This window comes from Mizuhopecten yessoensis, unplaced genomic scaffold, assembly GCF_002113885.1.
Source record: "Mizuhopecten yessoensis strain PY_sf001 unplaced genomic scaffold, ASM211388v2 scaffold2213, whole genome shotgun sequence".
Classification (NCBI taxonomy): Eukaryota; Metazoa; Mollusca; class Bivalvia; order Pectinida; family Pectinidae; genus Mizuhopecten; species Mizuhopecten yessoensis.
Window position 1 is genome coordinate 1,467,628 of NW_018404434.1, and position 144,179 is coordinate 1,611,806.

The window sequence follows — 144,179 nt, forward strand, 5'->3', positions numbered from 1 at the left end:
TTCAAGTGATGATAAACTCTGATTATCGTTTGTTCTATTCAACATGTAGATAAGTGAGCAATAACAACGGAAAGCACATATTCTTTCACTTTCAGACTTCATCCTCAGCAGCTGTCATATCGCTGTCATCAGCTGCGATAGTAAACTTCCGGTGTAAACGACTTTCGTTCTTATTTACGAGAGTTCAATATCACATTAAATAAGAGTATTTAAATATAAAAGATGGTCGGACTGGATAGTTTTCATTTTTTTTTTGACGTTCTTAATTGTTGTTAATAATTGTCGATAACAGTTTTTAAATCCAAGCGTGGTGTCGTTAGGTTACCGTAAATCCTACTGAAATTTAGCCAACATGCGCAGCTTCCTGCGCAGTGGCGCTAAATTTGAGAAGGATGGACCCACCTTAAGTGATACTGACTTTGTTAATGCTAACATCTATTTACAGGTGTATCTAATATTGATTGGGATACATGTTTGAATGAAAATGTTGATATAGAGACTGAATAATTTTATTTGCAGTGAAATTCATAATTGTTTTGAAAAATATGTACCACATAAAATTGTCACTATTCGTCCAAATGATAAAGTCTGGATGAACAATGATATTAGATTACACATTAGGAAACGAAATCGTCAACATACCAACGCCAAACATACTAATACTACTGCAGCCTGGCAACATTTTAGAGATATGCGAAACACAGCTATTGACCTTGTAAGAGAAGCTAAGCAAAAATATCTACTTAAACTCCAAAATTCCCTTACTGACAAATCTATTCCTCCAGGTAAGTGGTGGCGGGTTGCAAAATCTATTATGAACATTAACAGTAAATCAAACAATGATGCTCCTCTTGTAATAAATGGTGAACTTAAATCACATCCTGTGGATAAAGCAGAATCTTTTAACTCATATTTCACCTCTGTCTCTACTTTTAACAAAGCTGACCTTGACATTCCTCCTAATTGTCCTCTCTTACAAGAAAAACTATCTTCCATTATGATCAGCTCCAACTTATTAATGTACAAAAAACCTGCTGGTCCAGATGCACTTCCCCCTTATTTTATTAAAGGCTCTTGTAAAACCATTACTGTTAATTTTTAACAAATCCATATCCACTGGTTGCATACCTAATATTTGGAAGTGTGCTAATGTTACCCCAATATATAAGGGCAAGGGAGGAAGAGGTGACCCCAGTAACTATAGACCAATCTCTGTCACATCATTATTTAGTAAACTTCTTGAAAAAATAGTTTTTAAACATCTCTTTAATTTCCTATCTGAGAATAATGTTATATCAAAATCAGTCTGGCTTCCTTCCCAATGACTCCATAGTTAACCAATTAATATATTTATATGATGAAGCTTCAAAACAACTTGATCAAGGAAAAGAGGCAAGTTTTTTGTGACATCAGCAAAGCTTTTGACAGGGTTTGGCACAGTGGATTGATCTACAAATTGGAGAAATATGGAATGTGTGACGTTTTGAACTGGATTCATTGCTATCTTACTGATAGACAACAAAGGGTATTAATAGATGGCTACAAGTCAAATTTACAAACATTAAAAGCTGGTGTACCCCAAGGCTCGGTTCTCGGGCCTTATTTATTTTTAATATTTATTAATGACCTAGAAGATGAACTCCACTCCAATGTCAAACTCTTTGCTGATGACACTTCTCTTTGCGTTTTGATAGATGGTGATGGTAAACATGCTGCAGATATTCTTAATGAGGATTTAAGGAGAATGTCTCTCTGGGCTGATAAATGGGGAATATCATTTAATCCAAGTAAAACTGAATCATTATACTAATGTCTAATAAAAATAATTCTGAGACATCTCAGCCAGATTTGGTATTTTCAAATAGTGTCGTTATAAATGTCAAAAATCATAAACATCTTGGTTCGCTTTTTAATAGTCGTGGATCATGGTCTGATCAAGTTAATTATATATATGGAAAAAGCTGTACAAAACAACAAATAATGCGAATGCTCAAACACAAGCTAGAAAGAAAATCTCTTGAAATAATTTATAAATCTTTTATAAGACCAACACTTGAATATGCTTGTGCTGTGTGGAATAATTGCACCCAGGGTGAAAGTGACTTATTGGAAGTCCAATTAGAATGTCTCAGAATTTTGTCAGGTTTGAGAAGAGGTACAAGTCATAACTTAATATATAAGGAAGTTGGTGTAGATAAACTAAAAATAAGACGTGATAATTACCAATGTATATTATTTTTCAAGATACTGCAGCTTGACTGTCCTGACCATCTTTATGATTGTATTTTACCATATTTTAATAACGATATTAATCCTCGCCTTAGACATCATAGAAACTTTATTGTCCTCTTGTGCAAAATCAACTTGTATAAAAATAGCTTTTTTCCTAGAATGATGTCTCTATGGAATAGGCCAGACTGTATTTTTCCAAAACTCACTTCATTGAGCCAGTTAAAACTGGAATTACTTAAGGAAAGCAAACACGTTTTGCAACCATCTAACTGTACGGATATTTTTAAATACGGTGGATCCAGGAAGTTGAATATAACATTATGTCAACTACGGAATAAAGTCAGCCAATTAAAATCAGATCTATATAATGATCATCTTACAGATAACCATAAGTGTGACTGTGGTTATATTATTGAAGATGCAAATGACTTCTTCCTCAATTGCCCCAAATATATAGATGAAAGACAAGTTTTATTCAATGTGTTATCTAATCAAAACGAAATTGACAACATCATCTTAAATACTGTTACTTTCACTAAGGGTGATATGAACCTTAGCAGTGAATCAAATAAATTTATCTCTCATGTGTTCTGGAGTTAATTGACAAATCTGGAAGATTTTAACTTAAACTATACTAAAAATTGTATTACAAATTCCATGTGTTTGTATTTGCTATTTTATAACAATAACTCTGGTGTAATTTGGAAGGATGGCACTGTTTATAGTGACAGTGTCTTTGAAGTGCCTCCAACCAAACACTAGGCTATTAATCATTGAAGTTAATAGACTATATTAATTGAAATGTTAAAATCTATGATATAGATATTAATTTATGTGAACATGTATTAAATGGTTCTAGTATTCTCCTATTAGTTCAAACATATACTATACCTTCTCTATAATACTCTCTCTCTATATATATATATGTGTATATGAAGTGTGTGTATTTTCTCTGGAAAGGGCTTTTATAGACAATGCCTGTGCCTAATCCAATTGTGTTTTTTAGAATACGATAAAATTGATTTGAAATGAAATTCCCAATGTTTACTGCTTGAAAGGCAATGTTACAATTGAATCCGCTTTTATTAATGAATTTGTCACTGCCTCCCGCTAGGAGTCGAACCCAGAACCCCTTGTTTAATAGTCTTACGCTCGTTCGAATGAGGTGCATAAATTATCTGTAGCCGCATTTGTAGGATGCGGCTAGTACATTAATCATGATGACACGATTGTTTGTGTGTTATAGTAATGAATACACCCAAATAACGAAGTATACAATTTTCGCTACAACAGATTAATTGCTTACATTGGCTTATTATTAGTTTGTGAGTTAAAATTAAACTAGTCTACACTTGCGAATCTAAATTACTTTAATTATTTACGGATTTTAAAACAATGCATCAAGCAAAACAAACACGACATTGTAACGACATGATTAGGACAGATCGCTTATTGCTGTGTGCTGTTTACACTTGCAAAATTCGCGATAGGTTAATTTTGAGAGTATATGAGATGCTCCCTACCTATTCTATTAAACTTTTGATCACAGTAAAACTTAAAAATATCATCAAATACGTACCTCCTTTATTGACCGAGCATTTCATAACCCAATTAATTAATAATTATCAATACCACAGGGGCGAACAATCGGAAACACTTCAGATTGCCTGGTAGCCACTTGTAGAATCAAATCAATATTTTTCCGTGACGGTTGTCCACTCGATAACGGGATCCAGATCCCATACATGACACAGTCAACAGATTTCTACAAAACACCATGCTTCAACCAGTAACTATCTATTTTCAGTCAAGAATATTTTATTGCCAATTTTACATGTCGATTTCTTTATTGTCGATCCCGTTAATCATCATTTTTCTGTCAAAATCAGCGAATCTCGTCCATCAGAAATTGTTACCGACAGTGCAATTCAACTTTAATCAACTGTTCGTGTCGATGTTGAAAGTTAGGAACTGGAATGTGCATTTCAGATCTAGAAATGTTATTTCGAGATATCAGTATCGGCATACAAAATTAAAAAGCTACTACAGAATGTTATCGTTTAAATCACGCAAACGCCATAAACTGTCGCTATTTAACACTGTTTTGGTGATATTGTCACTAATTTCGGAATGTGTGCTCCAATTTGTTAAAAAATATTGTTATAAACATACATATTAGCATTCAGACTGGAAATGACGTGTTGATCGAATTATCAATAACTATGAACATGTCCGCTGATACGGATAGCTCAAATTGTATAAAACATGATTCCTCCAGATTCGTAAAACAATAATTTTAGTGTCAATATTTTGTGTAAAAGTGGAAATTCATGAATAACATTTTATTTCTGCTTACCAAGAACTGGTTCTGAAACCACATTTGCTGACAAAGCAAGTAAGCCATCACATTAGATCTCAGTTACGTAATCACCTTCGATTCAAATTTAAAGGTTTGCTTGGGTGAGAAAATAGGCAAGAATATTTGGAATATTTCACTCTTGTGACGTAGGCAAAGACTTCCTATCCCGAGGGAAGCCTTTTAAAATCGGCATTACTTTTGAACCTCAATAATCGTGTACCGAAACTTGAGATTTATCTGTCTATTTTACAATGGAGTGTTTGATTATTTCCACCCTACACCTTTTAGCGTTAAAACTTCTCTTTAGTTGTAATTTTAGTATACCCACATTGCGTCGCGTCATCATTAATAATACCTGGAATGGGTGACAAATTTGATAACACTTTCTTTTGTAAATTTGATAAAAGTTGGAGTGACGTACACGGTTTTGAAATTTAATATTTTTTCAGCTTTCATAATAGCTATAATTTTCCCGGATCGACAGACGTTTTTAATTAATAACCTACATTTTATTTACGGACGATCACCTCAACTTTCAGAATGTTTAGTTCTTCGATACGTACCTGTGTCCCTGTTTATTAAAGCTCACTGATAATAGTATACCATTGTTAAAAAAATCTGGCTACAACCTTCCCTAAATGAGTGACCAAGTACTCGCTCGTGTATACAGAATGTGGCCCCCAAACGTCAAAATAATCCACTTTTTCCGATTACAAGTGGTAACACGAATATCGGTGTCACCATCGATCGAATTGTTTTTGTATTGACCTAACGTACCATCCAAACAGTTCTGTGAACCAAGGCACTGTACTTTATTTATTAAGATTAAATGGTATCAAATAATTTGTTTTAAGATTAGTGTGCCTTGTACACTAAGAAGCTCCTTCTATATGTTTATTTAGTACGATGATATCTTACTGTTTCCAATTTCGAAGGAAAAAAACTACGTTCATTATTGAACAGGTGATGGGTTAGATCAGCCGCCTACACATCCGCCGACCCGCAATCGAAAATAATCAGTAGCGTGCTGTAACCCATGGGAATTCTATGTGAGGGAGCCCATTTAATGGAAAATAGATCCGTTGTACGTTGTGCTATAATCTCCTTGGCTATACTCACTAATAAGAACATAAAGAGGTGTAGGTGAACAGGTAACCACAGACTACTATAGCAGCCGAACATCGCTCTATATTCTCATCAAAGCCAGTTCAGCGATAACACTCACCAACAAGCATTTTAGCTGCAGCAGGGAACACAATATGACTGAAGTGAGAATTGTGTAACCATGTGATGTTTATTAAGCACAAGTATGTCCATAGCTGTACCAGTTAGAAATCCAGCGTCTAAAACTAAATACAAATATAACTATATTGCTGTGTAGATGTAACTATATTTGTGTTATGATTGGTGACGCACGTGGCACACAGCTTTATAAGATGGACTTATTGTGGTAAAGTTGACTTATTGTGGTAAAGTTTACTTGTAATTAAGTGTTTCCTACCGTTTCCTAGCGAATGACAAAGCAGCATTGTAATGTCCATCTAGGAGTTATATGACAATGGCCTTTCTATTGCCCGTCTCGTAATGGGTCATTCGTACATTACCCATTCTTATCTACTGAAAAGCAAAGACCGTCGTCAATGCATCGTATGTAACGAACCATTTACAGTAAAACTCTTGTTATTAGACTGCAGTGACCTTCAGCGAGCAAGGGAAACTTCATATAATAATTTAACAAATCTCTTTTCGAAACATTTTATATCTCTACAATTCTAACCTATTTAAAAAATATAACTAACCATAGCCACTTTTATTTTTCGAGTTGACGTTTGTCTTTTACCATTTCGTTCGTTTGATGTAATTTCCTATAACATATTTTATCTATTTTTACTGGCTCTAATTGCCTCCTTTGTGTTAATTGGCGTTTCAGAATCCAATAATAATAATATATAGCTTACGTATAGCTACCCGCACAGTAGAAGACTTTTGCTAATATCGTCGATTTATTCCATGACAGAAAATGTATTTTTTTGATTATTTTCCGAAGTTAATACACTATATAATCAAACTGTTTGCGTAGGAACTGAAGGTCGGATAATCGAACTTTTTTTTTTAAATGTTTGAAAGAAAAATAATAATAATTTCGAACGACTGGGGGCAAGTTATGGTATCTTACATAACAGTGTCATGTATGTAATTGTATCGTCGCCAGTTAGCCGCTAGCTCTGTCAATATGTGTAATTATCTGTGACAACGATAGGTCTGGAATCCAATAATCAATACTGGCGTGTAATACCAATCCCTCACTCTGTCCAAATGTTCAGCTTCCCCATTCTACTCTTCTACAAACAGAGAAGAACGTGCGAATGCGGCTTAAACATCAGTTAACCATATAAAATTAATAATGTATGATCGTTTATTCAGATTTTAATCTTTAATATCGAGCCCAAACTATTTTGCAGATACATTTTCAGACGTTTTTATTTTTGGGAAATAATTGTGTTATCATTGCAACGAAATAAAACATGACGTCATAGATTTAAAGATGGCGACGTCGCAGTTGTGACGAAAAAAGAGTTTTATTTCACGAATAGCATGCTATTCACACTCTCTTGTGTATTTAAGCATTAATGTTTTCTGCGTTTAAAAAAAACCCATCGAATTTGTAGACGAATCTTGATTGAAGACTTGATTATGGTAAGAGAAAAATGGGCCTCGCGAAAAAAAAAATCGGTTCTGGTGTATTCCCTGGCAATTTATCAATGTCGTCAAGAGGTTTATGTTTATATTAAATGAATAATTGTATTGCCTACTTAATGTGTCTGGTTGATACAGACTATATGTACAACATACAATGCAAGGTGCAATACACATGCGCATCACAACAATGTATTGTTTTCCCCTTGTAACCATTTCGGTTGTTATTTACTAATCATATCGGCGAATCGAACTAAGGATACGGTAGGGACATTTTACATTATATCAATACAAGACCATTATTCCACCCTCGAGTGCAACTGCTGTTCGGTTCAATTTTTGGATAGCAAACTGAACATTGTAACAAGATGTTTTAGTATTCGTTTCATTTTTACAAGAAGTGCACATTTCAAAAGAATTATATACCGTTGCAGATCACATCCATTTAATGCGCGGACGTGCAGACTAACTCATGATCAACATACAGACGTGAAAGTATGTTTCGCACAAAAATCCATCCCATCTGCAATGCGTATTAATAGCTTTACAAATCGAATACGAACTGAAACCAGTTAAGAACTGATTCTTGCAAAAACATTACAACTGTAAATCCTATTCCGTGCAGTTTAAATATCGTATACTCGTGTTAACCAGTTTAAGTATTTTATACTGAGGTTAACCAGTTTAAGTATCTTATACTGGGTTTACTTGAAAGGTTTCACGAGGATACTTCACATCTAACTTAAAAGAGCAACAAACAGAAAAATAATCATTAGAAATACGAAAGTAGCACATAATTTAATTAAAGCAGTATAAAGTCACCGGAGAAAAGCAAAACAAAGTAAACATTTAACCATGTGGCTATTTTGTTCACTTTCAACTCATCGCTGTTACTAAAGTTCAAAAGGTTGAAATTCAATGTCTAAAATGTTTCGCAGTGCATGTAGAAAATTACAAAAGAGAAGAAATGCATTAAAATAAACTTTATAACATTACAAATTGCTGCATCAGATTTTCTTTCTTTAGGCAAGTCGCGCAGGAAACAAAAAGGCGAACATTTTAACCTATATTGCCAAAAACAAAACATCATCAACATCCGATAATATGTAATGTATAAAGAGCCTGACTTAACTGATAACCTACGTTATATATTAATGTGGTTTGGTTTTATATTGTTTAACGTCCTATATACAGCTAAGGTCATTCAAGAACGTGCCTCCACAGAAATAAATCCACATTTACCAGGCGAAACAGAGGCGAGCAATATGGTATCAAAAATGCATATCCTCTTCTTCCGCGCGTAACAAAACTCGACAAAACACGATAACAAGAGGTGCATTGGACCTGTATCGCTCACCTGGTTTGATATTTAAGTCATTACAACTAAATGCATTAGTACATCTTTATATGTAATTTCCTCAAAACCACACAAGATCTATGTTCTAACCCAACTGGGACCACAATATCTGACTTTCAACTAATCAGAGGCCTCAATTGAGTTGCCATGCTAACATATTTTGAAATAAGTAATGTCATTTTACCGGATGTAATTAAACAATACTTTAATTTTCATTCAACTATAAGAGTTCATAAACCTAGAAACCAATTTTTAACAATTTAGGAAAAATACACCATAGTATATGATAATCTAGCTGTACCATTTATATTTCCTCATTCAATTAAGAAATGTTTGTTCTTCCTCATTAATGTGTTTGACCAAATTTTGTACAATCCACTCCGGTAATTCAGGGAAATTAGCGTCTTAAAGCAAAATATTAGATAATATTCCTCTTTGGAGCCCGGTCTTCCTAGCCCCAGGGGTCGAACCAGTCTCATTTATTTAGGAAATGATTGCCCTCTCCCAATGAAGTTTCAGAGCAAATTTGGTTGAAATCTTTTCTGGCGTTTAGGAGGAGATGTGTTTTAAAGCAAATTTAGCTAAGTTCCCCTTCAGGGCCCCGCCCCACTCGACTCAGGGATCGAACCAACCTCATTTATTTAAGTAAGGATTGCCCTCCCCTAGTGATGGTTCAGACTGAATTTGGTTGAAATCCTCACTGGTGTTAAGCAGGAGATGCGGTTTAAACTTCCCCTTCGGGGCCCCGCCCCCCTGGTCTCAGGGGTCGAACCAACCTCATTTATTTAAGAAATGATTGCCCTTCCCTAGTGATGCTTCAAAATAAATTTGGTTGAAAGCCTCTTTGGCGTTTAGGAGGAGATAGGTTTTTAAAAAAAGTTGACGATGAACGACGGACGCTGCGCTACGGCATAAAATAGCAAACTTACGTTAGAAGTTTTTTTTACATAACAAAGCTGTTAAAATAAGTTAAACATAATTTCATTATGGAGAAGGGTTATATAAAGCATACCGAACATCTTAAGGTTTATGCAGAAGAATGTGTTTCAAGGTTTGTGTGAGATCCACTGACGTCACAAATTTGTGGTAGTGATAAATGTATTTGTACGCCTATACCTCTGTGTGTTTCCACTAATACCATAGGGTAGATTGCGCGTTCTCTGCTACCATTAAAATGTCAAACTGATCTTTCTTCCTTTGTTTTCCCCAATATCAGCGTCAAGTTACCGAGAGTTGCATTTTCTCCAATTATTCTTCATATTTGCTCCAGCAGTTTGGAATCTCGAATTGCACGTTTTGCACGAAGCCTATACAATACAATTAGACTCGACACTGCCGCATGACGCAGTGATGTTACAAATTGTATAAAGGGGAAATGTGAAATGTCAAACGTATTTGTTAAAAACCATATATTTCATTCAACAATATAAGTATGTATTCCCCCATTAATATTTAACGATGCCGCGGTGCTATACACTTATTTCCCTCAAGACCGGATTTGCCAAAGGGTGAAAATGCCAGATTCCCGCATATGACTGTATATCGTAATCGCTGCCTTTGTCGTAAATAACTATAAAAAACATGATTTCATGACAAATGCGAATATCTGGTGTGATATACAGGAAAAAGTATGTTAGGTACAGTATATTTCCATTGAGGATCCACCTGCCCTCTTCACTCGCATTCTCGCAATCGTTACATTGTGTTGGAAGCATAACATATTTCCTATATCTCCATTGTATTGTGTGTTTCAATGATATGTTCGTAACTGATGTCATCTGGGTTTTTTATGTCATTTAGAAAATTAAAATTCAAGAAAGGGTTGCACTATTATGTACCTACGCAATAAACATATATAACGAAGTACATGTACACGTAGTAAGGTAAAACAAAAATGTAACTAACAGTTCCAAACAAGAAACATCTATTCTAACCAACAACTCCTTACAAGCGGCCACTCCGCTCATAACAACATCTTAATTCCTTTTAACTAACATTTCTTACAATATGTAAATTCCTTTTAACAAACAGTTCATATTCATGTGACAGTTCCTTTTAGATAACGGTTCCTAACAAAAGGTCAATTCCGCTTAACCAACATCTCATTACGAGATGTCCATTCCGTTTATCTATCAGCTCATTACAAAATGTCAATTCACCCTTCCATGCCCCGCCCAACGTAGCAACCAAAGTCACGTGACTACATACTCAGACAACAAATATAAACAAGCCATAGTAAAAGTTTCCCCATGGCGATGACGGCAGCGACTGTTGCAGGATTAGGGGACATTCCCGATGATTTTTGTATGGGATACATTCAAGATGCAAACATTTCTGAAAAATGTGTATCCAAGGGAACTATTTATTTTGGAGAGGGCTATGTCCACAACCTAAATTTAACAAACAAAAAGATGTCCAAGCGGAGGTGGCAATCGGAGGGAGATGCTACCGAAGCAGCATGAGAAAGGGGGAGAAGCTACACATTGTTAACATTACATGTACAGTTGGCTTAACAAAGAAGTGTGTTAAGGACGCATACTGTTCGTGTACATCTGGGTAATTATCCAGTTTGGGTCTGTCGAGTTCCATTTTTATTTTTATTTTTTAATTCGACGGTTGTTCAAAATAGCATGCAGTGATGTACGTTGGTTTCCTTGTTCAGACGGTTTTTTAAATAGCGGTATCCGCGGCTCAACACTTGCCAATTAAATTGAGCAATTTCAACTAGTGAATTTGCTAAAATTTCATCTGAAAGAACAGCGCAATAGATGCCATTCCCTTAGGGTGTACAGTACATACATACATTTGTTTTGATTTCCCCCATGGACATTTTAAAAAGTTGGTAAGTATGACAAGCTGGTGTTAAACTGTTTATGTGTGTTCTTACCTATAGCAATATGAGCATATATGAACCCCCTATATATATGCGTGTACCCTAAACTACATACTGTAGTGTAGACCTAACGTACAATCATGGCAGTCAATTAGTCATTCAAAATTATATAACAAAAGGTGGACATTGATAACGTTAACAGTCATCTCCGACATCTGTTGCTGTACAGTGCGATTAAATCCAAATAAAAACAAGGGAGTAGGCCCTATTCAAAACATTTGTTCCTAAATGTACTGTGTACAGTGAAGAAATAAAAAGTCTAAAATATTAGTCATATTAATTATATTTAATTCTTCTTTTAATGCACTCATCCAAGTTCTGCAAATGAAGTGAATAGCAGCTTACATAAAGGCATAACATAGACATTTATCCCTCCCTTTTGTCCTCTTTTTAAGGACAAAGCATCAATTCTGTATTGATAACAAATCATCAGTTCATTATTACCACATGCCCCACTCCCAAAATTATATAGTATTACCCTTCCCACATTCTTCCATATCTAAGAGTGACAAGATCTGATGTGCAGCAGGCCAAGTTAACGAGTTTATTCCATCTGCGCCAGGGACTTGCGAACTTACAACGTTTCACGGTATGCCAGAGGTTCGCATCCTGTTCTGCAAATCACGGCTTGAGTGGAGATAGCAAATCTAAAAGCCAGATCTTTAAGACCAAAATTGTTTCGCAGTCTCATCAATGTTAACAACAGCTTATCCTCACACTCAATGTTAACTATGTCTTTCCTGTTATTATGGTGTTGTGGGGCCTGAATAGTGAGAAAGTCGAGTAGGGCCGGGAATGTTGAGAATTTGAATCCTGTGTAATATTCAAATAATCCTTGAATCTGTGAGTCATGCTTTAAAATCTCCTGAACAATCAGCGGTTTGCGTTTGTCATCACTTACAGGATTTACCAATGTAGCTTCTTGTTGTTCATACCACACTCTGTATTCATTGATTAAGGCTTCAGACTGATGAACTTGTTGTTGTAGCCTGTTGATTTCAGCTGCTGCTGATAGCAGTTCCAAAGATGTTCCTGAAAAAAAGTTCAATAGATAAATCAAATTCAACTGATTGTATTTTATTTTCAGTCTCAGAAGAATGACAGTGCTTTTAACAATGACAATGTCATGTCTTGCGGAGAAATGATTTATCCCCAACCAGCAAAAGTTAGGTTGCCACCTTGGTACCAAGGTTTGGTGGAAATGTCAAAGAGGCAACACGGTCCCAAAGTACCAACACCCTATGGAACAGACTCCACGAGAAAAGACTTACAGCATCTCAGATGTTCAAAGTTGTGAACAGACAGAAAAGTCCTACTGATGCTATGCTAAGAGATTGTTTACAATAAAGACATTCTCTTCTGTAGCAACAGATTATGGTATGAGTAGGGAAAAAATTGCCAGAGAAAAATATGTCAGTCAAAAGTCTGTCCAAAACATACATGTCCATGATTGTGGGTTAGTGATAATCAATGAATTTTCCCATCTAGCCGCCACACCAGATGGTAAAGTATGTGACAAAGGGGGGAGACTGGTATTGTGGAAATAAAATGTCCCCTTGTAGCAAGGCAGATGAGTATTACTGAAGCTTGCAATGTGATCCAGAATTTTGTACTGAGTTATGAAAACAATGTTGTAAAAATGAACAGAAAACACAACTACTATGTTCAAATACAAGGAAACTGCTAGTCACAGGTGCTCCATGGTGTGACCTTGTTGTGTTCACAACAAAATAACTGTTTGTTGAGTGAATGTATCCTGATATTCCATTTATGACCAAAATATTACTTCAGCTGTCATATTTCTACAAATACCATGCTTTACCATACCTCAAAAGATAAGGTATACCATAAGCTTTATCTAAATCACACCAACTGAGCAAACCCAATAATAATTTACACAGATACTTTGATATTGCCACAATTTCACATTAGAACTTGAAGCCTTTAAAATATAATGGTTTGCAATTCCTACTCTCTAAAAAAATGTATTAATTAATAATAGTTATACATGTATACAGTGAAACCTGTCTAACCTGACATTCACTGGGGCATAACGTACTGGTAAGATTACAAAAGAATAGTCTGTCAATAGTCTAAATACACAGGTCATAAACTATTATTTTCATAACACATGGGATTACAGCATTATGTGTAAAGTATCTGCATAATCAGGGGCCGGACAAGACAGGCTTCACTGTATTTTGTTCCAGTTAAAACTGGTATTACATATTTAGTGAAAACCAATACAATTGAAATCGCAACAATACCATTGAAATTGTACGCAACAATACCATAAGTGTTCTAGGACTATATACATATGAAGATTACATGCCAAATGAGTTTGATGTATAGTGCATAGTTCAGTTTCTGGTTTTATAGATAAAATGATATTTTGGTATCTTTCTATTTTCAAAATTTATCTCAGCTTTATACTTAAGCATATCTCTACCTTGGACATTAGTTTGTACAAGATCATGTTCTTGCTGTGGTGCTGCTACATGGCCAGTACTGTCTGGAGTGTTAACTGGGACTGAAGTGGGCTGGGGATCCTCCATATCATTGCTCAGTTCAGTGCGTTGTCTGAAAATAAAGAAATGGAGAAATTATTTTATTATTGGTTTTCAAGACTTAACAATTTAGGTGTAACCATAATTATTTACAATATGATCTCAATGTATTCCTCTTTTGATATCACAACATTAAGACATGGAGAATAGGTTGAAAAAAACACCAAAGAATCTTAGGTTAGAAACTAGAAAGGGATACATCTTTCAATAAAATCAATCACTTACAGTATAACTACATGCCCTGGATTAATTTATATAAAAAAATGTCACTTTAGAATGTCTATTTGAATTTGTATGTATGCACACTTGATATTTTGGGAATGACAATTTGTTTATCAAAATGTTTGTTAAATATTTTCATGGATTTTTTTTATGTCACTTGCAACCATTTTATCAGAAACATAACATAATATTTTAGATAACAACCCTGCCGTCTGTGTATTTTTCTTTATCAAGAGTACTGTACTGACTGAGCATACATGTATATGTAACACCAACCTTCTGTGATTTTTCTAAAAACAACATCGAGATCACATGATTGATAGCTCCCTGTACATGTCGTGTACTCTCGTTATAGTCTAACAGTAAACAGGTATCTTCTACTTTCATTTTGGTGACATAGGGGCATGAAATAAAGCTGTAATGTAAACAACTAATGGGTCAACAAAATTGCGTATGAATAAAACCAGCAGAACACAAGACATCAAAATAAGAAATGATGATTCCGCTGCACATGCCCCTGTGTTGGACCGGCAGCTCTATGTTTACACAGTGTCATAACAAGTTTTGCTCGAGACATATTAAAAACATATGAATGAAATTGAGGAGTTTGTGATAATTGCCTGTTTGGTCAACCATATACTCTGCTTTTCTACATTATATTTTATAATATCGGGATATAAACATACCTTTGAACAAACGAACTTGTGTCTATCTATATTTGTTGCGTTAAACTGCGAATGGGGTCGTCCACAAGCCTTCACCCATCTTAGGCATTTTTCTAGGTTGGTTTTAGGGTTTTGGAAAGGGAATAAATGTCACACCGTTCTCCAATCTTTCTGCATATAGGCTGTCGCTGTTGCAGGTTCCCCAGGATTACCTCTTCATCATTATTTCACTGCCGTTCGTATTTACCCTCGTGTCAGTGTCCGACAAAGTTGTAGGAGGTAATTGCCGACAATCAAACTCTCGCTCTGATTGGCTGAGTTTGTATAGCAACCGCGTTGCTAACAACGATGTGGAAGGGTGAATTCCGTTTATCTATCAGCTCATTTCAAAATTTCAATTCCGTTTAATTAACAGCTCATTACAAGATGTCAGTTCCTTATAACTAACAGCTCATTAAAAATGTCAATTCCGTTTATCTAACAGCTCATTAACAATAATAAGAATTCGAGGTTGTTATATACTGCTTTATCACAACCTAGGTCGTAGGTCGTCTCAAAGCGGTTCACAAATTATTATCCGTGGTTATAGGGCCTTTGCAACCAGCCAATACCTTTCTCAACTCCCTGGGGAGCATACAGGCGGAGCTGCCTTTTCGGCGCTAACAGCTATCATTTAACAATTCAAGCACTGCCCAACCACGTACTCATTTAGAGCTGAGTAGACTGGAACAAGCGGAGTACAGCATCTTGATGAAATAACAGTGACATGCCGTTACTCGAACCCGCATCCCTTCGGTCACGAGCCCGGCGTCCTACCACTAGACTACCGTGCCTCCATTACAAGATGTCGGTTGCTTTTATCTAACAGCTCATTACAAGATGTCAGTTTATTTTAACTAACAGCCCATCACAAGATATTCGTTACGTTTATCTAACAGCTCATTACAGGATGTCCGTTAATTTTAACTAACAGCTCATTACAATATGTCAGTTAATTTTAACTAACAGTTCATTTCAAGATGTCAGTTTACTTTAACTTACAGCTCATTACAAGATGCAAATCCCGTTTATCTAACAGTTCATTACAATATGTCAGTTAACTTTAACTAACAGTTCATTTCACGATGTAAATTCCGTTGATATAACAGCTCATCACATGATGTCGATTCCGTTTATCTAACAATTCATTACAATATTTAAATTACTTTGAACTAACGGCTAGTAAGTATATGTTGATCCATTTTAACTAACAGCTGGTAAATATATGTTAATCCATTTTAACTAACAGCTTCTTACAAGCAGTCGATTCTTTTTTACTAAAAGCTCCTGCCATTAGGTAAATATGTTGCAAAAACCACCTTGCTTTTTCGCAAATTACCCTAAAGACCGGCATTGAGATGTTCAGAGTAGATTAATTCAATAATCAGGTTCAATTTTCTGATGTATGTAGAATAATTAATACAAACTTTATTATTTTTGACGCTCTATAACTTTCAACAAATAGTCATTTTTCTCCTTGATTATCTGCTAGGGTTCCACATAATGCTGATGGTTTCACTACAACAGCGCTGTTAAACTTGTAGTAATCAGTGCGTTCAAACATCTATCCGATTTGTCGAGAATATGTCGGCCAAATCAACGAACAGGTGTTGAATGTGGATGTTAAACGAGCACGAACAATTCAATTGTGATAATCACATAAATCTGAAAAATGAGCAGTGTATTAAATACGAGTTCTTGTATCTCGTTTTGTATGCGGACCGCACTATTACTTTGTACACGCTATCACAGATATACTTAGTCGGACTACAAACATGGACATCTGTTTTAGGTTGTAGGATTGAACATAATGTAAAAGCTCAATTACTCTTCCTAATGACTTAATGATCCCATTTACTTCATTCAAACCCATTGACCGTGCTTTAAAGCATCATTCGTGCGTGTAACTTATAAAGGTCAACAATACCGGACACAAGGTGTTGCCAGGTCGATGTGGGAAATTAGTTCCATTATTTTTGTGTGTGTGTTCATCAGAGTACTTTTTGTTTATTGTGGCTGGTGCTATACGGCCGGTAACTCAAGCATTTTCTGTCAAGTTAAGAAAGTTCATTAAACAAAAGGCCCTGATATATTTATACAGAGAGTTGATTTTTGTTTTTAACATGAACAGAAATATTATTCAAGTTACAAAAAACAATAAAACCACTTTATTCAATATCTAGCATGCAGATTTAAGACTAAAAAGTATTTGAAACTAGCACCCCTGATTCTAAACAAGGAAAATGAAGAAATTTTATTTTAGCACACAGAATCCATTTGGCCCCACCCTACAGCCCTTGGGGGTAGGGATAGCTCAAAAATTACAAAGTATCAAACTCTCAACTTAGGGTTATAATTCCAATCAAGTAATCAACATGTAATATTCAAAGTATCATTTTCCATTATAAACCATAACAAATTTTGCCCCCCCCCCCCTTCCCCATGGGGAATTGCGAGACCCCAGGGTCATTCAATTCACAAATTTGGTAAAGCATCTTAAGACCCTTCCATCTATGAAGAGTATTTGATTCTACCATATCTGGGTCTTGAGAAGAAGATTTTTGAAATTGCAGTCAATTCAACCCTTTTTGGCCCCACCCATCAGCCCCGGGTGGTCAGTCAGGGCTGATGTGTGCATACCATCAAATTGCTATCCAATACAGATAATGCTAACCCAAATTGAATTACTTCCAATAGCAATTAAACAAATGTTGGTCCAAAATGTGATTTCCCTTTATAAACTATAGTAAAGTTTACCCCCTTCCCAGGTTCAAGAAATTCACAATTTTAGTAAAGCACCTTAAGACCCTTCCATCTATGAAGAGTATTTGATTCTACCATATCTGGGTCTTGAGAAGAAGATTTTTGAAATTTCAGTCAATTCAACCCTTTTTGGCCCCACCCATCAGCCCCTGGGGGTCAGTCAGGGCTCATAGGTGCATACTATCAAACTGCTACCTAATACTGATAATGCTAACCCAAATTGAATTACTTCCAATGGAAATTAAACAAATGTTGGTCCAAAATGTGATTTCCCTATATAAACTATAGTAAAGTTTACCCCCTCCCCAGGGGGAAACATGAGACCCCAGGGTCAAGAAATTCACAATTTTAGTAAAGCACCTTAAGACCCTTCCATCTATGAAGAGTATTTGATTCTACCATATCTGGGTCTTGAGAAGAAGATTTTTGAAATTTCAGTCAATTCAAACCTTTTTGGCCCCACCCATCAGCCCCAGGGGGTCAGTCAGGGCTGATATGTGCATACAATCAAACTGCTACCCAATACTGATAATGCTAACCTAAATTGAATTACTTCCAATGGCAATTAAACAAATGTTGGTCCAAAATGTGATTTCCCTATATAAACTATAGTAAAGTTTACCCCCTTTCCAGGGGGAAACGTGAGACCCCAGGTTCAAGAAATTCACAATTTTAGTAAAGCACCTTAAGACACTTCTATCTATGAAGAGTATTTGATTCTACCATATCTGGATCTTGAGAGAAAGATTTTTGAAATTTTAGTCAATTTTACCCTTTTTTGCCCCGCCCCTCAGGCCCCTGAGGGCTGGGGACCATATAATTCACAATTTTAGTTGACCTTTGGCCATTGAAGGTGTCTGCAAAATTTCATTGAAATTGGTTTAGGGGTTTTGGAGAAGAAGTCGAAAATGTAAATTGTTTACGGCCGCACGACGGACGACGGACGACGAACGACGGGCGACGGACTACGCCGGACAAAAGGCGATCGCAATAGGTCACTTGAGACTTTGTCTCAGGTGACCTAAAAAGCAAAAGACCGATCTACATTGTACATACCTAATGTCCGAAATTGACATTTGAACACTCAGTTACCCTTCCCTTCTGTCCATTCCTACGTGTTTGGTGGCGTGTCAGTTATAGGGGTATAATATAACTTACAGATCGATATAAACATGATGTATCCGTACCTTGCGTAACTAAAAGGATGATGACGTGGCCGTGTAAGTGTCATATTGTAATCGAACCGACTATAATGTTTAAAGGTAAGTAGTCCCTTCCTGTGTATTATTTCAAATAGTTTTGTATGCATTATATCAACTGAACAGAAATGCAAAAGTGAATAAATATGGCGAAGTGATGTACTGTAAACGGTAAATGAACTATTGTTAAGCATACATATCTGATTAAGCACAAACTGCAAATTTGCAACGGAATAGCACCTTTCATTTTTGTTATATATCTACATATTTTTCGGAACCGTTTTGACAACCACTGAAAAGTCCAAAATGTACGAAATGACCATATTGTACAGTAACTATCTACTTTGCTTTGCTTCCTTCTACGTATTTTTAGTGGTTATTACATTTAAACTAGATCGATGCGAATGGATGATATGACGTAAATATTTGATACTTGTGAACGATGCATGAAATGCTATTTCACTAGTTGGTTGAATCCTCTATTAATCTTTAAACATCACATGACAGTTTCCTGTCGTTGTTATGTTTCAAGGACAGCCATTTTCTAAGTTATTTCCTATGAAAGTAATCATTACGTGTTTCAGTCCCATTTTCAGACGGGTTAGTGCCAGACCTCTCTCTGTGCGAAGTATCGGAGTGTTCATTATGTTGGACATAAGCTTAACTGTGTCAAGGATTCGTCCAATTCATGGCGATCATTCATGCATTGTCGAAAGAATATTGACTTTTACAGGAAAATATTTTTTCTGATACAGCCGCCAAAGTGAGATTCTAAACCTATAGCTGTGGTGAATTAATTAAAACAGTTCCACGACGATACCTTAAATAGTAAAAATACAAACAGCTATTAAATTAGATTGGTCTTGTTACATTTGTATCTATTGTTTATAACGTTATTTAATCCTAATTACACCTGCAGGCGATTCTTGTTTGCTCCTCGACTCTGGTTCTCGACGTCATGCGTTCGAGTACGTTTATCTGGAATGACGGAGGTAAACAGCGTCTCCCGTGCTGTCCCAGCATCCGTTATGTAGTGTAAGCACAATTATTGTAGTTAATACAGACAAAACAAGACCGACATCCCATAATTGAACAATCAAAATACACAGACATATGGCCAATGTTTGGTTTGGCCAATCGAGTAACTTTGTTTTGGTTCAGCGTGACTACATCGCCATTTCCCGTAAATTTCGAGAGCAAAACATTTATTTGTGGCAGCACTTGATAAAACTAAAGTCATGGGGATAAATCCTATTAATTATATGTGTTTGCTTTTTCGCGATTGTGATAACAAACATGACCGATATTATTTTGTCGTGTTATTAATAGGAGCAAGCTGTGATGTATGACGCGGTACACAACCATAGCCGGATTGGCCTTGACTTGTTCGTCTTAGTCATTATGTTCTGCTTCCATAAGCATAGTTTCGATTGGATTTATAAAGTTCGGTTTTTGTCGCAGAGGGTTGAATATAACTAATATCTCTGACACAGTGCGAAATTCTCTGATGAGTAAGTGCCAATCAAAGCAGAACAAATTGATGATAGAGGTTTAACATACATCCTGAACACAAACAGGGTACGAGGACTTTTTTACTGTGGCCATTTTAGGGATGTTACAGTAATGCTGCAAAAAATTGCAACATTATGACCAAAAGCGCAATAGGATTTGTTTGTTTGTTTGTTTGATTTTGTTTAACGTCCTATTAACAGCTAAGGTCATTTAAGGACGGCCTCCCCTGTGTGCAAGATGCATGCGTGTAGTGTATGTGTGTGTATTTTGGGAGGCTGCGATATGTTCGTGTTTGTCTCCTTGTGATAGCGCGGAACTGATGCCGACTTTATAGTGCTACCTCACTGAAACATACTAAGACACCCAGCAGGTATGTCTCGGCCAGGGGACAGAACCCAAAGCCTTCCTTACAGGGGCGAACGCTGAATAAATGGCCAAAAGTGAGGCATTGTCAAGGGAGACATTAGGAAGAAGAAAGTTATTTAGAAAGGAGAGAAGAGATAAGGTCCCAAATTTAGTCGCCTCTTACGATCATGCAATTGGGGGCAGCAGGTACAATTCTTATGCCCTACATGCAGGGTCAGCGCAATAGTAAAGCTTTATGTTTTATAATAACGTTTCGAACATGTGATGATGTTTTTGTTGACTCTTTAAGCCTAAATTATTAAGGTTATAACACGTTTATCGTCGATAGCAAACCAGAACCGCGGTTGCTACCCAGACAACTGATCAGTCGGTTTCCATTGAGAACCATTTGTTATCGGTTGACATTCAGATTCAGTTTTACTTCGGTTTCATCTCAAAACCTGTTATTTTATCAGTTTCCACTCAGAGCCATTTTTTTCATTAGATTGCATTGGACATTTATCTCCACCCTGAAACACTTTAGCATCACTTATCACTCAAACCATTTTGTTTATCATCAATTAACACATGAGTTCCGTTTAAAAAATGATAACAGATGTACATGGTTTTACTTAAACATCAGGATGTTTGTCGTGTGCTTATCTGAGGGTAATGTGTTGGTGGCCAGGTGTAATCTCGTACACAGTAGCAACATCAAGGGAAATAACCAAGTCAAACGCTATGATGAAACCTAAACAAGCATTTTGTATATGTTTATATAATCAGTGCTATTTTGGGGATAGTTGTCACTTTATAAGATACAAAACAGAAATGGATTACCTAACAAAATTCGTTTTTATGTTGATGACACGCTGCGGCACCTCAAGGTGAACGAGACAGCTTTCGTTGGTAGTCGTGTCCCCCACGGAAGATAGATCGAGTTTCACACCAGCATTAAGACAGTCCGTTCACTGACGTACCCTTGAACTCTGATCAATCGCAATAATTCCTCCAATTGTTCCAGGCGATACCACGGGAACGCAGAGGTGGGGTTTGTCTGGAAACCAATCAGTGTTAAGGTTACAAATCACTTCTCTTTCCCAACATCTACATATATATGTAAGTCCCTGCCTAGATCGACTATGAATGTGTCTAAGAGTTTCAAATCGTCTTTAAATGGCTTCTGACTGAACACTGCCGGTCAACAAGGTTCAAGTTGGAAACCGATTCTAAACGGCTTCTATGTCGGAATACGTTTTAAAAATATAATGAATGGAAACTAGTTAAAAATGGCTTCTGAGGGAAAGCCGATTATTAAATGGTTCTCAATGTAACCGATTATATATAGGTGGTAAGTAGAAACTAACAAGAAATCTGGTTTTGAATGGAAACCGTATAGAAGATATGACTTCGTCTTGCGTGAAGAGTGCTCTTAGTGAACGAATAGATGAGTTAGCTCGCGCAATAACATAGCATATATACCCAAGTGTCCACAAAACCTAAATAAGAACTCCCATTAGATAAAACTAGGTCAGGATACAAAAGAAGATAAGAAAAATGAAGTGATGTACATGCAAGCATTTGAAATCATACTGTAACATACAAAATATATTCTTCGTTATGTAAATATTTTATTTGTTTGTTATCTTTCTTTTTTATTGATTTATTTCTTGAAAAACGCTACACGTTATTCCATGGCAGGTTTCACAGGTTTCCCGGGCACGTGAACCAGACAATACTGACATTAACCGACGCTGACGAAATAGAATTGCACAGTAGACAACAACTATGGTATAAAGTTGTTGTGAATATTTATGGAATCACTATAGATCGTGTATTGTTTTTTTCCATCAAAATCTTCGTTATCATTGAAAACCATGGCATGAATAATTGTCGACACTTTTATTATTTAGGTGGGTCAACGTTGTTTGTGTTTACTGCACTAGAAAGCAAACACTTTTTCAATACCAATCATGATCATTGCTTAACTTGATGGCGTTGTAAAGCAGTTTGAATATTAATAGATTGTACGCGAAAGAACGAACGCCCAAAAACTAACGTTACTTTTGCGTGATTTAAAAATGTATTTGACAAAATTATTTGTATGTACGTGCTTACTCCAAAGCTGACCAACGCTGTTGCAATGACATTAAACCCCAAGTAAGCAAGCAAGCAAACAATAAACGAACAAGCTGAACCTGTCTATATCACAAGCAGTAATGAATAAGCCTGTGTAACTACTGGTGTCCTGATTTTGTAACAAAGTAATGGATCACGTTTAGCGCAGTCATTACACAATTCAGTTAGTGGGCGAAACTCCACTCTAGCTTGTAACATTGTATCTGAGGTGATAATGGGGATGGAGAGTGTATTACAGCGGGGTCACTGCCAAGGTTCCTTGTTAAATTTATCACTGTTCCTATACAAAGACGGGGTGCATGAAATACACAAAGGACAAATGTAGTGTCGACCTCAAAATGATGTTTTGGCGTGACAAAATGACGGTCAAACAGGAAATCGAAATAGGTCACACAGAACTTTTTCAAATGTGACCCAAAATCAAAAATATCACGAAAGCGTTGAGTGATTGTTTAGGTATAATTTCACGTCAGGGAATATTATGTTGGAACCACCCACGGTATCCCGTAAGAGATACAAGTTTTCCTTTATATGCTGACGGAGTGTCCCAGCGGTGGACAATTCACGTGATGTGTATGAGGCACTTTCCCTTCACCATCAAGAAATCATTCATAACAACAAAAAGCAAAGAAAGCATTAAGGTCCTATCCATTGAGAACGTCCGGTCCGGTTTTGTTTACTGTATTCCAATTAAAGGGTACAGTTTGGTTTGGTTTTATTTTATCTAACGTCCTATAAACAGCAAATGTCATTCAAAAACGTGCCTAATGATGTGTAGTACATGCGTGCTTGCGTTGTGTGCATGCAGGAGACATGGTATGTTGGTGTGCTTTCCTCCTGGTGATATAGCGGATCTGATGCCGACTTTATAGTGCTATCTCACTGAAATGCCATGCCGAAGGCAACCTGCACAGCATTCCGCCCGGTCACATTATACAGACAACGGGTAAACCAGTTGTTGCCATTCCCCTAAATGCTGAATGTTAAGCGGGGAATAATAACTACCAGTTTTAAGGACTTTGTTATGTCCCGGCCTGGAGACAGAACCCATTGCCTTCCTCACCTGGGCGAACGCTCAACATTCTGGCCAAAAGTGAGGTGTTGCCAAACAAGGCACTAGGAAATAAATGGTAGTAAGAAGTTAATAGAATGATAAAGATCCCAAATAGAGGGTAAAGCAGAACGTATTTCGCCCCATATGATCATGTAATGGGACACAACATGTCCTGTCTAGTATCCACGAACCTACGTTTGTGATCCCCTCTTCGTACCAGGAGACGGTTTGTGGGGTTAGACACTGTCAATCACAGGTTATTAAACCTTCATATTGGTGTTTCATTAGTTTAATTAAATGTCATTGCAATATAATACAACTAAAAAAGTTGTACTTCATACACAGTAACTACTTTTATTGGTATTGCATATTTAGATGTTTAATGATTAAGTCAGCAAAATATTGAAATGATTTTTGGACAGATATCGAATTCTCTAAAACACCCTACCCTACAAATACTACGCCATGCAAAAACGTTATTCTCTAAAACATTAAATGCTGTCAAGTAATCCTTTAAAACATTGCATGCTTTCGATCTGTTCTATAGAACATTACACGAGGTGAAGTCGTCCGAATCCCGTCCAGTTTGGTTTCTCATGACTGTACCAGAACTTTGGTTTATTATTTATATACTAGTGGTGTTATTCTACATCTCATCTTTGATCCCATGATGCATTTTCACTTTCCGTTCGTTGATAGTGTAAGTGGATGTAGGAAATGTTTCCGCTCAGGCCATTTGCAAGGCCGGTCTAAAGACTTCGCCCTAAATTATAGGTCTGCAATGTGAATATGTATATATATATATATAACATTTCGTTCTTGCTGGCTTGCACTGCGATATCGGCAGAATGAATAAGAAGACAAATGTCATAAAATTGTTGACGAGGATGTTAGGAAATCGATCTATATCAAAGATCTGCACGCGTTTCCTAGTGCTCGAATATAGTAATTTGCACTGGATCTAGTTGCACGAGGAGACTAAGGGCGATCAGTGCATTCACTTCAACACGAGTTCCCTTTCTGAAAAGTAAGCGACACATTACTTTTCGCGACCTTTGCAGCTACTCAATAATACATAGATACCCAGGCATACACAAACAAAGCAAATTGCAGTGGAACGATTCTAAAAGTAGCAGAACAACAATTGATAACAACCCTAAACGTTAGTCAACAGATACATTCAGAAACCGTTTAGATTTAAAAACACAAATGTACATAAGTGTTTATCTATCTGCATGTAACTGGTTAATAATGTTTTTTGATGCAACACAACTACATTGACAAAGAACTTTATGATTAAAAAAAGCCTGAAGTATTTAGATTGTAACTAAAAGAGAAATTACGTTTAAAAGAGTTTGATTTAAATTTGTTGTTGCACCAGTTTAATGTTTGTATTAACTTTTATAGTTAATGTTGTAGCTCTTTCTTTAACACAACATGGTGACCGTAGTAACGATTGCAGCACTGCCGTTTTACCAAGGAAAACCATTAATCACATGTCCAGATCATATCTCTCTCTCTGGCTCTAACATTAGGTTTTCATGATGTCCGTTCTATCGTATCCTCTAGCACACGGGACCAGATCATGGATTTGGGGTTAAACATATTTTATGTTAGTTGCTATTTTTAAAGACTGTCAAACCATATCATGCAAACTGTAAATGACTGCAACGAAGAAAATAAATTCTGAACCAATTCTGAACCATTATCAGATTAAGCACAGTTTGATGGCGTTTTAATTCGATTTTCGTTAGAAAAATTACTCCCATTTCATAATCCTGTTGCCGTGGCATGCTACCTGCACGCACACAGATTCCAGACCACCACTTAAGGGGGGCCAATTGCAAGGTAACGGAATCCTGGAACTGATCCACTTTTACCCTATATGATCATTATGAGTGACAAAAATAGAGTATATTTTAGTGTTATATTCTAGAAAGTGAATAAACAAGTATTAAAAGGGTGGTATTATAATAATTACAGCACCTAGACATAGATAATCGGTAACCAAACTCGATTTATTCTCATTCCATTGATGCCACCTTTGAGACACAATTAAATGTTAATCACTTTACTAAGTTAAGCTCTGAGGCCTCACACTTTACCAGGCTCAGCGCTAGGACGAGAATAATCAGTAATTATTTTACTTAACTAATCGTAAAAAAAGTTTACCGAAGTAAGATCTGAGACACAACTTACTGGTAATCAGTTTGTCAAGGTAACCACTGGGACATATACATTTGGTAGTCTTACCGAGGTAAGCGCCGAAACATAATTATATGACTATCAGTTTACAACAATGCTTGTGTCCTTCACTACGTCAGTCGCGAACCATGTATATGTTAGAGACAAATTATAATATGCTTGTATTTCTCTTTTTCCGCTCATTCGATCATACGACCTATACAAGAAATCCTACCGTTCCTGGTACACGAGACGTTCAACCTTGATACCTTGCCGAAACCGAACTGCTACAATAAGAAACCTTTAGTAACACCAGGGTAATCCATTAGCAATGCTATTTAATCCATTTACACATGATACTTCATCATTTAATAGAATGTGTGCATGGTCCGTCTTAGCAATCCCAAACAAACAGTCATGTCGGACAGGTAGTATCGTCATATGAACCCTGCAAGCAAAAAGAATAATTTGAAGTTTGGTTGGTGCTTCTTTGTGTTTGGTTTTTGTTTGTTTCTCGTTTTACGTACACATATAATTGTATGATCTTTTTCATCCCCTCTTAAATATTAGCTCTACTTGTATGTGAAGTGTTTTTCTTGTTTATAACAGCGCGATCTTTTCGTCCAAATAGTGTCTTCTTTGTGTTAACCAACAACTTCTCCTCATCTCCATTTTTGCTCAGAGTGAAAGTGAATATTGCTAGTCTGATGATGATTCAGAATCGCAATAATTTATTTAGTCATTTCATTATATAAGTATGAAACGTATATTGCCGCAACTGTAAGTCTGCTTGCCAACTGTTTGTGATTGTCCCGGAACATAATAGTGCAGTTTCATTGAAAATATGTAGGTCGTTGCTAGTTCACATGCGATCAGTTGACCCTTATTTTGACAACTCTAATGTCAACAACTGTGTCTTTGTATGAAATATTTATAATATCAAAGTTATCTATCCTTTAACGTGAGTATTTTCTGTTTAGTTAGACAAGTGATGTGCGTACAAAAGTTTTGTCTGTTGTCTTAAACATCCTTAAACGAAAAATTCATCAAAACAAGTGATAAATAATTTATTATATATCAGTCTGTCGGCTACATTAAAAGAAATAGGGTGACAACAAGATTTCTATAAAAACAATGTCTGCCGAGGCGTTTTATATACGAAACACACTTACCACTATTAATTAAGGGAAACATAGCGCATAGACTAAGCTTACTTTCAAATTCCTTCATGTATTTCGTTGGCAATATGTATATATATAACTTGCGATTTTGTATATCTGTTTTTGTTTCCTTTTATAGCCTTCAATCTAATTCCGAAGAAAGGTAGTCAACGATAGACGGGAGTTTTTCTGGGAAAAACTATTTTCATGGAGCAATGTATCTTTATCGGAGGTGGCCACTCCTACGGACACAGACCTATAGCGTGTCTGCCCATTCATCATCCTGTCTGTGGTTAGGTAGTTTATTAGATTATATGGGTCAGTGGGGGATTTATTACGATATAGTGTCAGTTAGGACGATACCCTTCCCGATCTAATATTAGATTCAACTAGTTGAATGATATCATATGTTGCGAATAAACTGGCGATTGGCATTTGGAATTTTTCGATTAATTGGGTAAATATCATTAAACATTCTTGATTGACATTGGTGAAAATCAAAGATAAAACGGATATTAATCGGCATTTCTCATCGGTTACCTTTTAAGTCCACCATCATCGGTTGCCCTGCGTCCGCCGTCCGTCCGTGGTCAGTCGACCGTCGACCGTTCTTTAATAATTCTTGTTATCGCTTTTTTCTCATGAAGTGCCAGGGGGATCTTTCTCAAATGTTTTATGTAGGTTTCCCTTGGTTCCTAGTTGTGCATATTTATTTTTGAGACTGATCAGATAAACAAAATTGCCGATAGATTTTGACAGTGAAGGATTGTTATAGCTATTTCTCAGGAAGTACTGAAGAAATATTTCCCTAATTAAATAGGTATGTTCCCCTTGGTCAGTAGTTGAGAATGGTTTCCCTTGGTCCCTAGTTGTCCATATTAACTTTTGAGACTGATCAGATAAACAAAATGGCCGACAGGCAGCCATCTTTGATTTTGACAGTGAAGGTTCGTTATCGCTATTTCTGAGAAAGCACTGGAGGGATCTTTCTCAAATTGTATATGAAGGTTCCCCTTTGTCCCTTGTTGTGCATATTTACTTTTGAGACTGATCAAATAAAAAATGGCCGACAGGCAGCCATCTTGTATTTTTACAGTGAAAATTTGTCATCGCTATTTCTTAGGTAACACTGGAGGGATCTTTCTCAAATTTGATATGCAGGTTCCCCATAGTCCATCGTTGTGCATGTTATATTTTGAGACTGATCATAAAAAGAAAATAGCCGAAGGAAGAACTAAACAGATTTTTCTCCTATTCAGTGATCGGTTCTATGTCTTTCACATTAAGTACTGTACTAGTAAATATGTGAAATGACAAACTCACTTTGAAGGTTGTCTTTTCTACACGGCAGTATTAAGTTTACATCAAAAGTTACCTCCAGGTGCATTTACTGTTAACATGCCTCGATCAAACAGATAAGAGAAAACCAGAGAAAAGATCGAACTCACAAAGAACTTATGAAGATGGTACAATGGTGGGCGCCAAGATCCCTCTGGGATCTTTTGTTCTTTTTTGAGTTTTATAATGGCCATTTAACATAATTAGAGAATTCCAATTAATGTTAACAAAAAGAATGTAAGACCGATATTAAAGATTTTAGAATGCCTTTGGTTTTAGAAAATTTCAATAAACTCTCAGTTTGTGCTCATTCTCAGCTATTAATTAGCTTGGAACATTAGTTGTGGTTAACACATACTTGACAAAAGTGTGAAAGTTAGCCTCTTAAGAAGTCAACAACATTTAAAAGCTCTTTATTTCTCATCGGTTGTTGGCGGGGGGCATTGGTGTCAACACTATGTGTTTAACAAAATAGTTCAATATTATAGTTCAATATTTTTGTAATTGGGTATATCTTTCAACAGTTTTAATAATCCATTGACCCTGTATGAATTGTCATATAAACCAGCAACCTCAACTATGATGTTAGAAGCAGTGACTTCTCTAGAAAGTGTCACTTACAAAGCACTAGGGGACAACTTAGTTCTCTTGCGACTTTTTAAAAAGATAGATGAGTGATTTTGAGGGCTTTTGATCTTGGCTGTGATATTTCGCCCACATATATACTAAACAACAAGTTAATCAACTTCTAAATTCAGAAAGTCATCCATTGGTTGAGTGGGCATTACAATCAAAATGGAAAGATAGTCATTCAGCCTTTAAAGTTCAGATATATTATTAGACAAATATGCTCAAATATTCAACAATTAATGATGAAGTTTATCATTGAATTGAATATATTGTCATATAAAAAAGTATTTTTACTGATTTTCTTGTAGACAACATATTAAAAGTGCTACATACAGCATCAAATTAATGAAAATGGACTGTGTGAATCCTATATAATTTACTGTGTAAAATCTGTGTGCAGTTTTAATTTAGAAAACAAGTGACATTGTGGGGACCAAAACCATTGGAGTTACTTTCATGACGACAAATTTCAAAATACAAATTAACACAGGTTTCTTAAATGATTGAATACATTTTCTTCTTCTTTAGACATTGTGCTTCACCTGATGTTAAATTGTGGCGGTAAAGTGGTTGATAAAGTTTTATCCTGTAAGCAAACATAAATAATCCTGGTCCTTTCCTAGTGTAAGTTTCTAATGATACGGATTATTAGGTCGCAAGTGACCTATTGCTATCGCCTTTTGTCCAGTGTCGTGCATCCGTCAACACTTAACATTTTCAACTTCTTCCCGAAATCTACTGATCCAATTTTAATGTCCCCAGGGCTAAAATTTCAAAATTCTTCTCGAGATATGTTTAGTTATTGTGAATTTCAAAACCACAGGGTCTCACATTCTCCTTGGAGTAAAGTTTACTGTATAAGAAAATTTCATATGTGATCATCATTTGTTTAATTTTTAATTGAAATTAACTAAAACTTAGTTAATTATGTGTATGGTATGCATATAATGACCCTGCCCGACCCCCAGGGGGTTGATGGGAGGGGCCAAAATGGTTAAAATTGGCATGAAATTTCAAAAAATCTTATTCTCAATTAGGACCAAATATGGTAAAAAAAAATACTTTTCATTGATGGAAGTGCCTATTGTGCTTTACTAAAATTGTGAGTTTCATAACCCCAGGGTCTCGCATTTCCCCCTTGGGATGGGAAAAGTTTACTATAGTTTAGGGAAATTACATATTTCAGTATAATTTGCTTACTTTCTGTCAGAAATTATTCAAAGTTAGTTAGAATTAATTATTACATCATTGGGGAGGGTAATCATTTCTTAATTATCAATAAAGCAGATTTGACGCATGGGGACAGAGGGGTGGGGCCCCAAAAGGGGAACTTGCCTAAAATTTTGATTTAATGCTACTTCTCTTAACGCCTGACTGGATTACAACCAAATTTGGTCTGAAACATCATTTGGCGAGGGCATTCCTTTTTGAAATACAAGAGGCTGGTTTGACCACCTTGGGACAGAGGGGCGGGGTCCCGAATCGGAAACTTAGCTAAACCTTTACTTTATTTAAAACGATACTCTTCGTTAATGCCAGAGTAGATTTCTATGAATTTCAATCTGAAACATTAATGGAGGACGGCAATAATTTTTAGGTCATCTGACGAGAAGGGTCAGTATGATCTATAGCCATCGTGCTTCGTCTGACGTTGTGTGCAGTGTGTAAACTTTTACTTTTAAAATGTTACTCCTCCTTAACGCCAAAGCCGATTTCAACCACAGGGCCTGTTTCCAGTAATGTTAATTCTCCATAGGAGCCCGCCCCCGTATAATTTCTTATCTAGCTCAACTCCTGTTTTTTTTCTTTTCCTAAGAATAATTTTACACCTTTCCGACACCCAGATTTCATAATTTCAGTGAAAATGTATTTTTATAAAGTTGTCAATTTCAGCATCAAAGACATAAGTTCGTAAATAAAAGAAGGTTATCTCGAAATTGTAATTCGCAACATAGTATAAATTTCTTTTGATAAATATTTCCAAAACATCGTGTTTATTCATAAAACAACAAAAATGAATTTTCGGATGAAAATGCACTTGCAGAGACACAATTCTGAAGAAAAATGCCATAAAATTGCAATTTTCTTCCGTTATATAGTTTTGGATGCAAATTTCCATCAGAAAATCGATTAGAGCTTTACTTGTTTCATATGTGTACCAAAATTGTGTATTATATAGCTTATTATATACAAACTTTTATATTGAATATCAGAGCGGATATTTTCATGACAGTTTTATGATGTGTAACGACTAAATAAACAGTATCGATATAAAGATTTACACTGAGGACACCCTGATACATGAATACTGTTCTATCTCAAGTTGTCCTCTTCTGAATTTTCTGATCGTGTGGCCTTGTACATTTATCCGTATCTTCTTGTCTTTGTCTATACGTTTACGGAATCATTGACTCGACGCTAGCTATTCTTGTCTCACTTTCCTTGTTTTATTGTCCCATCTCCAAAGCGTTGTGGCTCTGTCAGGGTTGGGACCCTGACTTGTCTCACTTTCTTTGTGCCTGCCGACCACGCCACATCGAATAGATAGATTATCCATATGAAATACTTTATTTTGTTCTAAGTAATCAATCAATTCTGCGCTTCTTGGAGGTATTGAATGTGATTTATTATATTGTCTTGTTATTTTGTGTAATTAGTTGTTCGTTATTTATCACACATTTTCGCATAATTGTACCAAACTACTAAGTATTAGCTGTTTACAGCAATCATCGGTGGCTTGCTATTTTGTTACTTTATCGACGCTTCATAAACCAATCGTTATTGTTTCAAGATGGAGGGTAAATGTGTTGGAGAAGGGTGTCAAGTATACTTCAAGAAACGTAGTGGCAATAAGAACAGAAGTGCACGCAATGTAAATAGTCCACAATATAAATGGCTCCTAGATACGCTGGTGCAACAAGGATTGATGTCAGCAAAGGAACAAGCACTTATTTGCCAGAAGTGCTACATGAAGTATCTTCGGAACAAAAATCAGCCTGAACCTGAACCCGAGCAGAACCAGGAAATAGAGGAAGAAGACGACTCCCCGTCCCATATCCTGCCGTTGCTGACCCTTCATGATCTTTTGAATGGATCATCTTCACACAAAAAATGCTGTCTCTGTCTTGTTACCTTTGCAAGAAATGGAACAAAATCATCAGTCTTACCAAAACGTGCAAGACATCACCTGATCTATTCACACAAACTGTGGTGTCCCACCTCATCCCGCGTCTGCTCCATTCACCTTATTGGTAACGACTTAGATCCGTCTACAGAGGTTGTCCTTGATGGTAGAGGTTCCTTGGAATCTCAGTTACCATCAAAATCGTCCGAAATCATTAATGACCTCCTAGAGGTGTCGCACGTCCTTTCACAGAACCAGTCTGCGTTTACAATAAGCTTTTCTTCTCTTGATGACTCGGCATGCATGGCCTGGACAGGTTGGTCCAAAGATCAGTTCCTCGAAATCCACTCGCACTGTTCCCCATATCTTTCATCTGGTATATATACCAAGACTACACACGATGCTCTATTACTGTTCTGGGTAAAACTGAAAACCGACATTTCCTGGAGTCAGTGTTCTTCTCTTTTTGGAATTTCCAAGTCAAGTGTGTCCAAAACTTTCCACTCCATAGTACAGGCATTAGACACATCGATAGTCCCACAATTTCTAGGTCCGGATCACTTGACAAGAGAACAGTTGCTCGGGCACAATACTGTCTTTTCAGAAGCATTTTTTGGAGATAAAGCCACTGCCATATTAGATGGCACCTATATTCATATCCAGAAAAGCTCCGACCACAAGCACCAGAGAATGTCCTACTGTTGCCAGAAGAAGAGAAACTTTCTCAAATTCATGAGCATCGCCTTACCAGGTGGCTACATTCTGGACACAGTAGGACCATTCACTGGCAGCGAAAATGATGCTACAATTACAAAAAAAGTCATGGACAAGCTAGTTACTTGGCTACAACCAGACGACAACGTTGTCGTTGACCGAGGTTTTAGAGATGTCCTACCAGTTCTCGAAGCCTCTGGCCTCAATGCTAGCATGCCGTCATACCTGAAACCCGGTCAAAGTCAACATTCTGACGTCCAAGCAAATCTTGACAGAACTATCACCAAATCGAGGTGGATTGTGGAATCCTATCATGGTCGTCTGAAACACTGGACGTTCTTCCGAACGCAATTGGTGTCTAACAGCTTTATCAATGTCATCGAGGCTTTGCTTCGAACCGTCACAGCCTGTCTGAATGGTATTAGAGGACCGATCTACCAGAGATCTCCAGAGAGAGATGCCAAAGATAGGCTAATGGCTGAACGTATGAAGGACCGTTTGACAACACCGAATGGTTTAGCTCAGAGAGTCAAGACAGATCCGGATCTATCTAGACGGGCAAGGTCCGAGTTTGTCAAGATGGATGCATCTTCCGTACTGTTTCCCCGTCTCGATCTTGATTACTTGAGAACCATTACGTGTGGAACGTATCAGATATCTCTGGCTCCTGGTTACATCGCCGAACATTTAAGTGATGACGGAGACTATGAGGTGTGGCTTTACCAGCACTCCCCAGACCTTCTCCGATGTCAAATACATTCTCGACACAAAAGCCAAACGAAATATAACGTTTGGATACGGTTCACCGTTTCACCCGATGTTGAGGCCCCAATAAAGGACTACTACTGCCAGTGCCCAGTTGGAGAGAGAACGATGGGAATGTGTGCGCACATCTCCAGTATCTTGTACTACCTTGGGTATTACAGGACGCTGGAAAACCCTCGACCATTACAACCACAGGTAAAGAAATTCCGACAAAACTTGAAATAGTTTTCCATGCGGCAACGGAGTGCATATGTCGAAAGTATGTTTGGGGCTCGATATGAAAGATCCCCGTTACCATGTGACTAACCAAACTTATAAATATAGGTATTATACAATCGCCCGTAGCTATGAACACTCCCGTAAATGCGAAAACCAACCAAAATCATAAGGAACACGTTTTGTTTGTTGTTCTGTCTATTTGTCAGCCAATGTCTTCAACCACGGGGACTTGTGAAGTAGCCATCTTGGATTTTTTTTATGAAAAAGTGTTTCTCTCACTTTTTTTCATATCTGTGTACATATTCTCAACATACCGAGCAAATACTCTCGTTTTTTTGTTAATTATCTAAAGAAAGTCGAAAATCGGCAATTCAACCATAGGCTAATTCAACCCAACATTTGAAAATGTTCCACCACTTACATTTTGATGATTTTTCCTCTCATCAATAGCATATTACGTACTGTTTAATAGGATAAAAATTGGTTTGCATCCAACGCCCATAAAAGGGTGTATTCTCTAAAAAACACAGTTTTTGTGTCTAAAATGTTATCATCGAAAATGGCATTTTTGAGATTGTTTCTTCCATAAAACAGCCAAATGGCGCGATGGAAACATGATTTTTTGTCACAATCATGCCATGAATGTATTCTTTACGGTGACCATCATTTGATTAGATTTTCATTAATATTTTACATAACATGCACATTTTATCAACACTTAGACAGCTTCTGAAAGGTACAACTTTGAGGAGCCATAAAAAACAAACCAAGTGACCTAAATCTTTATACTTTATAGATTTGTGACCACAACGGCATGGGCAATGCACCACCAACAGGAAATTTGAATCAGAGAAGGAAACCGGCCCTTTGGTGTGAAACATGATTGGGGGGAAGGGCAATTTTAATTCATATAAATGAGGCTGGTTCGATCCCTGGGGACAGAGGGTGGGGCCCCAAAAGGGGACCTTAGATGAAATTTTGCTTTAAAAAACTTCTCCTCCTTAATGCCCGAGTGGATTACAACCAAATTTGGTCTGAAACATCATTGGAAGCTTAAGAGGGCAATCATAATTTATTTAAATGAGGCTGATTTGACCCCTGGGGACAGAGGGGTTGGATCTCTAAATGAAATTCGCCGGATTTATCCAAATTTAGTCTGAAACATCACTGAAGGGAGGGGGGGGGGGCAATCAGTTCTTAACATAAGTAAGGTTTGTTCAAATCCTACGGACAAAGGGGAGGGATTCAAAAAGGGGAAATTAGCTAAAAGTTTAATCTTGTTGGATTTACTAACAGTGGTGTGAATATCAAGATAATTATCATTCTCCCTGCTGCCGTTGTAGTCTAGTGACTGAGATGACCATTTAGGTATGCAGGTCTCTTGTTAAAAATGGATTTTGATTTATGTTACCAATGCAATGTCTTTTGCTATAAACTTGATTGATTTAGGGGATGCTTGCTTTTATGCATCTACTGGAGATTAGATCAGGAATATTGGTTTTTACCTAGTATACCTAGTATAACCCTTTACAGTTTGAGATTGATCAGAAAACAAAACTGCCAATAGATGGCCATCTTAGATTAAGATTATTATAGTTTGTTATCACAATGTTTTTGCAAAGTTCCAATGACTGATTGTTTTCATTTGTTGGACAATTGGCAGATATTTATTTAATTTCTTTCTTAGACCATACTTGTTGGCTAACCTGATCCGAAGGACCAATGTGAGCTTATGCCATACCGTGGCGTCCGTTGTACGTCTGTCCTTCCGTCAACAATTTCTTCAAACGACTTCTTCTTCATAACCACAGATGGGAATTCAACTAAATTTGACTGGAAGCTTCCCTACGTGGTGGAGATTCAAAATTGTACAAATGTTTGGGCTGAGGGGCGGGGCAAAAAGGGGGCAATTTGGCTCTATTGCTATAAACGACTTCTTTTCTATAAATAAGAAATCAATATCAGTCATATTTGACTGATAGTATCCGTAGATGGTAGGGATTCAGAATTGTTCAAATGATGTGGCTGATCCTCTGGGGGGGGGGGGCTGGTCATGAGGGGCGGGACCGAAAGTGGGCAATTTGGCTATTAACCCACTTCTTCTCTGTAGCTAAGGAAAAGATATCGCTCATATTCGAGTGGTAGTATCCATAGGTGGTGGGGATTATACATTTTACAAATGATGGGGCTGATCCCCCAAAGGACAGAGGGACAGGGCCTAGTAGGGGAAATATAGCAAACTCTTTAAAATCCTTATACTGTAGGAACGACAGGGTTTGGTCCATTTTTGGCCTGATGCATCCTAATGAAAAAGATGGTGGATATCCTACGGATAAGGTTATTACACAGGAGGATCCAACCAGTGATGATGAGGACATTGATAAGAATCGGGGATCTAAGAGAAAGCACATTTTACATGATGATAATGATGATGATGATGACTATGAGCCGATTGATGATGATGCAGATACAGCAATGCATGATGGAAAATTACTCTAAAGTTCTTCATCGAAGGGACTATACAAAAATGTGAAAGTAAATTTGAGGGATGATGAATTTTGTGCAAAGTTACGAAGTGATGAGCTTATCTTAAAGTTTGGAGAGCGATTGTATGAAAAAAATTGACTCATATGCCTCAAAACCACCTATCCATTGCTAAACGAATGAGACAGTTGTCCAGACTGCTTATTCAAATGAAAGAAAGTAATCCAGCCATTACATCTGTGAAACAATGTGTTTCTCCTGAACATTGGGAATCGCTCCTTCAAGCTGTAAAATGTGTCGCTAGGCTGAATGAGGAGACAGGCTTATATGACACTCCCTCAATGCCTTTGAAATTGGGACATAGCATTCAGATGTGTGCCAAAATATTGAAAAGTGCAGGATTAATCAAACAGAATAAGAGCAAGCAACAGGAAACAGAAAGCTTCCTTAGTCTGTACACCGATGACTGGAATGCCAGGGTATTTGCAAAAGCTCTTGAAACTCTTCATGTGAAGAAATTCAACAAAGCAAATATATTGCCCACTGTTGAAGTCTTGTCAACATTCCATCATCGTTACCTTGGAGAAGAGGCAGAAAGACATCTACAAGATAAAAATTCAAACTTAAATTATCTGACTGAAGTGCGTCTGGCACAGATGATCTCTTTCAACCGTAAACGGAGTGGGGAAGCAGAGAGGATGATGATGGTGATTACAAAGCCATTAATACCTCCAGTGAAGTTGATACAGAAATCTACAATTCCTTGAGCAAGTTTGAAGTTGCTCTCTTGGAGAGCCACAGCAGAATAGAGATTAGGCCAACGAATCGGAAAATCATGGTCGATAGATAAATAGCGAGGGATATCGAACAGATTAGTTTTCCAAAACAAATATGGCGGCGGGAACTGACGTTTCTACGACGCCAAGGAAAACGTACCAATTGGGTAATAATTGCGTAGGCAACATCGCCAAACAGTCTTTCTTCCATAATAAAGCTTCTAATATCTTTTTCTGTTCGGGTTTCAGACGATCAATCTCAAATAACTTTCGCATCATTCTTATCAATGTCCGCCATATTTGTTACAACTCCGAGCGCCTTTTTTTTTTAAAGAGGGCCTCTGATTGGTCAAAATTTAATGAGTATTTTTAAATATAAAGGTCACCTGAACGCGACACTGACCGCGGCACACTCAGATGTTCAGGCGTAGTACGAAGTTAACGAAGCCATGTAACATATGATTTTAATCAGATTGAGTCCATAATTTACTTCTAAACTGATTTATTTGCTATATACAGTGGCAAATAACTGCAGGGGAGGTGGGTGGTACATTGTAAAAAAATGTAAATGATTTGGTATAAGGAATAAACCTTAAGACCCTTCCATCTATGAAGAGTATTTGATTCTACCATATCTGGGACTTGAGAAGAAGATTTTTGAAATTTCAGTCAATTCAACATTTTTTTGCCCCACCCATCAGCCCCTGGGGGTCAGTCAGGGCTCATATGTGCATACTATCAAACTGCTACCTAATACTGATAATGATAACCCAAATGAAGAGTATTTGATTCTACCATATCTGGGTCTTGAGAAGAAGATTTTTGAAATTTAAGTCAATTTGACCCTTTTGGCCCCGCCCCTCAGGCCCCTGGGGGCTTGGGACTAAACCGTTTAAATTGTTTACGGACGCACGACGGACGACGACGGACAAAAGGCGATCGCAATAGGTCACTTGAGACTTTGTCTCAGGTGACCTAAAAAGTTAAGTGTCTAAATCAAGAGTCCATACAGTTGATATGCTCAGTATGGCCTTTGTTGTCAAGATAAAGACACACGAATGGTACCCCAAGGTAGAGAAGGGATTGAAGAGGGCTAGAGACAGGAAAAGGGAGAAAGAGAGGAATATAGGAACAAAAATGTTCTATGTGGTTGTCTTTGCTACCGTGACCCATGTGCAGTGATCTTTGAGCTATTTCAAGAAAATGTTCAATTGCGAGAGAAAATTAGTTTGTGGGGCATGTAGTGCGGAATAACATTGTGTGACATTTTGTAGCCCTCCATCATAAAATGGTGAGTTGTTCAAATGGCCCTGCATTCGTTGTCTGTTGTCCATCCTTAAACAATTCTTGTTATCACTATTTCTTGAGAAGCACTGGAATGATCTTTCCCAAACATCATACCTGGGTTCCCATTCGGACCCTAGTGAAAGTTGTGCCCTATTAAGTTTGTGACTGATAAAAAAATGACTGACATATGTAGGTTCCCCTTGGTTTCTTGTTGTGCTCTTCTGATTTTGGGACTGATCAGAAAAACAAAATGGATGACAGGTTGCCATCTTGGATTTTGACAATGAAATTTTGTTATCGCTATTTCTTGAGAAATACTGGATGGATCTATATTAAAGTTTATATGTAGGTTCTCGTTGATCCACATAATGTGCCCTTTTGATCTTGGGACTGATCAACATTGACCAATGTAAACAAAATTGCTTACATGCGACCATGTTTGATTTCATATAATTAAGAGCAAATAAGAGTCGAGAAGAGTAAGATCCAACTTTTAAAGAACAAATGAAGATCAAACAATGGTTGGTGCCAAGATCCCTATTGGATCTCTTGTTTTACATATAAGAATCGCCTTTAGGTTAACCGTTTATAACAATAACAATAAAAGGCAACACAGTTCTTGTTGTTGTCCGATGCTTGGGATTTCTGCAATATAGGCGGGAAAAAACACCTAAAAAAACCCAGATGTACTAAATTTTAATTTTGTTGTTTGGTCTAAACAGGACGAGAATAAAACCTCAGTTGCCTTTCATTTTAAGGCTAATTGGATGTACCTTTTACAACAATCTTTCTGCGTTCATCTGATACCAAACTCTATATTACAACTTCACAATTAAAGACTGGTATGATCTCACTCAACATGCGATATGATGACACATTTTGAAATCACAATCATCTGAAAATTAAAACATTTATCTGGGAGTGATGACTTTAAACCAGCACTTAAGATGCTCTAAATGACTAATGCTACTCTTCAAAGGCAAATCGATTTTTTATACTAATCAATATTTTACCCGACATTATCCTTTATATCTTTTATTATGACTTTGTCTCATTACAAAACACCAGAGAACCCCACTTCGGTCGAACTTATCGCAAAGGCGACTTGACATAATATTTGTAAATCTATCTTATGCTGATTTCATGAGTTGACGAGAGATATCGGTAGATTAATTGTTTTGATTCATTGAAAAAATCTTTAAATATATATATTTTTCTGACATTTTCTCACCTTTGTTATATATTCCACTATAATGCATGCACTTTTGTTGTTTATTTCTTAAATAGTACAAAATTCAATCGAATTCGAAACGTTGTGTTACTTTTTTGGCAATGTTAAAGAAAAAAAGTAAACGAACAAATTATAAACTCATAATTCTGATATGTCAGTGGAAAGATCCACAAAAAATAGGTTTGTTTTAAAAAAATGATTTATTCAGGGAAATGGTTCAGAAGTAAAGTCGCTTGTTTTGGCTGTGTTTTGGTACTTAAAGGGACCATTTGTTAGTTGATGATCTTTGATAAACATTTGTTGTGTATGTTAATTCTGTAAATGCAAACATACAGTAAAAAACATGAAACAAAAACTCCTAGGAATGAAGCTGTCGGAAATTTAGATGAATTCTGTAAGATTTTAGAAAGGATAAAGAAGTACTAGAAAATTGCAATTTGCTGTAAAACTAGTTGTTGATCCTTTGGTATTATCCATAGGTTTATTTTTAAAAAATGATTTATTCAGGGAAATGGTTCAGAAGTAAAGTCGCTTGTTTTGGCTGTGTTTTGGTACTTAAAGGGACCATTTGTTAGTTGATGATCTTTGATAAACATTTGTTGTGTATGTTAATTCTGTAAATGCAAACATACAGTAAAAACCATGAAACAAAAAGTCCTAGGAATGAAGCTGTCGGAAATTTAGATGAATTCTGTAAGATTTTAGAAAGGATAAAGAAGTACTAGAAAATTGCAATTTGCTGTAAAACTAGTTGTTGATCCTTTGGTATTATCTTTCTCCATGGGGAATGGTTTGGATTAGTATAAAGTACAGGCAGTACGGGTGGTATTGTTTTTATATGGACTGGACACGACACGAACTCTGGAGGTAATGTATATATTGTAAACAAGTAGTGCGTGTTTGTTAATAAAATAATGATAACAATTTTGATATATTGTTTTCAAGGGAGGGTCAAAATCCTGCGGGAAATAACATAAGTGTTGCATCCCGCTCACAAGAGGATTTAGACGAGGCTACCGTTTTGTACCATATATTTGTTTATTGTACGTTTATGATCCCGATGGCATGACCCAGGTCTACCAATAAGGGACAATACATATAAAATCACAAGCACTTCTAATCTTTTCTGATATATACATACAATGTAGATTTATATAGAATCTAAACTGACTTCACGAAGGTACATATTATATTTTAATCAAGGTTTTTGTTTTAATCGAGGATAAAACATTGGGGGGGGGGGGGTATATCTATCTTAAATGTAAGCAACCATTGTTTGTAACGCTATTAACACTTGCTGTATTGAATCATTGTAAAAAATACAACTTTAGATTTGTATTATACACATTAGCTTATGCAAAACATACATGTATTATTTAAACGAAAATTACGAACTTTATATGCCGAACTATATGAATTTGCTAGTGACGTTTTATTAGAGTACCCCCGTCTTGTGCACTTAAGAAGTAGTTTTAATCATATGTAAAATTACAGAGACCGTTAAATGTATGTTTACTTAGGATGGAAAAGAGGTGACCAATGACTGACCCGCAGTTTAATCGTGAAAAATGTTTGAATACAACCGACTTTATGTATTTTTTAATACATCATATTGTCAGAGCTTATTGATTTAGAGAGTAAATTTAGTCGTGACTGGTGTATTTTGATATATATGTATAGTCTTGACTGTGTGACTTATGTGAAGTTCTGGCTGATGGATTTAGAGAGTATGATCTGCTCTGAACTGTGCTTTTTCAGAGTTGGAAACAGTCTGAGCTGAGGATATTGGATTATGATTCCTCCACCTTCATATGGACTGAGGGCATATGCTATAATTTGAATTGATGTTTTGTGTGAGTGTTGTATATATCGTGCTTATGTCGATTGCCTCGGTAAAAAGGACAGTAAGAACACCGATCCTTTTAACACTCCTTCATCAAATAAAATGACATAAAATTACTAAACGTGAGCATGTGGGAAAATGACTTTTTACATAGCATACAAAATCTTGTCCGATATATCTAGCCATTGGCGAGATGGACAGACGACAGTGTTGTCGAGAGGAAGGTGGGTGAGTTATTGGCTGATTTTATTTTCATAAGTAAAGTTTATTTCTGTAAATCTTACAATAACACGACAATGTATTACCAGATAGCCAGACATTGTCATATAAATTTGTTTTCTAGTATGAGTCCTTCAAAATGGGAACCAGGAAGTTAATGAAATATGCCTATAATATTACGCTATGATCTTGAAGATTAAATTATCATTCCTTTCGCGTAAAGTCTGTTTACGTACCAGCAGAACGAAACAAATACAATTACCCTTCCTTTTCCCCTAAACTATTATCACGGATACGATTCAAGTGCATTATGTGATAATAATGATGATTATGTCCCATCCAATGCAGATAAAATATGCCTTTTTATACCACAAGATCGCAAAATCGCATATATATTAAGGAACGGAAATTAAATAAAACCGCGGAAATGATTCATGTTTGGCCTTTTAAAACAGCAATGACGTGTAAAGTAGTCTGAACGTTCTAAGTGAAAAACGAAACAAGTCTAGTTCAAAGTGATACTTACCCCGTCATTCCTACCCCATGTGCAACGATCAGTCTTCAAGAAGGTGTATTTGTTACCTCAAGTATGAGAAACTTTCTCTCTGAGATATTTATTTGTTATCTTACATATAAGGACAGTCTCTCAAAGTCATGAACAATGAAATTTATAAAAACAACAAGAAGTCATGGGGAATGAACAGTTTTGTTATAAAATTGACTAGGTGCCAATAAACACCTGCTTGTCATACAAGAATGAGCTTGTTATAAGCATAACTAATTGATATGAAGCCAGTTAGCACGTTAAGTTCGATTACATTAAATATCTGCATATAAATATCGGTCCCAAAGACATTCCGCAATTGTACCTGCTGCACCCATTGCATGATCGTAAGAGGCGACTAAATTTGGGATCTTATCTTTTCTTTTCTTCCTAATGTCTCCCTTGACAATGCCTCACTTTTGGCCTTTAGTTGAGCATTCGCTCCTGTGAGGAAGGCTTTGGGCTCTTTCCCCTGACCGAGACATACCCGAGTCTGTAAAAATGGTAGTTTCTACTCCTGCTTAATGCTCAGCAAATTAGGAGCTGGACGACTGGTTCGCCCGTTGTCAGTATAATGTGACCGGGTGGGGAGTCCTGCTGGATGTCTTCGGCAGTATGTTTCATTGAGGTAGCACTATAAAGTCGGCATCAGTCCCGCGCTATCACAAGGAAACAAACACGAACATATCGCAGCCTCCCAAAACACACGCATACCCTACACGCATCTTGCACACAGGGGAGGGCGTCCTCAAATGACCATAGCTGTTGATAGGACGTTAAACAATACTAAACCAAACATCCCTGGTTTTAGTTGGCGTATATTGAATGGTCCGTTAAATATCCCGGGCGCTAGTTCGTGTACATTGAATGGACACTCAAATATTCAGGAATCCAGTTGCGTATCCCAGAAGCTATTTGGTTGCTCCTCTGGATCTTGAACATATATGTATATATAAAGGGCAGTGTAACGAAGTGGGTAATATTCACCAATGTTGGTGAAGTTTGTTACATGTCATGCACTGTTACTACATATGTGAGGCAGCTTGTTATTGTTTATATTTTAATCCGCTGATTACTATTATTATATGTAAACTGTTCTAATATGATTGTTATGTAATTTAACAAGTCTTATATATATCAGTTATCGTTTAAGGACATGCAGGATTGTTTATGGCCACATGGATGTATAATATTTCGTATGGGAATGCTTTAAGTTCCTTCTGCATGCTTTACAGTGATTTCTTCTGTGTGCGGCCGTGTTCATGGACTAGCCCTACCAGTGTTGAAGACGAAACTTCAAAGAGCTTTTATATATAGTATTAACAGCCGAAGGTGTAAAGACTGCATTTCCCTGCATTATTGTCACCCAGTAAGCATAATGTATGTCCTTACGATTTATATCAGCTATAATAGATGTTTTCTGTCGCCTAACTTGAACAGTTACTATCGTCAATTATGGCGGTGAAGGTCGTTCGGTGTTTGAGTAGTATAGCAGATTTGAGTCAGATCCGGCTCATCCGGATTCTAAGTAGATTCCAGATCGCATTTTATGTTCAAATATCATTATTGTAATTGTTAATAACTTGTATGCTAGCTTATGTGTATTTTTCTTCGGAACTATTTGAAAATGGTTGTTGAGTTCGGAAAAACATGTATGTAACGGTTGCCTCGGGTTGCCAAATTACAGCCGTTGGGTATAAATAGCGCGTTTCTTGCGCATTGGCTTTTGTAGCTATTCGACCGGCTTCGGGTTCTACATGTTTGGTACAAATTCAACCTTTTATAGTGTTTAACGTTATTATTAACGGTTTTTCAGACAAATCGACTACTTTGGTCTTCTCCAGTACATGTTAGTGAATATTGAGATATCATTCACTTGGGATATTTCCTGGTGTTATCACCAGTGCCTTTTAGGCAAGACGTGACTAATCTAATAGTAAACATTGTATTGACATCATTTTCCGTTGTCAACGTTTGATAGCCAGTGTTAAGCAAATATTCCTTTAATAGTCCAATATTACTTATTCGGTGGTTTATATTTACGTAATAGTGTATCTTCCTGACTAGGATTGTTGCTGTCCTTTGTTATCACGGACATAATAGCTCAAATAATCTGTATAGGCAATTTTACTTGGAACCAATTCACTGTAGCAGTTTGCTAAGTTTAATTATTTATTGTAAAAGCAGACCCCTATACTCTCATTTAATTGAGCGCTAGATAATTTGGTGTTAATTTTCAATACTATATAGTTAATCTGTTAACTTGTTACAATTGCATTACTCTTATCATTGAGGGTGGACTGAGACTTATATAATTTCGTAATTTATTAGTTAATTTGGGAAAGATTGTAATATATTAGCGTGGAATTGCGTGCAAGAGAAAGCTTGCGATTGCTATATTTGAATGATTTGTATTGTAAATAATTATTCTGTTTCTTACAAATAATACCATTTATACTTGTAAATCTGGCCTTTGTCATTTATTTCTACTAATCAATTTGACTGAGTTTACTCTGACTATTACTGACACTGAGAAGATCCTTCCTGCGCTTGCCCGTAGTGACATTTTGTATGTGGCAGATTTCAAGTAGTCTGTGGCTACTATTTCGCTATACTTTCGAAGCGGACCTCGATAACCATCTGCAGAAATCGTTACATTGGTGGCAGCGGTGGGATCCATATGTCTGTTAACTGGAGACATCCGGTCATATCTGTGGCAAGATTTATCAGGAACTCAGCTGTTATAAGCTGTTGTAACTTACAAGGGATATTGAAGATATTTATTTGATCATAGCTGCCAGATTGAGAGGGACAATCGCGTAAGACGGTCGGATTTATAATACATTTAATTAGTATTGCTGTCAATGTATTAAGCACATTAAAGTGAAGTAGACGCTTCAATATACGATCCATGATGGAAACGGGAGAAAGGCCTGGCGTACAGGATATTGAGATTAATACTACACTTGGTGAAAATTAAATACCGGAACCCGGTGCCGGGAGAGAGCTACTCCCAGACTTCAGAATATGTGGATGGGACACCAAGTGTTGAGGTCCAACTACGCCTACCCACTATGGACAGTGGATTGGGAACTCATCCGATTAATCAACTAGGTAATGCTCACAACGGAGGGTTTGAGCGAAAAAATGAGGGTTTGCGTCGTGAGATCAAGATGCTCTATACAGCGCTAGATGACCTGAAAACTGATATTGTTAAACAGCGACTGGAGTTTAGTAGTAACCAGTCCCTAGAGTTACAACGACCTGCTGTTGGTACGCAGGCGTTGACAGAAGATTGCCTGAGGGCCCGTGCGGACGCTGAATGGCCTTTCCGGACGCGGGAACGGAGAGACTCAGAACAGCGGGATAGACCAGGTGGTTCTATTCATGATGACGCTAGAGCCGGGTATGTAGGGCAAGGTACCATGCCTAATACCGAGTGGACAAATAAGACTGGAACATTAGCACGCCATGGTTTTCGGTAGACATGGCCAGACTTCGTTTCTGCCGGCGGTAATAGAGAAAATGTCGTTTCTGCAATGGTGCGCGAGGATGTTGCCAGTGTGCCACATATGAGATCTTCTGATGGTTTTAGATGTCATGGTTCAAGTAGAGGTCATGGAGGAGGAAAACAGAAAAGCTGCAACATATGACGGAGCAACTAATTTGAGGGACTAATTGCCAGACTAAATAAATGGGACGAGAGGGGAAAAGCCTTGGAACTTGTCGTATCATTAAGAGGCGCAGCACAGAGTGTGCCGAGTGATACGAGTGAGAAAGACTCACAAGATTATTCTTAAATAGTATCAGTACTAAGACTTCACAACAAAGACGGACGAACCGGACAGACAGACGGAGGGACACATACAAAGGAATTGTCTACAGAATCAGCGAGACGACAGATCTAGAGGTTTTAACTAGCAATGAAAGACCAGAGTGGAAAATGTATCACATAAGAATACGGACAGCAATTATTACTGGACACAATGAAATGTGTTGAAACTAGTGGATGGGGGTGCTGTACAGAACTTGGCTAGATGATGATAATCCACGGTCTCAACTAGTTTTCCCAGAGTCATTACACAATGAAGTATTACAAATGTTACAAAATGTTCCTGAGTCAGGACACTTATGTGTCGCTAGGACGTTGTCACGGGTGCGAAAACGTTTCTACTGGACAGAATATACAGTTGCTGTTGAGAACTGGTGTAGAAATTATCGCAAATGTCAGCAGCGAAAAGGGACCCCTCGAACACATCGCGGGCAGATGGGACATTACAAAGTAGCAGCCCCTATGGAGCGAGTGGCCTTGGTCATATTGGGGCCATTGCCTGAAACAAGTACATACTTGTTGTTACTGACTACTTTACGCGTTGGACAGAGTGTTGCGCAATGCCAGACCAGGAAGCTGAAACCATATTCGTCATTCAGTTCATCACCCGATATGGAGTTCCGAGACAAGTTCATTCCGACCAAGGAACCCAGTTTGAATCAAAATTGTTTCCGACGATGTCCAAGCTTCTGTGCATAGACAAAACTAGGACAACCCCAATATCACCATCAAAGTGATGGGTTGGTGGAAGGATTTAATCGCACCATAGAGGATATATTAAGTAAATATGTGTCCAGCAATCAAAGGGACTGGGACTCGCACTTGCCATTGGCAACCATGGCTTACGTGTCATCGGTACACGATAGTTCTGGGTATAGCCCAAGCATGATGATGTTGGGGCGAGAAATATGAAATATAGAAAAGACCAACGAACTTCCATTATATGTTGAGGAATTAAGACAGTTTCTGGAATGTCCACAACAATGCAATAGAGCAAATGATTGCAGCCAGTGACAAACAAAAGAGGAAATACGATCATAAAGCAATTCAATACCAATACAATGTTGGGAGAGCTGTATGGGTCAGATGGGAACTTAAAAAGGGGGGGGGGATATCACCAAAATTAGACGTACTATGGGAGAGACCGTATGTGGTCGCGAGTCAAATATCTGACCTGATTTATCAGGTGCAGAAAAACTCAACTTAGAAAACAAGAACCCTCCAACATGATTTATTGAAGCCCTATCGAGGTGAATACCACAACTGGTTTAAACAACCAGAGCAGGATGTGTCAAGTCAAGTCGCAGATGTCGCTGATGTTGTAAATGAAGATACTGGACTCCTAGCTGTGACAGAGGCACCGCGAGGAAGCGGATGGACGAGACGACAAGCTCATTGGATGACATACTATTTCGTGTAGTCTTTATGATATCATACAATGACTATTGACACGACGTGTTCACTAAGTGGGAAACTTAATTTTATTTCATTTTGTTTACATGCATATCACTCGATGTCACACTTCTGGATATTGAGTTCACTCGTCTCATACTTGGAGGGTATAGGTTGGGGTTGCAATCCCTGGTAATTACGCAGTATCCTTGCCTCTAGATGTTCTAAGATAGTCCTCGAGGAACAGAAGTCACGGAAGAGGAATACTAGAATGACAGAGCACGATTTAAAACAATTGATGGTGTCTGAAGAAGGATGCATTAGTTTCACCAACTGGTAACTGGCCGTAAGCCTTGCTGGATAATGGCTATCCAGTTTTTTCGATGGTTCCATACTTAGAGGGTATATGTTGGGATAGCAATCCCTGGTAATTACGAAGTATCCCTGCTTTGAGATGTTCCAAGATGATTCCCCGTGGAGCCCTGAGTGAAGTAACTGTATCGGAGAAGATTACATGCATAAGACGATAGAGGCTTGCGAAGTAATGTCCTGACTTCTCATTTTGGCCGAGTGATGATGGTTACGGTCATGGGGGCCACATCAGTTGTGTGCAGAATGAAGATGGACTAAACAATTATTTCAATTAATGTGAATTAAGAACATTGTAAATAGCAATCTCAACAAATGAACAAACACAATAGATTTACAAGAGAGGATTTATTTATATACAGCAGTAGGGATGGGGGTGGAAGAAAAATATGAGATACTCAGTGCCACCTAAGTAGCTGTGAACTATAATTTCAATACTTTGGATGCATATTTGTTTTATTAGCAGGATGCTGTATTGTGAGGAGTATGGGTCAGCAGCGACCAGTCAACGACTATTGGCGCAGCACAGACGGGAACGGCATGGAGGAAGAAAGGCCTGTCCGTACGACTCCTGTACATATACCTATCCTAAGTCACGGAGCAGTCGCCTGGCCGTGCATCTAAGAAATAAACACAAGGTACTGCATTCCCCTTACCCTGCCATACTTCCATTGCCAGAGCTTTATTAGCTGGACGAGCTGCTTGAGCCAGAAGAAATTTTGCTGGAGGAGCCCCAATTTCCATCCCCGAGGAAGGTGGCACCCAGTGTGCCAGGAGGTGGCAGTTACACCACCTGCGATGGTGATGGAACAAACGTAGGGCGAGGGCGACTGCCAGGGTACGGACTCTGAGGCAGCCCAGGAGTTCACTAGAAGGACGGCAAAGGAGCGGGCCAGTGCTCTGTTGAGCCGAGGGGTACTGCCCCTATTCCCATCCGCACTGCGCAACTGGGAATACGTTCCTCCAGAGAGTGTGGAGTTTGGTAGTGTGAAATGGCCACCCCAGGGATGGAAGTGCTTTTCTGCAGACAGGAAACACATGACCTGGGAAGTGGCTGCTTTCCAGCTCAGTAAAGACCCTACGTTGAGCTGCACTGACATGCTCGATCACTTTAACTGTATGTGCCTGCCAGGGTCCAAGAGTCCCAGGACTGATGAACCCAGCATCAGAACCATGAGATGTTCTACGTATCATGTGCTGTTATTGGTCACCAGAACAGGAAGCGACCAAGTCGGGCTACTGCCAGTCTTGGAAGCAGTCAGCATGGACAAGACCTTTGATCACTTCCTTGACTGATGCTGCTCCGTCCAATTGTTACTTTTATAATATTGGACCTGATCAGTTATCTGATCACGTTGGCATTTAATCCACCGAAATAATAATACTGGATATGATTAGTTATCTGATCCGAGAGGGACCGATATATCAGACCATGGTTGGCCAATCAGCCATGGCCCACATGTTATAGGGGGAGAAGACCGATATGTCAGACCATGGTTGGCCCATCAACCATAGCTCACACCTTATAGTGGAAGCATGATGGAACATACACCACTGTGGACGAGTCATTCATCGCCAAGGATCCTCTTCATAAAGACCATGGACCGCATAGCTGTTCAGAATTCCAGGATTACTGATAGCAACATCGTGCGCGGTAGTCTGGAAACAGGCGTTATGCATTTTGAGATAAATTTAAATTGTGTATGAACATTTATTGTATTAATATGAAGTGGTCCTCTTTATGAATTTTCTGTATTTGGCAAGTTTAGAAAAAGTTACATTGGTTATATAGATATGTGTATTTATTTTTCAGATAAGATCCTCATTGATCTTCGAGTGGGGTGGATTTTTATTGCATTTTATCATACTCTAGTATAACTTTTAAAGTGTGAATTGTTATACCATAACTTAAACTAAAGCTGTATCTGTTGAACACTGTCCAATATTTATTTTTAATATTGTATTTTGTCTTTCAATAAGTCATAATATTGTACAGGAAGTTTACTTGAAGTCAGGTGCTAGTTATATTATTAGTTATATTATTACATCAAACTGTTTGTCCATCAATATGTTGTTAACATGTAAAGGATTCTGTGAGAAAGTATGTGGTAACATATGAGTGTTTATATTGTACAAAACTGGATGTTTATTTATTTATTTTTGTTTTGTAATCGCATATAACGCAAACTAGGAAATATGGGAGATTATATGTACAGTATTTTAAAAGCAGCATGTGTTGTTTGTTAGTCAACGTTTGATAGCCAGTGTTAAGCATATATTCCTTTAATAGTCCAATATAACTTATTCGGTGGCTTATGATAACGTAATAGTTTATCTTTCCGACTAAGTTTGTTGCTGTCCTGTGTTAAGCAGACCCCTATACTCTCATTTAATTGAGCGCTAGATAATTTAGTGTTAATTTCCAATACTAGATAGTTAATCTGTTTACTTGTTACAATTGCATTACTCTTATCATTGAGGGTACACTGAGACTTATATTATTTCGTAATTTATTAGTTAATTTGGGAAAGATTGTAATATATTAGCGTGGAATTGCGTGCAAGAGAAAGCTTGAGATTGCTATATTTGAATGATTTGTATTGTTCCTACAAAATAATACCTTTCCCACTTGTAAATCTGGCATTTGTCATTTATTTCTACTAGTTAATTTGACTGAGTTTACTCTGACTATTACTGACACTGAGAAGATCCCTCTAGGGGATTCATGAGCTTTGCCCGGAGTGAAACTTTGTATGTGGCAGATTTCAAGTAGTCTGTGACTACTATTTCGCTATACTGGCGAAGCGGACCTCGATAACCGTCGGCGGAAATCGTTACAAGATGTTATCTTGATTTAAAAGTAGTGCATTGAGTATTCTACTGCGGGTCATGAATAATAATATTGAATATTCATTACATAGAGTGTAGACTACATAATGTCATTAAATGATGTAAGAATATGAAGTGTTAGTTATGAGAATTTACATTACAATATGGACAATAAATACAGCAATTCAGCCGTCAATGATTGAGTAAATCAAACGCTGCTTTCCATTAAGCTATATACATAAACTGAAAACCCGTGTTTTTGTGTGAACGGTTTTTAGTTTCATCCTCACCCTCACGAGTCATTCTTTCACTCCGAACATAACTAATCCAAACAGACATTCACTGGAGATACCCGATGGTTTTGTTCCTCCAGAATACCTCCATTAGTCGTATGCCTGTTTAACGGCGTGAAGAACATCGCACCTAGTAGCCATGAGTAAAAAATAAACATCGCGTGTCATGCAGTTCTCTTTGATTTTAATATTTGATCAAGTAACTTTTCATAAAGTTAGATGTTGACAGCATTTTTGATATATTCTTTGTCGGATACTTTTCATTGTTTTATTTTTTGTGTGGTATATATTACGTCATATCGAGCGCGTTCTACGGTAAATATTAGTTTACGGCAACTGATGTATTGTCTCGTTTCTGATTTGAAGGTCCTCTATACGAGGTACGTGTCCGATTGAATATATGGTAAACATATTTGACAGACTCCTATATTTTGTTGTTCTGTAAGGCTAATGACCCCAGCATATATTTTAATTTGGCGAGTGCATTGCAAATTATCCATACACCGCCGCATTCCGAAGTCACACTTACACTTGAAATAGTAGAAGTTTAAGGCACTCGGGTACTATAGGACACGAGAAAAGGAATATAAATGCAGCAGTTGTGATGCAGTTTTCAAACAAAACACTGCAAATTCGACCAAGCTCACGAAAATGGCAACAGAATCGAATCTTGACTTTTGCGGTTTGAACTTTAGTTGGAAATTGTGTCTTAAACGACAAAGGAAGCCCTTTAAACCCAATTTAAGACACTGATGGCTTACATGTGAAGCCTAAAACTCGCAAAGTTCCCGATATTTTAGGAGGCGACTAATGAGATAAACCCCGCCAGATTTGGGATTTGCTTTGGTGTCCTCTATTTGGGGACACAAAAGCGACCAAAATATATGTGCACCCATTGCAATATTTGAGATCTTTTTATCTCTCTCTACTTCTTACTACCTTTAATATGGCCTGGTGCTTTAGGGTAGAGTCCGGAATATTCGGACATTAACTAATAAAAATCAAACACACGTGTGCCTATATTCCACAAATAAATTATCCTTATCTCTTGTTTTTCTCCCGTGTTGGTCGTCGGTGTTTTTCCTGATACTTCCGATATGAAGTAACGTTTAATGATTAGAAACGTATAAAATTCCGGATTTTTTGCGTCCTTTGCTGCTAAGTTTGAACTTCAAAGGTCATCAGAAGCAACCGCTTATACGTGAGTAATGTAACAACGCGTATATCTGTGTACTTACCAGTAACAGATAATCAGTTTATTCAGGATAATTTTAGTTCTTAAAATATAATATCATAGAGACTTTAGAAGAATGTATCTGTTATGTGTATTCTTTAAATAATTACGTTTTTTAAACTTTCCGAATTTTCCGGACATATTTTTTCAAGTGGCCGGAAAATAACTAATAACTTTTAATTGAGGACCAAAATAACATTATGCATATTTAAAACCTACTTTTATTTTAAATCATCAGAAACTTCATTTACACTCATCTAAAGTATGTATTTACTTTTTACGATTTTGCAGAATGCCCAAAGAGTACTTAGCCAAGAAAAAGGGGAAATATGTTCAGCATAAATACGAACATATGAAGGAAGCTGTAAGGGCAGTTAAATATGGGGAGATGTCTGTGAGATTGGCTGCTGAACGATACGGTCTTCCAAAGTCTAGTGTACGATCGGGTTTCAGGACGATTTGATCTTGATACAAAACCCGGACGAAAACCCGTATTGGATAATACAACAGAAAATCAAGAGCTGGCATTTTGTGTAAACGTGCCAATATTTCTGGGTTCCGTAATGTCACCCCTTCAAAACACTCGTGGTACGGACTAAAAAGAAGACACCCTGAAATAGGTATGAGAAAACCTGAAAAACTTGGTACCGTTCGGGCGCGAATGTTAAATTAAACTGTTGTTGAACGGTATTTCAAAGATCCTGGATCCATTATTATAGAGCTTTATCTTAGCAATGCCCCTCAACAAATTTGGAATTGTGATGAGACGGGGAAACACCTGGATCACAACCCAGTGAATGTCATCGCCCGTCGAGGGACCCGGTCAGTAGTTGGACGGACAAGCAATGACCAATCCAATGTCACAATAATGGCATGTGTCAATGCTGCCGGTATCTCAAAGCCTCCGATGCTAATTGTGAAAGGCAAAATCAGAAAATAACTGTTTAGGTACACTACGACCGCTTCACCTCAAGATTCCGTGTGAACCTATCATGAACGGGTGTGGATGAACGGAGAGTTGGGCGAGCAATGGTTCAGGAACGTGTTTTTAAGACACTGGCCAAGAACGCCCACAGCTCTTAATTCTAAACGGTCATGGTTCGCATGAAACTCTGGGTATCTTGGAATTGGCAAAGCAGGAGAACATAAGTATCATTGCCTTACCCTCTCACTCAACGCACTACCTTCATCCTCTTGACAGGAGTGTATGTATGTTGTTCAATAAGGCATATAATAAAGCCTGCTCTAACTTTTTTATCTTTAGCTCCATGTAACATCATCAATAAATGGACATTTCCACAATTGTTCACGTCTGCTTGGGAAGCCGGGCTTTTGGTGCAGAATATCGTCAGTGGGTTTCGTGGCTGTGGAATATATCCTTTCAATTCCGTCGCGGTTCCCAAGTCTGCATTCCAACCAAGCACAGTGTTTGACCGTCCGTTGCCAACTGCAACCATTACATCTGGGACTGTTGCCAGCAGCACCAACGCCACAGATGTTAGCGTTGAACCTCTTGCAGTGCCAACTATTGCCTGTTGCTCCGCCCAGCAACTCCTTCGGCCAGGCCTACCTGAAGGTTTACGGACTTCTAATGAAGACGCTTTACACAGTCTTGTGGTTTCCGCGGAAATTCACGTTCCATTTAGGGATTCAGATGAAGACTTAAACACGGCAGGTTACTACAGCACTACTACTGATAGTCATGAAACGTCCGGTTCCCTGCCCAAAATTGACTTTGAAACACTTGCTGCCGTTGCGAGTATATCACGAAGTCCAGCTGAGCTTGAGGATCCTCAGCACCTATTCAACCTCATTAAATCTGGAAAACTCGAAACAATTGCAAGTGCCTACGATGATGGTGAAGCCACATTGCCTTCGTCGCTGTGGAGCAGTAATATTGAAGATGTTTTCCCCTTGTAGAAACGCCCAGACATGCCTTTGAAAATGAAAAAGCCGAGCCGCGCAATAACCACGCATCGGCTTTTAAAAAGCAATGATACAATTTATGAAAAAGAGTCGTGGCCGAAAGAAAGCAGAAAGTAGAAGCAGAGAAAAAGGCCAGACAGTTAAAACGTGAAATGAAAAGAAAACAATGAATTTAGAACTATTGCACATTCAAACAACTTAAATGACTTACCAAATTTTATGCGACGAATTGTCAAAAAGCAGAGGAAATTTGTAAAGAATATCATAAGATTTCCTGAATTGTAAAAAAAACTGAGGAAATTTGTAGTGAATATCATTAGATTTGTTGAATTGTAATAAAAACAGAGGAAATTCATACTAAGTATCATTATAGATGTATGGCTACATGATTTGTACATCGTCATTATAGAATACTCACTTTATCACTTCGCAGTGTGTACTGTAGCATCACTATCTCTAAATAACGGAGTGATTTATAAAAGTATAACAGAAATTGACTAGAAAAATAAAAAATGTATACGTTTTATTAGCCTTCTATGCACATATATTATGTTTTTCATTGTTAAATACTGCAGAAAACAAATACTTGAATGTCAAATATTATTTGGCGTATACATATTTTTAACCGGCTTCTGTCCGAATTTAACGGCTTTCAATTTCTGCTGGGTTTTTATATTATAATTCACTGGTCGTCATTATTTTTTGAAACTACGTAGTTTTTTTTATTACTTTACACTTGCTTCTTCCGGATGGATGGTCAATGTTGTCCGAATATACCGGACTCTACCCTACTTGGCAACACCTCACTTTTGGCCTTAATGTTGAGCGTTCACCCAGGTGAGGAATAGGTTTGGTTTGTTTAGTATTGTTCAACGTCCTTTCAACAGCTTTGGTCATTTAAGGACGGCCTCACCTGTGTGCAAGATGCATGCGTGTGTTTTGGGAGGCTGCAATATGATCGTGTTTGTCTCCTTGCGATAGCGCGAAACTGATGCCGACTTTATGGTGCTATTTCGCTGAAACATACTGCCGAAGACACCAAACAGGTTACCGACTCACCCCACCCGGTCCCATTATACTGACACCGGGCGAACCAGTTGTCCCACTCCTAAATTGCTGAGCGTTAAGCAGGAGTAGAAACTACCGTTTTTACAGACTCTGCTATGTCTCGGCCAGTGGACAGAACCCAAAGCCTTCCTCACAGGGGCAAACGCTCTACTAAAGGCCAAAAGTGAGGCATTGACAAGGGAGACATTAGGAAGAAGAAAGTTGTTTAGAAAGAAGAGAAAAAAAAACAAATTCAGTCGCCTCTTACGATCATGCTATGCACCAGGTACAATTATTACGTCCTTCCTGCAGGGACACCCAGGTGAGGAAAGCAATGGGTTCTGTCCCCAGGCCTGGAAATACCAAAGTCCTTAAAAATGGTAGTTGTTCTTCCCTGCTTAACGTTCAGCATTTATGGGCATGGCAACAACTGGTTCACCCGTTGTCCGTATACTGTGACCGGGCGGAATGCTGTGATGGGTGCCTTTGGCATAGTACTTCAGTGAGATAGTACTATAAAGGCACAAGGAGGCAAGCAAACACACGCTACCACGCATACACTACACACAGGGAGGCACGTCCTTAAATTACATTAGCTGTTAATAGGATGTTAAACAAAATTTAACCAAACCATCGTGACATTTTCCTCCCCATAGCAATGTCAGAGGAAATTTTAACCACACGTAAATGAGATACACTGTAATAGCTTGTTCATGTTAATGTCATAACGGCTTCAGAAGAGTGATTTAATATAAGGTGGTACTATGACGATGTACATTGTCCAATATTCATCAGTATTTTACCCGGCATACTGTAATAACACAGCTTTAGTGGTACAGTCATGAGTAAGTGTTTCAACAGTCAGTGATACAGTGATGGGTAAATGGTACAACATTCGGTGGAATAGTAATGGGTAAGTGGTACAATAGTCAGTGATATAATGTTGGGTAAGTGGTACAACAGTCAGTGGAACAACATTCGGTGGTACAGCTTTTTATGGGTAAGTGGTACAACATTCAGTGGAACACCATTCGGTGGTACAGTGACGGTTAGATGGTACAACGTTCGGTTGTATAGTGATGGGTAGGTAGTACAACATTTGATGGGTAAGTTGTACAACATTCGATGTTGCAGTTTAAGGTAAGAGGTACAACATTCGGTGGTACAGTTATGGGTAAGTGGTACAACATTCGGTGGTTCAGTGATGGTTAGATGGTACAACATTCGGTTGTATAGTGATGTGTAGGTAGTACAATATTTGATGGTACAGTTATGGGTAAATGGTACAACAGTCATTGGTATAGTGATGGGTAAGTGGTACAGCATTCGGTGGTAAAGTTATTGGTAAGTGGTACAAGTCAGTGGTACAGTTATGGGTAAGTGGTACAGCATTCGGTGGTAAAGTTATTGGTAAGTGGTACAACAGTCGTTGGTACAGTTATGGGTAAGTGGTACAAGTCAGTGGTACAGCATTCGGTGGTTAAGTTATTGGTAAGTGGTACAACACTCGGTTGTTTAGTGATGAGCATGTAGTACAACATTCGATGGTAAAGTGATCGGTAAGTGGTGCAACATCCGATGGTACAATTATGGGTAAGTGGAACAACATTCGGTGGTACAGTGATGGGTTAGATGGTACAACGTTCGGTTGTATAGTGATGTGTAGGTAGTTCAACAGTCAGTGGTACAGTTATGGGTAAGTGGTACAACATTCGGTGGTACAGTAATTGGTAAGTGGTACAACATTCAGTTTTATAGTGACTGGGTAAGTGGTACAGCATTTAGCGGTGTTTCCATCATTAGAACCTTGACTGAAATAATCCACATTAGTTCGTATAACTCCTATGCAGCTATACATATGGAAGTATTTGTCATTTTGATACTTATACACGAATGGAAAATGATATGGATATACAAGTTTCATGAACGTGTCGCATCCAGATAGCAAAGTCTGTACAGAGTTCTGAAGGAAAATCTGCAGCTAACCAATGCGGTTTGTCAGTTGTTGTTTTTTTATCACGTAATTGGATTCCATACCAGCCGGGTTTATTCACCTTGGTAATCGGCCTGTAATTTAGTCCAATAATGATATACCCTAACGTAGATGGCCATGTAATTGGTGAGTGTAAGCCCAGTCAGGGAAAATGTGACTGAGATATATGTCCTTATATGGAAGCGTGTAGGAAATATGCATTTTCAGATAAAATTACGACATAACGAGGGACGATAAGGACATGTTGATGCGAGTCACGTCACGTAATGATCAGTTCGGACATCAGGTAATGGCTACAATCTGGGACTAAAAGGACAACCGTCTGAGCACTGTCGTTTCAGATATGTTTTTTGTAAATGGCATTATATTTTAACTCAATTCGTATTACGCGAGTTGTTTCACCATGAAATTCACAATACGTTAGAATTAAACTCATTTGTTCATAGAGTTAAGGTAGAGAGAACCGTCGCTGAGTGATGTAGCTCCAACGAAGGAGCGGTCCACATGATTCATTTTTGTATTTACTGACTTAGACGCTATTATAGCTAAGATTAGTATGCGAAAAACTATATGTAGCATACTATTCCTTTTCACATAAACAATTCAACTGCGGTATAGCAATTTGCTCTCCGGACCTCTGTATAGCATCCGATCATGGTATTTGTTTTGGTAATCCTTTTCATAAGTAACATACCTGGAAATCCTTTTTATATGTTCTACCTTCCGGAAAAAATCTGAAACCTAAAATTGTCTTTGTATAAAAAGAGTGGAAATAACATAAATTTCTCAGGAAAAAGTGAGGTTTCTGAAATGTGTTGGGGCTCTCTACTTTAAATAATTCATTATTTCCGGCTTATAAAGACCTAAGGGACACCACTTGATCAGGTCAATGTTGTGGCCAACTTAATTTATCCACAGCGTAGCCAATTATTAGAAATGAGATCATTATGCTTTTAATAAGAGTGATTGCATGTAATTTGTGACCAAGCCATAATACTGTAGATCCTACATATATATGCCTAGGAGGACCCAAAGGCAGACTGACGACAGTGTACAGCATTACCATCGGCCGAGTGGCCATTAGACTCACGACATTGTACAGCATTACCATCGGCCGAGTGGCCATTAGACTCACGACACTGTACAGCATTACCATCGGCCGAGTGGCCATTAGACTCACGACAGTGTACAGCATTACCATCGGTCGAGTGGCCATTAGACTGACGAAATTGTACAGCATTACCATCGGCCGAGTGGCCATTAGACTGACGACATTGTACAGCATTACCATCTGCCGTGTGACCAACGTTCCATTAGCTCATACATGTAAACAGTGTATATGTAGGAGCCTAGTCAACCTTTACAAACACTTAGGTCATTCGAACCCGGAATTATGTACCGTCAGTCATTGTGAACGCACTATCAAATTGACACTGGACGTCTTATCTGACACACCCATTGTGACACTTCGATTCTTTCTATTTTCTCTTCTCCTACTGATACCGAAGTACATACGATATTTGCCGTAGTGGATATGTACACTAAAAAAACGCTACAGCGTCATTTGCCATTTCCTTACTTTATATATTTGGCGAATGAATAATGTTCACAACTACAGACTTGGTAGTGATAACCATACTGTTGTCACACTCATATAACTAATACTGGATATCTATATTAACGTACTGTTGTCACATTCAAATAATTAATACTGGATACCTATATAACCATACTGTTGTCACATGCATATACCTTATACTGGACACCTATATAACTACTGTTGTCACATTTATATATTAATACTGGATACATATATAACCATACTGTTGTTACACTCATATAATTGATAATTGATATCTATAAAACCGCACTGGTGTCACATTCATATACCTTATACTGGATACCTATATAACAACTGTTGTCACATTAATATAATTGATACTGGATACATATATACCAATAACTGTACTGTTGTCAAATTCATGAAACTGATACTTGATACATATGTAACTGTACTGTTGTTACACTCATATAATTAATACTTGTTATCTATAAAACCGCACTGTTGTCACATTCCTAAACCTTATACTGGATACCTATATAACTACTGTTGTCACATTAATATAATTAATACTGGATACCTATATACTAATAACTGTACTGTTGTCACATTCATATACTTAATACTGGATACCTATATACTAATAACGGTACTGTTGTCACATTCATATAGTTAATACTTGATACCTATATAACCATTCTGTTGTCAAATTTATATAATCAATACTGGATACCTATATAACTTTACTGTTGTCACATTCATATACCTAATACTGGATACCTATATAACCATACTGTTGTCACATTCATATACCTAATACTGTACCGTCAGTCATTGTGAACGCACTATCAAATTGACACTGGACGTCTTATCTGACACACCCATTATTGTGACACTTCGATTCTTTCTATTTTCTCTTCTCCTACTGATACCGAAGTACATACGATATTTGCCGTAGTGGATATGTACACTAAAAAAACGTTATAGCGTCATTTGCCATTTCCTTACTTTTTTATATTTGGCGAATGAATAATGTTCACAACTACAGACTTGGTAGTGATAACCATACTGTTGTCACACTCATATAACTAATACTGGATATCTATATTAACGTACTGTTGTCACATTCAAATAATTAATACTGGATACCTATATAACCATACTGTTGACACATGCATATACCTAATACTGGACACCTATATAACTACTGTTGTCACATTTATATATTAATACTGGATACATATATAACCATACTGTTGTTACACTCATATAATTGATACTTGATATCTATAAAACCGCACTGGTGTCACATTCATATACCTTATACTGGATACCTATATAACAACTGTTGTCACATTAATATAATTGATACTGGACACATATATACCAATAACTGTACTGTTGTCACATTCATATAATTGATACTTGATACCTATATAACTGTACTGTTGTCAAATTCATGTAACTGATACTTGATACATATGTAACTGTACTGTTGTTACACTCATATAATTAATACTTGTTATCTATAAAACCGCACTGTTGTCACATTCCTAAACCTTATACTGGATACCTATATAACTACTATTGTCACATTAATGTAATTAATACTGGATACCTATATAACTCCTGTTGTCACATTAATATAATTAATACTGGATACCTATATTCTAATAAGTGTATTGTTGTCACATTTATATAATAGATACTTGATACCTATATAACTGTACTGTTGTCAAATTCATATCATTGATACTTGATACCTATATAACTGTATTGTCGTCACATCCATATAATTAATACTTGATACCTATATACTAATAACTGTACTGTTGTCACATTCATATACTTAATACTAGATACCTATATAACCATACTGTTGTCACATTCATATAGCTAATACTTGATACCTATATAACCATACTGTTGTCACATTCATATAGCTAATACTTGATACCTATATAACCATACTGTTGTCACATTCATATAGTTAATACTTGATACCTATATAACCATTCTGTTGTCACATTCATATACCTAATACTGGATACCTATATAACCATACTGTTGTCACATTCATATAATTAATACTTGATACCTATATAACCATACTGTTGTCACATTCATATAATTAATACTGGATACCTATATTCTAATAAGTGTATTGTTGTCACATTTATATAATAGATACTTGATACCTTTATAACTGTACTGTTGTCAAATTCATATCATTGATACTTGATACCCATATAATTGTATTGTCGTCACATCCATATAATTAATACTTGATACCTATATACTAATAACTGTACTGTTGTCACATTCATATACTTAATGCTAGATACCTATATAACCATACTGTTGTAACATTCATATACCAAATACTGGATACCTATATAACAATACTGTTGTCACATTCATATACTTAATACTGAATACCTATATAACCATTCTGTTGTCAAATTTATATGATCAATACTGGATACCTATATAACTTTATTGTCGTCAAATTCATATAATTAATACTGGATACCTATATAACCATACTGTTGTCACATCATATAGTTAATACTTGATACCTATATAACCATACTGTTTTCACATTCATATACCTAATACTGGATACCTATAAAACCATACTGTTGTCACATTCATATACTTAATACTGAATACCTATATAACCATTCTGTTGTCAAATTTATATAATCAATACTGGATACCTATATAACTTTACTGTTGTCACATTCATATAATTAATACTGGATTCCTATATAACTGTATTGCCGTCACATTCATATAATTAATTCTGGATAGCTGTATAACTGTAGTGTCGTCACATTCATATAATTAATACTGGATATCTATATAACTGTACTGTTTCTAATAAGTGTATTGTTGTCACATTTATATAATAGATACTTGATAGCTTTATAACTGTACTGTTGTCAAATTCATATCATTGATACTTGATACCCATATAATTGTATTGTCGTCAAATCCATATAATTAATACTTGATACCTATATACTAATAACTGTACTGTTGTCACATTCATATACTTAATGCTAGATACCTATATAACCATACTGTTGTCACATTCATATCCCTAATACTGGATACCTATATAACCATACTGTTGTCACATCATATAGTTAATACTTGATACCTATATAACCATACTGTTGTCACATTCATATCCCTAATACTGGATACCTATATAACCATACTGTTGTCACATCATATAGTTAATACTTGATACCTATATAACCATACTGTTGTCACATTCATGTACCTAATACTGGATACCTGTATAACCATACTGTTGTCACATATATATACTTAATAATGAATACCTATATAACCATTCTGTTGTCAAATTTATATAATCAATACTGGATACCTATATAACTTTATTGTCGTCACATTCATATAATTAATACTGGATATCTATATAACTGTACTGTGTCACATTCATATAATTAATACTGGATACCTATATTCTAATAAGAGTATTGTTGTCACATTTATATAATAGATACTTGATACCTTTATACTTAATACTGGATACCTATATAACCATACTGTTGTGACTGATAAATAAATACTTCCGATACTTTTATTGTCGTCACATTCATATAATTAATACTGGATATCTATATAACTGTACTGTGTCACATTCATATAATTAATACTGGATACCTATATAACCATACTGTTGTCACATTCATATAATTAATACTGGATACCTATATAACTGTATTGCCGTCACATTCATATAATTAATACTGGATAGCTGTATAACTGTAGTGTCGTCACATTCATATAATTAATACTGGATATCTATATAACTGTACTGTGTCACATTCATATAATTAATACTGGATACCTATATAACTGTACTGTTGTCAAATTCATATAATTAATACTGGATAGCTATATAACCGTACTGTTATCATTATGGTCCTTGATTGTCACAGGTCAAATAATTAATGGATACCTATAAGACGGTATTGTCGTCATTTTGATCAATAAATACTTGATATTTATGTTACCATAATGTTGTCACTCTGATAAATAATTGCCCTGCAGGTAGGGCGTAAGAATTGTACCTGCTGCCCCCAATTGCATGCATAAGAGGCGACTAAATTTGGGACCTTATCTCTTCTCTCCTTTCTAAATAACTTTCTTTTTCCTAATGTCTCCCTTGACAATGCCTCACTTTTGGCCATTTGTTGAGCGTTCGCCCCTGTGAGGAAGGCTTTGGGTTCTGTCCCCTGGCCGAGACATACCAAAGTCTTTAAAAATGGCAGTTTCTACTCCTGCTTAACGCTCAGCAAATTAGGAGTGGGACGACTGGTTCGCCCGTTGTCAGTATAATGTGACCGGGTGGGGCGTCCTGCTGGGTGTCTTCGGCAGTATGTTTCAGTGAGGTAGCACTATAAAGTCGGCATCAGTTCCGCGCTATCACAAGGAGACAAACACGAACATATCGCAGCCTCCCAAAATACACACACATACACTACACGCATGCATCTTGCACACAGGGGAGGCCGTCCTTAAATGACCTTAGCTGTTAATAGGACGTTAAACAAAATCAAACAAACAAACAAACTGATAAATAAATATTCGATACTTATATTACCGTAGTGTTGTGACTGATACATAAATATTCGATACTTATATTACCGTACTGTTGTGACTGATAAATAAATACTTCCGATACTTATATTACCGTACTCTTGTGACTGATAAATAGATATTCAATACTTATATTACCGTACTGTTGTGACTGATAAATAAATACTCCCGATATTTATATTACCGTACTGTTGTGACTGTTAAATACATCCTCGATACTTATATAACCGTACTGTTGTGACTGATAAATAAATACTCCCGATAATTATATTACCGTAATGTTGTCACTCTGATAAATAAATATTCGATACTTATATAACCGTCCTGTTGTGACTGATAAATAATATTCGATACTTATATGACCGTACTGTTGTGACTGATAAATAAATACTCCCGATACTTATATGACCATACTGTTGTCACTGGTAAATAAATACTCGATACTTATATTACCATACTGTTGTGACTGATAAATAAATACTCTATACTTATATTACCGTACTGTTGTGACTGTTAAATACATACTCGATACTTATATTACCGTACTGTTGTGACTGATAAATAAATACTAGATACTTATATTACCATACTGTTGTGACTGATAAATAAATACTCGACACTTATATTACCGTACTTTTGTGACTGATAAATAAATACTCGATACTTATATTACCGTCCTGTTGTGATTGATAAATTAATACTCCCGATACTTATATTACCGTACTGTTGACTGATAAATAAATATTGGATAATTATATTACCATACTGTTGTGACTGATAAATAAATACTCCCGATACTTAAATTACCGTACTGTTGACTGATAAATAAATATTGGATAATTATGTTACCATACTGTTGTGACTGATAAATAGATATCCGATACTTATATTACCGTTCTGTTGACTGATAAATAAATACTCGATAATTATATTACCATACTGTTGTGACTGATAAATAAATACTTCCGATACTTATATTACCGTACTGTTGTGACTGATAAATAGATATTCGATACTTATATTATCGTACTGTTGACTGATAAATAAATACTCGATAATTATATTACCATACTGTTGTGACTGATAAATAAATACTCCCGATACCTTTATTACCGTACTGTTGTGACTGATAAATAAATATTCGATACCTATATAACCATACTGTTGTCACTCTGATAAATAAATACTGGATACCTATATAACCATACTGTTGTGACTGATAAATAAATACTCGATACATATATTACCGTACTGTTGTCACTCTGATAAATAAATACTCGATACCTATAAAAACCATACTGTTGCCACTCTGATAAAAAATTATCGATACCTATATCACTGATTACTATGGTATATCAAAGGAACCTATTCTTTGATCGTACTGTGATCAAAGTCTAAAGCTTACCTGTATAGCGTCGCGTTGTCTGTCTATCTCAACGTCGATCAGTGAAGACAGTTATTCCTGTTTTAAAAAGGTCAGTTCTTACACAGGAACTCCAAAAATACTTTTATGAATCACTTAAAAAATTCTCTTCGCGCAAAAGTTCCATAAAAAGGTATTAGGCATGCCGAATCACAATTAAACTACATCTTCTTCAAATGTAATTCCTGATTTTATTTAAACTCTTCCATTGTAGTCTGCTTGTCTGAGTTCCCATCCCTGCTATATATGTAGTTTCATGTATAGCTCAGGATTGTCAAAAAGGTGTAGAGTATGATAAAAAAAAAGTATTGTTATATTTTAAACATTGTAACATCGAAGAGCATTACAGCATTACAACTCTGCAATGAAAAATATCTTTTTATGTGAAAAATACTGCAAAGACGTCAATAATTGTCTTCTTTACTCTTATCTTTCTTGGTCATTTTGTATAATAAGGGAGAATAGTAGAAAAATATAACAATGTTATATCCAGTCAAAATATAGAACATGATCATTGCATCCCTGCATATGACGTAATGAAAAAGATTCACAATATAACGACCTGTTGGTTTGAAAATACGTCGTGACCTTTCAGTAAGCTATCAATGTCACAGAAAATAAACACAGAACAAACTCTACTGATATTGGTTGTTTCTTTATTCTGGTCACGATTCCCGAGTTGGATTCTGTAACTAAGTCCAAAGCAAGTAATAGTTGAATCATAAAGAGATTGTATGACGTGTCTTTAGATGTTAATATACTGAGATGATATACATCATACCGGGTTTCAACTAAATCCGTAACGCTTTGATAAAGCGAAGGGATGCTGATATTTTGCGACATCACGATACAGCCCTGCAAACTACACGCAGCGCCCCACGACAGATTGTCTTCAAGATTGCTATCAGAGACGTCACTGACTATCCTTGGCCTCCATAGCCGTTCATTAAACTTAAGACTCCTTTGTACCAAAACGTTGCCCTGTGTTGAAACATGTTGCAATTTATAGCAAAATAACAGTTCTTTTGAGGTACTTTCCCCGAGCTTCATCCTTTAAACTCAATCAGATCTCTGTTAATCTGACCTAAGTTTTTAATACTTGTACTTCACTTGAAGATTCTGTTCTCGTGTGTGATATTGATCAATGGTTTTCACAAATCTAGCTTAACAAACAAACACATGTTTTTTAACGTGAACTGTCGTTTGCTATCCCCTTGTTGAGCAACTTCGACGGATTATCTGTAATTCTGTACATATGTCTTGAATGTGTTACGTTGGGTTCTGATATCTTCGATGTCGTATTCATTACAGCTTCCCTGTAACCATGCGAGTATTATAGCCTTCTCCTTGTCGTGATAATATGTAGGAATACAAACAAAACATGAAGAGATATTGCGCTTTTTTGTTTTATTAACGCGGTTAACATTTTTATTATCATTTTGACTTTCTGCCTTTCGTTTCACTAAACCTAATTAAAATATATTTTATTTCACTTCATTTTTCTAACACGAAAGTTCAGCTATGGAACGTTCGGGAAATCGAACTCGGAATATATGAAGGAATCGTTAAGTTTACCAAGATGTTTAAAAACCGTTTTGTTTATTAGGCATGCAACTCTTTGTTAGTGTGTGTTGTAAACAATTCATTGACTATAATTGTTTTTCAGTGTATTTTTAATTAACTGGTGATGATATATTGGATGTACATGCGACACGTTGAATCGATCCTGAAGCCACGATACAGTGCATACTCTGAGACTAGGAAGGATAATTTTAAGTACTGCTCACCGGGGGCCATGCTCATCAACGACACCCACGTGCATATTTGCTGTCATAGCGTACGAAGCCGGAGGCTATTATAAATATAACTCATGTAAACATAGCTTGCTCAAAATATCACAGCATAGCGGCGCAAAAAATACTCGGGAAAGTAAAAGTAGCCTGCTGAGTAATTTGTTTCTGAGTACTATTTCATGTTACGCCGAACTTTAAATCAAATGAAACCTTTCCTAATAAAACGCAAGACATATGTCAAGTCGGAAACAAAAGTATCCTACTCTTCCTTTATATTATGTGAGTGTGTATGTGTACGCGTGCCAATTCAAGCGCTCTGTGATTGTGTATGTCTTTGCGTGCCATTTAAAATGCTCTGTAAGTGTGCATGTGAAATGCTAGTTCGTTGACTTCAATCAGAACAGGTAATACAATCAGACGTTTGCAAAAGAAAAAAGCACCAACAAATGTATCTGTGTAGACTACTTTAGTTATGGGAAGTAGCGGGGATGTGCAGTATGTGCAGTGTACTCGCAGCAAGCTTCATAAAATAAAACTCTTCGTTGCTTGTTTTTCCCCTAATTGATCTTGTCATATATATTTACCAGGTATACAGGACGTAATTACATATAAAACAGAACCGTTTTTTATGTAAACTTGTCTCATATAAAACATCACGATGGTATAGGGTTGATTAATTGACAAAAACTTCATGTAAATAATACACGCGTAGACAGAAATATACAACAATGACTCACATTTCACATCGCAATGCACAATATCAAGCTTTTAACATACTGGGAATATACAAACAATTACTTCAACATTCTAAAAACTTCATTTATATTTAACCTCCGCTGTCTCTGTCAATACGAGCACACAGACAATGAGACCATATTAGATGTCATTCCACTGACTATTTACTATATTTATTGTAACTGAATTGGACGTGAATGGGCGGGGAAATATGGCGTCAATGAGGATCGAGTAGGTCTGGCCTCCAGCTGTGGTCAACGATCCTCTCCCAAACGACAGAGGGGGCAGAAGGTTGAGTACTGTATTATCTAACGAGAGGTGACATTAGTTAATCAAAACAAAAACATAACATATAGCTAGCAGACAAGTCATTGTTTATCTTCGAAAAGTGAATTCCTCAAAATTTGAAAAAAAATGTCCTGTTGGAGAAAATTTGGTGTTCTTGAAAAGGAATTGTCGTGATATTGAGAACTCGCGAAAATGACTATTTGAGGAAATGAATATTGGCGAAAAAAGATTATCATCAGAATCAATCGTCAATTCTATTTTATATGAACAGACTTGTGAAAATGTAAATAAAATGACTGACATGTGTTATCGTTTTACTTGTTTATATGTAAATCATTGTACCCACATGCACTCGCCGTTACAGTTTAGCGGTGACTATATAGTGGCCCAGAGTATGTTATTAGTTAACAATAACATTCTGTATACGAAACATAATAACTATCTTACTCGCTGCTAATCGAATAAATAGCTTACTTATGATGTATTCAAGTTCAAGTTGGAAATGTATTTATAACATTAAAGTGACTTTTAAAGAGAGCCTCCTTTTTTATTCCGAATATTTGTATACGTTAATCTACTAAGGGAGGAAATATATGTATTGCCCGTCAAGCATTATGCTGACCCCGACAATGATGTTGCAATGAACAACTTTGATCAATGTTGACGACATCTTAATTTGTTGGTGCCTTATTCAAAACTGTCACGCAGCCGATATGTAACTGGTAATCATTATTTTCGTTGTGTTGTGTAGAGTAAGAGAATATAATCGATTAAATATAATTACAATATTTATCAGATTTCGAAACAGAAATAGACGTTCTCATTGAGTGGCAATTGGTTACAAATAACATTTGTTTATGTAGCTCGAGTCAGTTAATTTTAGAACTGTATAAAGACATGAAGTTTACAAGTGGTTTTTTATCCTTTTTACCCATATTATGGTAAAACATTATTCCTGTGTCCGATCAGTGTCACAATTAACATGTATTATATTTACATTTTAACTGCAAATTCCTCTATAAGCATTACCAGAAGAAGAATGCAATTTCATCAGCGTCATTTGGAAGCTCCTCCTCTCGCCTCGCACAACATAGACACTCGTTAGAAGCAAACTTTTTGGTGATGTTTGGCTGTTCCGGGAATCTCGTTCCCACTGACGACACAGGCACTTAAATATCGAAAATATCATGGAATATCTATATTTAGGTCAATAATAACTAAACATTTAGAATATAAGTATAATGATTGAACGGCATTTTCTCAATTGGTCGTAGCATACGATTTTTTAAGGAGTAACTACGGATTACCAGACTGGTAGGCTACCATGTAAGCTTCACTTGTCAGACATGTGGAGCTATTTCAACATCATGCACTAGATAATGTTAAAAGCATATGACATTACTGGAGAAGACATGTATCCCTAAAGATGCGGTGCGTCAGTAACAATCACCGGAGTCGGTCTGACGGACATTTTATCCGGATATCGGACCTAACTTTACATCTGTTCCTAGTTTCAGCCACACCGAACCGCCTGACTTACATTATTCACCTCAAAACCGACACGCCCTCAAGCGAAGGGCAATACTATCATGGCCGGCATATAACTGTAATGACTGGGGCTGCAGACCATAGACGTGTAAGAGTAATATGTATTATCATAGTGACATTTACGATAGACGGGTTGTTCGCCGTACTATTGGAGGGGACGGTATCAAACATCATATCGCAGAACATGGTATTTTAGATGGCTGACCATATTATTTGCTGTGTAAATATAGCTAAAACCTTACAATTCGCATTCCGTGTAGGTTGGGGGGAAAAGTACCCGAATTAATGTTATCGTAAGAGGCGACTTATAGGGGCCTATGTAGAATGGGGGATTTATGTGGCCTCTGCTTTGGGGAAATTGAAGAAACCAACAAATATCTCTTGCTCCTAATTGCAATATTTAGGATTGATATCTTTATTTTCTTTCTTTTCGGCAATGTCTTCTTAGCTACCTTTATTCATATGGCCGTGTCTGTTGCGAGGTTAATCCCCAACTTGGTTTGGTTTAGTATTGTTTAACGTCGCATCAACAGCTATGGTCATTTAAGGACGGTCTCCCCTGTGTGCAAGATGCATGCGTGTGGGGTATGCGTGTGTGTTTTGGGAGGCTGCGATATATTCGTGTTTGTCTCCTTGTGATAGCGCGGAACTGATGACGACTTTATAGTGCTTCCTCACTGAAACATACTTGAAGACATCCACCAGTACACCCCACCCGGTCACATTATACTGACAACGGGCGAACCAGTCATCCAACTCCTAAGCTGAGCGATAAGCAGGAGTAGAAACTACCATTTTTACAGACTATGGTATGTCTCGGCTAGGGGACATAACCCAAAGCCTTCATCACAGGGGCGAACGCTCAACTAAAGGCCAAAAGTGAGGCATTGTCAAGGGAGACATTAGGAAGAAGAAAGTTGTTTAGAAAGAAGAGAAAGTAGAATGATCCCAAATCTAGTCGCCTCTTACGATCATGCAATGGGGGCAGCTGGTACAATGCTTACGCCCTACCTGTTAAACTGAACGAAGTAAACACACATTCAATTCGCGATGGTATCGTTATATGAGAAAAAAGGAAGTCTCAGACATTTGAGTCAAACTAGTTAATACACAGACATTTTCATGTTTTCAGTTTCGATTGGTTTTTTTAATGGTTAAGCGGCCCATCCACACAACAGATGTCAGTTAGGGCCATAACATAGCAAGATGATATTGCGACAATTGTGGAACTGTTCCGAAAAGAAAAGCAACAGGATAGTAATACTGCAGATAAAATCACGTTCAAATATTGTTTCGATCTAGTATAACGGGTTTCTTTAAATTTAACTAGTCATGATCAATTTGGAAAGCAAAAAACATGCATCTTTTGGCAACAGATTTATTACTTAAAGTGTCATTATTTCGTCATTTTGTGATGTAACAAGTTGTTTTTTTGCTCTTTAAGTTTAAAGTCTAAAATATTATAGAAATAATGTGGGAGGTGGTATGATATTGGATGAATTCGTTTTGCATATGGTCAAAACCATAATTTTTACTAAAAGTCACATATAGTGCTAAATAAGTATATTTCACCGATCATAGCAAAACTAAACAAAACAAACAAACAAATAGTATATTGACATACCACTTCTTTTTATTTCCTTTTCCTATATTATGCCAGAAACTCCCTTTCCAAAAATACATCTGAGAAAGAAAAAGAAGTTACGTAATGGAGTTTTGAAACTGCTCTGAAGAGTACACGTTCTGAGGCCACGCAATGGTTTTATTTGAACTGAACTTTCACCGAGCCTATCACCTTTTTAAATTGTTTTTTTTTTTAGATTGAAGACAATCATAAGAATAGATATCAGACTATAACGTTATTTAAACAGTAATAACAAGGTACTGCTGAGGTTAGTTATATATATTTTACCAAAGTTCGTGGATTCTAGAACAAGAACACTGCTATGACCGTATTGGGCGATAATAAGGGACTCCTGCTCGGAAAATTCTTTCTTTAACATCTAATATCGGGATGTCGAAAAGGACATAATTTATCGCCTTTTATAACACGTGGGCTTATTTTCTCTGATCATCTTACCGGCAGTGTCTTCCTTTCATATGGAGAAATGACGGTCACTTTGCTAATTTGCATAATCCGCCATCTTGAATAAAATGGCGGCCATTTGGTCCATTGGGTTAACACTATGGGCTTTAAGTTTTTGCGTTTATCGGCTGGACAGTAATCCGGATTTTATTTGCCGGGTTGTCAAATTTCCCTACACACCGTCTAAATATGGGTTACAAGTTAATTAGCGCGATCCATTAAAAAACTCGAGGTTCCTGGAGTAGATGAACTTTTGAAGCGAGGGCGCCTATATGTTCTATGCTATCGAATACTGGAAAACGACCAAATAGTTATTTTCTGCACTTTCGACCGAATTTTTCGATGCTGTCTCCATGACCAAGATAAGTTGCAGAGATTCGCTCGGTAACTTCCGGTTTAGAAAAACACAGTTTATGAGGTGTTTTAAGAATATTTGGAGCATTTGAAAAGTGGATTTTCTTAAGTTTGACATAAAATCAAAGGGGCACCATAGGGGATTATGTAAAAACATCGTATTCTCCTGAAAGTGAAAGGAGTCTCCATGTGTTTGTGACACTCTCTCGACTTGAAAGAGGCACCAAAAGGATTCATTTAAAATATTTACTTATTCAATCCTTTCAGATAAACTGAATTTGATATATTTTACTTAGGGTAGAATTATAAGAATGCTATTGTACACACATGACCACATGATTCGAAAAAAATAAATTACAACTTCTCACTGATCTTACATTTTATATGTAAATTATTAAAATTTCTTTTGAGATATTTTTTCCTGAACATGCCGTGACATAAAGTTTGTCCCTGTTTCAGACAACGTTGTTAAATAAATGTGTAGACAATCTTTTATTCCAAGTTGGTATCACATAAACGTACGTGCTCGATCACCTCATCATTTTTATACGTCAAAATAGGAGCAAAAACGGATTTTCAGGACGAAAATTAAAAGCCGCATAATGATACATGTACTTGAAGCTAATCGATGTTGTTATATTTTTTAATTGATAAGTCAATCCGTCTGCCTTATTGTTGAATGAAATATGAAAATTTGTCAATCGTCCCAACTAACTATATTTAAATTCACATTTGAAAAAGAGCTGGTATTCCAGCCTAGCCTCCGAAATAATCATCTGAGACATATAAATTTAATCCTTCTCTCCGTGATAGTCTGGTTCATGTCTTGCACCCCTCATCTGTTAAATATAAATACACCTAGTCCACAGTATATTAAGTAACATTCGTCAGCCCGTGATTATTCTGTCCTTATTGTTTTAGAATATTTATATCACGTATACTAACTGTACTACTGCAATATATATGAGATTGCAATCGTCATATTTGGTCTTGTTTATTCTAATTATGCAACTTTTTTAAGATACCACACCTTTTAATTTTGTACACAAGTTTGATAAAACAACTTAGTAGGCTATAGATTCACTTGTTGGAATTTAGTTTAAAACCAATCGTGCAGTTGAATTACATTACACCTTCGGGGGCCCCTTGAACTTTCGCAAATTTCTGATTTTAAAACCCCAATTTCTCGTTAACCACGAGGATTTTGTAGGTTAATGTTTCACAACTAACTTCTTAAATGTCTTCTTACATATAAATAAAATAAGATTTGTATATAGTGTAGACGTAACAAGTACAAAATGCATATTGTTTATGCTCCTTCATCGGTAGTATAGAATGTGCGAGAATGACAGCTGTCTGGCTATATATTCTATATTTTTTCCTTATATTAAGAAGTTATGTAACTCCAGTTCCCATTATCTTCGATAAATCTCGTTCAATGTGACCAGTTGGTTAATTTTATTCTACAGAGTTGTCTTAAAATACGCCAAAATCGTAACTAAATTGAGCCTGGGAACAATTTTTTTTTCTGTTGGTTGCCATGGTGGCGCGGAAAAACTCTGATGATCACGTGATCAAATAATATGCTCCGCCCCTCATTGATATTCATGAGGAAAAGTGGCCCTCATTTCTCGATATGTGTAGTTTTGATTACCCAATTGTCAGGTTTATTTTGGGTTCTGTCCCCTGCCCGAGACATACCCAAGTCTTTAAAAATGGAACCTTTTCTGTGACAAGAGACATAAGTTCACACACACACACAAATCAAATAATACAACAACAAAAAACATTGGTATCCTACGTTTTTAACGCTTAACTTGACGTAATTTTGACATTTGAATGTATTATTCGAGTTAAGGTAAAATCAAGCAACACCTTCAAATTGAAATAATTAATCTGCCGTTTACTACTGAATGAGAACAGTCTTTAAAGTTCAAAAGTTTTGAGATTCCTACATGTATTGTCCAGATAATGTTTTGACAATTTATAAACGTTACACTATTCTATGGTTTGCATTGCCAGTGATATGATTTTAAGTTATTTCTGAGTCCTTTGTATGTTATGTATATGGGTTGTCTCCTTGTAAAATCCAAGGTAGTAGTTTGAAGACGGGTGCCTAGAGAGATTTTTGGTGATAGCGATCAAGTTTTGTATAATTAACACATTCACAATACCAGCTCTATTTTATGGACTGAATTTCTTCACATGTGGAATAGGAAAATATAAATAACGTGCGATCAACGGCGTCCATCTAGCCAAAGACCACGTTCAATTGTTGTTTTACCATTCGGCGAGAACCAGGGTTATACGGTATTGTTAAGGACCTAGTTTTCAGTAAGACCTATTGTCCTTCAGAATTCTTCGGCTGCTGCCTATAATATTGGTGGGTTTTTTTTAAATCTCCTCTGGATGAATTGTTGAAAGAACACTTGAAAAGAAATTTGGAACAGAGGGATATTCAAGTTAAGCACGTTCTGTGAGTTAAGAAGTACATGTCTTTAGGCGATCCCGAAAAAAAAGCAAACAAAACGTCTCTTAAAAATACTAATGAGCGGAATGTTTGTTCGTCGAACGTTCCCATACCTCATCAACACGTGTTCTAAAGACACATATTCATAACGAGGCCGGAATTTACGTCAATAAACTAGATGTAAGGCAATTTAACTTGCCGCTCCGTTGTATATCAATGCTACTCTTTCGCTGCAATTGATATTTTTAAGCATAAACGTCATCAAGAATGTCTGTATATCTGGAAGACATTCCGATAATTACGAAGACGCCGCTACTGTTAGTTTCCTTCCCTGTGATACAGTTTTGGGTATTGGAGCGTAGGAAGCGTTGGGTTCACAGGAATGTAGTGTTATCGAATAATCATTACTGTACCGGGCGTGATTCCATTTGCCTGCATCATTTATCTCGGAACACGTTGTCATAAACGCCTCAACCTTTGTAGTAAAAACGTGTAAATATTTTAAGAAGGACGACAGAGGGATATTTAAGGAGAAGTGATCATATCAGCATTAGTAATAGTCAACATACACACGTGTTCTTCCTAGTACGTTGAAAGTATGTCAAACACAATTATTAGCTTTGTGCCTAAAGTATTCTGGGTCTCTATAACATAGGTCGCCAGGGTCATTTATATAGACTTATTATCTTTCACGTTACAGTTAGACCATGCACTCGTCATAGCTGCTATTATGAAAATATTGCATCATTTACAGTCATTTTAACAAATAAAGCATTATCTTTTATCCAAAATTAAAAAAGAAAATTTGAATCTTGGTACGTGATAGACGCATATAGTTTCAAGCGAAGCACATAACGATTTAAGTAACCGAGACGAGTTGCACAGTGCTATGTCGAACGCCTAAGATTTATCGGGGATACTCTTGGCCAATATGTTAGAAATTCAAATTGGTATAAAATAGAGTTAAACAGAGGAGGAGATGCGAAAAATCCTTCCTTTATATGAATTAAGGAAAAAACCCAGAGGAGTACTGGTTTATTTCAAATGAATAACGAGTAACGCGTGTATATAACAACCGTTTCACTTCTTCTCAAATGATATACATGTGGCCATCAAGGTAACGGAAACCACTGGAACTGACTAAAACACCAGCAGCTACTCCTGTGATATTTTTTTTATTCTTAACTCGTATTGAAACTGAATTCAACCAATATGATGTCAAGCCTGAAATTGAATGTTACCCACTGAGCAAGGACATCGGATGCAAAAGAAGAACAATGGTTAGGTCGGAATGGCATGTTATTGCATGTCATTTCATCATATACGCCGTGATTGTTTGGAGATATATCCACTATGCATTTTTAATAGAATTCGATTCATTATACCTGTGTTTGTTTAAACTGCATTTGACACTCCCTATTCCAGCGCACTAAAACAGTTTGTGTACACTATTTGATCATTTCTGTTTGCTTAGACCATGGTTATTGTTATCTTTCGAAATTGCATGTATTCAGGAGAGGACGTTACTGAATTGTAAAAACACCTTTCAAATCGTTTTTATTACGACATGGATTTAAATTGATTTAATCTAATGAAAACGTTATGTAATATGTCACTGACGCATACTAACATGGTTACTGTGACGTGCGGGCGAGCACACATTCAGCCACTGACCACGTTCGACGTTGCTGAACCAGTGAGCGCTTTCCATGGTTATACAGTACCCCATCGCTGGAAAAGCTATAGCTTACCAGGACGTTAGTATTTCACCTCATATTTCGTGGCTGTTGCACTATTTCCCCACTCCATGAAGTCTCGTACCGTTGGTCCTCCCTGTGTACCTTTACACCTTCTCTGATCACCGGGAACTGGCCTTACATAAAACCACATGGTCAATACGCTGCCGCGAAATGTAATGTGCGAGAGCGTAACCATCCAACCACGGACCACGCTCGACGTTGCTGAACCAGTGAGCGGGTGCCCGGATCATACCGCATCGCTGGAAAGACATTATTTCCCCTCATATTCCTTGACTGTAACATTGTAACGAGCTTTATGAGACGTAGCCTTTAGCTTCGCCATCTATAATTCTTACTTTAACTACATAGCAAAAAAATAGACAGTATATGACCGTTCTTGGCCCATGATTGAAAGACAATTCTTGACCGAAGTTCACTAAACAAATCAACACGATAGTAACAGAATAAAAAAACATGCCGCAGAACAAAGACCGGAGGCAGAAGACAATTTTGTATGTTTAAAACATGTCATATCTGACCATGCAAGGGAGAAATCATGATAATAATTGAATAAATAAATTCTGGTCCCAATATCACGAAGTTGATTTAAGGTAAATCCTTCACATAAAATTTCAATTGGAAAGCATTATTAACATAATTGAAAAATGACCTTAACTTAAGAGTTTTACCTCTCTCAAATAAAGCTGTCTTATGGGGAAAACTTTAGCCAAGGATTTTTCAGGAATCATTTGAATCCATACAGCAATGGCCAATGTCGTTTATCTAAGGCTAACCCATTGTCCCCTCAGCTACAGCATATAACCGCTATACTTTCTTTGTGTTACCGACGTTATTATGCCTCCGCCATTAAAAGAGGGGGCATATGGTGGTGCCCATGACCGTCCCGATTCAATGTAAACACTTAGCAACTTCATTACCTTCATGTTTAATTTGATCACACATTTAGGAGCAATGCAAATAATTCACCACGTATTTTTAATCATCAAAATGTCGGGATGTTTTTACGTTTCCGTGTATGTAGTACTATAGTCACCAATCAAATATTGGCTGAGCACGCCGCCATGACTGCTGACAATAGGGAGGACCTCTTGTGCTGTTGGACGATAACACTTATTGATACACATTTCGTAAGAGTTGCAATCTGTATAGCATGCGCTGGTTTAGGGGTTCAGCAGCAATGTGAAGAAAGGATTTGTCACCGTCATTCCATAAACAATCGTACCCAATCCTTTTCCTTTACTTATCAGAACGTTATCTTTACGAACCATTATAACAAGAGGTTCGCACGCTTTTCCCATAAAACAAATACTTATTTTGAGGTCAAGTGCCCAAATCAATGTTTAAACTGTGTGACTTTACCTTCCTGCCATCGTGTCTTATCAATCTACCTGAAGAACATGATACCATCGACATAAAGTATGTTGTTATTATTATCACTGTCAGAAAATGGTTGTTCTGGTCCTTTTCTACAAATGTATTCGTTTAAAATCGCATCACACGATGCCTTTTGTAGTAGTAGAGTTGTTTGAAATTTGAGCATTGTGAAAAACAAACAAAAACAAAACAAAACCCACAAGGATCGAACGCTGGACCTATAAACCACCAATATTACTCTTAATAATACCAATGATTATTAAAATATAAAATCACGGAGTCAAACTAGGAGATGAATATGTTTACAATGGAAGTAACTCTTTACCAGAAAAAAACTCATATTCTGTATTAAAGGGTGCAGAGAGTGAAACTCTTCTCCCCGATTATAGCTGACACAGTGGTACCCTGTACCTTAAGTTTTAACTCGACTTTCATTGACAGGTATTACAGGAACTGTACAATTCACGAACATGTAGTCTAGTCGTAATTCGGTCTCAGATATTTATTTGTTCTTTTGATGGATAATATTAAAGATGAATTTGAATCAAATACCATAGGAAAAAACAGTTACTCACTGATTCGTGTAGATGATGATCGAGAATTTCGGAAAATGCTGTCATCGCGGAGGAATGACTGCCACTGAGAATAAAGACGCAAAATGCCCCTATGCTTCAAACCGCCACATTATATAGTTCGTGTTTTTTGGCAATAATTTTGACGGAAGATGCCAATGAACCAGTTGATTAACACTCAATGTTAACCAGCTACACCTATGCTGTTTAATGGATAACCTGTAAGTTGATTAAATGGAACGCAGTTAGGAGCTGAGCAAATAACCAAACGAAACACGAGGTAGCAGCGTTGATGGAGCGTTGCTTAATTTGTCATAATATTGCTAATACGACCAATGCGGTAAGGGGTAGATTTCCTGATCGGACATGAAAATAGTGTCGGATTACGTGGCTTGTTAACGGGTACTTTCATTTCCTTTCGCTATTAATATAATTGGATGAAAACCGTTTTATAAATGTTCTTATTAAAAAAGGTATTTTTATAATCGTTATTCGCCTTGCTAATGGTCAGTATATTGACACGCTAGTCAACGTTATCTTCGTTATATCGCCCCGCTAGGCATGGCGTAACGATGGCTAATAATAGGTCAACATAAGGATCTGATCACTAAATATATGTGTATTCGTTGTTTCGTTATTTCAATGCGAAAAAATGATGAGTATCATTATTTCGCTCCGAAATTACGAAATACTGTTTACCAGGACGCTTTCGCCCAGCAAAATGTTCGCCCCTCGCCATCAAAAAACATATTTTCCCAGTGATAAGTTCCCCCTTCACATTTAATTACCATAATTATCACATAACTGACACATTTTACTATGCCATATAGCCATGTCGTAAATATGGTATTTACACACGTGTAATGAAACCTTAGGGTGCTGCGATTGGGCAAACTGGTGGGATCATATTCCTACGCCACTACGGGTACTATTTTTATTTACATGATACATTTACTGTTATTCTAAATGAGCTGTTTATTTTGTCATTATTATCCTCATTGCATTTAAAACTGTTCGTTATTAAAAAATAATCTGGCACTACTTTGTCACTGCGCGGAACGACAATTCACTATGATCGGAGTATTTTGGTTTGGATGTACTTGTATATAGAGTCAGTTGATAACACATAATTGCATATGCAGGGGTTTTCTTTTCTTCAAATTATGATTGTTATGCGATACATAGAATCTTACATTCGTGTTCATGTCATATTGAGCTTTTTTAACTCGTTTTATAAATTCAATATGACAAGGACACTCATGCAACATCCTCTATATAGTATATTGGTTACTATTGTTCGCTTTAATAATAAAGTGGCGCTTATTACGGAGGGCGAAAAAGGATAAAGTAAGACTGCAGCGAAAAACGCCCGGTATACAGTAACCAAACGGCGCATATCAGCCACCATAGAAAGGTTTCAGGTCAATATTTAGGACTATTCACCAGTACAACACGAGTCCAGGCAGTGATTTCTTCATTGTGTAGCGTCTTCACTACTCCAGGATATTTAACATCTGACAGCATTTTCCCATACAGTGATACCCACTCTAGACTGACGTCCTGTCTCAAGTTTTACTTTAAAAGTTGTTATTTGTATTCTTTCTATAGAGTTTCGATTTCCTGTTCACTGTGAATGAAGTAACAAGCAGTTGATACTGTTTGTTTTGCGTGCCCTATATTTCTGAATTGTCTGTGGAGCTGCATTATAATTACAAAACGGATATTCATACGCATGTATACAAAGTCGTGTCCTCTTATACAAGTGCCAGCTTTTCATTGCCCACTTGTTATAAGGGCCATGAGTTTCACGTTATATTTATACTCCATTGTATCACACTCGGTATTCCCAACACATTTGTGTATCCTTTTGTAATGCTTTTGAAATGCATCGACATTAAATGTGGGAAGTCTCGTGCCCACGCTCTAATGAATATTCATCAAATAAACTTTTTTGTCGTGGTGACATCAAGGTCAGCGACATCGGAGACGCGGTTATTAAATGTGTTATGAGTACGTCTCAATGTCGTATGATTCATGAGGTAATTAAAAAAGGATAATGGCGCAAGGACTCAAACTGTGATGCAATGACAGTGATTCACACTTCCCGGTCCTACCCCAACAATGATGTTGTACGGGTGGTTACCGCGCAGACGACCTTGTTTTGTGGGTATATATCGCTTTCACTAGATTTCTGCACGTAATTCCCTGTCCTGCTGGTTCGACACAAATTTCCTTAGGTGGATGGAGTAAACGACATGCATCAATGATAACGTCTATAAGACCATCTGATACCAAGTTTGTGTTTTCATGCTGACAGTGGGTATATGCTTTATACGCATTCTAGAACATTTAATGACGTACACGGAACACTGATTGTTAGAAACACAGTGACGATGTGGAACGTACCGGACACGCCGATGGGGCACAAGGTACAACCTGCACTTCAGTGTCGTTTATTTACAATCAAATATGAATTATTGTTAAACTTGTATAGACACATCCAGTTTCAGTGGAACGTTCTACCCTTTCATCAATGAAGCATAATTAGGCTTTAAATAGACGAATGAATGTCATCATAAACACCCACTAGCGACGAATAGTGCTGTGAACCTTCATTGTGTATGTTTATATGACACACGGTGGCAGTATTGGAACCTGAGGCAAGGAACTATCGGGATATTACTTTCATAGATATTTTTTGACTTTGTGTTCATTAAGAAATGCGTACTTTAGAATAAAAAATGAACCACCTTTGGGCTATTTCTAGGTATTATGGCGATCAATTGGTGTTTATTATCGTAGTACAGAAGCTCTGTAATTTTATGATGATTGCTGTTACGTAGCTATCCTCTACTACAACAGCAGGTTAATCCCCTGGTACTAAAATCCTAGAGCTAAATAAAGGTTCAACTGTAACGTACAGAGACATACTGACATACACAGGGTCGTGTGTCAAGGTTCAGAATATGTAGATGTGAATTCCTTAATGTGTGAACCTGTGCGTTTTCGTCACTTTGATACGATTACAGTTTCAAATATAGAATCATTCCAATAAATGGATGATAACGTAAACTTACTTAGTATTTGTCAGATAAAGGTGAGGGATCAGGCCGGGATTCCAACCCGCAGCCACTACAATCTATACAAATAATTCATACCTTGTTCATTGCACAATTTTAAAGTGGACTGAATAAAGATCAAACCAAAATGCATTACAGTGCTGGGTAGAACCTTGAACCTTTATACTCTAGACGGAACGTTTGTGTTTGTATGTTTTTGATTTTCCAACCAGCAACAGCTAATATCATATCAGAATGGACTCTTAACGAATGCTTCACCGATAAAGATATATGGTCATCAACAATCGTCACTGAACACATTGAGTACTGTTTCGAACTAAATTAAGCATCTTAAGATATGTTTTACCCCAACACATCATTTTAAAGTCTAGCCATACTTTATAAGGCGGGCTTTACTCCATGATCTTGAGTCGAACACAGCCCCCCCCCCCCCCAAAAAAAACCCCAACCCTTCCGTGATCAGCATATCCTATATGCTATTGTAACATGTGTAAACCACAATCACGACAATATACCTATCATTAAATGATTAATTAATCTAATGACGGCACAGCGACCAAAACTAATTAAGTCTTAGCAATGTTACGTTAAACAGTTTGACCAAGCACTGTGGAATGATTACCAAGACTAACTTAACTAACAGAAGAATCTGAACAGAAGATATAAACCCAAGGATGTACTTTTAAAGCAAAAACATAACACTCGGAATTGTATTGCAAGTTTGTAAAAATAACGTGCAAGTGTTCAATCTCCAACTTCCTAGCTTACCTCTTCGGATTTCATTCCCTTTAGACGAAGCCTACTGCGGGTCCACTCGTGTAAACCACCCGAGTGATCTTTAAGGAAGATTCATACAAATAGTAGTTTCCCCAATTCACCAGTTTTCAGAATCAGGAAGAAGAGATATTCGCCTCGAATGGTGTAAATTATGGAACGCAGTTAGGAGCTGAGCAAATAACCAAACGAAACACGAGGTAGCAGCGTTGCTGGAGCGTTGCTTAATTTGTCATAATATTGCTAATACGACCAATGCGGTAAGGGGTAGATTTCCTGATCGGACATGAAAATAGTGTCGGATTACGTGGCTTGTTAACGGGTACTTTCATTTCCTTTCGCTATTAATATAATTGGATGAAAACCGTTTTATAAATGTTCTTATTAAAAAAGGTATTTTTATAATCGTTATTCGCCTTGCTAATGGTCAGTATATTGACACGCTAGTCAACGTTATCTTCGTTATATCGCCCCGCTAGGCATGGCGTAACGATGGCTAATAATAGGTCAACATAAGGATCTGATCACTAAATATATGTGTATTCGTTGTTTCGTTATTTCAATGCGAAAAAATGATGAGTATCATTATTTCGCTCCGAAATTACGAAATACTGTTTACCAGGACGCTTTCGCCCAGCAAAATGTTCGCCCTTCGCCATCAAAAAACATATTTTCCCAGTGATAAGTTCCCCCTTCACATTTAATTACCATAATTATCACATAACTGACACATTTTACTATGCCATATAGCCATGTCGTAAATATGGTATTTACACACGTGTAATGAAACCTTAGGGTGCTGCGATTGGGCAAACTGGTGGGATCATATTCCTACGCCACTACGGGTACTATTTTTATTTACATGATACATTTACTGTTATTCTAAATGAGCTGTTTATTTTGTCATTATTATCCTCATTGCATTTAAAACTGTTCGTTATTAAAAAATAATCTGGCACTACTTTGTCACTGCGCGGAACGACAATTCACTATGATCGGAGTATTTTGGTTTGGATGTACTTGTATATAGAGTCAGTTGATAACACATAATTGCATATGCAGGGGTTTTCTTTTCTTCAAATTATGATTGTTATGTGATACATAGAATCTTACATTCGTGTTCATGTCATATTGAGCAAGGACACTCATGCAACATCCTCTATATAGTATATTGGTTACTATTGTTCGCTTTAATAATAAAGTGGCGCTTATTACGGAGGACAAAAAAGGATAAAGTAAGACTGCAGCGAAAAACGCCCGGTATACAGTAACCAAACGGCGCATATCAGCCACCATAGAAAGGTTTCAGGTCAATATTTAGTACTATTCACCAGTACACTAGCCAACCGTTACAGATTACCTATCGGGGCAATATACCCACATCTGTACGTTACGTTTCTAATTGAGATATCAATTTATAAATATATATCATAGTTTCCTATTCCCACCCGTCGTGAAGTGGATGGGTTAAGTATTGTGTAAGTAATTGTCACTACAAAGTCATTCCTTATTCATTCGCTACCGCGAACATCAACAAAAGATGAAATATGAAAGATATGCTAATTTCGATAGGAGCAAACGATTTTGTTATTTATGGAACGGGTTAATATATTATAATATACCTCCTGGAGATTCCTATAATAAACCGACACTATAAAATGAGAAAATTATCAAAATGACATCACTTATTTAACACTGTCTGTCCAGGTGTGACTTTTACCGTGACTCATAGAGCCTACTTCATTCATATGCTCTAAAGTGAGCGGCAATCAAAATACTTTTTCGGTTGCCTTTCAGGTTAATGCTTTGAAGGAGTCCAACCGTCCTATGGTGTATCTGTAACCAAGATATCAAATATATTTGGACTTTCTTTCTCACTTTGAGAAATTTGTCCATTTACAACAGCAGAGAGTTCCTTACGAATGAACCATGAGGCAATTATAGTTTTGTTTTTACTAATGTTAATGTCACTGGGGATAATTTCAAAATGTTCAAAGTCACCTAAAAAATATTGCAATCAATATGACCTTTTGTTATTCGTAAAAATGACGGAAACAAGGTGCACCTCGAGGGATACTTTTACGAACTGACAAATACATTCCTGTTACATCGTGATACGCTTTTTTCCGAGAACTGAATCATATGAGGTCATTTGATTATACATATTTCAATCCGTAATCGTCAATAGTGACGGAGGGTGTTACATATATGAAGATAAAAGTATAAGCTGTATCTTGATGACTTGGTATCGAGTGACATTTTCTGCCTTTGATGTACAATAACATTGTAACTGATATGAATTTTACTTGGCTTTTATTAGCCAAGTCAACAAGTTTGAAAATCATATTCATTTAACAATCTTAGAACGTTTACATCATGTGTATTATGTCTTCTTTTGTTGATAATAAAACAGTTGCATTTCATTGTTTACCCAATGTTCGTACTAATCGGTGATCTAATTTGTGTACACACACTTCACATTGGTTTTTCCTTTCTAATATGACTAATTTCCTTACTTGACTCAGTGCATTCCTGTGCGATGTTTGATATGATCAGGCATGAACTGAACAAAACAGAATTCATATCACGAGCGGAAATGTTTTTTCTGGAATTAATCTGTTAGTTGTGACAAATAAGCCCTTGACTATGTACGTTTTTGTAGTCGTGTAACATTAGTATCATGTTATCGACGTTTGATTAACATTGTTGCTCGATCAAGTTCTCATAGAAAAATTACACATGAGCATGAGACCGACATTACAAAATAAATTAGAAATTGATGAAAGAAAAGAAAAAAATCCATCATTTGACATAATCATTCGACTTCCCTCGGTTATTCAACACTTCCAATAAGAAGACAGGAAATTCATTTGGTAACTTATAACTGAAAGTTTTCAAATGTAATATTCATGTTTCATTTATAAAGAAATAAGCAATATCATCATAACGGCAATGTCACATAGCAACATTATCATAACGGTACTATAAAATAGCAACAACATTGCAACGGCAATAGCATCGTCTTAACGCTTATATCACATAGCAACAGTAGTATTACGGCAATATCTCAAAGCAACAACATTATAACAACATTATGTTCTTGAACGTGTATGTGTCGCTGGTAATTCCCCTAGAAATGTATTACGTCATTACATCTGGGCCCTTTAATTGGTTGAAACTTGTAGACGGCACCTACACGATAGTACTAACTTGTGGAACATTTTTAGGTCACCTGAGCTTTGCTCAAGTGACCTATTCCAATCGCTTTTCGTCCGTCGTCGTCCGTCGTCCGTCGTGCGTCGTGCGTAAACTTTTACATTTTCAACTTCTTCTCAAGAACCAGTGGATGGATTTTTTTCAAACTTGGTCAGAATCATCCTTGGTAGATGAGGCTTCAAAATTGTAAAATTGGGATTCCTACCCCAACCCCTGGGGCCAGGGCGGGGCCCCAAAGGGAAAATTATCCAATATTTCAAAAATCTTCTTCTCCAGACTCAGAGGTACTACAGTGATTTTCTCTACGTGGAAAGAAAGATCATCAGGGGCTTTACTTAAATTGTAAATTTCAGGACCCCCGAGCTATCCGTTCTCCCTTGGGGAGGGGGTAAAGTTTACTATAGTTTATATAGGGAAATAACACTTTTGGGTATATTTTGACAACTTTCTGTAGGAAATTATTTTTACTTGGTGAGAATTATCCTTGGAGGTAGATGGTTTCAAATTGTAAAATTGAGATTCCTACCCCGACCCCTGGGGCCAGGGCGGGGCCCCAAAGGGAAAATTAATCAATATTTCAAAAATCTTCTTCTCCAGACTCAGAGGTACTACAGTGATTTTCTCTACGTGGAAAGAAAGATCATCAGGGGCTTTACTTAAATTGTAAATTTCAGGACCCCCGAGCTATCCGTTCTCCCTTGGGGAGGGGGTAAAGTTTACTATAGTTTATATAGGGAAATAACACTTTTGGGTATATTTTGACAACTTTCTGTAGGAAATTATTTTTACTTGGTGAGAATTATCCTTGGAGGTAGATGGTTTCAAATTGTAAAATTGAGATTCCTACCCCGACCCCTGGGGCCAGGGCGGGGCCCCAAAGGGAAAATTAATCAATATTTCAAAAATCTTCTTCTCCAGACTCAGAGGTACTACAGTGATTTTCTCTACGTGGAAAGAAAGATCATCAGGGGCTTTACTTAAATTGTAAATTTCAGGACCCCCGAGCTATCCGTTCTCCCTTGGGGAGGGGGTAAAGTTTACTATAGTTTATATAGGGAAATAACACTTTTGGGTATATTTTGACAACTTTCTGTAGGAAATTATTTTTACTTGGTGAGAATTATCCTTGGAGGTAGATGGTTTCAAATTGTAAAATTGAGATTCCTACCCCGACCCCTGGGGCCAGGGCGGGGCCCCAAAGGGAAAATTAATCAATATTTCAAAAATCTTCTTCTCCAGACTCAGAGGTACTACAGTGATTTTCTCTACGTGGAAAGAAAGATCATCAGGGGCTTTACTTAAATTGTAAATTTCAGGACCCCCGAGCTATCCGTTCTCCCTTGGGGAGGGGGTAAAGTTTACTATAGTTTATATAGGGAAATAACACTTTTGGGTATATTTTGACAACTTTCTGTAGGAAATTATTTTTACTTGGTGAGAATTATCCTTGGAGGTAGATGGTTTCAAATTGTAAAATTGAGATTCCTACCCCGACCCCTGGGGCCAGGGCGGGGCCCCAAAGGGAAAATTAATCAATATTTCAAAAATCTTCTTCTCCAGACTCAGAGGTACTACAGTGATTTTCTCTACGTGGAAAGAAAGATCATCAGGGGCTTTACTTAAATTGTAAATTTCAGGACCCCCGAGCTATCCGTTCTCCCTTGGGGAGGGGGTAAAGTTTACTATAGTTTATATAGGGAAATAACACTTTTGGGTATATTTTGACAACTTTCTGTAGGAAATTATTTTTACTTGGTGAGAATTATCCTTGGAGGTAGATGGTTTCAAATTGTAAAATTGAGATTCCTACCCCGACCCCTGGGGCCAGGGCGGGGCCCCAAAGGGAAAATTAATCAATATTTCAAAAATCTTCTTCTCCAGACTCAGAGGTACTACAGTGATTTTCTCTACGTGGAAAGAAAGATCATCAGGGGCTTTACTTAAATTGTAAATTTCAGGACCCCCGAGCTATCCGTTCTCCCTTGGGGAGGGGGTAAAGTTTACTATAGTTTATATAGGGAAATAACACTTTTGGGTATATTTTGACAACTTTCTGTAGGAAATTATTTTTACTTGGTGAGAATTATCCTTGGAGGTAGATGGTTTCAAATTGTAAAATTGAGATTCCTACCCCGACCCCTGGGGCCAGGGCGGGGCCCCAAAGGGAAAATTAATCAATATTTCAAAAATCTTCTTCTCCAGACTCAGAGGTACTACAGTGATTTTCTCTACGTGGAAAGAAAGATCATCAGGGGCTTTACTTAAATTGTAAATTTCAGGACCCCCGAGCTATCCGTTCTCCCTTGGGGAGGGGGTAAAGTTTACTATAGTTTATATAGGGAAATAACACTTTTGGGTATATTTTGACAACTTTCTGTAGGAAATTATTTTTACTTGGTGAGAATTATCCTTGGAGGTAGATGGTTTCAAATTGTAAAATTGAGATTCCTACCCCGACCCCTGGGGCCAGGGCGGGGCCCCAAAGGGAAAATTAATCAATATTTCAAAAATCTTCTTCTCCAGACTCAGAGGTACTACAGTGATTTTCTCTACGTGGAAAGAAAGATCATCAGGGGCTTTACTTAAATTGTAAATTTCAGGACCCCCGAGCTATCCGTTCTCCCTTGGGGAGGGGGTAAAGTTTACTATAGTTTATATAGGGAAATAACACTTTTGGGTATATTTTGACAACTTTCTGTAGGAAATTATTTTTACTTGGTGAGAATTATCCTTGGAGGTAGATGGTTTCAAATTGTAAAATTGAGATTCCTACCCCGACCCCTGGGGCCAGGGCGGGGCCCCAAAGGGAAAATTAATCAATATTTCAAAAATCTTCTTCTCCAGACTCAGAGGTACTACAGTGATTTTCTTTACGTGGAAAGAAAGATCATCAGGGGCTTTATTTAAATTGAAAATATCAGGACCCCGAGCTATCCGTTCTCCCTTGGGGAGGGGTTAACGTTTAATATAGTTTATATAGGGAAATAACACTTTTCGGTATATATTTTATATATTTTCAGCAGAAAATTGCTCAAACTTAGTCAGAATCATCTTGGGTAAATGAGAGTTTTACTTTGTAAAATTAGGATTCCTGCCCCATCCCCAGGGGCTAGAGCGGGGCCCCAAAGGAAACATTTACCAATATTTTCAAATTCTTATCCATTGATGACATGACAAGTATTGAATTTCACTTAGTTTACATGCTGATTTCCACATCACATCTAAACAATAAAATAAAGCTACCAGTATCTATGATATAACTCAGGTGACCGCTAAGGCCCTTGGGCCTCTTGTCTTCAATTCCAAACTGATGAATGAAACCAACATAAAACTATAAACAGGCCACATTCGAGCAGCATGTCCACTCATGGTTAGTGTTTTGATGTGTTTATTCACATCTGATGTTCAAGGTGACATACGTACTTGCGTATGTTGTACATGCGTTTTGCGACTTTCCTTATTAAATTGCATTCGTCAACGGTCGTTTATTTACTCATGAAATCTCGATGTACGCGTACGTGTACGTATAGCTTACACGTTCCCGTAAGGTTGCTAACATAGTGACCTATTATTGTTATCTAATATATACGCAAATTAAAATCGGTCAAACAAGGGCACAAGCACGCTATCACATATCAAGTAATCTGATGATAAAATGATAATGATGCAAGATAGAGGGTTATTTTAATCGAATTTCATGGAAATGTGTTTTCGTCTGCTGATAAAATCTTCTGGGAAGCCCGAGGATTGTGAATCTGTATGAAAATATTACTTCCCAACTGAACAGGGCGTTAAACCAACAAGATATTATGATATGAATTTAATTTCTGTTGGTGCTGTGTAATAAAACATGAATTAACTAGCTGAAACGCTTTCCGCCGTTTTTTGTCTATCAATTAAAGTTTTGCGGTATTAAATGTCCATCACCATGACGACATATGATGTAATATGGACGTTTTAATTATATCCCTTTAGCTGGGTGGTGTTTGACATGTATTGATTCGCCTGTAAGATCAGTGTACCTGATGCAGACGCACAATCGCCTTATCTCACGAGAGATCCAGAAGCTGCACGCTAAAGCGCGTGCCATTGGCAAAACATAAAATGACCACACGTCATAGAGCGCGGTTGTTATAGAAACAAGGTGGTTCAGTTTGCCAGCATGCACAGCTTGCATGTTGCGATTTGTTGATGTTCGTTGTTCGTGGTACTTAAAAACCTTCAATGAAGTTCATTAAGTAATAACGAGACCTTAGGCGAATTCATTATGATGTTAAAAATATTGCTTTGTATCTTTTACATCAGTATGACTAAGTATGGCTTCAACGACCAAAGCCGTCTCCATACAACTAACCCTTATAATACAGCAGACGGCCATTATGGCGAAAACATGCCGATTGCTGTTTGGTTATTCATTCTGATGACAATACGCTGACCACAAAAGACAATAATGTACTTATTACCGAATACGAATTATCTAGTATTGTACGTGGATGTACATCATAATGCCAGCAAGAGTACATATTGAGACATAAAAACGTACAAAAAAATGAATAACTTAACTGTTTATACAGGAATGTACGTAGCACCACACTCAAACGTACCTAGCACAACACTCAAACGTACCTAGTACTTTTTTGTTTGTTTGTTTGATTTTGTTTAACGTCCTATTAACAGCTAAGGTCATTTAAGGACGGCCTCCCCTGTGTGCAAGATGCATGCGTGTAGTGTATGTGTGTGTATTTTGGGAGGCTGCGATATGTTCGTGTTTGTCTTCTTGTAATAGCGCGGAACTGATGCCGACTTTATAGTGCTACCTCACTGAAACATACTGCCGAAGACACCCAGCAGGACGCCCCACCCGGTCACATTATACTGACAACGGGCGAACCAGTCGTCCCACTCCTTATTTGCTGAGCGTTAAGCAGGAGTAGAAACTGCCATTTTTAAAGACTTTGGTATGTCTCGGCCAGGGGACAGAACCCAAAGCCTTCCTCACAGGGGCGAACGCTCAACAAATGGCCAAAAGTGAGGCATTGTCAAGGGAGACATTAGGAAAAAGAAAGTTATTTAGAAAGGAGAGAAGAGATAAGGTCCCAAATTTAGTCGCCTCTTACGATCATGCAATTGGGGGCAGCAGGTACAATTCTTACGCCCTACCTGCAGGGCAGGTACCTAGTACCACAAATAAATGTACATTGTACTTCACAAATGTTCTTCCATACAAAAATATACATACAAATGTAGTAAGTTCTCATGGGGATTGTTCTATTGTAGTATTTCGCGTTTCCCAATTTATTACTCCTTGTTATATATGCATGAAATGTTGATACGTCAATAATGTACCTGTTGGTTTTGTTCTCCAGTAGAAAGTCCCCCCACCCCCTCCACTAACACTCATGTCGGTAATATCCATACACCAGCCCCAATCTCTCCAGCGTAAGGATCGATAGTACGGTTCATGCCCTGCAGGAATTGCCAACATGTTCTGTCAAATCAGTTACAAGCCCCGCTCTTCCAATAGGTCAGTTACCATGGCAACACAACAATCCGTTATACGAAGTCAATTTCTGTACCGATCTGTTCACAGATCAGTGAAGGATTGTCAAGAATTATAAAAAATAACGTTCGAAGTCGGTAATTTTTATGGTGATATTAGCGATTGAGTGTTTGAAATGTTGAATTTAGATTAACTGACCGAAATAAACAAATAAAATGTAAGATTTACTTAAACGGACATCTTTTAGATAAAGACGATATTTGTAACTCTCTCATTTTACAAAAAATACGTTGATGCTTTAGATATATAAATAGTGTATCATCTATAGAAAGATTTATTCTTGTTGAAAAAAGAATGAGTTGGCTTAATCATTTTAATAATTAATTAAACGTCTTTATGACATTGTAATTGATTAGTTATGCGTCCTTTTTAGTAATATTCCGATTCACTCATACACTGACCTGGCACTAAGTGACTATGGATGTCGATAGGCCATTAAACACAAACAAACAAATCACACACTGACCATGTTCATCAGCATACCATAGCACCTATTTGAGCACATCAATACACTGTAACTAAACCCCGAAGAAATATTTGAATCTACGAGGAATCAGACACAGACAGTTTGAAACAGTGTACAGTAGATTTAAACCTTCACTTCGATATGGTACGATTTACTCCGTTTATTTCAGAAATGCGATCGTTCATAAGCAAATACCTGAATCTTTGTTTGCAAAGTTGATCAACTACCATGCAGCAGCAACCATGTTTAACGGACCTGTTTATATGTCTTACTTGCCCAAAGAAACGAATCTACGTTATTAAAGCCTCTACCAGCCGAAATTCATCCGACACCCGTCGTAAAAAGCTTAATGAAGGACACGAGACTCAAACATAGAAAGGTTCATGTCCAATACATCATCAAAAAAAATAATGCCAGCCTAGACTATCTTCAATCAAAAGAATTTCTTTTGGTGTAACATTACCAAAGAAATGTCAATCAAAATCGTAAAATAGCGAATGGATAGATCAATTTTGATCTGTTTCCGACAAATCAACCATTAAGTGTAAAAGCCCAAGTGCACATTCTAATATGAAGAAACGCGCGTAATGCAAAACGAACCTGCTCTAGAGACCTCAACATACACAAGACGTCTAGTCCAAATCAGATTCCAACTAGTTGTCTCAAGACAACTAGCATCAAAGATCGCAGATGTGCTTGTTTCCTTCTTAAAAGTACAGTATTTACCTAACAAAGGGAAGCTAAGGCTCTTGACAAGGTTCGAATAAAAGGCTCAGTATATGAGTAGGGTTTCAATTGACCAAGGACAAAACTGCCATGCGGTAAGCTACTTTCTAAAGGACAGGCATAAAGCAATGTGTGCTAGGGTACTACGTCACAGCCAGAGGTATTTTTTATTTTTTGTACACAGAGAAATAAGGTATACATGAAGTCGTTTTTCGGGAGGGTCCAACTCCGGAAATAACCGGCTGTGTATCCCTGTAACTATCCCAGCGAAAGGCATAACAGCTTCATCCAAGCTTTATGTTGGTTCGTAATCTTAAATAACACCACTACCAAGACAGGACGTTTGTTTTCAAAAAGGAAATTTAAGTAGTGATACATATCCCAATCTAAGTCGGCTGAACATATATCCTGAACATTTCCATTAATGAAAGATAATTGACCTTACGCTCTTATCACGAAGCTAATTATCTATCGCGGAACTAGTTAAAGTTATTAAAGAGAGACCAATCTTAATAACATTAATAAGACATAAGTAGAAGCAGGCATTGGTGCCCCTATATCAACATCCACATAAAGAGGAATACAGCGTGGTAAACATGAAATTAGTTTTGTATAAGAAGCTATGCTATGCTATTCTATTTCTAGTTCATTCGAAATGTCTGTCTCAAAGTCGGTTATAGTATATGATGAAATGACATGGTTGCGGGACACAATTTCCGATTTAAAAGACACTTTTTTAGCATGTGTACTTTGGCCACGAGCTTTCCTGAATGCAGTATCCTAGTAAAGTTGGGTCGTATAACACATCCATAAACTTGATTTCGTTTGTCATAACTTAATTTCAGTTACAAATAATGTAAATAAAACAACAAAATTGATGTAATTTAAAACGATGCAATAAATTACTGTTTTCATTGTCAGGATTAATTGTAAAGGCAACTAAGCTTTTAAAAAATACTTTTTGTGCTAACAATTTCAATGCAGATGACTTCTCTGATTTCGCTGTCAGAAGCAAGTTATTGACTTTAAAGAATAATATTGCAGAAACTATAAACAATTATACAAAGAATCGTTAAAATAGCCTTTGTTCGTCAGGTCGACTCTTCTTCCAGACCCTTTAAAATCCTTAAGTATTCAGACAGGGAGGAAGGTCGGATACACACTTATGGTTATTGGCGTTATTTGACGGATAACAAGAGCTTTACTCGAGATCAAAGTTCAGACATCAGACACATAACTTAGATCTTGGACAAAAAGTCCTCTTCAGCATTTGCCGGAAAATTAAGTACCTCCAATTAATTTAGGATGGTTGTCTAAATGGCGACTTGTAGATGACTACAAATCAATAGCAACACTAAACCAGATAAGACATCATAAAAATGCAAGGCCCTGAAAGCAAAATAATGAGTTTATTCCGTCTTAAGAAGGATGTATGAAGATTTCTGTCTGCTAGAAATGACAGGAAAAACGTCAAGAATTTCACACATGCCTCCCTGTCTGTGGCCGACGTATATGGAATTTTCACGACTCTACGACAAGCTTTCAAGATCGGCTGACAGAAGTCATCGATAACTCGATTATGATATATTGGGAATATTTCCATCATGCCAAAAAGTATTGCATATAGTTTGAAAATATGCAGAATGGAATACATAGAATAATAAATTTGTCATACATGCGCTAGTTTGACTACATCAATAGTAATATTTTATAGTTGTATTCTTTGTGTCAAAGCTTAAAGATAACATCACTGCAACGACGGAATGAATGTGACGAGGGCAACAGCAATGACTGGGAAACACACGACACGTTTTTGTTTGTTTTCAGTAACATACAAACTAGAAGCAATTATTATAATACTTATTCGGAAGGTCTCTATACGCCCACTTTATCCTTCAATACTGTCCACATATACATTGCACTGCCCCTGGCGGACCAACATCTAGTCAGGTCGCTCGGTAAGCGCCTCAGAGTCGGGGAAAATCATCTCCATGTGATTTAGAAACTCATTGTTAAACATAGTTTCGCCTAATGGTGCTACAAGTATAGAAACAAACTTGTCTTAATAAAATCGAACAGCGCCACGTATCCTAATCTCCAGGGGTAAAGTTTTATGGAAACACGCCTTCTCAACACTCAAAATGAGGGATCATGGAATCCTCAACAAGTCTGAAATAACATGTTATCAGTCGGTTAGTCAGGTTGCGCCAAACACAGACACACACAAAAGAAAAAATGTCCTCAGATGTCAAAAGAGCTCGTTTAAAGACAGCTCACCCTTATACAACTTTTTGAGTTGTACATCTGACGGCGTTCATGGATTCCCAATGATGGTTCCAGTTACATTGTAAGTAGAAGAAATCATACTGCTGTCATCAGTGCAAAATTTCAGTCAATGCGAGTTAAACAATTGGCATTGATCATTGGAAATTTATTTCATGACGAGTGTCATTCTGGGAAAGGAAAATCGTAAGAGGCGAAAAATGTGGTGTAATGTACAGAATTGGGGGATTTCTTTTGCCGGTTGCTAAGGAGCAGTTGAGGACACTAAGGTCAGGTCAATATGTGGCTACGAATGCAACACCTTCATATAATTATCTTTCTCTTTGTTTTCCATTTCTTTACAATTTTTTCGGCGGTGTTTCCCCACGCACCTTTTTTCTTACAAGCTAAACTGTTTTGAGGAAGTGAGTTCTAAACAATGATTTGTTGCAGTAAACATTCTGCTCATTTTTATGATACCGTGTCCAGGGTGAGATAGTATTTTAAGTGGAACCTGAGTTGACCAAACATCCTTGGAGACCATAAACAAATAAAAGTTGTTGCCTTTCCGCGCCGACTTTGAGCTCAGATACCGGCTGTTTGTGATGACGCTGCGAATTTTAATCCTATGTGTTGACGCTGTGGTGGAGCCTATCCATATATGATGCCGCTGTGATATATTGAAATTTATAAATTGATGCTGTGGTACATATTGCTTTTATTTGTTGACGTTGTTGTATAAATTGTCTTAGTTCTGCTTACGCTGCACGTCTTGGATTGAGAGTAGCAGAATAAGAAACTGTATCCCCTATACCTGGAGACATAAATGTAACAAAAATATAAATCTGCGTTTCATTTATTACCTAGCACCTTACTTTGCAACACCTCAACTGTGGTCAAGTGTTGAACGTTCACCCAAAACGGGGAATATTATAGGTTTTATCCCCAAACGGAGACGAACCAAGGTTCTGTAAGGCAGCTTAAAAAGAGTAGCGGAAAGTCTGGCTAGCTAGGCGTCAAAAATATGTAACTTTGAGAAAAATGTTCATATAACCGTGACCAAAGGTGGCTTTCCGAAAGTGGTGATACTTGAGGTGGACCCGAGTAGGTCCACTATCGTGAACTTAGTCCTTACATGACCTTAACTGTTGCAAGGGCATTAACATTTACAAACAAACCGAAACCAAAACTTTCACTGAAGCTTTTATGACTGTTTTAACCACCAGTTGGAATGGTGAGAACTATCTAGGAGATAGTGGGCAGATTTATTGGCAGGTTATCCGCCGCACCAGTACTGAAACATGCCCTATAAATTGTGCTTGGGTTAATACATTCGTTTAATTATTCATTTCGTTAAAATAACGTAAACGATTGCATAAATGCATTTTAAGCGAATCCTTGATTATATAACAAAACAAAGCACGTCCCTCTGTGGAAGACACTCCAGATAATTCAATTGTCTATTTATACAGTTTATACTGCAGTTTGATCGCATTGTAATTGCAAAATATCTTTATGTAGTGTAACCAATCAGAAAAAAGGACTCAAGTCTTTGTTGTAAATAGATAAAAAGCATTCTCTTGTCTTTCGGAACTCCTCGAGGATATTAAATTGAAGCATAACATTTTTTCTGCATAGGAACTCTAGAAACCTTAAGGCATTTTTGAGTAATAAGTCAAATAGATGTATAATTCATTAATCTCTTTCAAAGTCGGTGAAAAATATAACTACAAGTATTAAAACATCCTGTTCAGAGTTCTTGTCGTAAAATTCCAATCAAGATTGCAGACAGCGCCCGTCACACGATGTTTCTTCAGTCTTGTTTAAATTTGGAGTATTAAATCATTTCTTATGGCTTTTATTGTCACATCGTTGTGCCCCGTATATTTTCAACGAGACGCTCAGTAACTAAATTAATGTTTGTAGACCAGAGGAATGTAATTACATTTCGTTATACACAGACTTATATCACTGATCTCATTTGGATTATGTTACATATGCCATAAACGAACCTATTATTGGTATTCTATGCGGGGTGTAGTTCGATCACCGGTACAAAAATACATCATAGAAACTATAATCGAAGTCTACAAATCTTGTAAACTTGCAAAGGAAAACTGAAAGACCTGGCATTACTTGTGGATATAACATTTTATATGTAACTTTCAGCTTTGAAAATGTTGACAATGTCCAATTAAATGCAGGAACACATGACAGGTCTATTAAAGACCATTGACATGTGGATGTTAGGTTTGTGTTTTATCAGGACAATATATATACCGTTCTTTGACCCATTAAGTGCAGTCGAACATTATTCCGTTCTTCTTATCTTGATAAATTGACAACGAATATTGGTACCCGACAATAGCCGGCCTACTGCAATTAACTTCCGATTAAGACCAAATTTATCACAGATCAACGAAAGGTCTACTCTAAGGGAAGTCAATCATCAGGTTACAAGACTGTTCCCGCGCCTCCGGAATGACCGGCCATATTGATAATCGGGTAATGTACCACCAATGACCGTCTACACTACATAACTCTTCCTAATGTCGGGTTTGTTGCACAAGATATCCCTCCTTCTGGACAATGGTCATTGTAGTGTAGTGTTCCTGTACTGCGCGACCCCGTCTGTTATTAACGATGGAATATTGCGGGGAAAAATGTTTCTTGGAAGGAACATGGCTACACTGTGAAGCTTAACCATGGAAACATTAATGTCACTGTAACGCGAATAAATTTGGAAGGTCGTACAAGACACGCGAAAACGTATAAGCAAAATGTCGTTACGGTTTAGGTTACGAAACAACAGCGACATTTTTTCAAGAGCACAGAAGCAACCAGGAAGCAATACATGTTCTTTCCTCCACAAAGAATAAAAAAAAATTGATGCTCCCAAAGGAACAATTTTGCTGAGTTGACTATTCTCCGACGAAATTATGTTACCGTAGGACGATCAGTGCCAACATTAAACTTTGTAAAATGGTCCTACATAACGACGTTAAAACCTTGTTAATTGTAGACGACATGTTTTAAATTCCATTACGAGGTACTGTTCCTCTCATTGTAACAGTTATTGCCATGCTAAGGACTTTCTAACTTTCGGGACACTCCCTATCTACAATTATATTGGGTGTTATGTGACTACCCATGTGCGTTAACTATGTCATAACAGAGTTATCTGTATGTTGTCTTCCAGCTCAATTTTAAGGTATATCCTATGGTTGTGTAAACATTCATCTGAGATAAGGTAACAGGAAAAATAAATAGTTAAACAAATACACTGTGGATCTTTATGGCCGGAAGTAAAAATCTCACAAAGGCTTTGTATCTGTGGAATTATCGTATTTCTTTTTACATTCTGAACTGCCTTTCAACGTAGAGAAATGTGTTTGTGTTTGTTTGCGGTCGTAAGAATAGGATTGCGAAACATCAAGAAAACAAAACGGGAAGACATACATAACACTTCTTTTGTCTGCATAAACAGGTTCGCTGTTATTGCTTGCAACTGTATTTACTCTACATATTAGTACACCGAAACAGTAATTACCGGATTTTACACGTTTTTCACTATGACATACTTGCTGATTATGATACAAACGACACAGGAATCACATGCTCTTTCCCCGCTCACTACATTTTACGTCTAAATTATTACTACAAAATTATTTACTTTTTATGATGATTTTAACTGTGACGTCAAAATACCTCTTTTCGCACCACAAGACCAAAGCTTGTGGCAATTTCATATTGAGTGAAATCGAAACGAAGCGGAAACAAAACGGGACTTGAACCTAATTTTGGTATCAGAAAATGTCTCCGTGCAATCCATTCCTCTGTCCTTGGCCTGCTTGTTTCCTGCTTGCTCGTCATAAACCCTGAATGATAATAATGGCGGAGTAATCTGGTTCCTTGGGGGCTGCCATTTTCTTTCCGTTTCTAGAATTTACTTTTTAGTTTGCATTATGTATCAACTTTATTCGTAACCAATCAAACACTCAATCGACATTCAGTCAGCTCTGTATGACATTGTAGTCAAATGACTCAAGGGGATATCCAATTTTGAAGAGGGAATCCCAAAATGATTTAAAACTTTCCAGGTGAAAATGTAGTCCATAGTTCCATAAACAATACCATTGGAACAACCGATTTTGGAGAAAATGCTCATGTTCTAGGACTTCTACATGTCAGCCTCATCTGTCAACATTTAAACACAACAGTATACCAACCGCTATTTTAACCAAAACATATCTACAAGAATCCTACAATAAGATCTTTGGAAATCCTCCCTAGCTGTGACAATAGTTATTGGCAAAATAATCTCGAATGTGTAAACATGTATTAGTTTACCCCCAGCAGAGCCAAGGATAGTGTTGTCCATGTCTTCCGTCTTCGGAGAAACCAGGAATAGACTTGTGGTGTTCCACTACATGTATAGCGTAAGAGGCGACTGATGTCCCACGACCTGCCCCCCGCCCCCCACACACACGTCAGGCATCAGACGTGTGATAATCCTTGACTCTATTTGTCACGTTTGACAACTTTTGATGAGCTTTTTATCTTCAGGTAGCAAAAATAATTTGTTCTCATGGTGTCTCTATCTTACACGCAATGTGAAAGTCAACTACACAACTGTTGCGCTGTAATGAACACAATATGCTCCACAGGGGACGTCACAAATCCGTTAATGCAATTAGGCGAGAGCGCATGCGCGTATGTCACTCCCTGTCACGTGAATAGAGAAAGGTTGTGGCCCCAGGGTGTTTTAATATTGCCTAACGTTCCTAAATTATTCTGAGGGGAAAACAGCGACTTTCTAGTATTCTTCGACTATAGCGTCTAAAGCTAGCACCGAAGGATCGGCGCCAAACAGTTTGTCTAGTACAAATCACTAGATTATAACATGTAATGTGTTGGTCAAAAAGAAATTGAAAAATTATTTTGCAGCATGAGGCTATTTTGTCTATCAAGGATTCATCAGTGTTAATTAAGGCCAAAAGAATGAAAATTCTGGTCTAAAATCTTCCCGAACGTGTATAGATTCAGCATGACGAAAACTGTGCCTTTAAAAGTTGCGGAAAGTAATCATATAACAAACGACATTCAGATTTATCATGTTGTGTCGCTAGCCTTACGATATTTATAATTATAATGTTGTGTCGCTAGACTTACCACATTCAGATTTAGCATTTTGCGTCGCTAGACTTATGACATTCAGATATAATGTTGCGTTGCTAGACTTACGACATTCGACATTAAGATTTTGAGAATTTTCAGAAGAGATTTTAGATGAGTCGGTGAAACCCGGTATAGAACCACGAAAAAAAGTGATACTTTCTTGATTTTGGCTTTGTCGGAATTTGACCTTTTGGTGACAACTTAACCGCTGAATTATTTTTCTGAAATTGTAAATAATATAAATACAATGGTATAAATATAATGTCCAAAGTTATTGGTAGCAACGGAATCGCTGTTGTAATGACGCTATTGTTCTGACCATATGACGGGAAGACTCGAACACATCCGGAATTCTACAGTCACAGGTAATAATTGCCTGCATTTCTAACGACATTTTAGGTTGATACTTATGTTTCATGGCAGTGCTATAGACATGTAAATAGTTGAAAGTGGTGTTAGGAAACCTGGACGAATACGACTGGTAAAGTGTCTGCAAGACTTCCCGTGTGATCCCTGACGTTACATTCGCTGGGCGGATGTTCTATTTACTGAGAATGCGGATAACTCGCGTTTAATTCCCTCACCTGTGATGATCCCTATGAAGACATTCTCGTTATTCTTTAAACTGTCTTTAAACGTTCCTTAAGTAATGTGGAAAATCATATCAATGTTTAGTTTAGAAAAGGACATTTCGGACTGGACTCTGTAGGGATCTACGCGAGTTTCGGTATGGTGGACTTACGCGAGCAAACATCACACGGTGTGTGTTTCTTGGGAAACATCACTCGGTTGGGACAAGGCGAGCAAATAGCACTAGCTATGTTCCGTGCAACTGATGAAATAGAACTATTGGCACCCAAGTAAACCGACGAACGGAACCGTGGAAAGCGGCATGAGATGAAAACTGAAGGAGTAGCTAACAAAAGTACAGAATCGTAAAATTTCACCACTTAATTAAGTTACTATTTTAATTTGTATAGTCATTCATTTAAAACATCGTTTAATTCGCTATCCGAACCAGTGAAATCTATACCCACAGAGTGCATTACGAAATAATCGGTGAACAATGGACACAGTCATTAGGCCCGTATCCCAATAGATCACTTACACTGATAACAACTCCCACGTTGTCTGGGATGTAGCACCATAAACCATGCATTACCATGATATGAATAAGCGTGTATTTACAGATATTGATCTTTAATTATGCTAGGTTGTGATGTTGTGTTACATACACTATTATATTACAGTCGAAACAGACTTACCCGTTGGATCTTATACCATCACTTGAGACTGAGGTGCCGCAGTGAGTAACTCTGGTTGTCGATAGGAGAAAAGAAAACTTGCGTAGTCATCGGTAAGGAACATTTAAATGTGACGTCAGGGATCATATAAGGCATCAATCACAGGGTATCCTTAAGCCAGGCGTGGGTAAAGTCATGTCCTTCTTTTTGTATTAGATATGTGTAGATCCCTTCTATTCAACAAACAATATTTACCAAAGTTTCTTCTCAGTAACCATTGTCACAAAGGATCTCTTCTCGTCATCTACAACTTTTACTAAAGCTTCGCCTCAGTAACTATAGTAACCAAATATCTCTTCTCATCATGGTTACCAGGAATCCATTCTCTTCAACAATAATATTTACCAAATATCTCTTCTCATTAACAAAAATAGTTACCAAAGGCTTTGCCTCAGTAACCATAGTTATCAAGGATCCCTTCTCGTCAGCAACAATAATTACCAAGGCTTTACCTCAGTAACCATAGTTAGCAAGAATAACTTCTCGTCAGCAACATTACTAACCAAGGCTTCGTCTCAGTAACCATAGTTAGCAAGAATATCTTCTCTTCAGCAACAATACTTACCAAGGCTTCGTCTCCGTCACCATAGTAAGCAAGAATAACTTCTCTTCAGCAACATTACTAACCAAGGCTTCGTCTCAGTAACCATAGTTAGCATATCTTTTCTTTAGGAACAATATTTACCAGGGCTTCGTCTCAGTAACTATAGTTAGTAAGAATTCCTTCTCTTCAGCAACAATATTTACCAAGGCTTTGCCTCAGTAACCATAGTCAGCAAGAATAACTTCTCTTCAGCAACAATATTTACCAGGGCTTCGTCTCAGCAAACATATTTAACAAGAATATCTTCTCTTCAGCAGTAATATTTAGCAAAGCTTCGTCTCTGTCACCATAGTTAGCAAGAATAACTTCTCTTCAGCAACAATATTTACCAAGGCTTCGTATCAGTAATCATACTTACCAAGGATCACTTCTCCAACAACGAGCACCTTAGCGATAATAAAGCCATCTTTTTCCTAACGTTGGTCTCAATAGAAAAAGTCTGGCATCAGATACTTTTGGGTTTCTCTAATTTCCCCTAAGCAGTACAAGGGACCCTTTTTAGTCGCCTCATTCATACATTCAGTGGAATACAGCAGGTGTTTCTCTCACGATTATACAGTTTTAAACATGAAATCAATTTAATATGTGTTTAATCCCTTTTCTATCATTGCATATCACGATTTCGTGCATGCACATCAAATTAATTTCTCGAAAGTGCCAATCCAAATAGTTTTATTACATTATAATTACTTTTAGTCTATACATATTTCCGGTTGATATAACTGTGAGGGAAATGGAATCATTACCTTAATTGTCTTCAAAAGTCAACAATGGATCGGTCACCTAGAGCTGTCATCAGTGGATCGGTTACCTAGAGTTGGCACCTGTGGATTATTTTACCTTTGGTTGTCATCCATCAGTGAATCGGTTACTTTGGGTTGTCATCCATTAGAAGATCGGTTACCTTTGGTTGTCATCCATCAGTGGATCGGTTACCTTGGGTTGTCATCCATCAGTGGATCGGTTACCTTGGGTTGGCATCCATTAGAGGATCGGTTACCTTGGTTTGGCATCCATTAGAGGATCGGTCAACTTGTGGTGTCACCAGTGGAACGGTTACTTTGTGTTGTCATCAGTAGAACGGTTACCCTGGGTTGCCATCAGTTGATCGGCTACCTTGGGTTTCCATCCATCAGTGGAACGATTACCTTGGGTTGTCATCAGTGGATCGGTTACCTAGAGTTGTCATCAGTGGAACGGTTACTTTGAGTTGTCATCAGTGGAACGGTTATCATTGGTTTTCATCCAGCAGTTGAACGGTTACCTTGGGTTGTCATTCATCGGTGGAACAGTTACTTTGAGTTGTCATCTATCAGTGGATCGGTTACCTTGGGTAGTCATCAGTGGATCGGTTACCTAGAGTTGTCATCTGTGGAACGGTTACTTTGGGTTGTGATCAGTGGAACGGTTATCATTGGTTTTCATCCAGCAGTTGAACGGTTATCTTGGGTTGTCATTCATCGGTGGAACGTTACTTTGAGTTGTCATCTATCAGTGGATCGGTTGCCTTGGGTTGTTATCAGTTGAACTGTTACCTAGGGTTGTCATCAGTTGTTCGGTCACCTTGGGTTGTCATCAGTTGCACTGTTATCTAGCTAGGGTTTTCATCAGTGAATCGGTCAACTTTTGTTGTCATCAGTTGAACTATTACCTAGGGTTGTCAGCAGTTGTTCGGTTACCTAGCTAGGGTTTTCATCAGTTGAACTGTTACCTAGGGTGTCAGCAGTTGTTCGGTTACCTAGCTAGGGTTTTCATCAGTTGTTTGGTTACATTGGGTTGTCATCAGTTGAACTGTATCAGTGGATCGGAAACCTTGAGTTTTTATCAGTGGATCGGAAACATAAGGTTGTCAACAGTGGATCCTATTCATCGAGTTTTCATCAATGGGGGTTTGTAGATGGGGCGCAAAGTCGCCCGACCGACGTGAAGTTAAAGATAATAAGTTATAATCCAGTATTTATAGAGCTTTTATTATTTGCAGGAAAACAAGCATTTCTCAAATAATCTGCTGCCAGTAAACAGAATGCAATGCCTACTATGACTTTATCCTGAGTTACACATTCTGACTAAACTGGAGTGCAAATTGATTGATTATAAACAACAAAAACATCAAATATCAATTAAATATTGTTTTAATTACTCCAAAATAATTCATTAAATTGCATTCAAAACACAGAAGCACTATCACACTCACTTTCAAAAGAATCTATTTTTGACACTTTTTGATAAATACAGAATCTACAATAACACACATACAATAAATAAATGAAAACTTAACATTTCACAAAAAAATTACAGCATTCTCCACAATGAGCACACCATAAACCACACTTCCCTAAACAACTTCAACTATTCTCTGATTACTCCACACCAGTTTATAAACAAAGCACTAAACTCTGTCACTTCAAAAGCACACTTTGGTATACATTCCTTCCTTACATATTTTCATTAAGTTTTTGTTCTTTTTCCCCCAAATATACTAACACTAAAGTCTCCTAGGTGAGGAAATTCTCCTGGTCTTATGGCCAACACATCTTCTGAGGTCAAACTCAGTTTTTGAGGCACCTTCCATAGAAATGATGAGCAAGGGATTGCTTATCTTGTTACATCGTCGGTTCCTGTGTTCTGTTTTGATTCGTTTTAAGGTAGAAAAGCCCCTCTCACAGTCAGCAGTTGAGGCAGGAATCAGTAGGCCAGCGGCAGCTATCTTGCTGAGGATTGGGAAGGCTTCCGGCTGTAGGGAGATCTTGCTCATCACATTGTTTGTTGGTTCCCGAGATCTGGAGCCATAATGGCAACTGTTATCCATTCTTCAAGTCCAGATGCAGTGTCAAGGCCAAAATGCTCAGTCAGCAACTTTATGTCCTCCCTTCCATAATGTGCAGCCTCATCAGCATCTTCAGGCACACTGTCGATACACTTGTCGTAAAGGGATGTAACAGTGTTATCCAGTTCCTGGAAGTGCTGACCGGGGTTGTCCTTGAGGGATTCCACAGCACGAATCGTCCCAGCAACCAGGGGTTTCGCAAAGGTGTAATCCAGGTTCTTCCTCTGCATTGCCTTGGATAACTGCGACAAGATTGGGAGAACATCTGACAGCATATGCAGAGTGGCAACAAACTTGTAGTTCTGAATAAAAACAGAAAAACCCATGACCTGCACATCCGAACGTTCCTCAGCCTCCATAGCCATCCGATTGACTGTCTCCTCACGAATAAAACCATCCACCAGCTGCGTACTTCTCATGGAGAGTTCTCTCTCAAACGCTTCAGCCTCCTTATGAGTATCACTAAGATTGTGTCTTTTAACTGAATGTAAGATTCTGTTGCAACTAGGCTTGTCTACCCATGTGTTTCCAGGTACATTCTTCTTTGGACGACGTTGATGTTTGATACACACTGTGCAAACCATACCTGAACTATAATTAAAATTGATCTTATATACTGTAATCCCGTAATTTACTAAAATATCTGTAAAATGAAGTTGCTCAAACGATGTTGATGAATATGAAAGATTTATATTTATGCTAATTAAGTTATATATATTTGAATTTGTAAATGTTGATGTTGTGCGAGGATATTACAATAAAGCTTAAGTATGAAATTTGAAGTATGAAATTTTGACATAGATATTCAGAATTGAAGGAATAATAATGTAAACTAAAATGAGCTATAAACTCTTAGGATGATGTTTTGAACATTATATTTATCATGTCTTATCTACAAGAAATTCACAATAAAACTGTCAGTGTGTAGTTCTGAAATAAAATTTTATAAATGCCGATGACTTTTTTTTTTTTCAAATGGGGACAATATTATTTCTTGCTCTTTACATCGAAGTATTCATACAACAGACACAGAGCCGTCCCGTTTACCAATTATGCGAACGGCAGACATTTAGTCAAGTAAATGCAGTAACGTACAGGTTACTTATTCATCGAAATAATGTTCAATAACACCTACCTCTATCTTGCTCCTTTAGCCAACGATAATTGACAAGCCATGTCGAATTTAGACCAGAAGCACGTTGTTTGGAAGGTGAAAGTTGTTCATCTGTTGTTTTCAGCCTCTTTGAAGGAGAGTTCTCGTGAACTTCTCACGGTCGAGATGTGAAAAAAACTAGCAATACTCGGAGAATCTAGTCTTGATAGCTGCTTCTGACCTGACATGTTTGCAACCTATCTCGTTGAAAGTCTTTATCAAAATGACGTTTAGTTTCAGAATAATTTCTCGTCTTTTGACATCAAAGGACATACCGAAATGCAGGCGTTTCGTGTTAGAGTGGCACATCGGGGATGTCGGCAAGACATACAAAAATACTATCCAAACAATTTGACTATGATTTTGTACATATACAGGTACATCACAACACACGCTCAGTTCTTACAACATCACTTGACCGTATCCAGTGACACCATGCCGATACCCTACCTACCATGCAGACGGCGCGTGGCTTTAATTAGTCTCAAATTACTTAACGCCTAAGGCGGTCGATCTCGCGACCCAGTCACTGACCAGGTGTGATTTCAATTTCAATTAACAAGGTGATACGGGTCGTTGGCCGAAGGTGTAACGGGGCATTTAAGCTGATACGGAAGGTGAGCTTTGCGAATGAAGCTGATACGGACCCGTATCACCTTTTGAGCCTGGGGAGAACCCTGTAACAGTAATCAGTTGATATGTTTAATTGAGTTGTCATCAGATGATTTTTATTGCTTGAATTGTCAACAGTGGATTTGCTACTATTTGTTGTCATAAACGTTCGATTACCTTCAGTTTTCGGGTGGTGGATGGCGCAGTGGATATCGCACTTGCCTTGCACCAAGGCGGACGGGGTTCGATTTCCCGATCGGACGTGAAAAGTGCACGATCACGTGGGTTTTCTCCGGGTACTCCGGTTTCCCTCTCACAGTTAGACCCTCCGCGCGCTAACATATGATATTTGTAATCTTGAGTTGTCATCAGTTAATCTAATTCCTTGATTTGTCGTCGGTAGATATGATAACTTGAGTTGTCGTCAGTAGAGCCGATAGCTTACCTTCAGTTGTCACCAGTGAATTTGATACCCTGAAGCGTCAGATTTTGTTTCCATCTTATTAAATAACGAAGGAATAAAACGTCGCTTAAAGTAATAATTGTGAGACAATATATCATATTTTCATGCTCGTTTTATTGACGCCGCATACGCTCGAAACATTAAATCTATTTTTCAATTCAAGGACAAAACAATTCAATGCATATTATATCTGCGTTCTTCCACCCATCCAATGGAGAATATTACATTATGCAACTAAGAACTTTCCCGTTTATGCCTACAAATATTCATTAACGAAGGATGGGTGCAAATTTGGGCCATCTGGTGGCTATCAACTATAAGTGGGGTTTTTAATGTGTATACATACCTTGCGGCTATACCAACATGGTATGACATGACATTGAAGTTAGCATGGCGACCATACCGAGATCGGAGGAATACGTGTGGGAACCTAATCACAAATGGTGTCTTTTTGACAAAACTGCATGTCATATTTAAAACTTTCCGCATAATTATGATGAATTGTGTAACACTAAAGCTGCACATAATAAAACAAAAATGACCGAAAACGGTAAAACATTGTAGATAATTGGTCACTATGACCTTGTTATATATCGGCTTGAATATGTCAATGATGATTCTCTTTTTGTTGTGCATAACTACACATTAGGACCATACAATAAAAGAAATACTACTATTGGGTGGGTTTTAACCCGACTATTGTGTGAATGAATAAACAAGCCCTTCTATTGTTTTAGTGAGGACGGAAGCCTTACTGTTGTTTTAGTGAGGACGGAAGTCTTGCTATTGTTTTAGTGAGGACGGAAGTCTTGCTATTGTTTTAGTGAGGACGGAAGTCTTGCTATTGTTTTAGTGAGGACGGAAGCCCTTCTTTTGTTTTAGTGAGGACAGAAGCCCTTCTATTGTTTCAGTGAGGATGGAAGCCCTTCTATTGTTTTAGTGAGGACGGAAGTCCTTCTATTGTTTAAGTTAGGACGGAAGCCTTACTGTTGTTTTAGTGAGGCCGAAAGCCCTTCTATTGTTTTAGTTAGGACGAAAGCCTTACTGTTGTTTTAGTGAGGCCGGAAGCCCTTCTATTGTTTTAGTTAGGACGAAAGCCCTTCTATTGTTTTAGTGAGGACGGAAGTCCTTCTATTGTTTTAGTGAGAAGGAGATCGTACTATTTTGCGAGTCGAGGGAAATCATCTGGAGTTCTTAGCAAAATCACACTCACTATTCAGTGTACGTGGGCTGAAATCACTCCAGGAAATACAGAAATAGACAATGTTGACCGATTTACACTAGCCCCAGAACACAGTACAGCACAGTTACAATCCGATTAGTGATGAAACGCTTCTTTTTACCAAATGTGCGCAGTTGCCTCATAAAAATAGAATACCATAATAGGATTAGAAGTGGTGAATTCAGTATTTATTTCCAATGTAGTGGTGCAAATATTCTAAAATAACGTGAATCAGAGTGACGCAGGTTTTTGTCTTAGTTCTAACTTAAAGCTTTGACCTTTAAATGAAAATATATTCGTTCAAAGTTGTCTCCGAGACATTCTACTTTCCATGGAACAAATTGTAGATTTTTTATTGACCCAGGTTTAGATAAGTTATTTATTACAACACAATCCTAAATAAGCTGTATAACTATGCTGGATCTGTAACACAAAACCGCTTAAATTGAATAATTAACCGGTGGAAGAAATACTGTGTATTATACATGTATGTCTTATACACAAAATCAATGAGATGAATATAATTACTTGTTTTAAATCAATAATCTGCCCAAAAGGAGTGTGAACAATTGTCTTGATATGTTTATAGGACATTAAACACACGCAATTTCCAAAGTTAATTAGATTATGTAATCGAAGCTGAATTGCAAACATGATATATTTATTATATTGAAATGGAAAATGAATGTCTACAAACGTATGTGCATATGTATTAATGTATGTCTGTCAAGGTATCTATATAGTTTTGCAAAATACATTTCATTAAAATATCCCGGGTAGCTAATATCATTGTATAGAGAGAAAAAACAGTGACTTGATTCACTAGAGTCATCTCCCGTGAAGGTAGACAAGCAGGACGAGGTAGAGCAGCCCCCAATCTCATCTAAATACTGCCATAGATGTGCAAGACTTTTATAAATAAAACAAAGGAGTTGTATATGATGTGTTATTTTCCATTCAATACTTTATGATAAAACCATTACACACTCATCTTGGCTGTACACTGTACGAGAGAAAATTTCCCATTCTCAACTGAATGGAACGGATGGCGCGACGGGACTATCCGCCCGGGCTGCAGTGTTGTATGGATTCGGAAGTAAACAGTGAGTCACAATGACCGATCGAGCGAATTACAATGAGCCATTACGTCATCAATATTTACCACACATTCGAACGATAAATAGTTTGTTTGTTTGAATAAGTTTACGTCCGTTTCGCTATCTAGTAGTTCGGTTATCCAGCAGACTATGGGATAGATAGCATGGTACCTCAATATATATCCCCACTGTCCTCCCCCGCAGAGAAGAACTTGTCTGAACCGGAAGTGACGTACATGGTAGCACCTCGACTACGATGAAGTGAACGAGAAGGGGGACGCACTTTTCAACAATGGGTGGCATATGGCGATAAGTAGATTCAACAAGCAATAAACCTCATGAATGCCATAAATGATACGATATCATGAAATGAGTAGCAATTTATGACCCTCCACTTTTGTCGACAGCGATTAGGGCGAGATATCCATATGGTGTTACCGTCAATTTACCACAAGACGTTAACGGTGTTTTGTGCACTATCGTGTTACCGCCATGATTATATATGATCAAGTTAATTGTTTCCAATTCGGACTCGTTTATCATGTACAGCTGTAGATTCCTATTCATTTTTATCTAATTAACTTTGTTATTTTTAGTTTGTGATATCATTTTATATAATACAGTTGTGTGACCGCACAACGCACCAAAAATAGCGTGCGCAAACCGTGCATACATCGTTCACACACCGTCCGCACATCGTCCACACATAGTGCGCACAACTGTGCGATTTAACATTCGTTCGCCCCGTTGTGCGCTTCTCTCCGCACAACTGTGCGATTGGGTACAATTTGTAGATCAATATTACGGAATGAAAAAAATACGGAAGGTCTTATGCAATAATGAAAACTACATGTATTATTGTAATTTCTCATCACAGTAATGAAGATTATGTACAGTTTTACAATGCGTGTAACACAGCATTACAGTGACCGTTAGACTGTCAAGAATGAGTTTCGCGCCAAGGTAACAGAATATGTAAATAACAATTTGATGAGTTATCGGGGTTTGACCTGGCCTGTACCTGACACATAGAGCTTTTATGCGATACTGTATGACCGTAATGAAAACACAGCTGGGCGTTTAGTATTTGTTATTTCCATTCGGTTCGCCTTTAGCTCCCCTTCACCTGTCTTTTCACACCCCTGGCCCTACCCGACGAAATACGTAAGCGCCCCGGGCGGGGAAAAACTAGCGTCCAGGTACATGAAGACGGCTAGTGGCTATGTTTACCTGTATACGGGACTGTGTTGTGATTTTACAGGTGTCGATTAAGGTCGTTTAAAAAATACCGAAAACACAATTGCTAAATTTAAGAAAGTATAGATATAAAGATAAGTGTATAGGTGTAGGTAGAATATAGAAACATTCGTTAAAATCAAGGTTTATATGTTTAAACACGAAACCGTATATATTGTTAAGGCATTCCTCAATTTACACCAACCACGATTGTTATCGCACAACGATCGTCCATCGTGCACACAAATGTGCGCAAGATATGATCGCCCAAATTTTTATCGTTCACACATCGTGCACACATCGTGCGCACACCGCACATCGTGTAACGTTGGGCGATCCCACAACTGTACATCTTTTATATATAATTTGAGGTTTTTTTCAATTTTTATGATATGTCAAGTTTTTTGGTTTGTTTATGACCGGGCCGGATTGAATATTGACCAATCAAATATAGGCTTAAGATATTGTCAGTCAGTGCATTGTTTCACCGGGTTGGCCTGCATGATGTCACGACGCGACCACAAATTCCAGGGTCCATCGATAATCATCCAACGTTTTAGCTATGTGGTGTTTTACATACATGTAAAGGCCGGAGACATAAATATGTTATCATCTAAATCAAACATTTAAACAAAGAACGAACGTCATCCATAAGCTCCATTTGGGAGCATTCGGTATATTTGCAGGCGTCATTGGTCATAATGGAAAACTACGTTTTGCATTTCATTGCTTATTAGTTTCGTTATAATAAAGAAGACGTTTAGGGAAATAAATATGTTATACAAATCTTGAATGAAATAAAAGTTACTTTTTGTTTGATAACGAACCAAGCGTCTTGGTGAACATCGTTTTATTGCCAATCAACGCCGTTATTTTACACCTTGAATCATAACAGGAAGAGACGCTTTATTTCTCCTTATGCACCATTCTACACAGTAAGCGATAAATTACTTTGCAGTGTAAGTTGTTAGGGAGCTGTCGACACGCTGTACCTTACACCTCCATCATCTAAACAACGAGCTAACACAGCGACTACTAGTTCAAAACCCGGTCACAAGGTTATCTGGTTAAGGTCAAACAGCATTTAATACCAGGTAATTGTGGGTAATATATCTGTCGGCGGTGAAAGGAAGTCGGCGTTTATCCTACTGACAACCCTCTGTTGGCGTGTTTGTTATGACAAATGTTGTAGATTAGGTGTCGGACCAAATATTTTGTGTTATCTAATTTCGTCACTTGATCTTGCTGGTAGTGATTTATACGTATGTTTCAATGACTATAGCCATGATCGTTCTCCGCTAGCTATCAAATCCAGTTATATCTCGCGTAACTCCGTTACTAATTATGACGAGTCGGAACCATTGTCTCATGAGGGATAAATAGACAGGAATGTCAATAACATTAACGTTCTCATTTTTTTTATCTATTTTTTCTTGAATTACCTTCCATTTTATCCTCAAGCATTAACGGATATGGTTTTTTTCAGAACCATTTAAGTATGCGAAATGCAATTTCAACTCTAAAGTGAACAAATTAAGGTAATTTTATAAGGATTTAAAATGGTTTGCAAATAACAATTTGGAGCTTTACCCAATCTCGCCTACGTAAATGAAAGGTTACATCGTGTATAAACCGAATTACCATTTTAAATCTGTAATATTAGTTCTGATTGCTTCTAAATACATCCATGAGGACACAGCCGTTAAAATGATATAAACAAATGAGGGTTCACTTCTGTTTCTCAATCCAATTTACTTTTTCTTTGTGACTGTCTATTTCTGTCTGCCCTCTCTCTCTCTCTCTGTCCGTCTCTCTCTTTCTCTCTGTGTGTCTCTTTTCTTTTTCTCTGTCTGTCTTGCTTATATGAATATTCACCGTCTCTCTACATATCCCTCTCACGCAGAAACACCTATAGACAGATGGTGGACAGTGAACTGTCCGTTTGATAATGACATCTGGCACTAATGTGTTTACACATTATGAAGTATAGGAACACATTTCGGTTCTTATTACCATATTTAGTACGTGGATTATCATAGTGGTATGCAAATGGCAACGCCAATTACTTGTGTATATTTCGGATACACTAGGGATCCATGGTTATTATAATCTGCATGTTTTAGGCGACAGAATTGTTGAGTTCACTTCAGTATATTTTCGAGATTTCTGCGTGTTCGTAAATCATTAAGATGGGACTTATTTTATACAGGTGTGTTGAATCTTTTTTTTATGTATTTAATTGAAAATGGCTGATACTTATACTAATGCTTTAACTCCGTAGCACTGACTCTGGCACACACACATACGCATACACGCATACACATACATACATGCACGCATACATACATGTATGCCTGCACGCAAACACACACATACATGCACGCATACATACATGCACACATGCACGCATGGAGACACGTCTCAAATGATATTTACGGTAAATCCTGAACAACTAACAACCGAACAACCTTCAAGTTAGTTCACGGTGAGATTCCATTCCTGTGCATCTTTCTAAAGATTAAAAAAACACGTGCGCACGATTTGCCCTTGATGGTTGCTGTCATCGCAGATGTGTCCTTCACAGTCATAACAGATGTATCCTTGGTTATTTCAGTAAGAGGAATGGGGCTAGATTTTAGTACGTATTTCTACGAACCCATTTTTATCAAATTACCAACTAAAACACAAATCATGACCTTCAATAGTGTATGACCTTGACTTTAAAGTAGTTCCTTTTCATAAATTGACACATAAACAATATATGCACAACGGATTACATGACAATAGTTTGGCAAATGCAGTCTCGACACCTTCTGTAAACATTAGTCTGTCTGGAGTGATTGCCAAGGAACTGTCGTTACCTCCCTGTACTGGTCTTCAACTCAGTAGCGAAATTTGGCGTCAACCATCACACGAGTCAAGGAAAACTATTCCTAATGCCTCTGTCATTATCGTGGAAATGTCGCATTTCATAAATTACCCATCGTAGACTTTAGCAAATGAGAGGGTACTAGTTAGTCAAGTACCCCAATAACGCCATTGTTTTGTTTCATATATTAGATTGTCGTAATGAGGCCGAGAGAGTCCACTAACAATAAAACTCCATGAAAATGTCTATAGGTTTCAATTTCAGGGATCACCGTCGTCTTAAAATGAAGAATTATAGAGGTCGCACGTGAAATAGAAACGGTTTAATAGTAATTTCATCACGTTTCAAATAGTTAATGTAATTGATTAGGAAAGTGTTTTTTCTCCGACCATCATGACGTCAATTTCATGGATAACAGTCACGGAAGTCTTGTAATCAATTAACGTACATCAAAGGTAGTTACCATGGAGACGGCGTACCACAATGACTGGGTCACTTCATGTTGACTTTTAACCCTTTCACCACTGTAGACCATATTGGACTCATCCAGTTTAATGCATGGTAGAGTCTTCTTAAGTTACATAGGGATGAAAGGGTTAAGTGTCATCCCAGAAGCATGATACCACACCAGGTCTTATACCGGCAACGGGCTTACCAGTTCTTACCGTCATCCTGTCGGCTCCGTGTTTGACTTACAGCTTTGTAGGTAAACCGTCATCCTGTCAAAGCTTTAAGTCAATCACGGAGCCGTAGGTAACTGATTTTAGGACGGGGAGACAAGTGTGTCAAAGGGAAGGATGTTACTTACAGACGAAAGAAATATGTAGATCATGTCGTTCTGGTGTCGTTACTGTAATACCATTTAGTAGCAAACAACAACGTACGACATTTATCACGCAAACAAACAAAACATGTGCATCTCATGGTTCGGTACATCACGTTGTAAGAGATATCTGACTACATGTATAGAACTCCACCCAAATTCTGTAGGAACATACGTCCACACATAAGCGGTACTGAGAACATTCCGACGTGGAATCCAAGCATGCCACGCTGACGAGAGCGGACGGATACGGCGTGCCAGGGGCGATTGTTCGTAGATTGCAGCAGGGTTTGTGTGAGGAGGGGGAGGAATGGGTGGCATTCTTCGCCCAACAGTCTATAGATTGGGGAGGGAGGCAATAAAACTAGAGATACAAGGGGAGGGGGCTGATTGTTACAGCTGTGCCCAAGGTTTAGACGTGTCTCATTTACGTGTAAACAGTACATATGACAGAAAGATCATAAGGGATCCAGGTGTTCCCCAATGATTCTCCTATTATACTTCCCTTCCATCGGAATAGAAAATTTACTACATTTCGCATCGTTAACAAATCGTGTAATGACAGCATTAGAATGCGTTTATAATTTAGAAGCAATCAACATATGCGCGTGCATTATGGTGGAATATATAATAAAACCGACAAACTTTAGTTACTGCTTTCCAATATTTTCAAGGGTTCTATATTCCGCCATGATATAAAACATTTACGGATTATATGGATTCCTCCTTGACGAATGTAACAAATGACATTTTTTTATCTGACTGAAAATGTTTTTTATAAGCCAATATTTAAATTTCAGTTTCCATTGTTCTTTTACCCTTTAAAACACTTATCACATGATCAAAGTTGTATCCTTGTGATGCATGATTCAGACAGGCCCTGGTCATGTAATCGAAGAATGTATATCTACTTATACAGGAGGGAAGGGGGTGATATATTTTGGTACAATGTTTTTGTGCGTGTATGTATGTTGGGACGAGTCCGTCTTCTTGTGTCAAATAATGCATCGTTTTTTAACAAATTAAATGTCCTTACATCTCTGCGATGGTAGAATTTCGAAAATGTATTTGAAGTTGACGAATCTATACTAAAGGAATTTAAATAACTCTTTGAAGCGATGTTTGTGAAGACTTTTACATTTGCGCACTCAAAGTAAAAACAAGGTTTCAACTGTTTTTCCCATAATTGCACGAACATCAACCTCTTCATGTATCCGACACATAGGCCTACGAGGACGTACAACTCACTGCGCATGCTCAGTTATGTTTTTTATGACAATGCTTTTAGTCGCTTACGTGATGTACGATGCTGTTGTCCCTGTGAAATCCGCCATTCTGTAGCGTTCAATCTCGTGACAGGATCTCGTTAACTTGTCATTCTAATCAACGGGATTTGAAATCGGTTTCTTCTGCCTTAAGCAAAGAGTTGCGTCAGAATGCATTCCTTTGACAACTGTGTACTGCACAGATATAGTCATACATGCAATCTAATCATGTATTTGAGGATTCATTTGTGAGATTTATTTTAGAAAATTGATAAAAAAAAAAGACTGAACGGTTTCTGTATAAAACTTAAAAATTAAATTGTCTCTTGGTATCGCGTCGTTCATGAAGTGTGCGTATTGCAAATTCGGAATATTGGCAAAAACGTTTCCCCTTGTATGCAGTTATATTTACATAATTCATTTGAAGTGTTTTGCCAATACATTTTACAAAGTCACTTAATGGAAAAAAATGTTGAGTTCAGCTAGAGTCGAAAACATTTAAACACTAAATATTTCACTTGTTTCCAGTGAATCGTTCCAATTAGTTAGTTTGTGTATGCCTCTAATGTTTAACGCTGACGTTAAAACATCGTGTTGTTAGTGGTTCAGTACTACAACAGTGATGTTAGCCTACCACAAGTGTACACAGAATACATCACAATGTCATCACAACTATCATTCATCACAGGAAACTCTTGTGTTTTTCAGAGTTGTCTACAAAAGATCCCTCATGTCGCTCATCTACAATGGCTCCGCTTAGTTTGCAGTTTTCTCCTCATATAGACGACGTTGAGAAGTCTGTAAAAACGCCATTCTGAACACAAAACTCATACATGGTGTGTGATAAAAGAACGTGCTTACGCTCGTGAAAACTGCATTTTCTGAAACGTCCGTCCGCCGGGGTCTATAACAGGGTAGTTCCTGATTTTACCGTTCCCATTCTCTTGTATGTTGACGATGGAAAGAAAAGAAGGGATAAGCTAAAAAGTTGGGATTTACAAGCAACATTTTAGAGGACATTTTGTTCACAGTACAGCTAAGAACTTCTATCGCTCTGATCTGGTGGCCTTTCGGAGTATCAAATTATCAATTTGTAATATTAAATGAATTGGTCACATGATAAATAACGGTCCCTGATCTTATTTTCACACTGAAAATATCGGTCCCTGCTGCTGGTTCCTCACTGGACATAAGCGTCCATTTCGTTTGGTTTCCCGTCTGGGAAAAGACATCGAACCAATCTTTATATGGACATATATACCTCAAAATACCGAATGCGTACAGATATATAGTCGATAAATGCCATTGATTTTTACCACGACACCAGCGCCACTTATGATGTATGCAATTTAAATGATATTGATGTAAATGTATTCTGATAAACACTTTACCGATATGATTTCAAATCAATGACATGGTTGATGTTGTTTCTATCTTTCACAAATATTTCACTTCTCCGAACAATTTTTATCGTTAACATACGTTACATAATCTATATTTCACGCGAAATGTCATACTCTTTCTTGTACTCTGTACACAGCAAACGTTCATTATCGACCTCAGTTCATTAGCGTTGTATTCATCAATACATCAGTTTGTATAAGACCTTCCACCGGAAGCCTATGTCGTATGTCGTATTTGTACTGATGTCAACTTACAAATATCTGTTTGAATCGTATGTGATTACAAATATCAGTTTGAATACGACCTTCTACCGGAAGCTTGTCAGTTTATGTATGAACTGCTACCGAAAGTTCATACATAACATTGCTTAAAATAGCAACATTTTCTTTTCCCCATAAATGACCATGGTTTACGTGCCCGTATGTGACCAAGAAATAAGAAGATTACGCAAACATCGTTAAAAGGTTAGACATTTTCTAATAGAAATCACATTGTTCTTCCTTGAGCAAGAAGTCTTCTTGAATGCCGTCATTATAAAAACGAGAGAGGCAAACATTTACATGACATTTGATATAACCGTTTTTTCCTAAATATAGCACGTAGGAATTTTTTGCTTCGATGACTTTATAAACATGAAATGATGTTATAACAATCGACGAACACAGAAAATCAATATGCCAACAGAAATGATTAATGTTACAACTTCCGGTGACGTAACATGCATGATTAGGAAATCGATTCCATACACCTGCATTGCTCGGGTCGACTGTCTCGCGCTGCTGTCGCTGGCCCAGGGCGGCTCTATGGAGATGTGTTTACCGTCACACATATGTCCTCGACAGGTGACTGAAATTAATGAACTTGGGTCAAGTTGTGTACATAAACTTTCCCATTTAGAGCATACCAGGTCAATACCTCGGTACCTTTGATGACCTTCACCAATACGCTTATCCAAATAAAGGTCACAGTGAACAGGAAATCTAGGTGAAGCTTGCGTATTACCTCGATACTACAGAAGCTGGTACGGATCATCGGGATGTTTTGTCCTATCCTGTAATGATTGACACACAAGCACGCATACACCACAAACATGGAGTCATGACCTTAAATGACCTTAGCTGTTAATAGGACGTTAAATAAAATTAAACCAAACCAAACCAAATTGTACACATTTGTGAAAAAGGCTCCTGACTCATGAACGAAACCAAACTAACAGGATTTGCATGATTTGCCGAAAGTTCAGTTTCTATTTTAAAGTATTTAACGTAATAATTCATTTACTAGATATATTGATCGCGTCCAAGCAATTAGTACACGTTTGTTATTATGAATGACGTACAAACATTTCCGAACGAGTAATCATCTTATTGTATATGTATTTGTTGAAGTGTTGAATGATATTTGTAGCCCCCTACACAGCACATACGGTTATGTAGCCAACAGTTTTAGAAAAGTAGATAATACAAGTAGATCGTTGAGGAAGACACCGAAAATATATGTAAAACAGTTTATTATGTAATACATGTCATAGATTTGTGTGTTAGTACCAGAAGAGGGGTGGTTTGTTCATACCGGAAGTAGACGTGGGTTCGTAATTACAGTAATCATGATAAAGTTTCCGACTGAAAATACTTGAATTATAGTTTAATTTCTTTTCGAAAGTGACAACCGGCTGGTACTGGTTAACTAAAAAGCACCCTTCAGACATCAAACAGATAGCACATTTCAAACATCTAACGGAGCTCACTGCAATAGCAATTATGTATTGCTCCATATCAAATCTAGAGGGAAAGCAGGAAGACCTCTGAGAGAGGTGTTCGTCAACTTATCATCGTTACAGCACTTCCGTTGTATTGTTCAACAGGATTGATGTAATGTCTGAAGCGTTTTGGCAAGCTGCCAGTGTCTACTTTAGAAATAGGAAATAATTCCATATCCTCGTCCTGTGGTACGGTACCGATGATATATCACACCGGCCGTATCTGGGAATGGTGAATTCTCTCGATCAACTGTAATCCTACGATGCAACGCACATGCTGTTTCTGACTCTGTTTTACGTAATGCTTCTGTTTGAATTACGTTAGAGGCTTGTACTCAAGTTCAAGTTGAACTCAGATGGTGATTTATATTAGTTATTAGGTAGAGAAATATATGTGGCATGTTATTAGATAGTCAGTATCTACAAGCTAGCCACCTTCCTTTGTTTGTTGGCCAAGCCGATGGGTTTCTCTTTATAGCGACGTTACAGATTATACACTTTCTTGGTGAAATACTTTCTTCCTTGTATTTCCACTGTGTACTTTTGTTGAGATATCGTCCGCCATAGACATGTATTTTGGAGAGCTTTCATGACAAAAAACATGTTGAGGCAATCAAATTATTGTGTTTGCACACGCTCTGAAATATCGCTACGTAATGTTGAACCCCAAATTTTCAATAAAATTGTTCTTGCATACAAATGTACAATTTTACAAATAAAATGTCCTACAGTCCAAAGTTACATTACCGACGCTTTTGTCATCAATGATTCGTAAAGCCCTACCCGTGCGTCGGTGTATTTTGTGTCGACTGTAGCGTTATTGCTGTTGTGACCTCCTGCTTGAATGATTTATTTATGATAATGTCGTTCGTAATGTTTTTTATTAACATGCTGTTTTAAAAGGTGTTCAAGAACAAATATCAACACATAGAAATAAAGGAATGGCAATGTAAATGTTAGTTAGTTTGCTTATGAAGAAAACGCAATTAAAAGAATCGCTTCACACATATCATTGAGAGCGCATCCCTTCATCAGCTTAAATCTGATAGTGCTCCTGACGAGGTTTATTACCTTAGGATGGCCAGTTTCGGCCATTTCGGCTTTGTGGCATGTCGCTATACTGACAGTACGACAACACGAAATAGTCAAGATTACAAAAATATGAGTAGCAAATATTAAAACCATAAAAAAACGTTTGTTTCGGATTGTCGTGGTTTCGTCGTTCGTATTGTCGAAATGTTGACATGATTTTGCCGTGATGTCGCGAATAAGCGCCATGTTTTTAATCAAGACAGGTCAGTTGTTCCCAGTATTGGAGATGATTTAGGATAAAAAGGATATAATAGTCCGTATTTCTGTCGTATATAAAAGTCCCTGCTATAAAAAGTATCCATCAACTTCACATCAGAAAAATATTGAACAAACTGTTTTTTTTCTGTTTTAGAGATACAACACAGCACTGAAACTCTCGTTAAATTAAATTGGCAAGCAACTCAAAGTAGGAAAAAAAATGCATAACAAATGGAATTCTTTTTCGTTGAGATACAATTCAGGGCACTGCGACTCTCTACCTTAAGGGCATTAGGGAACCTCTGAATTTGATCAATTACATGCTTAAACTAATACCATTCCCGAACTGATGTCCTGGCAGAGGACTTAATTCATCAACAACGACAGCTTAGCTCCTAGCATTTGTCAAGCGTCAAAAACGCTTAAGGATGAATGTAATTGCCATCTTGGATATGTTTTGGCAGCTTGCTCTATGATGCCAGAACATAAGAAAAGCTTCCACTATTTATTTGATATATACATTATGATAAAGGATCATCATTATCATCATCGTCGTGGTCAAACGTTTCTGTTTTCTTTACACGTCATCAAAGGTTACCCTAGCACCGGCTCATAAAGGCACAGCTATTCCGTCTTTGCGTATTGCCGAGTTATCTTCTCTTGTGAGCAGGTATTGATTGTTACGTCATTGGTTTGTGTGAGAAAATTACGTCGTTTTCTCAAAAATTGATGACGTTACTCTCACAAACAAATGACGTAACAATCAATACCTGCTCACAAGAGCAAAACGCAAAGACGGAATAAGGCAGACACCGCGAAAAGACAGCAACAATGGTTATCAAAGAACGATCGTAATAAGACAATAGTGTATTGATGAGGAGCCTTAGCAAGGGATGGAACATGTTTACCCAGGTATTATTTTTGTAGTAGAAGTTTTTTGGCAATAGAACGATAGGGAAGCTCTAAGACAGAGAATACATACTGGAAATATACTAAACAGTTGATAACAGTTTTTACGGGTGAGGTGTCACGGTGGTATTACCCCTATAATCCTATAGTTATCATCAAACAATCTATTTCTCAGACGGCAACGCAAGTTTGCGTATTACGTTAATATGAGGGTATGCGTCAACACCAATGTATGCTGGCTGTTGTTACGTACAGTACGGTACCATACTGACAAAGGGAATGTAGATTGAGTACGACGTAGAGTAATCGATCATAATTTTTATTAATCAAAGGAAAAAGTCGTGGTTTCTTATTGTTTTATTAACGATTAGTCGTGTCATCAGGGGATATTTTCCATTCAATCCGTACCCATACATCAGTACTACAGCATAAACGTTATCAGATTCCCTACCTATATATATATATATATGTGATGGAGGTAGGTTGGCTGTAACAGGGAGACATAGAATAACATCTTTAAACTAGATGAGCAATGTAAACCATTGTCAACAAAGTGAAACACTTACAAGATGACATCATTAATATTCACACGAGTACGAGAGGTATCGGTTCACAGCCTCCTAAGTGCATATGGTATAGCGCCAGTCTGTACGTGTACCTCTTTAACACTCCTTAATTAAGATAATTACACATAGACATCGGCTGTTTTTCCTCGTATGACCCTCTTCTCTTTAACATTGCAGACCCATAAAATAATTTTGAGGCATGTAAATAGATAAGTTTAAAAATGAAGAAATGCTAACAACAACTTACTCGTGTTAAAAACGTTCGAGCAAATTAAACTTTCTTAACTACTCCAGTGTGTCTTAGTGCAGCTATCTTTATATTATAATTAATACCGTTTGTACTTATTTTAATTAAATGTCTGCACTGATCGACATCATATACGGAGTAGTATCGTACCCGTACCTTTAACGGCAGATCATTACGCACATGTACGCTAGTATTATATTCGTTTTTTAATTACATACTGGAGGTAATTCAAAACCTTATATTTGCCTAAGGAGACCTAAGAAAAAGCAATTGATTTTCTTTCTTACTCAATAACACAAAAGTAATAGCCCGATAGGAATTTGGAAACGCTTCAAAACCGAACAATATCTGCTGAAGGGGAATCTTTTAATCTACAAAGACGTTTTGAAATCGGATTTAAAAATATGTTTCCTTTGTAGTTCTGTCAGAGTAATTCGTGAGTGCAATGCATAATGCTGAGCTTTAATTGGGGAAGATAGAACATGCAGGCCTGCAGAGAATACATCGTGATGTCACTCCCAACACTAGAGTTACATAATCAATCTTACTCGAGCAACGCTTTGTTTGCATTTCTTGGAATTCAATGATGTACTTCCATGAATGATCTATTTTAGAATTATCTGCGTTAGAATCGTAATAGGCTCCATGTTGTCAATTCATTTCGAACCGTTTTGGAGTTTATCAGTTAAAGAGGTTTCGTCATTCAAGACCTTATCTTTTTCTTGTACAGGCAATTGTTATCATGTCAAGTGTGATCCTTACTTTAATTCCGTGTCTGCAGACTGATGTACGAGAGTCAAGACAGCTATACCGGCAGAGAGACAGCAAACGGTTAGCGATTCAGGTCGGCAGATAAATATTCATTTCAATAACAATTTTGTAACTTTGTGATAAAAGTTAAATGTCTGGAAATTTGACATTTGCTACCCATATATATTGCTTGCCTGCATTATGATTTTTGCATCCACTTTTCATGAGGAAGAAGTTAGGATAATGCAGTTGATGTCTGCGAAAATACGTTTGTCTTGTACCCAATAACACAGCATGCGTGTAATAGTAGTGGCTTCATCTGAAAATGCTTAGAAAATACAATTTTAGGTCATGACATCTCTTTGGTCGTGCATCATGGGTTGTTAATTAAACATCATCGCATATTGAACATATCTTTGTTTGTAAAATGCCTTTTTTATAGTATATTTGCTAATTATAACACACCTAACGAAGAACGCGTTGGATTCGGTGGGAGACATGTCAATTTCACATATGATGCAGTAAAACTCTTACTTTCATGTTTGAGATGTTTGGTTTGTTGTCCTAGTGTTTCTCCAGATTTTTAATTTGTCTTTTCACATCGGAATGTTTGGCTCCGACTTTCTTTCTTTGTTGATGTCAGGGTGCATTTTCATTCTAATTTTATTTTACAGCCTCTTAGTTGCTCATTGCTTATCTGCAACGTTACCTCTCTTTATTCATGTATGCAGTTTATACAGTCTAGACAAAACATCTTGCATCATATTGCTTAATGTACATGCTAGTTTGTATCTTAATTATAATAAGGTTCCCAAGATTAATAGTTCCACCCAGTCCCCGCCATTAATTCGTCCAGATTCAGAATCCAATGAAACTTTTCATTACCATTTGGACGAGTGTTCTAGATATTGAAGAAACTTTGTGTTGGCGTTGCGCATCCACGATTGCCGCATTGGCCTCTGAATAGTAGTAAACCACAATCTTGGATATTTCATGGCGGATTCCAAGAAAGAATGATTCGAGTATTGGCAGAAGTGAGTAGATTTTGGGGACATCTGCCACGTTGAACCTATTAACTTTGTATTGATGTAAAGATGAAATTGGTGTATATCATGTCAATAAACAAAATGTAGGAATGTAAAAACGTGTCATATAAGGATAATATTTTGTTGACCTATTAACCGAGCAGTACCCGGGAAACTTTGACACGTTTTCTACAGAAACTATACGTTATTGCTAAATTTTACCTAGTAGCTTGTTTCGAAACGAAATATACTGGAACGCAGATAAAGCTGAGATAGTAAATATAAGAATTTAAATATTTTCTGGTTGGCTTATGAAAGGACAGGTTTAGTACGAGATCGTTATTTGGGATGAAATAAACGCAAAGCGTTCCATTAGCCACAAGCTATCTTAAACTGGAATTTATCTTTTGATTAACTTATATAAAAACAGTTTAATCAACTGAATACGATAATGAATCTGTCAATATCAACTTAACAAAGCATCGTTTTCTTCATGACGCAATTTATTGCCAAATCTTCGTTCTTAATAATGGCATACTGAAGTGGGAGCAGTAATTTCCAGACACTATCCTTTATTGCTGGTAAGGATAGTTGTTTGCGTAAAACCGTAAGTGAAAATACCTAAATGGGGAAATGTTTAAGATAAGTCGGCTTTATAGAGATTACGACGTGACCAAAATGGCTATTTAGTGTATGGATTGAGTCCTTCATGGAGACACAATAATGAAGGACGTCATCACGAGATCCCCACTGAGTCTGTCTAATAGGTTATTAACAAGTCATAAAGTTAAATACTTAATATTGCTATTATCAGTCTCACTTTGAAGTAACCGGTTGGTTTTTTAGGATTTTGTCGACAACCTTCAAATTGTCTCTGGACCATGTACTGGTTATAAAGCGCGTCGGAGAAGTAAATATCCCAACGACCACAAAACTAGAAAGGGACACATGTAGCCTCTTTAGTATAGCTAAAGCCATGAAGTCACTGAATAGTAGATAATAATATTTTTAACAATATTCAGTGTTAGATGTTATTAAAACAGCTGTTTTACTTTTGTTGAAAGCCATAATATGGTAATAATTTAATCGTGAATGTCTCAGAAGTGCTAAACACACACGACTGTAGGACTTTCAGTATCAGCATGAAGTTTTGCAGTTGAATTTTATGCAATAATGTTAAACAAAAATGCTGGTCATGATATGACATAAAAGAACATGTTTTCTTATCTGCAAGATAATGGATGTGATACGTGCTGGCACCATAACACATCAGGCCGCAAAACGGTTGTGTGAGAGCTGAATGGTGACATTCATCTGATCACAATGGGGAAATTCCGGGTTAACTAATATTCGCGGTGTGGATATATCACCTGGACAATGCCTTTGCAACAAAACCATACAGTTATGTACGTTGTTTTAGACATGATCTATCGATTTTTTCGCGAAATTTGATGTTTCTTTGTTCTTACTTCATTAGGTTATTCTAACAAACAATTTTATGTGTAACATACAAAACAGTATGTGTCTTTGGATGCGGGGAGGTATTTGCATCAAGTAGTTAGCATTCAATGGCAACAAGCCGTAGCAAACATTCCTGATATTATATATTTTGCTGGATGGAAGAAGTTGTAAAATTGAGCACTATGGTCCCTTCAGTATGACTGGATGGGTCCAGTGAGACCAATACTGCAGTGGGATTATTCGGAAAGCCATTAACGTAACTGCATTCTAATGGAGCAGAGTTGTCTGTCACCATAAAGTGACATTCAAGCTGGAATGACTCGTTGCTAATGTTTTGCCCTTTTACTATTTCTAGGTCTATGCACTATCGTGGCACTGTCAGGTTTCACTAGCGACCGCACGTCATAAACCAACAAACGCTCCTTATAATTAAAGCAGCTTGCATGAGTCTCGATTCAATATGAGACATACGAAACATATTTAATCATTTCTGCATTTTACATAGCTTATGGAGCTTAAATAAAACCAACATAATAACAATTTTTCATCTTTCTCTTATGAAATAAAATGCGTTTAAAATAGTTTTGATCACCGGACTAAATATTTTGGCGAATAGTGCGAAAACGAGTGTCGAAGTCATACATTAAGTCTAAATCTCCGCCATCTTTGCTCAATATGTCTTGTCGTCAATGCGACGTAACAATACACCTTAGACGTCTGTGATGTTATTTTTACACTCATCCTTCGTCCACAAATGGCATAAAGTAAGAAGTAAACATTTAGGTGACCCTACGCTATTGAATGAATTTCACATGCCTTGAAGATAAATAAAAAAGATCATTGTTAAAGATGCCTAAACATATTTTAAATCTCAAATATTCACTTATTTAGTCTGAAAATATACGTATTTAACTAATCTTAATAACATTCACGGCGGTATTAGAACAAGTCTATTACACTCATATTGCATGAAGACCGATCAATATTGAAAACAAAAAAGTGGGCTTCATGCAAAAATGATGCAACTGATTTGCGTTTACACCGGCATGAATGCTTCAAAATCAGTCCAATCTTTGTATATTTATCGTTTATTCGGAAGGATGATTCATTCTTATCATTTCTGCACAATTCCAGGCATGAGTGTAGGAGTCCGACTAGATTACATGGGATGTTGCAGACAGACATCGCTATGTTTGATTATTTTAACCTTTTGTTCGCTACCATTCTGACTACCACAAACAAAACCCTAATGTTTGACTTCCCACATAAAACTTTTGTCCCGTACACAGTATGATTGTGAACGGCTAATAGAACTCGCACCAAGAATTCAGATTTTGTTTTTAGTTTTTTTCCTTTCTGATATAAGTTGACTTAATTGAATGTAATCAGTTCCTTATCTCGCTGAAGTTTTGATAAAAGCATTTGTATTCCTAATTTTGAAATGCACTGCTGCCTATTGGACAACTGATGACACATGTAAGATCAATAACTAAGCAACCCATCGTTTACATTATAAATACTACCGACCAATGCAACTGGCATCGTGCAATATAAACCTGATAGTCTATCATCCACTCGCATGAAGTATTTGTGACTGTACGATTTGAAAGCAATGAATAACTGTATATCACAATACTTGACTACAATGTAGGATCCATCGGGAGCACGTTCTACAGGTTTCAGACGGCATCGGAGAAGAAATAGACTAGTTAGTCAGCGGGCACGGGAAGATCAATAGACAGATTGATGGAAAACAAGTACTAGATTGTTATTTATTTATCGCAATGGCCTGGAGGTAAAAAAAACCCATTGGAGTTGGCATTACTCTCGATGTTTTTTTATCACGTTGGTGAATTTTTGTTATATATATATATGTATACCAGCAACTATCACCGTTCCGGTCGCTGCATTCTAGATGACGCCCAGAGTTAGTTTGTCTACATCTTATTACTTAAGCATTTCAATACAAATCCATTCAAACCCGCAAACCAGTTGAGATGTATTCAACATAAGTACCACCATCCGACCTCGGCGTGATGACCGTCTAAGGTTTTTGCCGAGTACTCCATTGAAGTTGAAGTTCAAATATTTTATTTCCTCGGCAAGTGTTTACGGAGGAAGCCAGGGTTGAGGAGCCCTGGGATCTTCCCCCTTTACAATGTAATGTCCTCTCATAGGAGGGTTTTCGTTCAACATTCATCTTTCTATCACTTTCTTTCATCATATTTCATAAATTTAGTAAATTTAGTTGAGATACTAAAACATTTGAACCTAACATAAAGGACGAACACTTACTTACACACTACATGTACATATAATAACATGTATACAAACATACACACACATATATATATACATTCATCTACACACAAATTATAACATAAATAAACAAATTTGCATACAAACATACATTTGAAAACATGAGACAACACTAACATAAATAAGTATAAATTATGTGCAAAAATTGTCTATTCTCCGGTTGTGTAATAAAGAAGCTTAAGGAAAGAAATGGTCTCTATAGATATTTGATTTTGTACAAAACATACTTATGAATAAAAAAAAAACTGTTATTGTGCATATAATATGGCAGTTGAAGTTGATATACAACAATTACACAACCTGACAGTGCCAAACAGTCCATTGTATTAAAATATCACCAATGGATGTAGTGCTTCCCATATACTCCTAGATAATTTAAGTCATTTTGTATTTCCATATCCATTGATATCTCCTTCTTGTCATCTCTACTTTTACTCCAATCAATGCTTCTTATATTGGTTTCTAGATTTTGTTTATGATCTGATCAAAATATCTAACCAATATTACAAATCGCACGTAATCGCCTCTAGAGAAATTTCACGAAGTTCCTATTAAATTTGAATCTAAAATAATGTCTGTTTACGTCAAATGTCAATTATTTATGTTTGTCCGAGTTACTACATGGGATATTGGCCGCATGGTATAGTTGGGAGTGTGTCATTCTGTTGGCCGTAAATTCGTAGGTTCGATTTCCACAGACAGTGGGATGTGGTTGTGTCCGTCATCAAGATACTTTACCTTGTTTTTCAACTTCGCCTTAATTAGGGTCTCGGTCGATATTACTATTTTAAATACAGATCAATAACAAACAGATCACACTGACTGTCATTCCGCCATCACACCCACTTAATTTGGAGACAATAAAGATGATCGTGTCGACAGAAGTGCTTGAATGAGGCCCTACCCTCCTGATTGTGCGTCATCCTTTGAATATTTAGCGCTTTTGAGTAATTTACTCAATATTACAAATGCGCTTTAGACCTTCTATATTATATGAATTATAGTTTACGACAGTCAAACGTGTAAGACCTTCATGTTGTGCCATGAAAGTGATAATGGTAAGACACTCAATAAATTGTTGATTCGCTTAAAAGCTTTTTTTTTTCTTCTATAGCTATATGATTCTTTGCATTTCCTGGAAAAGCCTGTGGTGTTTTGCATCATATTCTATAAATGTACGTAGCACGTGTTAATGATTATCTCAAAATGATGGTTTTTGTGAGGCCGGGAGGTAGTGGGTCATGCAGTGCCTTTATTTATAGTTACTGTGTTGGCATGTCGGCCGTATCCACTTAAACACCCACAGGAGACATTAATATTAGATTCTAACTGTTCTTGCTGCAAGGATTTCTTTGTCAACTTCCATGGTCAGAATGTTTAATCGAAACGACAGTTAGCGCTATCTGTATCAATCTCTGATACATTAACCGGACATTTAAACAAGTTAAAACAAATAAACAAATTGACAAAAAAATACATTTTGTATTTGATTTTTGAATAAAGCTCACTTTCACAAAGGTAGTAAATGTTATAAATAAAAAGGTGAAAGAGTGAAACCCTCCAAGCCTACCGTGGCCATATCTCAGCTCTTAGACATTAACGAGATATGCAGCAGACTTGTGGCGCCAGAGGACGCCAGAGGACGCGATCTGAAAAGGTAGTGCCATTTCATACAGGCACAGATCACGAACGAAGCTAGCAAGAAATGGCACTTACAAAAGATGTCAATAGAAAATAACAACCAAAGCATGTATATTTAAAACGACCACATGGAAGGAAGCTCGCAAAATTAAATTGCCTCATAGTCCAGTAAGTAGTTGGTTTTACTAGCAAGACCTGATTATTTGACACGGTTTACAGCATTTCACATACTAGTACATACCAAAAAGCTTTTCAAGTAGCAAACTGTTTTTAAAGAAACAAAGAATCCAGTAGGAAATTCATGTAACGTGATCAACCAATGGTACGTCACTGTTTCTGTAATTGATTAATGAGTCTGTTTGGTTTGTTTGGAATGTCTTATCTATAACGAGTTATTACTAATGAAAAAGGAGACAATCCATGATAGAGCTTTTAGCAAACATGTGTAAGAATTTGTAAACCGTGAGCTTTATGAATATTCTCAATCGACCATGTGACCAGGTGCGTCTAAAGTAACCATTTCTCTTCCGGAATAAACCGTCGGTATGGACGTTTGCGTTACCCGTTCATCCATTACGATGTATTACCTTTCTGCTCCATCATCTGATAAATTGCAAATGGGGTCTAGTACCATCTGTGTAAGATGCGTGAAAGATATATTTTCTTTTTTTTAAACTTGTCTGTTCCATTCACGTCTTTACATTGTCTTATCCATATTACCAGCAAACTTACCTTGATTAGCTTAAAAAAGTGATAAAAAAACACAGATACACATTTTTCATAAAATATATTTAGAAATAACTGAAATTCCAAAAAAAAGAAGTAAATATAATTCAAAATCGACGAAACTAGAGAAACACGAAGAAAAAATGTCTTTAACAGATTTTACAATGTACAAGGAAAATACGACCAGGTGTTCCGGAAGGATATGCATCTTCTGCCTCATCGATGACACCTATAATGTAAATCTCGCTCAAACTCAACAATATCATATCCGTAAAGCAAGATATCGGATATATACTTACCCTTAGAACATAATTATGTAATAGTATGTCATCGTAGTCGGTATGTAAGGGGTGAATGTCGTCCTTGGCTAAATCTATGGGAGTCATACATAATATCTACAAAGGGAATGTCATCATAAATGAACGAGTAGCTAAAGCGAATAAATCGAATGGCGATTGGATCATCCTGTGTACGAAGGCCGACCCCTGGAGCCTAAACATGGAAGCACTTAAAATTAGTATAATAGGACAAAGCCCTACCATGAATCTGACCAGTCGATAATCTAGATAAATAACACTCACAGCGTCAATACACTTCTTCATACTAGGTGGATTCAACAGGACAACGACAGTCACTCGGAATACGAGACACCAAAATCGAGACACCAAAACTAATCATATGAACCATAGAATCCTACATACAATGCTGTACCACAAATATCTATTTCATAAATATAAACTTATATTGGTAGGTAGACTTTCAGGTGTTACACCGTCACTATATCACGCGGTAACACAATAACAACAGAAAACCTTCATTCTGGATTGTAGTAACCTTGATAAGGTATTATACCAGCTACAGAGCAAGAAAAGCATCACCAAGGTATGCTTCCAAACAAACTTTGTTGGTTTTGTGACGAGGTGATTCATTACACTTTAATAGAAGTAAATTTTATTGAACCATCAACTTACAAATATTGTCTATAAAAATGTCACCGATTCAACATGGTGAAATAAGCTCCGTAGTCAGGGTAAAATTAAACATGATTTTTATACATCAGGGCTACAGCTACATAATCATTGGTTTATGTCTTTGATGTAGAACTCGTACAAATATTACATGTTCAATACACCCACACTACTGTCAAGAATCTAAAATCATCAAAAACATCAGTAGGACCCGGAGAAAAAAAATAGGCCGCGACAGATCTCCAATCATTTAAGCTGTATATTTCATATACTTGTATCTATAGTGTATATTGAAGTGATAAAAAAAGAAAGAAGATCAGTGGATATACAAATGTAAGTCTCCCGGAAGTATGACTATAAATGTTAACCCCGGTAGGGTACTTAAATCGAGTATGCGTTTCATGCTCACGATCTCATCTAATACAATAGTGATGGCTATGTTATTGTTCCAACAAATAAAACCACTTCCCGTTATTTCGATTCTGATGTGACGTTAGTTTTACGATCACCACCAGAACGTCATTGTAACGTAATGGAATTGCAGTGTCCTTCGCGACACTTAGCCATGGAGTTGAGATTTATTGAGTAGTTCGAAATGTACTGGATATGCGGGTTACCACATGTGGGACACATAATTGCATACGATGGTTGTCTTTGGTAATATTAGGTCACAGGTCTCCAGTTTCAAATGTTCAAGTTTGTTCTTCTTACAATCTTCAGTATTTTAGTGTTTAGTTTTATTCTGTTCTCGTGTTGTTACGATCGTAAATTTCTTCTTCCTAGTTTCGCTACTGTTTTCCTTTGTTTAGTATTTTTGATTCCCTGGTATTTTGAAATGCTTCTTTTTTAATTTGACGTATTCCCAATACTCTGTACTTCCACATTGCTGAATTCCTTGTATTTTGTATTGTTGGTTCCAACATATTGTGTGTTGCTGAATGCTTTTTTACCTATGTATTGTCTATTGATGATTCCACGACGCTTTTGGTTTGCATGTGATTTCCAGAAGTCTGTCGGACGCTTTGACCTCCTTATATTTTTCTCTGCCTGATTATCTTTTCAAAATAATTCTCCTGTTTTGTTTGAACTTGTGCCTTGCTAATTATTGATGCTCTGCTTTTCTAGATGCTACTTATTTTATCATTTTCATGTGTCTCAATATTCTATACGCAGTTTTCGTCACGGAAATACAACTACAAATTATACTTACATATCGCACACTTTGTCGAATGATTTCATGGACAGCTCAAACGAGAATAATTCAAGAATTCTGCTTATCATATTTATTTCGACAACAACAAAGCACCGATATGCTTAATGTTAAACATAAGCTATTTTGCATTCAAAAGAGAATGCATATAATTTGGTATTAATCAAATTTGTTTGGAAATGACGTCACAAAATGTCCAGTAATGAGATGTATTAAGACAGAGGTATCCTACCTACCAGTTATCTATACTCAACCTTTAAGCAAGATGGTGGAAACTCATTTACGGAATAAATAACACTGTTTCATGCGCGTAGAGTACTGTTTGAGTCTTTGAATGTTTTATAACACAATTAGTTCGTGACTACAATTTACACATTCTCGGAAAAGCGTTCTTAGAGTTTAAATTCATTTTTCAATTTCCTTACGGCAATTAGCAAATTAAATCTATTTGGCATGTGTGACGTTTTCAAGGTACAATACTCCCAATGTCACTTACATTTTAATGGTTATATAGCAAAATCGTTTGTAACTTATGTCTTCGACATCTTATTTTATGTACTCCTTTAACAAATTTTGTTCGCAAGCAATATATTTGAGAGGGAGGGGGATTCTTCATTATCAGATACAAAGAAATTCTTGCGTGTAATTATAGAAAAAATATGTGTAACCTTGTTTGAAATGCGGTAGAATTTCACAGAAAAATTAAGTAAATTGTGATGTCCAGCCCGAACTGATATAATTTTCAATTATTTAACGTATTTTGTAACATTGACATTGTGACGTCCTAATTGTATGACATCAACATATATTGTTTGTTTTGGTATTTCAATATTTACTGGATACTGTAATCTGCAAAAAAATCCTCGTGTATTAACTTGAAATATACTTCTTGCATATCATAAATGAGTTTCAAATTATCAATACTTCCACAAGATAAATATATATGTCGTCGATACAAATATTGACACACGTTGCTCTCACGGAGTGAGCGTATTGTTTTGTTCTTTCTGATGACATTCATCCGTACGTGACAGGCGTTAAACACCAGTAGGATTGCCTGGTAGTATACGCTGCGCATGCGCATGAATATGCACGTGTTTACTTCAATTTTAACGAGGAAAGGAAACAGCATACTAAACCGTCTCGAAGCCATAATTAAACTTTGACTGTCACATAGTCGTATGTACTTAAGCGAATGTCAGGCAGTCTCGTGTACTTCAGTCCGTTTACAGATCAACAGGCCGCTTACTAATTGCAAAATGCACATGTTAGATGCTTTCCACAACCACAAAAATACGTCCACTTGTTTGAATTAGTGAGTCAAAGTGATGCCATATAGGTTAAATTACAATTCGTCGTGTTCCTATGGCAATCATAAACTTAATATCATCGACTAGGATTTCTTGTCTTATAGCCTGGAACCTCAGGATAGCTATAACAAGGACTAAGTACCGCGACTATCGGGAAGACTCCACATAAAAGTTCGTGGTTTTATTTAACCTGAAATTGTTGATATGGGAAAAACAGTAGTTAGGTATCATACCTTTGTAATGACGACATGATTTCTAGAGAAAAGTCGCAAGTTAACATATATAATTCACTTTCTTGCTGTAAAAAATACGATGAATCTTTTTAGTATTTTTGTGTGTGTATGTTTTCCTTGTTTTTTTCCCAAACGCTTAACGTCCAAGGTTTTACAGAAAGACGCGTTTATAGAGAACCGTCAAAAGAATGGGCAGATAGAAGTCACAAATATTGCATCTGGGGCAACAGATATTTGTACCTTCAATGCAACTAAATGGATAACACGAAAGGAAGCCTCCGACAACGCATGGGGGCTCCACATTATTTGCCTCTTGCAGCAAAGTGCAGTATGATACAAGTTTGTTCTCTCATCGAATAGCAATACAAGTAAGCAGGCGACATACATTGCATAATCGGTCAAGTTAACAGACAGTACAGAGTACAGTGAAGTTCGCTGACTTGATGGCCGGATAAACTAATTCAGGAAACATGAAACTGTAATAGAGCTGGGATGTATACTTAAGATAACCCGGAAGTTGAGAGACGTGAATGCAAAATACCGGAAGTTGCCAAATGTCAAACAGGTTATACGTCTGGTATACACGAGGATGTAAATGTAAATATGCCGACATAAACTTCCAAAGGAGGCAGATAATTTAATCACATGAGATAATGTCGCGCATGACGAACACAGCACACAGTGTTTTAGTTATATGGTAGGCTGGGGTTCTCGCATGCAGCGTTTACGTAGAGCAGCCTTGTTTCGTTGATAGCGTGATTAAGAGTATAAACAAATGTTAAATGGAAGAGTCATCAAATGACAAATAGCAAAAACAATCCTGAGTTATGTTTCTGCACTGTCGAATAATTTGTACCCTATTTAACACTACATACTTGAAATCTTGTCTCTTCTCTACTACCTACTTGTCCCCGTCCCCTTATAAAGTTAAATGTTAAGAGGACGTTAAAGCTCTTAGCAACATGACAAAAGCATCCAAGGGTAAAACTGCATAGACCGATCGTCAAGACTGGAGTATTACGCAATATCACATGACACACCAATACTAGGATCAATCGGTATTATTTTTCTCGTTTTTTAAGTTAAACATGTAAAAAAAAACGGGAATATGTCATATTGGGGCTTTTGTTTGAGAGAATATGGCTGTGCGTGTCGTCAAATTCCAAATAACATCTGTTCAATCGTGACATCTGGGGCTACTGAGCGAGTTAACAAAAACTAATAATGGATTTCAGGTGAGATGTCCTTTTCAAATGCACTTCAAAGAAGACCCTAGCATTTTGTCTAAGTTGACGTTTCCTTGTAAAAGGTTTGAAAACACAAATGTGCAGATCTTTGTCCGTATGATGCATGGTGACGATTGTATGGAACAGCAGGGTGTGTAAAGCAGTATTGGTGCTTACAGTTACTGTTCAGTGTTCCAGCACTAGAACGGGAACTAGTGTGTGTGAAATTCTGATCCCCCGTGATAACGATACTGAACTGAATATTTTTCGTTGCGTAGATGACAGACAAGTCCGAATGACTATTTTAATACATATTCTAATCCTTCTAATTTTATACGCATTTGACATCTTCATGGCAACATGGCGATCTAATAAGGATAATAAGTCCGGGAATTACTGTTGACTTTACCCCGAGATCAACGAGCTGTACTCTCCTGTCATTTCTTATTATAGTGATAATTCAGTTTGTTGCTGCTTCTGCTTTGCACGTGTGAGACAACATCTTCATATACAGGTCATATAAACAGCATCCCCCGAACAGAGTGTCGTTAATCACTGCATACTAAACCAGGATTATATACAGAGGAACTGCAGCTGGTATTTACATATACTATAATCAATCCTTAAGAAGACCTGTGGTTAATATTTACAAACCCAAACCAGCATTCCCTCAAAATGACGTTTGACTAGTATTAACAAACTAGAACAGAAACTCTTGAAGACGAACACTGTGGGTAATATTTACATATTAAAATTGCATTCCCCCAGGACAGGCTGTGGCTATTATTGACGTTGAAGCATTGCCGTTGTCTTCTCGTATCCCTCATCATCATCCCCTCGTAACCAGCTATGGGTAAAATTCTTTCAGTCATACTTAAGTTTGATTAATCAGCTTTTTTTCGCGAAATTTAAAGTTCCTTCCGTGAGTGATCTCTCCGTAATCTATTTTGTACTATAAGCAAATGCATCATCACGAACGTTTTGGTGATATCATCATTTCAACATATTATCAGATATGTGACTTTTTCACACGGTATCCTGTTTAGTACAGTTGATAGTTCATCAGAGCAACCAGACTTATATTGTTATACTGTGTATACCTACAACCTATTTGTCAGCAATTTTTAAACAAAACGGAGTTATGTTATGGCTTCGTGTGATAAAACATGTGACCTGGAAAATCTGGAACAGTATTCAAATTTCTTCCATTTATTTACGCATTGTTAAATCCTAATTCATATTAGTTGAAAATTTCTAAAGCTATAAATAAGACATTATTTAAATATAATTGCAATCCGCACGTAAATGCGAGCATGAATGACTTCGCCTAAATGGCCAATGGTAGACTAACTGCCAATGCTGAGATAGTATATGTGTCTATGTGAGCTGTGGTCTGTGTATAAACGACAACACACAATACTGACTCCATGACATCGTTAGCGTACTTACAACCCATTTCAAGCCAGTATATACTATTTCACAAAATGTCAAAGGCTTAATTTATTTTTTGCGTGAGTAGGGGTATTTTGTGCCCGAAATTATTCCTCCCACTGACGGGAAGAATGTCAGCTTTTGTTTAGTTTCTTTGGTGGGAACGCTTTGTGTGCCGTCTCCATACCATACATCGTATGTTTGTTTACTACAGTAGTAAAGCATGCATCCATTTACAAGTCACGGTACGTCAGCCTTTTATACTAACATAATGCCATCACCCCTTCACGCTCCGTCCATATGTAGTCGTGTGTAGAAGTTTAAAAAATAATACTTGTCTCTAGCCAACAGTTAACAATTACGTCTATCTTTATTTCTACAATCTCTCCATCTCTCTACTTATTTGCTAAGACCATTGAAGGTTTTTTCCCGCAGGCTGTCGTGTTGTTAACAGATTTAAATGTATATTCACCAATAATGGCAACTTTAAGAGGTTTCTCTTAAAATTACATGGTGTGAAATTACAATAAAAGAATATATTTCACGTCGTAAACACATAAGGACAAAACAATTTTGACAGCGTCAACTCACAAGAACAACATATACCACAGCGTCAACTCACAAGGACAAATTATACCACACCGTCAACATACAAGGACAAAATTGTATGACACCAGGTCAAATCATACCAAAGTGTGTCACACACCAGGTCAAATTATACCAAAGTGTCTCACACAAATCATACCAAAGTGTCTCACACACCAGGTCAAATCATACAAAAGTGTCTCACACACCAGGTCAAATCATACCAAAGTGTCGACACACCAGGTCAAATCATACCAAAGCGTCGACACGACAGGTCAAATTATACCAAAGCGTCGACACACCAGGTCAAATTATACCAAAGTGTCGACCCACCACGACATGATGAACCTCAACAAAATTCAGTTTTACGAAATGTCAAATTATTTCTGCATTACATGTAGATCCCATCATGAATTATTTATTACACTTCGTTGAGGTATTTATATTACCATCGATCTAAACCTTAGTGACCATGTTTGTAGTCATTGTAGAAATTGCATAGTCAGAAATCATGGCATGATAACGACCATATCAAAGTTATTCAGTGTAGACAGAAACATCATCAGTACAAAACCGTGGCTACGTGGTTCGCTGGGCAACAGCACACGTCTTTCCAGGAAATCTGTATACCTAGGGATATTATAATTGACCGATTACAAGCAATGAATCCCAGGAGAGAAATCAGAACGTCTGCAATCTTCGACAAAAACGTGTTGTTGGTAGTATTTTCTGAAAACAAAGTGGAATTCCATTAGGACAAAGACACCAAAAGAAACAAATAGTTCATGGTCGGTATGTTGTTGCGAAAAAACACCTCAACAATATTGTTCTATTAATCATGTAGTATCGGGTGACAAGTCTCTGAGCCCTAAAGGTGAAAAAACGGAGTAAAGTATCTTGCTCAAGGATACAACACAGTGCCGTGTCGTGCCGTGCCGTGCCGTGCCGTGCCGTGCCATGCCGTGCCTCGAACCCGCAACCCTTCGGTCACGAGCCCGGCGTCCTACCACTAGACTACCGGCGCTACTGAGAAGAGTGTCTCTCTAGAGAAAATCTTTTCAAAATCTTTCTGACGTTTGTATCTGTTCCGATTTTAAATCACAATAAATTATTTTGCATAGAATATACTTACAATAACTAATGATAAATATGGAAACTCATAAAAAAAACATTAAAGGACACCATACTTGTAAGAGCTGTCTGTAGGATAGCCAGACGAACCAAATCATATGTACGTTGTACATATTTGCTTAGCAGACAAAGATGACATTCGTTCGAAGTGCATCGGGGTATTGGACATTAAAAGATAAAAGATGAATGCGATATATTCAGCAATGTCCTGATAAAATATGGATGTGCAGGACAAGGGCACTCTAGTGTAAGTGTTGTTGGAGTGAGCTGTATCATTTCCTTTGTAAATGCAATGTTGCTACAAAAGACGTTTAAGCAGAAACTATCAATTAACCTTTATAAGTTCCTGGCGTCAATTACGTCGGTTTTAGGCCCCAGGCATTTGTTTGTTTAAGTCTAAACGGTTCAGTAAAATACATTGTTGTCATACATTAGCACGCGGTACAAAAAAGGTAGAGAGCAGATGTACTAAAAAAGACGAATATCTTACATGTTACATGTACTGAAAAAAGACACGGAGAATGACAGGAGCGATACGTCAGTATAAACGGTAGGTGTGACAGGAGAGATACGTCAGTATAAACGGTAGGTGTGACAGGAGAGATACGACAGTATAAACGGTAGGTGTGACACCAGAGACACTGCAGTATAAACGGTAGGTGTGACAGGAGAGAAACGACAATATAAACGGTAGGTGTGACAGGAGAGACACGGCAGTATCAACGGTATGTGTGACTGGAGAGACTCGGCAGTATAAACGGTATGTGTGACTGGAGAGACTCGGCAGTTTAAACGGTAGGTGTGACAAGCGAGACACGGCAGTTTAAACGGTAGGTGTGACGGGAGAGACACGGCAGTATAAACAATAGGTGTGACAGAAGAGACACGGCAGTATAAACGGTATGTGTGACAGGAGAGACTCGGCAGTATAAAAGGTATGTGTGACAGGAGAGAAACGGCAGTTTAAACGGTAGGTGTGACAGGAGAGACTCGGCAGTATAAACGGTAGGTGTGACAGGAGAGACACGGCAGTTTAAAAGGTAGATGTGACGGGAGAGACGCGACAGTATAAACGGTAGGTGTGACAGGAGAGACTCGGCAGTATAAACGGTAGGTGTGACAGGAGAGACACGGCAGTTTAAACGGTAGGTGTAACGGGAGAGACACGGCAGTATAAACGGTAGGTGTGACAGGAGAGACACGGCAGTATAAACGGTAGGTGTGACGGGAGAGACACGGCAGTTTAAACGGTAGGTGTGACAGAAGAGACACGGCAGTATAAACGGTAGGTGTGACAGGAAAGACACAGTAGTATAAACGGTAGATGTGACAGAGGAGACACAGCAGTATGAACGGTAGTTGTGACGAGCGACACGGCAGTATAAACGGTAGGTGTGACAGGAGAAACACGGTAGGTGTGACAGGAGAGACACGGCAGTATGAACGGTAGGTGTGACAGGAGAGACACGGCAGTATAAATGGTAGGTGAACGTAATGAAATTAAGGAGAAATGATGCATATAAACTATGGTGTTGATAAATTAAGGAAAATAAATCAGACAGGGCCTTTACATGCATCTCCTTATTTGACTGTTTATGATCCGGGTATTCTTGCACGTTCATTCACAAGTAGAAAGAGAGTTTTGCACGTACCAGTAGACATTAGCTACACAAAGGAAACTCGACGTCCTAGTATACAATATCCATAGTCCTACCAAAAGGGTGCTGACGACTGCTTTATATTGCCTTGAAGGAAAATATATACAAATTGACCATGGATTGGCTGATGGAGTTCAACGCAAAGAAAGTGGAACATCATATTCCTATCATCGACAGGTCAACTCCTACAAGATGGAAAGAATGCCATCCGAGGAAATTCAAACCCAGGCGAACATATCGGTCATCGCCCACATTGACAACACCCTAGCAATGTTAAGTCATGCACCGAAGAGGTCTTAGTTAAGGCGTACATCCAAAGTTTTCGACTTTGAAGTATGTATTGTGGTCAAGTATGGAACACCCGTCAGCAACGGAACAGCCTACATCAGGAAGCGACAGAGCAACGAGCTGCAAGGTTGATGCACCATAGCAGACGTCTTGGTTGAATCATTGACATCACTTACATCGGTGTTCTGACAAAGCAGAAGGAAAAAGACCCATTCCCTCTAATCATCACTCAACTTCTCGATGATCAACGCCTTAAGGTGTGCCTAAATAATAACGGACATCCTGATGGAATAGCTTACCGAAATAATTGTAAAATGCACCAGTTATCGCCTATGGTCCTTTTCAAGAACTAGTTGTCTGCTAGGGTTGTCCAGTTTGCCGGAGTAACGTCTGTGTCCTGTTCTTAACAGAGACATGTGCCTTGCCACTAGAAACCGTTGCATCAGTGTGGTACGATGAACCTGCCTTGCGGACCTTGTTGATTATACGACAGATAAAGATGCAGGAACGATCGAGTCCACAATTTAAAACTGAAATAAGCCTGAAGTATCAAACATTGTAATGTATCTACACTGTTGTGTTATATATCACAACGCTCACGAGATAAATGATGATTTATTGCAGCCCTGGAGCCTTTCACGCATTTCTGTCATAATGCACATGCATAAAGGTTACGTTTCAACCCTCCAGCTTTTTAGTAAAAGGTACAACAGGCACTTGCTATTATTAATTTTAAAATGTAATTGTCTTATGAGTAACAAACGTTAAAATGAAACCAGGGTAATCACCGAATTAGCCATATAAGAACACGGATATAATTTCCTTCAATTAAGCGTTTGTGATTTATATAATAGCAAGTTCCTTTGATTGTACAATTGTGAACTGGTAAACTGGTTCGCCCGCTGTCAGTACAATGTGACCGGGCGTAGTATGGAAGTATGCCTTCGGCATGGTATTTCAGTGAGATTGCACTAAAAAGTCGGAATCAGATCTGCGCTATCACAAGGAGGCAAGTACACCAACATACCCTTTCTCCGGTACACATACAAACATGCACGTCCTTAAATGAACTCAGCTGTTGTTAGAAAATTAAACAATATAAAACCAAACCAAATAGAGATCTGGCAGTGTCTGTTGTAGAGACTTTCTGTAATTCTGTCACACAACAAGATGTCGCGATGTCATCGCCTGTGGTGTATCATCAACCCTATTTTCTATAAAAGACGGTTGTTTATTTTATCCCCAGTAACACGAACTATCCTTTTCTTAATGGTCCCTGTCCTGCTACATCCCCTTAATGTCGGTTGAAATAAAACTGAAGCACAGTTTGCCCAGATGACTTCAGTTGACCAGGTAGATAAGTCGGTTAAGTCGATGTTATTTCAATAGGGAGTCAATGGTTCGAATCCAAGTCTAGTCCTGCTATTGTTTTACATTCAAAGCACTGTTGATGATTTTATTATATTTATTTCGTCTTTAGTATATTTTCACAAAAGTCTCACAAAGTATGGTTTTCTTTTCATAAATGAATGATTATTTATAAAGCATAAACACAGTTTTGGAAAGTGATACGGGGGTTCTTAAGGAAGAATTATCTTGAAGGATTGTTTTTAAGTAAGATAGGTTGTGGAGCCAGCACTGGTATGACTTGACATGTCTTAAACGTATTTGGCTTAATCTTAATTCGGACAACCGTATAAATACGATCTGCTAATAAGTTAACAGAATTGAAATATGGTAAAGTGCATAATAGTTTACACCTTTTCACAATGTTGTATTTTTTTGTGTGGATTGCTGTGGTACCTTGATGTTACAGGCGCCGTTTGTGCAGCCGTTGCTGACAGGATATCGTGGTCTCGTGAGACAATAGCCCACCTATCATATCGGTAAGGTTGAATGAAAGACTACTGCATCAATCCTGGTGGCTATACAATTTACAAAAAGCAGGATTGTATGGTGCTAGGGCAGATAAAATGAGTAAATAAATCAAGGCCATTGTCTTAACTCGGTATCGAGAGGAACGTTTATCTGTCACAGTTCCTTATGAGGAGATACTTTGAGACATCCGGCGCCTACATCGCCTGGTTTTATAGCCGATCAGCAGCTGTGTGAATATGAAATAAAACGCTTAGGTTGAAAAGTTAAAACAATAAATAGGTGATTCGTTTGTATCAGCCGCTAGGAGTAAACCGCGGTGTCAGCACCGCTTTGTTATCCGTGTATGTTAGCCTTGTGTTATGTAAAGTGGATTGTAAAACAAAAAACAAACATTTCCTCGTATTTATTACGTGATATAGATTCCCCTGACGGATGGTGTTAAAGGTGAATGTCAATGTAGATTTAACTCCCCTGTGTAAAATGTAGAAATAAACTGACAACACCGACGACCGTAAAGTCATTACAATGCTATGCTCTACATTTTCGCTGCCCACTGCTGTGTGAAAAGTCCAAACAATGATCAACTTAAATTCATCTTTGATGTTAAAGTACACTCGATTTGGAAGGCGCTCCTCTACTGCATTTGTGTGCGTTCCCAAAGCATAAAGTGTCAAAGATAGGGAGATCTGAAAGATATTTCTTTGTTGGGAACGATGTTTTACCGAATGTACGGACACTCAAATTTGGTACCCAAGATTTGAAGATATATCTGATCACTGATAGTCCATCTCTTTTGTCAAATCATAATCATCATGAAGTCCATGTTGTCAGCTTTACATACTTGTAGTATTGCGTGTGTCGCCTTAAAAATAAACATGATAAAATGTTAATATTAGACGCTACGATGTGTTCGGTATATCCATCACTGTACCTTGTGAGAAGTTAACTACCAGCACTTACAGCTGACTTGCATCGAAGACGTTCTAAAGTACAAAGTCTATATACATACACCGAATAACATAGCCAGGCGGGGCGGTATCATGGTATAAGCCTCGCCTATACGGGTGTCGTTACTGTATAGGTGCAGAGGGACCCGTGGGAAGATCTAAACGTAGGTTTTCACTTCATCACCTTTAATGGAAAAGTTCTTCAAAGAGGCCATGATTTTATATAAAGCAGTTTATCTGCACGTATCATCTTGACATGTACGGGTAGATAAGGTTTTCACAATGTGTTGTCTTTATACAATAGGATGAGATTCATACTCACTAACAATCTGTTGACACTGTTCACATGTTTGATACTAGGCCCATGAGAATCTTAATATCCGATTCCATCGATTCTACTTTCGATCCCAATTGTGAAAATGGTTTGATGTAAAATAGTGCTGTTGTATTTATCAATTAATATTCAAAAATTTCACAGAATTTATACAGTAACGATGAAAATGATAAAAGGTTAGCTTTTTTTTATGAATTTTGTTTAATAAAAATATATTTTCTGCCAGTGTCTACTCCGGACCGAACGTTTTAATCTCCAAATCGGTCATCTGATATAAAAAGAAACACGTGCATTCCCTCAAATGTTTCATTAGTGCAAACTTAAGGCATTTTAAATATGGATGACGACAGGCATAAAAACAATTTGAAAGGAATTTTAATTAATAGTTATCAAAAAGGGAGTCAAAAATAACAAAAAGGGGAAGATTTAAAGAAGAATGATAGAATCAGTTCATGAACAAAAGCACCAAAGTTTTAGCATCGTCAGTCAAAAGCAGACATCACAAATCAAATTTGACCACGCTATACATTTCACTATAAATGCAATATTCAACATACATTGATGGTTACATTAATATACCTTTGCGTATTTATCCTATTATACGAAACTAAGAGTTATTGTCCTAACGAAGGACTAATGCTTTTAAAGAAAATTGCCCTGTTATTGTTCCAAGACTATATTCCTGTCATAACGAACAAATAAAAACACTGAGATCACATGCCGATCGCTCCACCCATATCATGTCCTCACGCCCTGTGAACCAAGCCAATCAAGTGAGAGGTGGGAGGGACCAGTTTTCGACCTTCACCCCTTTGTTTCTTTTGTCATCGATCAAAATGTCAAAATAATGACAGAGTAAATATGTCTCTCCATAGGTTTTTCGGAATCCATAGCTTACAGTATTGCTGTGTAAAATGCTGCTACGCAATGGTATGAAAAGACAGTTAACTGTAATAATTATCTCAGGATATAGCAAGTTTCGATTTCCTCGACTAGATTTTTTTTTTTTTATTAAGATAGGTGTGGACCGGACATGCAAAATAGTCATTTCATTGTCCCTTTTAGACAAACCATTTCCCTCAGTATTCGACATCGGGAAATTGTCTACCTTTCGTGATAAATAAAATCTCCATTTTATAATTGTTAACTTGTTCATTATCTGTCAACATCAGTCAGTATTTAGGAGTATGCATACACTCACCGACACGTCCAGAGGTTGTGATAATGCACATACGCAACGAGCTGTAAATACATCGTCTTCTAGACTAGACGCTAGCATGTATTCACTACACTCTCCCCACTGTGTGAATTTCTTAGCTGACAATGATAATTCGAGAACACGCAATATAACCTAGAGGTGTCCAAGTTGATAAAAAAAATCCCCGCAACCATTACGAAATTTAGTATGCGAGAACTTCTTAGCTGACAATAATAATTCGGCAGCACACAATATAACCTAGAGGTGTCCAAGTTGATAAAAAAAAAATCCCCACAACCATTACGAAATCTAGTAATTGAAAAAAAAAAAAAAAAATCTAATGAAGATTGAACGATATCACTTGTGTTCGGGCTGATCAGGTGTATGGCAGTGATCGCTACCCACAGGGGGTTTGTTAGTTAGCTATGCAGGAGATAAAATACAAAGGTGTTCTTCGTACAATTGAAGTTGTCATGTAATCCCTTACAGCTATTTTCGAATGCGGCATTAGATGTTTCCGAGTGACGGTAAAAAACGGGCCCAGACAGAAGACGACATCGGGCACAGGTTAAAAATGTATGAGGACGATGAAATAAGTAGGAGTTCGACAGTTGTCCCAGAACACAATTGCACATGCTCCCCCGAGGTAGATCTGGTAAGGTTTGGTAACAGCTAGTGCATCTACTGTAAGGAGTATGAGAATACGGTAAATCAGCACTCAAATCGTATGCAGAGGTTATTTTAGACTAAAACAAAACACAACATACGTAAATGTGTTCACTTCTACTGTGATCGTCTTCAGCAGGACTGAGAGTCTGTCGAGCACACGACCTCATTAGCGAGTCAAAGACACCGGATAGCCGGCGCTTG